Source organism: Gavia stellata, chromosome 20, assembly GCF_030936135.1.
Source record: "Gavia stellata isolate bGavSte3 chromosome 20, bGavSte3.hap2, whole genome shotgun sequence".
NCBI classification, from domain to species: domain Eukaryota; kingdom Metazoa; phylum Chordata; class Aves; order Gaviiformes; family Gaviidae; genus Gavia; species Gavia stellata.
In genome coordinates, this window is record NC_082613.1 from 2,661,336 (window position 1) to 2,788,207 (window position 126,872).

General features: G+C 47.5%; 2 protein-coding genes across 8 annotated transcripts in view; both read left to right on the top strand.

The window, feature by feature from the left end:
- Positions 1-749: 749 nt before the first annotated feature.
- KCNQ2 (potassium voltage-gated channel subfamily Q member 2) lies at positions 750-68,533 on the top strand. 7 transcript variants are annotated; one of them, XM_059827062.1, is made up of 18 exons: positions 750-1,045; positions 25,406-25,496; positions 26,912-27,038; positions 28,193-28,368; positions 29,514-29,639; positions 31,955-32,065; positions 32,746-32,841; positions 33,560-33,654; positions 37,019-37,048; positions 41,607-41,675; positions 43,678-43,707; positions 49,339-49,392; positions 56,693-56,916; positions 57,348-57,456; positions 57,990-58,121; positions 61,049-61,156; positions 66,945-67,068; positions 67,814-68,533. In XM_059827062.1, the coding sequence occupies exons 1-18, from the start codon at positions 750-752 to the stop codon at positions 68,531-68,533; spliced, it is 2,718 nt and encodes a 905-aa protein (XP_059683045.1). The 7 variants fall into 7 exon arrangements, with proteins under 7 accessions (XP_059683045.1, XP_059683047.1, XP_059683046.1 ...); XM_059827064.1 differs by lacking the exon at positions 61,049-61,156; XM_059827063.1 differs by lacking the exon at positions 49,339-49,392.
- A 57,892-nt stretch (positions 68,534-126,425) lies between these two features.
- The window catches only part of CHRNA4 (cholinergic receptor nicotinic alpha 4 subunit), a 23,051-nt gene continuing 22,604 nt past the window's right edge, over positions 126,426-126,872 (top strand). The window contains exon 1 of the mRNA XM_009815383.2: positions 126,426-126,486. Within this exon, the coding sequence (XP_009813685.1) occupies positions 126,426-126,486 (61 nt within the window). The remainder of the gene's footprint in view (positions 126,487-126,872) is intronic.

The following is a 126,872-nucleotide window of genomic DNA, read 5'->3' on the forward strand; positions in this document are numbered from 1 at the left end:
GAGGTTTAGACTGGATATGAGGAAAAATGTCTTTACTGAGAGAGTGGTAACGTACTGGAAGAGTCTGCCCAGGGAGGTGGTGGAGTCACCATCACTGGAGGTGTTCAAGGAGCCTGTGGATGTGGCATTGTGGGATGTGGCTTGATGGGCATGGTGCTGTGTGGTGTGGTGGTTTCTGGTGTGGGTTTTTTTTTGTAAGGGTTGGACTTGATGATCTCACAGGTCTTTTCCAACCTTAGTGATTCTGTGTGACCCTGGCCTGGGGGCAGGGGGGACATGTCAGACTTTGATTTTAGAGGGGGGTGCCGGAGCCTGCTTTGGGGAGATGTTGGAGGCTTCCTTTGGGGGGAGGGAGCCGGAGCGTGCTTTGGGGTCATGTTGGAGCCTTCCTTTGGGGGGAGGGAGCCAGCGCCTGCTCTGGGGAGACGTTGGAGCCTTCCTTTGGGGGGAGGGAGCCGGAGCCTGATTTTTTGGGGGAAAGACCGGAGCCTGCTGCTTTTTTTGGGGGTGGAAGGTGGCAAACGCGCATTTTTCGGGCTGGCGGGAGTGCGAGAGCCTGCTGTTGGAGGGGCCGCCGAGGGAGGCCAAGGGTTAAGGGGGCGGGCGGCGGCGGGCGGGGCCGCGCTGGCGGAGCGGACTGCAGCCGGTTCCTGCGGCTTCGCCTGCGCCGGGCGCGGAGCAGCGGCGGGGAGCGCGGGCGGAGCCCCCCGCCGCCCCCGGCCCCGCTGCCCCCTCCCCCGGCCGCCACCATGGTGCAGAAATCCCGCAACGGAGGCGTCTACCCGGGGCCCGCCGGCGAGAAGAAGCTCAAGGTGGGCTTCGTGGGGCTGGACCCGGGCGCCCCGGACTCCAGCCGGGACGGGGCGCTCCTCATCGCCGGCTCCGAGAGCACCAAGCGGGGCAGCATCCTCAGCAAGCCCCGCTCCGGGGTCTCGGGCAGCGGGAAGCCCCCCAAAAGGAATGCTTTTTACCGCAAGCTGCAGAATTTCCTCTACAATGTGCTGGAGAGACCGCGGGGCTGGGCGTTCATTTACCACGCATACGTGTGAGTAAAACGGGGGGGGGGGGGGGGAACCCGACGGGAGAGACCCCCCGCCCGGTCCCCATCTGCCCTCCTCCCCAGCCCCCCAAATGCATGCGGAAGAGGAGGGATGCTCAGCTGCAGGGAGGGGGGGCCGGGGGCCAGGGCTGGCTGGGGGGCCCCGCGGAGGATGCTGCGGGGTGGCGGGGGCTGAACCGCGCCCGCCCCGGGAGCAGCCGCTCCGCCGGGCCGGGCCGCCGCTGCATCCCTCCCCCCGGCCCAGTCGGTGCCCGGGCGCACCGGGGTGTGTGTGGCGGTGGTGAAGGGAATCCGGGGCGGGGGGGGGGGAGAAGCTGCCCCTGCGGAGCTGGGGGGCGGCTCCCCGGGAGGTGCCATGCACCGGCCCCCCCTGCCCGCGGCTGCTGGCGGGGGAAGGGGCTGCTCATGCGGTCGGTGCAGGGGGCTGGAGCAGCGGGAGTGATGGGTAGGGACTGCTCCTCCGTCGTGCTTGAAATCACCATAGCAATGCTGTGAGCAGAGGAACAAAAAAGCTCTGCTCAGGCACTGCCGCTCCGTCTCCCCCGGCCCCATCCTTGGCTGCTGTGTGGCTGCCCAGCGTTTGGGGTTGGCTTTGGGGCTCCGCGCTGGGTTCGGGAGGTATTCCTTCTCCCCTGTGGGAAGCGGCGGAATTGGAGATGTGTCTAGAAAGAAATGCTAATCAGTGTCTGGGGCTTCCTGGCTGCACAGCGATGGAGCGGTAAACAAAGGAGCAGTCCCAGGGTGCACATTCCCCCTCTGCCACCCCGCTTTTTTAGCCAAAAATGGCCACGTCTGACCCGCCGTTTGGCGGAAAGATGCCCAGATCTGAAGGCATTGCTGCATCGGGAGAGCGGATGACTTCCCGTTGTTCAGAGGATTGCAAAGGGAGGGTCAAAATAAATTGCTGTGTTACTGCAACTCCCTTCCCTCTGGGACTTTCCACAGTCCCACCAGGCTCTTCTGCAGGCCTGGGCGCAGGCTGGGATGCTCGTTTCCTTGGTGCTGATGGTTTTTGTTTGTTTGTTTGCCTGTTTTCCATCACGGCTGGGGCCTCTGTCGACCCCGGCAAGAGGATTTTTTGGGCCTTCTGTGGTTTTTTTCCCCATCCTTTCGCTGTTAGGCTATTCTCAGATAAGGTGTTGGGATACGCTTTCTGGTCCTCAGCCATTTTGTACATTGAGGCCTTCCAGGGAGGTGTTGGTGAGTCCGGCCGGAGAGTCGGTGAAATGCTGGCTGGGTGGAAGGGGGAGCTTTGCTGCGCACTGCAGCGGGTTGGGGTCCTTGCGGGGAGCTCATCCCCCCGGGGGAATGGGAGAGGAGAAGAGGGAGCATCTGTGGAGCTCACTTGCAGCTACGATGAAGAGTGTGAAGTCCAGTGCTGGGGGTCCTGAGCATCCTCCATGCTCGGGGCCATCCTCTGGACTTGTAGGTGGTTTGTGTAGCAAAATCTTCCAGAATCGTGTGGAGCGGCTGAGCGTTCACGTTGCGAGCTGGGTGCTTGCCTGTGTGTGCGCCGAGGATGGGGGGATGTTGGGTGCAACATGCACTCCATGCTATTAAATGCAGGTGAGCCCCCAGCTTGGGGACACTAGGGTGACAATGAGAGAGATGGAAGGGGCTGAAAGCCAAATGGCAAGTGGCAGGAGTAGCCCTGACTGTGGGGGCTTTATAAGCATCTTTGGCTTCTTCAGCTACTCTGTCTTAACTTCTGACCCGTTTGGCTCTCTGCGGTGGCATTTGCTTGGGCAGCCAGTAATCCTCACGGGGCAGGAGCGGGGCATCCCAAACTGACCTCCTGCCAGGGTCTGCTTTCCTGTGAACGCCGTGTCCCCCGTGCCAGGCTGGGGTGCCCCTTGGCTCTCACCACGTAGCCGCACCCCCCCAGCCCAAGCAGCTGCATTTCTCCTGGGCTCGTGACTCCACTTGTACCTGCCGTGACGCCACGTGGAGCCATGCCCTCCGATTAGAAACCGCTGGCCTGGGATGAGCTGGGTGGCCTCCCTAGATCACCTTGGGGCGGATGCCCGAGCAGCTGGGAGATTTAACCACTGCAAAACCATCCTCTAACCCCCACCCGTGTACCCGTCAGGAAATGGAGGCTGAATTCAGAGCTGAGGCAGTAATTGCACTAATGTCTGTGAAGCATCAGTGATATAATTAATTTTTTACAGTATATTGGGAAGTTATATGGACTCCAGTTCTTCTGAACTACACATATGATGGGCTTAGCCTTGGCAGTTTGCTAATACGTTATTTGAAGAGCTGAAGGCTACGGTAAACATCATACAAAGTCACCAGGATAAGCCCACGCAGCAGTTCTCGCCCTTTGCTGCCCGGGTGAGCCTGGCATGGCCTGTGCCAGATCTGTATGTGTTTGAATGGGGCACGGAGGGGGTTTCCTGGGTTTCTGTAACTAGAAGTCTGTAATCCAGTCAGACCGGACAGATAAAAAGCTTAGTGGCTGCTTATTCAAAGATATGGGAGGATGAAGAGACTGGCTCAAGGTCATAAAGTTTGTACGGGAGAGCTGGAGCCACCCCGATGGCCAGTGCAGTGCCCTAACTGCGCTACTGGGGTCACACTGTCTCCTCCTGCCCCAAACCCCATTTTGTGCCAAAGCCTTGAGCACAAAAGCACCTTTAGCCTTCATACCGCAGGAGGGGGAGTCCTGGAGAAGACTGTGGCTGGGGGAGCCCCGTCCTGCCACTGTCTCGGGCTGTGCGCTGCTCAGTCCCCCTCCACTGACCCCATCTGCCAGAACCCCTATTCTGCTCCTGCTACTCACAGGGACTTCCTCGCATGAAGATTTAGGACCTATGTCCAGTGTGAATGAGTTTGTGACCCTGCAAGGTTGGGTTTTAGCTTGTAGAGATGCTTTTAGACCCAGCTGCATTTCTAGGTGTGGAGCTGCTCCGGGGCTGCTGTGCTGCTCAGGCAGCCTCCCTGCACCCAAAAGCCAAGACACAAACTGTAGAGACTCTTCCAGCATGGATGTGTTTTAATAAATATGAGAGATGCCTCTGCGTAAGCACCGTTGATAAATGCCGATCTGCAGAGGCCCATCTCCCAGGCTGGTATTGCACCGGGCGATGGATGCGCTGCCTTGAGGTGCTTGTGCAGGTTGCATTTATTTCCAATTCTGCATCCTAGATCCAATCCATCTGATTTTTTTCCCCACCTCTTCTTCCAGTCATCACTCATTCCCCTTTGCACCATTTCATGCATAAGAAACCAGTGAAATTCAGAGCAACTCCCACCCCCCAGCTCCAAACTCATTAACGTGGTCTCATCTCAGCGCTTTTACAGAGGCAACATCTATTACCTCTGTGAGCAAAAGCACTATTTTATATTTCTGTGTTGTGATTCATTTTTATGCTTAATAGCTCTTCCTACACTGACACAACTGGGTGACCTGCTTGTGGTAGCTGTGAGTGTATATGGGTTATATATAATATCTATTTTGCACAGCCCCATGGACAGCTGAGCCTGATGGGTCCCATTTTTGAGCATGGCTGGGGGTGGACTCCGGCTCCCGGAGGTCTGAGCCTCCCCTATCTCTCATCTTCTCCCAGTATTTCTCTCAGCATCTTTCTTTTCTATCTCCTTCCCCACCCCACCCCTTTTTTTTTTAAAAGAGCCATAGCAATGCAGCACGTGGCCTCATTCTGTTCAAGGTTGAGCTGAAACTTAAAAAGTTGAGCTGTGCCTAAATAGCAGGCCAGGCTTTTTGAGGGATGCAGCAGCACTTAGATCTTGAGCTACTTCTCTGCACAGGGAGGCATTTTGCTTCCAAAATGCTTCCATTTTATTTCTTTCAATAATTTAGATTTTTTTTTCTTCTAGTCCTTTCACCTTGGTTATTGTAACGTGTCCTGTGCTCTGTGGTGCTGAGTTTGAAGGGCTGCGATACTTGAAAGTGATTTTTGTCCCTACATGCCATCTTATTTCAGGAGGGATCGCTGTGTTCTGTGCCAGCCTAAGCAAGGGACTTGCGCTGGGCACCCCCATAGCCCCATGCATCTGGAGACACGTTTGCTGATCCCCTGGGTGAGCTGCTCATGTTTAGTCCCTGAGCTGAAAGCCAGGGCTGGATTTGGGGCAGTAGCAAGAAAACAGCCTGTATTCAGACACTTCTAAAGCTGTGTGCCCAGGGCCAACGTAATTCTTGCGTTTCCTGCTTTGAATTTAAAACCTTAATGCGTCTTTTTAATTGCGTTAAAAATAGTTTGGGTGCATTTTTTATCCGCATACTGTGCACCATACGTTCAGTTAATTAAGCAAGTGCACGGACTTAAATTATAATAAGGAAGAACATTTCCTCCCTGTCTAATTCTATTGAAATTTCCTTGTGTCATCCCCATCCCGTTTGTTCTTCCCTTTTAACCCAGCCAGAAGCCACCTCTCTCTCCAGAAAGTCTCCTCTCTGTACTGCCCGCATCCTGGCATGGCCACGGCTGGCGCGGTGGGAGGATGGGGAGTTGATGTAATTACCTCCCTGAAGGTCCAGGGCTTCTCAGTGCAGAGGTGGCCTCTTCTGTGACTCCTTCCACTCCTCGGGGACTGACAAAAACCTGGTTATTTCATATAGATCCATCCCCAGCTAATCTTTTGCATCAGGTTGAACGACTGTGGGAACACCCAGCCATTTTCCTGCTGCCTGGGTTGGATTTTTAGGCAGCTCTCGTGTTTTGTTTTCCACTTACATTCTTTTATACTCATATCATGGCATTTACTAATTAGGGGTAAATTTAGTTTGACAGTCTCATTTATTCATCCCCAAGCACCGAGGGGTGGGGTTCACTGCAAGCCATCACCCACAGTCAGGGATATTGGTGGCAGGTACGATGTCACCAAACGCAGCCCATCCACCCGTGACATGTAGGGAACTCCTGGGTTCTCCTCCCCATGTCCTGGTGAGTATGTGGGATGCAGGGACCGATACAGATCTCCCGTAAGTGCTAGGTTTAATGGACCTGCTGGGCTTTGACCTCCGGCAGTGATGCCCTCAGCCGCGCGGTTGCGTCTGTCCTGGGGACCAGGGAGACCTCCACGGTGTGATGCCTCATGAGCTCCTCTCCAGCTGCTTAGTCAGAGCTTGGTGGGAGCAACCTGATTTCAGTCGCTTTAATGTGTCACGTTCCAGTCGTCACATTCACCCCACACTGACATTAAGGAAATGAAAAACAAGCCGATCCTCCGGATGACCTCCTTTTTGCGCTGCAACACACCTCAACCAGATGAGTGTTCCTATGGCTCAATTTATTATAAGAGGGAATAAGCCAAAAAGCAAGCCCCAAATCCTATACTAAAGGGAAGATGGGCATTGCTTAAGGAGATGCAGTTAGCAAAAATCGGATTTCTTGATTTTTTTTTTTTTTGCCTTGCAGCAGAGGGAGGGGACGTTAGCAGGGTAAGACACTGGGCGATGCATGTTGGCGGGGCCGGGTGAGCAAGGCAGAGGGTTTGCCTGTCAGTTGGGCATCAGTGAGGCTTGTCAGGATAAAAAGCGTAAGTTTGGCGTTTGGCTTCTGGGATTTAAGCAGCAAACACTTAGCCCTGCATAATCCCTTTTAAGGTAGCCCAAACGCTTAGCTGGTTTCTTAGTCAGTTCTTGAGGGAGAGATTCCTCTTCAAATTGTGGTGGCAGGGAGATGTGCCAGTCCCTTTTTTCTGCTATGTAATCTCCTGTAGAGTAGCTACAGGAGAGCTGAAGAAGATGGAGAGTGGTTCTTACAAAGGATTAAACTTTGTCTATGGTGTCCTTCTCAGGCAAACACGAGCCTGTCCCTGTTGGTGTGACCCCAGTTCCCAATGCATCAAAGAGAGAGGAGGTCTCCAGCACTGAGACGGATGTTGCTACAGGATAATGGGATGACTTTTAGCCCCCGACGGTCAAAAGGAACAACATTTCAAAACCAGTTTATTGTGGTGGTCTAAACTGAGTTTTCATGAATGTATTTAGACGGGAGCTGTGCTGAAAGGTGATTTGACTCATGAGCACAGGATGGCAAAACCAGGTAGTGCAGAAGGGCACTGGGCATAGTGGTTTGGCTGGTGCAGCTGAGTCCTCCACCACCAGAGGTTTAAATGGCTCCTAATCTGGTTGCAAACCAAAAACACTCAAGTTACTGACACTTGCTTATGGCAAAAGATGGCCCACCAGGACTGCAGGAGTAGGTATTTAAATGTGGTACCTTGGTGGATGGGCCCATCCACCCAGATTAAAAGGAAAGTGTCATTTTTCTTCAGTAAGAACAAGTTGTGTGATACTTGATCACTGAAGCTGCGGGTGACCTCAGCTCCCCATGCGGTTCTCCTGGCCTTATCCTGGAGAAACTGCGAATGCAGCCTCCGATGACATTTACACTGAAGGTGTTTGGGGGGGTCATGTGCATTTATTCTAAAGCACTGAATTAATTACACATAGTGGTGTTTGGTACGGAGTATCTCGCAGAAGTCACTGGCTGGGATGGCGAGAGCTCCTTTATTACAGCCTCGGGGCTTCTTGACTGTCTAACTACCAATAAACGAGGGAAACTGGAGCATTCCTCCAGGTCTCTCTCTGGTCTGTCTTCGATATCACTCCAGCCTCTTAACATGCTTTTTAGATGCGTGGAAAGCTTTGGTGTCGGTAAGCATCCATCCAGTGACTTTTTTTGAGTGGATTGGATGTCAAAGGGCAGCCTTTTCCAAGGCATGGGGAGCAGAAGACCTGTGAGATCTTCTCGCCTCTCACTCTTGCTGCTGTAGGGAGGTGATTTAAAGCTACGTCGGGGTCACTGGGACTGCTGGGTGCAGGAGCAGCCTTGTCTGTGCAAGCCCTGTGACTGAGCAGTCACTTGATTTCTTTCAGGACGTGCAATGTCCAGATGTTGCAGGTGGAGTGGGCTTTCAGCTTGAATTTGGTGATGCTCAGATACATGCTGGGTTCCTTGCAGAAATCCCATAGGAACCTCAGTGGACATCTTAGGTGGACAGGGCTGCCTTCTGGAGATGCCCATTTCTCTCTTTGATGACAAATGGAGCCTAAGTTCCCTTTCATACCTTAGGTGAAAGCTGGGTGGGATTAGTCCAGACAAGGAGGAGAGAAGACAGAGCCTGGCACAATTTGCAAACTGAAAACAGGAGCGAGTTGAGGCATCTCCCACCTCCTGCCACAGCCTGTAGGAACTGTGATGTTCAGAGCCAGAACTATCCTGTGGACATCCTGCCAGGTAAGGTCAAGATGAGAGATGGGGCTGATCCGCATTGAAATGGGATGACCAGGATCCGAGATCCACATTTACCCAGCCATGTTTGAGAAACAGCTTTGAGAAAGGAACCTTTATAGCAAACCCTGATCAACTTGTGGACCTGCAACCCAAGACCCAGGGGAAATCAGAAGATAATCAAGCCTTATTAATACTGATTATAGTTCTTAAGCAGCTACAGTCGTGTTTAGGCTCTCGGAGGAGAGTGCCCAGTGGTCGGTATTCATTCAGCGATCCTCCTTTTTTAATGCCTCCCCCGGGAGGGTGGGACAGGGCAAAAGATGTGGGGACAGGCAAGGTCAGAGGGATCAACTGCCCCTGCTTGGTTAGGAGGCAACCACTCTCCGTCTGAGGATGCCGGCAGTCCATCGTGGCTGGCACTCGGTCTCTTCAGGACAAGATTGAAAGAGGCAGAGATTTTTGCCTTCTGGAGGGTCTTTCCCAAGGACTCACAAATGCCTCATTTGTAAACAAACCCTGACCTGCCTGGAAGTCCTACTTTCTCCTTTAGAGCTCTGCCAGCCCGGGGAGGTGACAGTGTCGAAGCAGAATACAGCTGTGGCACTCTGCGATGGATGAGCGCAGCAGGACAGGCAATCCTAATGCAGCTTCCACAGATACGCTGTCACTCTCTAAAGTTATTATGGTGCCCAGGAAAATAAAAAACCTAGCAGAAATCCTGACTCAAAGGTGACTCACATACACCTCTGTCTCTTGTGTGAATGCAGTAGCTTGTGTCTGGGTACATGCTGTGCGTGTTTGTTGTAAGTTTGGTTTGTTATGGTGGGAAAAACTAATATGCAGTGCAAAAGAAAGAGAAAAAACTCAGTCAAATAATAGTTAAAATGAATACCAAGGGGAAAACAATACTCTGCCAATATTACAGCAGTGTGCAAGCACCCCTAATGGAAATAGAATCTACAAGCTTTTGTTCTGTACATTGAGCCAAAAAGAGCCAGTCTCCGCTGTACGGACTTACTGTATTGAACAGGCAAGACAGATGAAAGGCATAAAGTAGTTGTTGGGGGACTGCTGGTAAGTGTTATCTTTGCTCCACTTTTCTCTTTAGCAGTATTTGCCTGGCTTCTCATTTGCTTTTGAATTGGTGGGTTGATTTCTATTTGTGCTCCTTGGGTTTGCAGAAGAAAGTGGGGGTTGGCTTTGGCTAGAGCAGACTGTCAGGGACATGGGCCAGCCTGTCTCCGTGGGAAATCCCGTCATCTGAGGACCTTAGCAGGGTTAACTGTGGGCTGGGAGGATGAAGGCACGTCTTCCCTGGGACGCGGATCACCCATACTGGGGCAGTTTGCTGTGATCTTGCTGTTCATTACAAATGCAGTGCGTAGAGGGCTGTGAATTGGGCTTATCGGCTTTCTCACTGTTCGAGTGTTATATGTGGCAGCGAAATGACAGCACTGGGAGACCTTTTCTACTGCATGTTTATGGGCTTTCGCGCAACTCTGAGTCTCAAAGTGGCCATTAATTGAGTTTATGCTTGCTCAGAGGTTCGTTACCTGATCTGAAGAACGTAATAAGGGATGTAAGAGCACTCCATCTTTCGCTCAAGAGGAGAGCAAAGGAGTTAAATATAAATATCTGTATATTATAGCTGGGCAAACAGGGAGTGAGGCTGTGTTGCCTCCTGCCACTTCCAGCCATATGGTGGTTAAGCCTGAATGCTTCCAGGAGCGGCAGTGGAAAACAAAACCTCTCCCTGGTAATAAGGACTACTCATTGCTCTGGAAGCAGCTTGGCTGCCCGGAGGGCTCAGGCTGGTGTGGCCATTGGTTCAATGTTGGACATTGGTTTAATAATGTGGTTATTCATCCTTCCTCTGTGTCTGGCAAGGCTGGAAATGCCATGTCCTGTCCAGTTAACCTCTCACTGGGCCATCCTCCAAGTTTTCTGGGGTTTATTAGCAATGATTCGTGCTTTAAGGACTAGTGAGATTCCTGAGTCATCTCCTTAGGCAGGGAGCTATTTATTTCAGTGTGTGTGTTACACTCCCTGGGAGTGGGTGTCTCTCTTCCGCTTTTGGATCCTGCCCTGACTCTATATAAAGACTCCAGGCTTGAATGAGCAGCAAAACCAACCCTCAACTTGGCTCCATCGTTTGGAAGCTTCGTGCTGTTCATCCCATCTCTCCTGGCTGAAGAAACGTGACCGTTTGGAGCATGGGTAGGAGTTTGCATGGGACGTTTGTCCATCTTGGGGTTGCATAGCTGCTAGGACAGCTCGAAGGGTCACAGCGTACTGTGTTTCCATGTCCAGGAGCAAGTCTTGCTCTACAGTGGCTCGTGACCAAGGGGGAAGAGTGATTTGTACCTCCTTTTCTCCCCTGAGGTTGATTTGCTGATGCTGTTGGGTTTTCGGTCTGTGGGATTTTTCTTATTTAGGAGAGATGAGATATTTCCGAGTGGCTGTCATTCTCCGTTGGTATCAGAGCAGGGACTGGAGGTGCCACGGGCAAATGCAGACAGGCTCCTCTGAGACATTGCCAATGCAGGAGCTGCCAGGTTTGGAGGAATTTCACTGTGTCATTTCTCCTGGGATGGCCCTTTTCAGAGACATCCCATGCTTGGTTGGTGGCCTTGCAGAAAGCTGCCTTGCTGCGTATGAGTTTGGGGGTGCAAGGAGAGCCCCTCACGTAACAGCTCTCTAGGGAGCTGCAAAGAAGCCAGCGTGCTGATGGCAGTGTTCATCCAAAAGCTGAGTTCACACCCAATTAAGCATCACCCTAAGCCAGAGGGACAAGTCCTGATGTCATTATGTCTTGAACTAAATTGCTGGCACTTCATGAGGGCTCTGTCTCCATAGCCTGAGGGACCGATGCATTTAATCCGTATCAGCAATAAGGAAACTTTGTTAATGTGACCTCGTGGTTTGGTCCTTGTGGGTACTGGATGTGCATCACTGTGGTTATCTTCTTCTTAGTTATGACTATTCCTCTGAGGAAGAAAAGAGACATAGAGAAGAGGAGAATTTCCTGAGCTCTCTGTCTGTAGTTTGTCAGGCATGACATGCAGTCACACAGAATTTTGCGCTGAATTTTTCTTCTTTGCCACATTTTTCCACATGTTTTCAATGCTATTCTTATTTAGCAGCTTCTCTCTTACTGTACCAGCTAATGAAGGGTAGGAAGAATTTCTGCATTGACCTTTTGTTGCTGCTGCTGTTTTTCTTTTCCGCAACAGAAATCAGATATAATTTGAAACCTCCTCTGAGCTGCCCCTCCAGGCCCTCAGCCTGCACTTCCCCGATGGATGTTTGCGGGTGGTGGGAGCATCTCGAGTCGTGCTAAATGGCACAGAGCGAGCTGCTGGGGCTTAGTCTGTGAATCAGCAGATGTCCCATCTGAGCCCAGGACAAATAACACCATGTAGGTCTGAAACTTGGTTTTAAGTTGGCGATGGATTAACCTGCCTTAGCGTGGGGGGAATGATTTGAGGTTGTGGGTATAAGGAAAGGTAATGAAAGTGCCTGAATAAGACAAGTGACCGGGACTGTAAAGGTGTGTTTGTCCTGCTGTTTCTGCCAGGAGATGGGGACGTAGACATCTACAAGTAGGCGAGACGTATCGCAACCTCAGGCCTCTACCCTGTGCTTTAGAACAGCCAAATCTGGGAGACCTGCTAGTAGACAGGGCTTGACGTTGCCTGGGCTTGACCCATCCGTAGGCAAGAACTTGTGCGCCTGGGGAGCACCTCCATCCAACTTGCCATTTTGGCCGCCCCTCTTTGCAAATGCTCTGCAGAGCAAATAAGCCTGCCGTGGGTGTGCTGTTGGCGCAGAGCACTTGCCCAAGCCCCAGAGAAATGGGGTGAACCTCCAAAGCGAGTTCCAGTCCTACCTAGCCTTGCACTTCTGGCCCTTCTCCACATGGGAGCAGATGGCTGTTAAAAACCCCAGAGAAATTCATTAAGCTAATGGATTGCCAGCCCCCATCTGTGGCTGGGGAGACCCGTCTACCCTGCAGCCGCATCCCCGTGGGATGTGGGTTGGGAAGAGTGGCCGGAGCCAAGCCCGACCCTGTGACGGCATTCCCTGCCGGCTGCAGCGGGCTGGTGGGGTGTGCACCCCACGTGTGAAACGCAGGGCTGGTGGAGCAGCCCGGGGAGGTAGTGCAGACCTGATGGGGTGGCTTACTTATTTTTCATTTGCTAAAAGCACAGCAGAAATTAAATGATGATGAATTAAACGATGATTAATTAAACCTTTTTTTTTCCCCCTTCCCTCCTGCGTCCTCTTGCTTTTTGCTGTTTCTAGGGAAGACTGAAAAAATGTGCTAGAGAGGAAGCTAAACTCTGAGCATCCTTTCATGAATGCAGAATATGGCCCTCATGGGACTGCAGGGAAAGGCCCTGTAATTACGGCGAGCGTCCTGTGAGGCTGGGTTACACAACCAGGATGGAGAGCTGCTCCTGCTTCGGTTTAGCAGCAGGCTCGTGATGCTGTAACTCAAAATACTACCTGGCTATTATCCATTCATTGCTTTTTATCACTGTCGGTGTCCTCAACGCACAGCACAGACCACTCGCGAGGCTCTGAGCCAAGAAGGAGGTAGGAAGGAGCGTGCAGGATCATAATAGGGCCATTTGATATTTACAGTGCCTGGTGACATAATTCCCAGACAGCCCGAGCATATCTCGGAGCCGGCTGACGAGTCGCCGGGGAGATCTTGCTACAATGCCACCGAGTGAAGGTGACTCCTTCCCCGCTCTGGCAGGAGCAGGATGCCCTGACGGAGAATTCGTGCTGCGGCGTCTGCTCGCGGGCTCCGCACCGGCTGCTGCCACCTGGGTTAAGAGCCAAGTTAGCAGCCGGGAAAGGGATTTAGGACTGTAGCAACTGCCTTGAGATGTCACGTAGGGGAGGACTAACACCTTGGCTGTGGTGTTGGGCATGCCCTGGTCTCATGTGCTGGAGGACGTTGCTCCTGCGTGCTCCCGGGTGGCTTTGTGCTGTCACTTAAGATGCTGCTGTTGGCTCTGGTCCATGCGAGCCTTGGTTATTGGTGTGCTTTGCAGTGGTTTTGTGCCAGGCTTTATTCTACTCTAGAAGGTTGTATTGGTTGCTGAGGGCCACAGCCATGTCTTGAGCTATGCGTGAGCTTAACCTCAGCTGTGCCACTGTGTGCTGGGGGGAATCCTTACCCCCGTTTTCCAGTTTAGGAGCTGAGGCACGGAGGAATTCAGCGATCCGGGATGCCTGCGGCATAATCCAGCATCCCTGCTCCCCGTGCTGTAACCCTAGCCTCTCCCTCCTCCAGCAGTAATAGCCATTTCCCATACAGACAAGGAGACTTCAGCATGTATACTTGTCCCGTCAGACCTTCCTAGGCTTTGAATTATTAAATATTGTCTCTGATCTCCATTATAAAGGTTGTTAGAGCATAGCTACTTATCAGAATAGAAAATGCTCCGTTTCCGTACTTTAACAGTTCGCTTCATCTGCTTGTGGGATTTACAATAAATGAGAAGAGTTAAAAAAAAGGCAGAAAAAAAAAAACCCCATGAGGCTGAGGTTGGAAGTAAACACAGAGAAGTAACAGCTTTGCAAGAGGATGTCCAGTTTTCTGTCCCAGTACCCACGTGGTCGCTGGTCTGTATCTTCTGTCTAGAACAAAATCACGTGCAAATTCATTAGCGTTAATAGGCTGGAGAGTGTTTGCTGCCGTGGCTTCCGCGATGCCGGATTACAGATTGCGCTCTGGGGGTGCCCCTTCCCACACCCCCATCTCCCTCTCCCCCATCAGCTGGCAGAGACCCCAGCAAACCGACCTGCCCACGTTTCTGAGCCTTCCGTACATTCGCCTTAGAGGGAGCAACAAGAAGGTGCAGATGCAGAGAAGGGGCCAGCTGCAGACTCCAGCCAGCTGCTGAGCTCAGGGATGGGTTGATCGTTATTTCTGAGAGCCTGAAGCCCTGGCTGCAGTTTGCTGTAATTTCCAAGGTCAGATTTTTGCTTGCTACTTGTAAGAAATTGGGTGGTACCTCCTGCTTTGCAGACGGCTGGATTTCAGCAGCGGTAACCCAGGCCACGGTCCTGCTGTTGGTTATTCTCTTGCTCTGGAAGTGTCTTGCCCCACAGCTGGGCACGTCCGTGCCCAGGCAGGCACTGCCCGTACCATCCACCTGCAGCATCCCTGAGCGGAGCTGCTTGATGTGACCCGGGCAAGTGATCCCCTGTATTTCCTGGGGAATAAACCTCGGAAACTGGCTTGAGAGTGAGCTGGAAATTGGGAGCAGGGTCACGGTGCTGTCAGGCTGGGTCTGGTTTCCTCTGGACCCCCTGGGAGAGGCACCGTCCCCTTCTCCTGCTGCTGAGTTAAGCTGCGGCAGCTCTCCCAGGGAGCAGCCAGGCAGCAGTACGGCACGATGCCGCAGGGCTGGGGGAGCTGCCGGGGGGACTTGGATCGTGCCTGAGAAAAGGGGGTTAAAAGCAGGTTTTTGCAAGCCTTTGCCTGCCATTTTAAACGGGAAGGATGTTTCCCTGGCAACGAGATGGATGCTTCCCAGCAGAGCATATGGCTTCCATCGACTTTGATTTACCGGCATGTTGAAATGGCAGCTAGATAATCTCTCTTCAGCTTTAATGTGTCCATGCCCTGTGTCCCTGTTACTTGTGAGCTTTAAAAGACGGTGGGTCCGGCCCCTGCGGTGCTGGCCTTGCTCCCAGCCCATCCCGGGGCTGGAGCTGGCAGGGTCCCGTGTCAGGGCTGGCTCTGGGGACCTTCGCAAAGAGGGACCCACACAGAGGACCCGAGCATCGCCCGGAGCAAGGAGCTGCAGGGTGGGGAGGAAAACCTTCCCTGCCTCTGCTGCCTTTCACCAGCCGAACAGCTCCTCCTCCTCCGAGAATATAATCCGCAGCCCTCTCTTCCTATTCTCCTCCCTGCTTTAAATCATTTTTAGATGTTTTCCACCTTTCACCACACAATCATCTGCCTCCTGCAGCTTGCTATTTATTGTTGTGTTTACTGGCGCGGGGAAATGAGGAGAGGGAACAAACCTGTCATTTGCTGAGCGGGGGAACTCGGGGGAGCTGGTTTCTGCGAGCTCGTGGCTCTCCCAGGCTCGCTGGCGCGTGCTGGCCCCACCGAGCTCGCACGGCAGCCTTCTCTGAGGGGCAAAACCAGGCTGCCCTCCTCCTCCTTGCTGCCCGTCACTGGCTCTCCATTCTTTGGCAAATATGATGAAAACTGGCCAACGGGTCCAAATATTAGATGGGAATAGCAATGCAGCCAGACAGGGCGATTGCATGAACCTCATTGCCTTAGGAACCAGGATGGCTGGAGGGGTTTGTTCACAGGACAAGAGGAAATGGCCTCAAGTTGCGCCAGGGGAGGTTTAGGCTGGGTATTAGGAAAAACTTCTTTATGGAGAGAGTGGTGAAGCATTGGAAGAGGCTGCCCAGGGAGGTGGTGGAGTCACCATCACTGGAGGTGTTCAAGGAACGTGTGGACGTGGCACTGCGGGACATGGTTTAGTGGGCATGGTGGGGTTGGGGTGGTGGTTGGACTTGATGATCTGACAGGTCTTTTCCAACCTTAGTGATTCTGTGATTCACATACCTGAGTGGGGCTGGGGCTGGTTCCCGGCTTGGGAACCGGCTGGGTAGGGTGGCCTTAAATGAGATTGAAGCGTGGTGCTGGCTTGTGAATGGCTGCACTGCAGGGACTGGGGGGACACGCGCCGTTCCTCCCCTCTTCCACTGATGGAGGTTTTTGGGGAGCTATGGGTGAGGCAGTGCCTCTTTCTTTGCAAACCCTGGTCTGCACATGCTGGCTCTGTCCCCTCAGCCCTGACCCCAACAAGCGCCCCAAAGCTGCCCAGCCTGAAGGGCTTTAAAAAGGAGGCTCCTTCGTAACTGCGGTTGCCTTTATTTCTTCCGGCAGGACCACGGCTTTCCCCTCCTCTCCGGGGTGTTTAGCTCTCCGGGCAGCCTCTCCCCCTGCAAAGGGCTCTCCACGATGGGGGGCTGCCCCCCGCTCCCCCGGCGCGCGGGGCTGAGCCGCACCTGGCCACCCACTCGCTGCCTTCGAGTTATGCCAGAGAAGAAGCAAGAGATAATAGAAGTGATTAATCACCCGTTGGCACTGGGGATTAATTAACCAGGTGCAAGGAGAGGCTGCGCCCTGGCAGACCTGTGCAGGGGAGGCTGCCCCGCTCCCGTCGGGGCCGGTGTCATGAGCGGGTCGTTCTCTGCCACGAGCAAAGGAGACACCAACGTGGGTCGGGGCAGGAGCATCTCTCCGTTGCTCTTGGGGAGCAGCGTGGCAGGGACAAATCTGGCTACAGCTCAAGGAAACTTTGCTGCTGTAGAGGGGAGAGTGATGGAAAAGGACTTTGAAGAGGTGCAGCTCCTGGAAGACCCAAAATAGTTGTTAGTGGTGAAGTTAAACGGAGCTTGACTGGCAGCTGTTGTGATGCTCTCCCCTCCCTGCGGCATAACTGGCTGTTTCAGCAATTTTTTTAGGGCTGAAGAGCACTGTCTTTTTAAGCCTGAGCTCTCTGGAGATGTGGGTTTGTTTTGCATCCCTTCACCCTGAGCAGCTCCTCCAGGCCTGCCTGTCCGCACGGCCAAGGCGATATTCCCAGCAGAAACATTCCCATCCCAACAGGAGCAGCTTCACGGACATGAAAAGCACCAGGGCCGTATTCTGCCACCTTTGCTGTGGAGGAGCGTGCCGTCCTACTGATACGGGGAAGGGATGCAGAGCTCCAAAACTGGCTACGGGCCTTTTATTTCTTGTTGTTGGACCTAATACTGCATTTTTCTGCATGCCAAAATCTGGTGTCTCTTGAGCATCGCAGGGTTTGGACCCAGCTGATCCGGACCCGCTCTCGTGGCAGTGCAGCCCCCTTGGATTTCGGGGGGTTATTCCTGATTTGCACCGGTGTGACTGGGGGAGAGTTGCAGAAAGGGAACATGGTCCCGCTGATTGTAGCACTCCCGTTATTTCTCTGGGTATATATTTTTTTTTTACCCAGCTTGGGGGTCATTGTCTTCTGGGGACTAAAATCAAAAGGCTGTGAACCAGCGCTCCTGCTTCTTGGCTCTGAGCTCCTTCCTAGTCACTAGCTGGGACAAGAGAAGTAAAATTAAACAGATGGCAAAATTACCAACTCTAAGACATATTATACGGGCAGTTTGCAAATACTTCTTTTTTTCTTCCCCAAGACTCAGTTAATTAAATAAACTGATGAGCAAATTAAATTAGCAGTGCTTTGGTAATGCTTGCGGTTTACGCTTCGGCATTACCCGTTAGCCTCTGGCTCCGAGAAGCCACTCTTGTCTTCTCGTTATCGAGGCACAAAGCCAGGGATGGACCCAAAATCTCAGTCCTCCTTCGCTGTTAGCTGGGAGAGAGCCTGAGAGCACAGCTCTGGGGTCCTGCCTTTACAGAAGCATAAACCATGGGCTGAGGCATGGGGAAAGTGAGATTTTTTTGAAGTCAGCATAAGGATTTTGAGCCATTAGTTCCCTGCCGTGGCTCTGAGTTGCTTCACGCGGCTGCTGGAGCCGCCGAGCATCTCTCGGCAGCTCCCTGCGGATGCTCTTGGCGAGGACGCTCATTTTAGAGGTGCTGTAATTCTTGATGCTGTAAAACTAGTGCAAAGTCAGAGACGGGGAAGCGAAGCTAAAGGAGCTCGGAGAGACAGAGCTTGTCCTTCGCGGGCAGGAAACCTCGGGCTCCGGCTGAATCGCTGATTCTGGGACAGACCTTTGAAAAACCGGCTACTATTCCTGTCTGCAGCAGGAACCAGCCCTGCACATTTTGAGACAATCTTCCTATCTGCAATTAGACCAGAGCCTATTTTTGTATATCCCATTCCCTCGAGGAATGTTTAGATGAGACGCAGCATTACGTTTTACAGGGACATCTTGCTTTTAACCCACTTTCAGAGCTCAGTTAAGTCAGGTCAAGTGACTTGCCCAGGTCGGTTAAAGAAGCTTGACCTCTGTGAGAGGATTTTTTTTATTCCTGTGTGCTCCAACCATGCAGCATAGCCCTTGGCTGCTTAAATTTATTTAATTTATTTTTCTCGAGATGTTGTGGAAAGCAGGGCTTTGCCCTTAAGAAACAGAAATAACTTGATCTTCGTGGACAGGTAAAGGTTATATTAGGAAGGCTTGTGTTCCTGTACTCATGAATACTGGTTTCTCAGGGGTAGGGAGGAAGCAGAGGCTCTTTTGGGGGAATACCCTGTGGGATGAAACAGAGGCAGCGCTCAGATTTCAATCTGAATAATAGGGGTATTGCATGAGACAGCAACTTTCCCTCACATGAAAATCAATGAACGTGCTCTGAGTAAATGCCTGCACAGACATTTTAAGAATTACTTAAATGTTCAGTATTTTATACTCTTAATTTACCTCCCGATGCACCATAATTGCACCGTGGTCTTGAGGATTCTCTCCCGTGAACCGTTTCTGCAGCTGCATGAATATATTTCTCCCCACCAAGTTTTTAAAAGAAAACCTCAGGCCGGCAGCGCTGGATCGCAGCAGAGAGGCTCTTCTGGCAGGTGCACGGGCTTGATTAATACTTCGGGTTTTCCTCCAGACATCTGGCTCCTCTGAGGCTGCGTGCGCAGGGCAAGGAGAATACGCAGACAAGCGTTTCCCAGTGATTCATGTTAGATGAGGACAAAGCGGAACGTTTGCGCTAGAACTTTGCATGCGGTGATTATTATTAAGGCTTTTACGCCGAGTTGAGCGAGTTAAATGATTAGAGCCAGCCTGTAAAACAAACAACCGATTCCTTAAGTTTAACCCCTTTTCCTGCTGTAAATGTTCAGATCTTGATCTCCATTCCCCATCGTTTCCAGACGGCTTTTGGTCTTTGAGGCTTCAGTCCAGGAAAGCTCTTAAGCTCACTCTTGCTTGTAAGTGTGGAGATACATAATCCTTTGCTGGACTAGGGACAAGATATGTCATGCAAAACTCATTTCTACTTAAATTCCTGCAGTTCATGGGTTCAGGTTGGGACTTTGGCACTGGGCACTCGGGGCAGACGATGCTGTTTCTGCTCCCTGACTCTGTTATAAACAGGAGGGAAAGGCTGGAGCAGCTCTGGGAGTGGGAACTGATTTTGAAAGTGGTGGATGTTGAAGGAGAAAATAGATCTGAACCCCTATCCTGCTCTTTTTTCTAACTGAGAAATGTGCTGCCTAAACAGAGGTAAGGCAGAGGAAGAGAAGTTTTGGGACTTGTGCCCATACAGTGAAGCTATGGACACCTATTCCTTTTTCCTTAGTTTGCTGTGATAGGTTTGTGAATGCTCCTTTTCTGCCCATAAAGCAGAAAACAACCTTCCCCAAAAACCTGATGCAAAGGAGATCTCATCCCCCCCCCACTTCCCCGGGATGTAAACGTGCAGGCATGTTCCAATAGCTGCAAGCGGAGCCGAAGCACAGAAGCGGGGCACAGTGCTCAAGCAGCGCTCCCGCTCCTGGCCACGCGTCCCGGGAAGATCCCAGAAACCCTAATCTGCTGGAAAACCACCTCCTGTTTTTTGCCATGTGGCTGTCGTGCAGCAAGGAGAGCAGGTTTGCTGCATCCGTGCCCAGGGGCCGGGGGGCACGTCCTGGGGGCTTGCGGGTGGTGGTGGTGCGATAGGGCTGATCGGGAAAGACAAATTTTCCTTCCCATCCCAGTGCCAGCCCTATAACATGGTTTGGGATCTCTAAGACCTGCTTCTCTGTAGCCTGGGTAATTCCCACCTCCCAGAGCACCGTTTAATGCAGCCTTGCTGTCCGCACCGCAGCTCCTCCGGGACACTGCTTTGGTCCCCTGGAGATGCTCCGTTGCTCCATTTACACCACCGTCCTTAGTACGCTTTATGGCTTTGTACGAACAGGGTGCTTCTTACCGGGGCTGTTCAGCCATCATCTCAGTGCAGCGAGAAGGCACAGGAGCTATTAACGTTGTCCCAGAGAGGCCTTTGCTAAAGATTTATTAAAAAGTTTAGAAACCATGAGAATCTCTGCCTTGGAGCCAGCCTGCGTGTTGCCCATAAACAACGTTTTCTACCCGCATGGGTGCCCGGGGAGCCTCCGGGCTCCTCCGAGGAGCGGGATCGGGGCTGGGCATGACCGAACCGGTGGGGAATGAGACATCGCCAGGAGCTATTTTTGGAAAAGAGAGCATTTATTAAGGCGCAGGACCAAAAGGCAGGACTCCCTGCTTCTATTTTCAGCTCTGCTAGTGACAGAAGCTGCCTTGGGAGATGATCTTGGCTGAGACTGAGGGATGTGGAAAACCGGAGTGAGGCATTTAGGCTCCTTCTTAGCCTTGTAAATGAATAGCTGGGTTGCAAATCACAGCAGGATCGCTTACGTGAATAAAGATGATGGATGCTCCTGGCTAAGGGCAGGTGCAATACGACGACGTCTTTACCCCTGGAGAAGTCATGGTATTATCAGAGTTTTCTTCTGATCCACTGGAGATTTAAATTGAGCTATAAATAGTCCCATTCTGATGATGAGGCTCTCTGAGCATTAAAAGGCATTTGACAATCTCCGATTCTCTTTGGTATGGATGGTCTTTCACCTTGGTTTATTGTCATTGCTGCTTTTTCATGGCCTTTGATTTACGTTGAAGCTTTCAATACTTGAAAGCCAGCGTTTTACAGAGACCACAGCACATGGATTGCTGGGATTACAGGTGGATTGCCCGTAAGCATTTTGGTTTTATTTTAGCACAATTGTCAATGTCTTGTTTGCATCCCCAAAGTAATTTTCGTTTAAAATGTTTTAAGTTATTTTCTGTTGTGCAGCTCTCAAACACCTGTAGTAAAATACTCCTTCCTTTCCAGCTTTGCTCTTTCTAATTAAACAAATCATTAATTCCCTTTCCCAATTCCAGGGAAAGCCAGCGAAGCGCCTGACAGGCACAGCGGCTTGTTACAAGCTTGTGCCACCTCTGTGTATTGTATCCGTCTCCGTCGCACCCAGGAATCCAGTTGTCAATTATTCCACTGGTGCTCCATCAGAGGAAGCCCAATGTTTTTGCGTGTCAGCGAATGTTATTTTAATACAAGTATTTCAGGAATACATTTAAAGGTCTTTTAATATTCTTACATAAATGGGTGTGTAGATTCCTTTTGGAAGGCAAATTAAATGATTAACCTGAAAAGCTTTATGGTGATTCCGTCGTATGCTTTTACTGAGGAACAAAAAAGAAAAGGACAATCTTTCCTGTTTCAAGTCACTTTAAGTTGGTTTTTTTTTTTCAAGGGATGTTCAGTCATTTCTTTTTCCAATGCTAACGTGAAGCACGGTGGATATGAAATCTGGATATGCAGATTTTGTGCTGGGATTTATAAATTGTAATAAGAAGCTTGCATGGGTGTTTTAAGTCATCATAACCTTTGGATGTAAAGCCAGACTTTGGAGGACTTTGGATTTATTAGTATTAGCAGCAGTCAGATTTGCACGGCTGAGTCTCGGCTGAGCTTAAATGTCTAAGCAACAGGCATGGGGGATCCCGGAGCAGCAGAAGGTGCTGGGTGCCCGTAGGAATGGGTGGTGGGTGAGAAGGTGCAGTGACGTGAGGTGTCCTTCTCCAGCATCTAGGGAGGAGACAGTGGTCCAAACCCGCACGCTGCCCTTTGCATCCTGGCCTGGGTTTGGGAGAGGCTGGTGCTGGCTCCAGCCGTGCATCGTGTCTGCTCAGGAGGAGGATGTTGTCTTCTCCAAAGCTCTAAGCAGAATTGGCATCTTTAATGTAAAAATCATTAGACAGGACATAATTAACGTTCCTTATTGCACATTAACATTACCCAGAGTCAGGCTGCAGACATAATTTGCTTTGATTAGATATGTAGCTTTTAAAAATTAGATTCATCCCAACCTCTACACTATTTATTGGCCTGTTTCCCTTTCCCTAGCTATCCATTATTATCTGGAGCCCTTTCCTATGCTGTCTGGGTAGATTAGGTGAAATTAAAGCAGAGTCAGCCTTCCTGTTCCCCACTGCCCTCCCTCCATGGGAGCTCAGAGGATACACACCATCTCCAGTGTGGACATACCTCTCAGCTTTCTTCTTCCAACCCCTTTCCATAGGGGGTCTGCAGATCCTTCAAAGCCTCCCAGGAGCCATACAGACCCCGACCCCCTGAATTCAGTTTCCTGGCAGAAAGGTTTAATTCTCTTAGTCTCCTTTTACAGCCTCCCAGAGGTTCGTGGACCACAGGGTCAAGCAGAGCAGCTGTGCATCACCGTGGAGCTATTTTGGGTTGCTTGTGCAGCTCACCCTGTGATGAGCCAGCGCCTGCATCCCTTGCTGGCAGGACCGTTCCTTACCCCGTGGCTGAATGTCCCCATCGGGACTAAGACAGCGGGAGATTTTGGTCCATGTGGGATTTGGCCATGGAGCTCCCATGCTTCATTGAAGAAGCTGGCACTTTCTCCGTTGCCTCCGATGCTCGGCAGTGCTGTAATTAATGCTGGCCCAGGTCTCCCCGGCAATGAGAGCCCTGGGGAGTGCAGAGCTGAAATTACAGCAGCACCGAGCTTGCCCCAGGGAGATGAGGGGAACGGAGAGGCCGGGGATGGGGCTGCAGTGATGTGCTGGGGAAGGGAAGAAGCAGCACCCGGATGTCCCGCTGCCCCAGCAGCACCTGGAGCTGCCCTGGAGCTCTCTCCACATAACCACTGCTTGCACAATCCACCCTTGGGATTCAAAGTGATAAAATTATTTTTCCTTTCTTTTTTCTGTCCCAGCAATGCATGTCTAGTGACAAATTTAATATACAGCAATCCTCTTTCTCATGGCGTTTGTCCCTGCCCCAGGACTCACCTTTGAGTGTGGCTTCATTCTGGGTCTGTCCAAGGTGGTCACCTTCCCCAACATGTGTGCAAGTCTGCGTTGATATTGGCACTTTGCTGTCAGCACCTCCCCAGGCATTTTACTGTGATGGTTGGTCATAAAAATACAACCCACATTCTACTTCTTTAATCAGAAAATGTAAGATTTGCTTTTCGCCCCGATCCCTTTCCATTATCTGTTTTTTTTTGTTTTCCTCTTCTCTTTCTTCTTTCATTGATTATTCATTTGTTTCTCACTCCAACATAGCAGTTTGCAGCAAAATGTGGGCCACCCCGGGAGCGGGGCTGCCTGACCCAGTTGCAGCTCCTTCCCTCCAGCGGTGCAGGGCTCTGCTCCCCCCTGCCACGGTGCGGGCGGCAGCGGGGTCCCGTCGCGGGGTCCCGTCTCCAGCTCCCGGGGCCTGGCCCAGGCGGCTCGGAGGATGGAGGGATGGATGGAGTCCATTTGGCTGCAGGGCAGGTTGTGATAGGCTTGTTTATGGCAAGGGTTTTAAAAGACCAGCTTGGGGAGAAAAAACATTTTAAGTGAGACCCAGAGAAGACGGTAAGGGACATCAGGAGTGGGATTGCAAGGGATGTTTTCTTACTCTCTTGAGGTTGTTTCAGTTCTCTGGGTACGAGATCTGGTGTGAAAAGAAGAAATCTGCAGTGAGAAATCAGGCGATTGTCCTTATCTGGTCTGCGCTGAATTCATCTTGTTGCTGACAAAGCTTAGCCTTTGCCGAGATGGCTCTGAAGGTCCCTTACCTCCAACAGGCAGGGCTGTTTCAGCCTGTGGTTCGAATAAATACTGCAAATCCCCCTATTTTTACTTGTTACCGTGACATTAATGGTTGTTGCAAAGCCACAAGCACGACCTGGTGGTGTGAAACTCCTTTTCTTTACACAACGAAAAGGAGCAGCACCCATCAGCTGAACCGTACCTTATAAATATTCAAAATGCAGTTTGTAGGAATGTGAGACAAAGCCAGACAGATGAATTATTTAATGCTTTTAAAGAACGCAGCTTTTAGTTTCTCCTTGCGCTGGCCTACTTTATTGTAACAGTAAATCGATCGTTAGTAAATTAATTTCCCTCCTTTTGCTGGAGTAAGCGGTGGGCATCGCGGGCGGGTGGAAGCCTTCTCCCTCCGTGAGCAGATGCCAGGACATCTCTATAGCTGCGGACTCGGGCGTTGAGTGTCAGAAAAGAGTCGAGCTCCTGTCATTCATCTCGTGCCTTTTGATTTGCATTAATAGATTCAGCATTCATGAAAAGCGCAGAGCGGGCAGTTTTGATGGGGACAGCCTGTGAATGACAGGGTGATGTGGCACTTCTGGGGCTGCTTTTGGGACAGCCCGTGGAAGTAGGTGTCAGTGAGACCTGGATGCATGCTGCAAGGGGGTTTTGAGAATTTCCCCCATCGTTTTCGTGGCAAATAAGAGGTTGAGTGAGCTGATACCAAAGCTGGGTCCCCCCCCAGCCTCCGTGGGGCTCCTCCGTGTCCCTGCAGGGCTGGGACAGAGCGGCCAGCCCAGCTCCCTCCCCGATGGTGGGGTGTCTCTGGCTTCACACTGAGGTACTAACAGCACCAAGATCACATCTGGATCAAACCCTTGCTGCATGCCATGTCTGGCCACAGAAGAGCAGAGTAACAACCATCCACCTCCCAGTGATACTACAACAAATCTAAAACATTGCCAGCCTTTCCAGGCGGTAAGGAGTTAATCTGGAGTTCCTGCCTAAGAAAGGAACATTAAATCCACCCAAAAATGTCCTACCCTGGCAAGGATGGGAAACGCAGTCCCACTCCTGTGTAAGCTTTTGTGGAGGAAAATGCATAAGCAGAGCACCACTGGGGTTTTCTCTGGGTTTGTGTTCAGCCTGCGCTCCGTCTCATCAGCCAGTCTGGTCACCGGTTGTCACGTTCATAAATGAGTATTTCCCTCCTTGTTTGCACACTTGTTGAAAGCACGTCGCAGTAAGAGCTGACGCTTCCTCGGGGAAATAATGTCAGGGGTTATCAGAGCCCCTGGGAGGGGAATTGGATTGGCACTGGCCAAACTGGGAACAGTCCAGTGGGTCCTTCCATGCGCAACCTTTCAGTTATTAAAATCAGGGAATTTACTTTCTCTTTTCACACAGTGTTGTAGCAGCAGCATGGTAAATATGTCCAAAAATGCTCTCTGGACTAGTTTGAGCAACTGTGGAAAACCCCTGCTCTGAAGACTGACGTTCCCTCTCTCTCTTTTTTATTTTTTATTTTTGGGTTATATAGTTTTCTACTGGTTTTCTCCTGCCTGGTGCTGTCTGTCTTTTCGACCATTGATGAGTACCAGAACAGCTCAGAAGGGGCCCTTTACATCCTGGTAAGTGGGATACAAATGAAGCCATCAGTGAGGCATTAAAACAAAGTCGAAACCACACAAAAACCTGAGGCTGGGGGTGTTTAACTGGGGCAAGAATTTAAACTGTCGCCTGTGAGAAGGGGACCACTGGGACCTGCAGGTTAGAAATAGGGAAAGTGTGTATAAAAGGAGAAATCAGTATCAAGAATAACCTGAACACAATATTTTTAAGGATCCTTTAAAATCTTCTTCCTAAACTTTTTCTTTTTCTGCATTTATCTTCAGTTGCAAAACACAGTAGCAAGACTGAGCCCAACTGAAAAGCAGTTTGATGTCCAACAGCTCCCGATATCTAAAGCTGCGGATGCGCTGCGTAGGGAGCAGCCCGCGTAGCTGCCTCCTCTCCCACACTACAGCATCCCTGCAACTATTTGATCCAACATCAAGCTGCAGAGTTTTGTTCCTTAAATAGCCCGGCATCCCTCGCACCGACATTGTGGCTTCTGCCATTAAGAGCCAGTAGCAATCCTGCACGCACAACCACGTCGTGGGGCTGCTGGCTTCACGTGTCTCCTTTCCTTTTGTCTTTCTCCCTCTTCCCCAGTCCCTGCTCTACATCAACATCAAAAGGCGCTGCAGACTAATTAGGGCTTCGTCAGATTTGACATGTGAGAAAGCTGAGGCAAGCGCAGCTAGTGAAGAAGTCAGAGGGAAGGGAGCGTGCGCAGGGTATTTAGGCGGCGATGGAAAGAGCTGCCGTGCACATCATTGGCGTGCTCACTTGGCATCAAGGGATGGAGGGTCTCCACCGCCCCTGCACCGGATCGCCCGGCACCCGGAGACAGCTCAGTCCAGTTTTCTATGGAAAAAGCTCAAATCCTCTGTGAATCACACAGAATCATTAAGGTTGGAAAAGACCTGTAAGATCATCAGGTCCAACCATCAACCCAACCCCACCATACCCACTAAACCATGTCCCACAGTGCCACGTCTACATGTTTTTTGAACACCTCCAGTGATGGTGACTCCACCACGTCCGACTCCTAAGATGAAGTAGTCAGTGGTTCCCATCTCTGGTCTTCCCTGAGCTGCTCAGCATTATCCTAGTCAAGTCCTGGAGACTAATGGTGGGGAGATAAGCAGGTGCTCATCAGTCTTGGGGGACACAAACGTGATATGAGAAGATGTAAAACTCTAGTTCACAGGCTATGATGTGCAGTACATCTCACCACCCCAGGGGAGGGCGAGGGAAGATACAACAGCAAAGATCTGACAGTCTTTCAAGCCTGGACTCTCCATTTAATGGTCCTGGTGCAGACAGCTCTGCGGTATAGTTCCTGAAGTGTGCGGCATCCGGCTTATGGCTTTGTATTTGATTCTGGAGCGTGCTCTCCATCACACTTCTTTCTCAACTAACGGCATTGTCTCCCCCGCAGGAAATCGTCACCATCGTGGTGTTTGGGGTCGAATACTTTGTGAGGATCTGGGCGGCCGGCTGCTGCTGCCGATACCGGGGCTGGAGAGGAAGGTTAAAATTTGCCCGCAAGCCTTTCTGCGTCATCGGTAAGCCCTGCCTCCCCTGCATGGGATTTCCCAAAGCAAAATGGCTATTGCAAGCGCTTGCTTGCACGGTGCTCTGGTTTCTCGCACGCGTTTTGGGGGTTGATCCTCAGCTGCTTCACGGTCACCTTGAGAAGAGAAAGAGAAAAGTCCTGATCCATGGACATGGTTTTTGTTATTCTGCACGAGGCCCGCCCTGTTTTCTGCGGACCTGGGAGCCGTCCCGTTGCCCTGCGTACCCCAGGCACCGCTGACAGCCACCCGCAGCCACAGAAAGGGGGTTTAGCCGGGAGAAGCTGAGCGTAGGGATCCTGCAATCCTGTGTCCAGCCTCGACGCCGAATTGCTCACAAGTCATTGAAACTCTCTGTGTCTCGCTTTGCCTTCCCTGGTGCTGATGAGCTGCCTCACAAGGGAGTTCTGAGACTTAATTAATTCTTGTTTGTAAAGTACTCGGCGATCCTCTTGCGAAAGGGGCCATCTGTGCACAGCAGTTATTTTTAACGGGGTAAGGAGTGGGCAGAGAGGCCGTGCCATTCGCTATGGAACATGCTTTCAAATGTCTGGGAGCTAGCAATGGTCATATGCAGGATTTTAGCTTATTCCACAGAAAAGTGCTCCTATAACATTTGCATAGAAAACCAGGGAAGAGGGAGTTTTTCAGGATCCTTGAATTTGGGCTATATAGAGCAAGGCTTTTTTTTCTTGGCCTTGCTTTGTCCGTGAGCACCCTGGGATTGCTGTGGTGGACCTCTAGGTTTTCATTCCCAGTTTAGGTGGGGGAATTCACACCTCTGGACAGCACTGTGTAACAGGCAGCTGCAGCTGATTAAAAAAGGGCATGCATTTTGCAAGGATTTAATGCAGTTTAGCTGTGTTAACACTGAATCATATCAGAATTCATGCTTTGCGGTATTTGACACATTTTCGGTGGGAATGATGAGAGCGGAGAAGGAAACTAGGATGTTTCCATAAGGTGTGTAGTGGCTGCTTTCATCCAGGTTAAGATATCTGCTGTGTCCTTCCAGCACTAGATTCCACTGATAGAAGATCTCTTTCACGCGCAGCCTTCTGCTGCCAGTGGCAGTAGGAGTGCCGTCCCTTTTGGTAGGGGTTCAGCAGCATTTTTTCAGCTTTCAATGCCCTCTGTTCATGCAGACATCATGGTGCTGATCGCGTCCATCGCCGTGCTGGCGGCGGGGTCCCAAGGGAACGTCTTTGCCACCTCGGCGCTCAGGAGTTTGAGGTTCCTGCAGATCCTGCGCATGATCCGCATGGACCGGCGGGGCGGCACCTGGAAGCTCCTGGGCTCTGTGGTCTACGCGCACAGTAAGGTGAGCAAGCCCCAGGCAAGGACATCGAGTCGCTCTTCGTGTTTCCCCCCAGCAGAGACACCACTTTGGTTCAGTTTTCCACCCCGAACATCTCCCAGGCCTGGGGAGATTGGAAAGACAGTAACATGGGAAGCAACGCAAAGTCAGGGACACAAGGTCCGAGGGAGCCCTCCAACCAGTGGAGGAGAGAAAGGAGGGATGTTTAGATGTTTGCAGGGAATATCTTGAACATAGTGACCACCTGCACACTGATACAGCTCATTTCAGAGAGTTAGCAATTAGCCAGCAGCCTCGTTAAGCGCAGGTGTTGTTGCGAGCTCTTTGGCTGGGGTGCACGCTTCCAAGTGGATGCATTTCTGAAAGCGCATCCTGCGAGCAGCAGCCTCTCGCACGCACGCTTTCTGTGCTGGCTTCCTCTTCCCGATGTGAGATCGCGTACCAGTCGCAGAACCGATCCCTGGTGTAAGGCACTTTGGCCTTTCTCCAGTTTGGGAAGAGTTTGTTGATTTTTTTTTTTTTTCCCCTGCTGCTGGATTTATGAATTTAACATTTCTCCTCTCTCCTGCACTTTTTCCCCTGAAAAGCTTTGCCAGTTTATCCAGAACTGGGTAAAAATCATAGGGACTTCATGGGTCTGTTTTGTCCACGTTTGTATTAACTTCATCCAAAAATAGTCACTCCTCTGAGTTCTGAATTAAAACTTCCCTGAGATCGGGGGATATTGTATCCAGCCTTGTAGCTCCTCCGCAGTTTAGTGGAAGGGACCTGCCCTAAGCAGAGTCCCCAGGGATTTGGGGTTCCCATTTCAGTTTTAATCCCGCTTCCCTGTGTGAACAGGGGAAATGATTTTATTTTATTTAGTGTCAGTTCCACATTTTGAAAGAATGGAGCTATTTCTTTCTCTGTTTGCTGTACGTGTTTAGATGATGGGGTCTTCAGGAGGGGGATTGCCCCACGGGCGTCGCGGGGCCACTACTGGTACATGGTCCCATCTCAGAAAGTTGCACTACTGGTCTCCAACAGAAGCCCCAAAGCCTAAACAAACGCAGGGGAAGTTCAGATCCAACCGCAAGCAAGCAACTCAGCTTTTGGAGATGCGCACCAGGATTGCAATTATTCTCTTCTATCCCTTAATGATCTTGCAGGAGCTGATTACTGCCTGGTATATTGGCTTCCTGTGCCTCATCCTGGCCTCTTTCCTGGTATACTTGGCTGAGAAAGGAGAAAATGAGCACTTTGATACATACGCAGATGCACTCTGGTGGGGTCTGGTAAGTAATTTTCCTAGAACAGCTGCTGGTTATTAAAAGAAAATGTCCATTAACCCTCCATCTTCTATCACTTATGCGAGGAATCGACTTACGGAGTGCTTAGTTAACATTTTTATTAAATGGCTTCAGGCTACTCCATTTAGCTCTTTTTCTTAAGTAAACCTCATAGAAAATGTTAGAGGATCGCATTTCTTGAACTAGCTGGAGCTGCAAGAAAACCGGAGACTCGTGTGCTCTCAGCCATGGGATTCAGCTCTGTCACGACAGTAGAGGCACGTCAGATAAAGACCCCACGCTACGGTGTGCTTTGATTATCGTTTTGACGAGTATTGCCGTCCTTTAATTATTTATGATCATACTTGGGCAATGCGCTGTTAAACACGCCGGAATAAATTTTATAAAATTAATAGGGTCTAAGTAGCAGAAAGGCTTCAGCGCTGAAAGCGCTCCCCTTTCACATCGTTGCTGACAGAGGAGAAGAGGGCAGTGCTTCTAGTTTGCTCTGTGTGTGCGTGTGCATGCGAATTATTGGATTACCCGATTAACAAAGAGAGAATTAATGATGTTCTAATCTTCTTGCGTTATTGTTCTTCTGCGCCGACACTATGGTGCTAGTTTGACCTTGATTACAAAGCATGTAATGAAAATCCCAGATCTGATCAAATGCCAATAACAGGCTTGGGGAGGAATCGGCTGATCAAGCAGCTCCTCTGTTCCAACAAAAGGAAAGAAGCAGTAAATTGCTTTTCAAGCCCCTAGGTTATGACAGAAAATAAAAACAAAGCCCAATTTGACATAACTAGAAAATAAACAATGAGGAAAAAGTGACAGCCCAGATTAGAGCTCAGTCTAGGGAGAACCACGTGCAGATCTATGCCTCCTGCTTCCCAGGCTGTGCGAGCCTTTGGCAGAGGATCAGCTCCCCTCGTTTCAGGACGTCGAGGTGCACCAGGCTGTTTTGCCACTGAGGAGCTCAGAGTAAAATTTGAGCTTCATTAAAATAAACAGGTTTTGTCATTGTCTCACTCAGAGGTCCGGTTCAGACAGATGTTAAGAGATGGGCAAAATAAATCAAATTTCAGGTTCCAAAAGTCATCCCTTGGTCTGATCTTAGTGGATCCAATCCTTGTAGTTTTCTGTGTAAATCCTAAAAAATTTGTAAAGCAACTTTGCAGCGATTATGGAGGGAGCATTGCTTTGACTTTGTGTTTCAGTAAGGAATAGCCATGTAGATGCATTTTCTAACCGCTTTGTCAAAACGGCATCTAATTGATAGGGCTTTTAGTGGGTCCAATTAAACAGTGCTTTGGGATCGTGCTTCCATTTGTGTAAAAGTGATTTTATTCTAAGTTGAATGCGAGAGGCTTCCAAAGCCACATCAGCACGGCGTCAGCTCCGGTCCCTGGGGCCAGCTCTGTCCGTGGAGGCTGTGGGACGGGGACAATTTTCCACTTGGCACAGGGACCTTTGGGGTCCATTGGGCAGAAGTCTCAAAGACAACGTTCCTAATCAGACCATCTCTCCCTGCCTTGCCCTGCCAGTCCCAGGCTCTTCAAATCCTCTTGGAAGCCTCAGGGGATACTCAGCATTTCCCACTAGTGAGGTCCATGGATTGAAGTGGGAAAATGCGTCTTTTCCTGCAGTTTGGAGTTCAGGGGATTCTTCGTCTCCAACAAATGTCTCGTCTCCCTCCCCAAAACACTCGAGCAGCTTGCCAGCACTCTCTTGGTGCATTGCAATAATACTGAGGAGGGGAAAAAATATCCCTAAATTAGGTTCTATGAAGCAGACGTAATTTCTCCAGTCGGGCTAATATGCTGTTTTTAAACAGGAAGGGAGACCAGGTAATAGGCACTGCTGGGAAGATTAGGAATAAACAGCATCAGATCTTTATCCGTGCAAATAGCCCTGCCTTTTTTTGTGAGATGCCGAAAGGGAGTTTGGGGGAACAGTGCCGGTTCGCTTCCCCTGCCGAAGGCGCAACCCCAGCTCCCGGGGGAGGCTCCGAGCTGCCGCAAGCCTCTGCACCAGATGGCAGCTCTCTCTGTGTCAGCTAAAGGCAAGAAAATGCTCCCGGCTGGCGAGAAAACCCAGCCTGCCGAGTAGGGAGGGTGGCAGTGCCGTCCTGGGTGTCAGGGCATCGCTGCTTCCCACGGAGGTGCCCATCCCAAGAAGCCGGGGGTCCTCCCGGGTCCCCAAGCTGCACCTTGACTTGGTCCGCCACGTGCCACTCCGGTGTTGCGGGAGTTTTGACCGTGTTTTTTTAGTTTTAAGGCTGTCTGACCGAGGGCTGTGCGGTGATCTCCTCCCTGCAGATTACCCTCACCACCATCGGCTACGGGGACAAGTACCCGCAGACCTGGAACGGGCGGCTGCTGGCGGCTACGTTCACGCTCATCGGCGTCTCCTTCTTCGCCCTTCCTGCCGTAAGCAGAGGCTGCAGCGTCTCGCTGGGAGGGGGGGCTGAGCTCTGTCACGCTCTGTCCCCAGCCCCTGGAGCTGGTGGCAACGCAACGGTGTGATGCGCCCAGAGACCTCCCGACTGCGACTGCGCCGTGGCTTTTGAGTCAAAAACAAGGGGAGAAGAGGGGAAACCATGTCTGAATATCCACAGCTCGGGCACTATGGGTGTGAGCGAACGGGGTGGAAACTCTAGATTTGGCACTGCACAAATATTTTTTGACATGAAACCATTTTTTTCCCCGCAAAGGGCTGTTCCGAGGGGTGTTTACGCCATTTCAGCAAATTACCTGTCTCTTTCGTGGTGCGGTTCCGTGTGTTGCATGGATCCAATTTTTCCCCATGGGGATAATTTGCTGAATGCCAGCACGGTGTGGTTATTTTGTATTTTATCAGCCGGCTGGAGGTTGTTTGGTAAATGCGGCAATTCCAGCGAGTGCCGGCAAAGTCCGCTCCCCGCTGTTGCCCCTTCATGGGGAGCGCGTCTGCCAGGGCTGCCTCGGATGGAGGCTTCTCTTTCCTTCCCCCCTACATCTGAGGCAAAAAATGAGCCAGAACAAACCTTTGGAGGCAAAATTGGCTTCAGCTTTTGAGCGAAAATTTAGCTAACGCCTTGCTAACTGCAAATTTTCGTTCTCTTCCCCAGGGCATCTTGGGTTCAGGGTTTGCTCTGAAGGTTCAAGAGCAGCATCGACAAAAACACTTTGAGAAGAGGCGAAACCCAGCAGCAGGCCTGATTCAGGTGAGCATCACCTCCAAGGAGCCTTGGGGTTACATTCTCCTGATTTTGGGGGGCTTAACAGACTTTTGGAAGTCGGGGAGGAGATGGGCAGGTGAAAAATGGGGCCGTGTGTGTGAGCTGTGAGACGGCAGCTGGTGACTGGTCTTGTCTGGGAATAAATGCCAGGAAATCAGCCATGGGAAAATAGCATATGTGGTAAGCAATCTGGGGGAGAAAAGGAACGAAATCCAGCCCAGCGCAGCAAGACAAATGCATTAGGACAGTCTGTTTTCACCAAACTCTTTTTTTCCCCCCAAAGAGAATATTTATACTGATATAAAGTTACAATTGGGAGCATTTTCTTCACGATAACAGATGTCTGCACAGAAGGTTGGCCTTGGTGTATGTCTTGGAGATTTGAAAGAAGAGTCATTTTACATTCCCCTACTCCGGTCTCTCCAAATTTTTTAACTCCCTAATGGGCGACAACACCCGTTTGATACCTGACCTCACCCTGACAGCAAGTGCCTGGTACCCACAGCATTTTTAGCAGGTCCCACATGGTCAGGAATATCATGGTACCACCCCAAATCTGTCATGAATCAAATCAAGGAAAAGGCAGAATGTCAGAAGCGTCCCACAGAAAACAGAGGGAGGACTCGGTGTGGCTGAGGTCTATGAAGCCGAGGGTAGTGCTGGCCATGCCTGGGTCCACCATCCCACCGTGTCTCCTCCGCAGGCGGCTTGGAGATTTTATGCCACCAACCTGTCCCGGACGGACCTGCATTCCACCTGGCAGTACTACGAGCGCACCGTCACAGTCCCCATGTACAGGTACCTCCTCCTCCACCTCCCTCTTCCACTGCCTTCCTCGTGATGCCACTGTCTCCATATTTATTTCTGTTATCTGGATATATAGTTTTGTTTATTTATTTACTTTTTTTTAGGTTGAAAAAGTTGATTTCCCCAGCTCTTAAGGGCTGGTGTATGCTTTTTTCTTTAGGATTTTTTTTGCTTTGTTTTTTTTTTTTTTGTGTGCATTTCTTTTTGACTTGATTTTAATTTCCCTGTTGTGTTTTTTTTTTCTTTTCTTTTCGTGTCTCTATGTGTACGTGCTCTTCTTTTCACCTTTATTTCTCCACGTCCGCTGGTAGTTGCGTTGTGTTGTGACAGTTGCCGTGCCCAGGTGTGAAGACCTTCCTCCCGAGCTGCCCTGGATCGTAGGTAAACGCTGCCCTCGCCCTGCCTGCAGCTCCTCGCGCCCGCTCGGGCTCTCCTTGCTGCTCCGGCTGGTCTCTAACGGTCCTTCTGCCTTTCAGCACACTTCTGTCCCTCCCTTGACTGGCCCAGCTCTCTCCCCAGGCACATTTGCCCTGGGTCCCCCTTTCCCTTTTTTTTTTCCTCTAAGAGGAGAAAGAACCAAATCAGGATTCAGTGAGCACTTTCCCATTTCTTGCATTCCATTTATCCATCACGATCCGTTGACACGAGTAGGGAAGGACGGCGGAGCCGTGACGGATGACGCTGATAAAGCGCCGCTGTGTTTTAGCAGCATCCATCTGGCTTGCTTTAGGGAGAGGTAACTCATCATCACACCCAGGCAGCTCTTCCAGCTGAAACAACACAGGTTATAGCAGAGCTGTGGGAATTTGCAGCCTCTTGGGACTTGGAGCCTCATGGAGCTGGGGACAGAGTCCCCTGCCATGCCTCGCTGCCCTCCGGGACATGGGGAAGCACTGTCACCCCATGTCACTCTCGGGGTTGGTGGCATCGAGGAGGAGGCTTCCCCAGAAGATAAAATGCAAAACATTGCCGTTCGTTTTCCACCTCATGCTGCACTGCGTCCCGGGCAGGGCCGTGCATCCCTTTCTGGCGTGTTTTTAGGGGCTAGTCAGATCGCTTTGGGTCTGTACAGGAGTCAGACGTGTTGGTTAGATATTCCCGTAGCTTCGCGGGGTTTTGTTGGCTGTGATGGGGCTCCTTGTGCCCCATCTCCCTGCTCCCAAGCAGGGCTGTGGTCCAGCACCGGGTTGTGCCGCTGCAGGTGTGAATCCCTTTGTGTTTTCCCGTGTTACTGGTACCTTTTAGCCCTCAGGCAGACAATCTGCATATACTTCCTAGGGTAGGCATTAGCCTGTGTTTGAAACGCAGCAGCCAGCCTCTTAAACCATCTTAAAAACCTGTTGGAAGTCACGTTGTCGTGGTCAGTAAGTTTTCATTGGATTCATTCCCGGTGTGTGTCTGATCGATTGCATTTTCCCTAGAGATCTATGAACCGACGTCAAGATTTTGCTTAAAAAACCTAAACCGACTACCCAACAAAACAGAACAAAACTGTTTTCCGATAGCATTAAACCCACCCCCATCGAAACTCTCCCTCCCAGTATTTGACCTTCTGGCTGTACATTTGCAGCACTGGCTGAGATCAGCTACTGGAGGGGATGAGGAGCGGAGCCTGGTCCAAAGTCCGCTGCAAAACACAGAAAGCCAGGGGCTGATTTCAGTGGACTTTGTCAGGTTTTACTGCTGTTTGAAAGACTGAACTTACCACGCAGCCAGACATACAGTGACACCCTTTTGCATGAGGACGTACTGGGGTAATTACTTGCCACTTAATCCAGGAAACCTGTATTGCCCATGGAGCTAATACACACAAGAAAACTAAGCTAAAGAGCTCCGGATCAGGCTTAATAAAAACTTCGGTGTGGAGAAAGAGCAAAAAATGTAGTTTGGTGAAGAACCCAGCTATCCTGAATAAAAAAGCAGAACAAAGTTGTAGCAGGGTCGTGGCAATTCTGCTGGCTGACGCCGTGGGTGCTGCTCCCGACGCTGGCCCCAAGCAGCAGCGTCACCCTGGGCTTCCCTGGGCACAGGTTTCTGCTCTCCCAGCTTCACCCTTAAATCCCAACTCCCGTCTGTGCGCAGACGCAGTGAATGTCACCTGGGAGAGCGAGCCGTGGGTGCACCGATGGGTTCAGCTGTTAGTCAAATTGGATTTTTTACCAAGAAAGCAGTGAACCTCTTTTGAATATATTTCAGATGCAGTCAGATAAAAAAAAGTGGAAAAAAAGGGGGTAACTGTATGTTCTGGCTGCAGCTTCCATCACTTACACTGTCCATCTATCCTCGTCTACCCACTTCGCTAAGCCAGCTGGCAGGCGCGGGCAGCCCTGCGCTGGTGCAGCCTTCGCGGCACGTCAAGCCCAGCGCCGCATTAAGGCGATGGCTGCTGACATGCGGCTGAAATGCACAACATGGTTAGGAAGTGGGTTGGAGGAACACAATATCCCCGTCTCCCTCCCAGGTGCCTGAGGGTGATCTGCAGTCGCCGCTACCTTGGCACCCTTTCTGCTCAAGGTTGGGCTGCTTATTCCTCATAGCAGGAGCCCTGTGACTTGAGCTTGCGTGTCTTCCCAAGGCATCTCCAAAAAGACTGGCTGCTTGATATGAGAAAATAGTTGCACATGCCTTGGAGGAGTTGACGTGTCTCCAGAACATCACTCAAATCACTGCAGTAGAGCTAGTCTCACTCGTTTGGGGAAAATATGGTGGCCTCTGAGAGAATCTCAGATTTCATCTTCAGATTCAAAAGGTGGTAGAACCAAATCTGAAATTTGCATGAGGCTCCTGTACATGCGGGAACGGTTTGGGCTTGTAATGCATGCATAGCTTGGTGCGCCCAGACGTCGTAACCCGTTGTGCATCAGCCACTGGATTTGCTGAAAAAAAATCTGCTCTTTATTGTCACTCGTGAGAACAAGACCTTGATCTCATCTATGTTCATATATTGGTGTTTAAAAAAAAGCCACCATGATCAAGTTAGCATCCCAGGCCAAGGAGTCCCAGGCTGATGGGACCGAGGGCTGTGCATGTCTCACGAAAGGTCTCTCGGAGGCCCCCACATTTCCCCCGCTCTGTGGTGCCCGTTTGCTTTCAGAGCAAGGTGCCAGCTGCCTGTCCCCGAGGGTGACACGGGTGCGCAGTGGTTTCTGAGCCGGCTGCGGTGGGAGCAAGCTCAGCCCACGCTCCGTGCTCACCTGGAAGCCTGGTCACAGCGCATCTGCTCCCCGGGATGCATTTCGTTCATATGCTAATTTTCTTTACTCTGTTTCTTTTCCCCTTTCCTCCACCCCACCTTCCCCCCCTGTTTTTCTTTCTCTTATCCCTTTGGTTTTCTTTGGTGAAAACACTTGAAAAGCACGCAAACGCAAACGTACGGTGCCTCCAGGTATGAAGTGCATGTGACTCTGAAACTGTGTGTCATGTCACTCCTTGTTCTTCGTTTGGGACTGTAACATGCAAAGCCTTTAATTAAACAAAAAAAAAAAAAAAAGAAAAAAATGAAACCTCTGAAGATCAGTTTTTTTCAAAGGAATGAGTGAAAGCCCAAACCAGACTCCCCATCCTGCTGCCTACAGACTAACTCCATGCACCTCCATGTACATTTTAGCTATTGGTACACACAAGTGTTGGGAAACTGTCTGCCAAAATGATGATTGAGGGAAGGAGAATGGGAGAGTGCTTGATAAGCTTGCTTTTTTAAGGATGATTTCTTGATGGTCTTACCAACCTCCTCCAATTCATACAACGCTTAACAAGAAAACTTCCCCGTTCATACCTCTGTTTTCCCTCTGCCGTCACTCCTGCGTGTTCCCCTCTCTCCAGCCCTCTTTTCCCATCCTTCTTCGTGCCATTTATCTCACTTCATGCTGTAGGAGCTGTGCCCTGCAGGTAACGCTGGGTTTGCTGAATTTGCTGGTGTGGTGGCACCGTGGGACGCGTCAGTGGTGGCACCGCGTAAAATCACAGTAGCAGCTGTGCCTGCTTTTGCGGATGACGTCTGGAGGAGAGAGAGAGATCCGGAATGCTAAACTGAAATGATCATTCATTTCTTCTAGTAATCCAGTCTGATTTTTGGGAAAGGGATGTCCCATCTCGGCAGGACTTTTCCGTTTCAGTTTTTTCTTCCAAGACTGAGCTAGAGCCAGGCAGTTATTAGCCCCAGTTATTCGATCTGGGACTTAACCTTTTGGGATCAATCCAAATGCAAAGACCTGTATATGGCTGTGTAAGATTTATGATAAATAGTATTATCTCAGGTTCTGCAGAAAAGAGTAGATTTTCAAATCACAGGCATATTTTATATGAGGTGGGTATCTGAAGGTGTAGTCAAGTCAATATTTTAAGATGGGGAATAAATGGCTTGCGTTTCAAGACTGTGGGCCAAGCTCTGTTCTTAGAGCTGTTTAAATCCTCACTAGATGCATTAACGCTGTTAGAGCTGATGTGATTTAGTGCCTGATTTCCAAACGTGGTTCCAGTTTTCACAGATGCAAGTTTTACAGCCTTAGTAAATCACACTTAACCACTTTGTGTGGTTAATTTACAGCAAATTGCATCAACGAAGTGCAAGTATAATATTATGAATGCATTTTCCTGTTGTCTGAACAACAGCCGGTTTTGAGAATCAGACATTTTTCTACTGCTGGGAGTGAAATAAGAATGTGCCGCTTCCATCCCGTTTCTTAGAATAAAATATTGTATAAGTTTCATAAATATTCTCAGTTATGAAAAACAGCTTAGGCTGGAGGCATAAAGTCATGGTTAGGATAAAAATTGGCTCCTCATCGGAACTCCGACACAGCATGGAGACTCATTTAAGTCCCCATCCCATTCCAGCATCCATCTCCTTGTCACCCTCTTCCTAATTGTTCATACTGGGGCTGTTCAAAAAAATCATCGTCGTCTCTGTGTGCGTGTCGTGGTGTGTGCGCGTTTTTGTGTCTGCTCCCACCCACTGTTGTGTGCTGCTGCCCTCCTCGTGTTGTGGGGTTTTGACGACATCCTGGCCGGAGGCATGATATCCCTACCGTCCCCAGATGCTTGAACGTTATCTGTGCTGCCAGGAATAGCAAATTTGCCTTCCCTTTGGATGGGGGGAGCCGGCACCTGGATTAGTGCGGCGTTTCTCTGTGCTGTGCTGGGAGGGGTGATGGGAAGCAGCTGTAGGTACCGCTGGGTCCCCTGCAGCAGCCGGCGACTCGGAAGTGTTGCTGTGGTGGGTAGCATGAGCTGTGTGTGTTCCCGTGGCCTGCAGATCTTCTCACCTAGCTCCCCCGTAACCGAAACATGCTTCCCTTGCTAACAAGTGGCACGCCGACCAGGAGGAGAGAGAGAAAACGTGAGACGCCCCAGCCGGAGGTCCTTTCTCCACGTCTCTGGAGGACACAGTGGCACCTGCGTCACCTGTCCCCTGGGCACACACACCAGTGCAGGTGCCCTCCGTCCAGCGTTTTACAGCAAAGCTCAGTTAAAGCGCTGTGCAGAGCCCTGCCTTTCCTTTGAGGATCTGGTGGAATAGTGCAATGCCGTAGCTGTTCCCCAAGCTGCTCTTGTAATGACAGCTTAGGCTCAGCGTTCAATTCAGATTAAATCTCAGGTCAAGCACGTGCATGAGTTTACCCATTTTTAGTAATTACTGTTTCAGTAAAACATTGGTTTTTTCCACCACACGTGTACCAGGCCCATCACCCTACCCCAGGAACGGTGAATTTCTGTGTTTGCTTGTGTGCCTTTACCTTTGCATGGCAGCATCTGTGGTGGCCCAAGAGATTGCCACCTTCAGCACAGTGTAGACCTTGTGTTAGGGGCGAATGCAAAGGAGGGAGCTCCTTTTGGGATCCTGAATCCTTCAATCTAGTGAGCTAATGAGCTCTTCAGCTCTGAGACGTGCATCGATGGGAGCCCTGGATTTGTGATCCCAGCTGGAGAAAGGAGAGCTGTTGTCCTACGTTCTGCTGGGTATGGACCTCCCTGGGAAACTAACTCACCCAGGAACAGTTGTGCACCCTTCATTAACCGCCAAGTACACTTTGTGCCTGATTTTATGCACCACCTTCTCCCATCTTGGAACGAATCTGCAAACCCCACAGTGGGTTTGAAGGGAGGTGGCGGCCCAGCACTCATGCACTGCTCCACTGCACCAAGGTCAGCTTCTTCCTGACATCTTGAGTGAAGAGGATCATTAATTCATCAGATCAGGATGTGCTCTTCTCTGGATGGAAGCAAACGGAGCTGGACTGGGGAGCCGAGCCAAAATTTTCAAGCCTATTTTTATTCTTTTCTCCATACTTAGGATTGGAAATTTTTCTGGTTGCCTCAATCTTGTGAACACCAAATCTGCTCTGCTGAACAATTGTGTTTTTGAGGATGTTTTGTGCCTGCAGAGGAGAGGCTTTTCCAGTTGTTTTTTTTTCAGTTAGAGGAAAACTGAAACTATTGGTCTCATAATGGCTGAAAAAATGTGGGCATGAATATCTCTGCCTTTATTTTACAGTAAGCAACAGCCCCATTTCTTATAGCATCTCAGCCAAGACCAGTCTGTTAGTCTGCAAGCACTTGCACCCCTTTCCTTCCAGTCCCAAGCTGCAGTTTTGGGACGGTTTGAGTAGGTCCTTCTCGCTTTCTTTACAACCTACGTGGCTCATTTTCCAGCAAAGCCATAAGTATACACTGCCTTGGGGTTGTGGCTCTTTGGGCAGCTGTGGCCCCAACCGCACAGAGGCGGGCAGCTGCAGGCAGCCTGTTCCCAGCCCGCCGGCAGCCCCTTGTCCTCCCCTTCGTCCCTGCAACGACGCATCCTCCTGCTCGCTTGTCACAAGTGCGACCGGAGGCGGCTGCTGTGCTGACTTCGCACCCTCTGGGCACAGTGATGGCATGTGGCACTTCGACAATTTGACAAGGGCACGCTGGTGGCCCAGAAAGGAGTTTGCAGCAAGCCATGGGATGAGCCCCGCTGGCCTTGACCCCGAATGCAGGGTCCCCAAGCGTGCTCTTAAGTAGATGCTGCTCTTCTCAACCGCGTGCAGCGTTGTCCATCCTCCTCCCAACACCTCCGGCTCACATATCTCTTGGTTGAAAACCTGACTGTGGATATCAACGATAAATATTTATGGAGCAAGCCACGGTCTCCCAGGGTCTGAGGGAAGAAAGTAAAAGTGGATGTGGGAGCTTTTAGCACAAAATTCAATGGCTTTTAGCACAAAAGCAGGATAGGCAACAGGGTGTTTGTTTGTTAGGGTTTTTTTAATTATCAACCAGGATTCCCGTTGTCAGGTTCTTTATCTTCCTGAGAAAGGAAGGAAACCCATGGTTCCTAGAAGGCAATGATACATGGTTTTGCCTCATTTTGGGGCAAAACCTGACATGGACAGTAGGGAATTGGTTAAACTTGACCCCGGAGCACACTGCTGTTTCTCCTGGGATGCTCCCAACCTCCGGTCCCTGTTTTCTCTGCCCCATAAGCTGCTCCTTCCCATGCCTCCCCACATTCCCAAGAGCAGCAGGGTTGAGTTTTCCCATTTGCCTCCCAAACTGGAGCTTCTCTCCACTTGATACGCAGCCAAAGCGCTGACCTCCAAACACAGCAGTGCCGACCGCTAGACTAGAGGTGGTGAAACAGCTCTCCTGCCCAAACACCGCCGTGCTGCTCAGAAACCCTGGCAGCCGCTTGTTTTTTGGGAGGTTCAAAATCCGGTGGTGCAGACAAGTTTCTCTCTCTCTCTTGTTGTCACTCTCTCTCTCTTCCCCCACCGCTCTGCCTTAGGACACTGTTGGAAGTAGCAGTCAAACCCCTCTCCATCCTTCCCGAGCTGTCCCCCAGTTGCAGTTGGTGGCACAAAGCTGGTTCTAGTTGAAAGGATGGGGCAATGGGGGAAGTTTCCGAGACAGGAGGCTCTGAAATCAGCTCTGCCTGAATATTAATGGTCTTTATTTTCTCCCTCTAGACTCATCCCTCCTCTGAACCAGCTGGAGCTCCTGAGGAACCTGAAGAGCAAATCGGGACTGACATTCAGGTTAGCAGCAGAGTTAAGAGAGCTTGGAAAGCACACACTTTGCAACCTTTTTTTTTTTTTTTGGTGGTTTTTTTGGGGTTTTTTTTTGTTTTTCTTTTTTTCTTTTGTTTTTTTCCTTCCTGCCTTTTGCACATGGACAGCCTTGAAGATGTGAGAGGTTTTGGCAGCTGGTCCCCCATGGGTTGTTCAGTGACCTCCTCCCTATCCCTCACCAATGCTGTACATTAATTTCTTCAGCCTAACTTGGCTCTGGAGTAATATTACAGTGCTTGGCTGAAAATGCAGTCACATTTTCGAAGGGTCTGGTCAAGGCAGTGTTCCCAGTTTTCCTCCCGACTTTTACGTTCTGCACCACCCTCAGAGGAGACTCAGGCCCACGAATTAATTCCCCATTCCCTCCAGCCTTCCCTCGCCTCCCCCAGGAGCAGGCAAGGTTGTAGCGGTGAGAAATTTTTGCTAAATTTGCTGTGGCAAGGTATACATGATTGCCCCGGCAGGCCAGGAGTCCTGCAGCTTAAGCCTATGCTCGGGAGGGGTAATTCTTGGTTTTTTAAGCAGGCGAGGTTGCCCCGTTTGGTGAATGGGGAGCGTGCAGACCCCAGGAGGGATGGAGAGATGCTGGCCATGCCGGTGGGCATCGGGGCCAGCTGGGGAGGGGTGGGACGGGACCTGCCCTGGGCTGTGTGTCTCTGCAGAGGGTAGAGATCCGTAGACCCGTGGGTCAGACTGCAAACTTTAAAATGTATTTGAGCTAATGACCGAGGATGGGCTTCCAAGCTTGTTGTATGCGCAAGGAGCAGAGGGTGGAGGGGCACTTTTTTAGTCTCTCCAGGCTGCTGCCTTCAGCCTAAGGGAGAGGGGTCGGGGTCTGTGCAGATCTCGGCATCTCATCGGTCACTGCTGGGTGGAGGCAGGGCCAGGGCTGGTACAGCGTCATGCTCAGAGGGAATGGAGCTCCTCCTGCCCAGGTCTTCTCGCAGTCTGGTTTGTCCCTTAGACTGGCTGGTGTTAGGGGAGGCAGAGCCTTATCTGCTGAGAAACACAGTCTGCTCCCTCTCTTGTGGGGCTGCAGGGGCAAGGCTGCTTCGGGGCCCCAGATTAAATGCAATTTCCCAGTGTGAAGAACCTGTGAATCAGAGTAGTTGAAGGCAGAGCAGGTTTTCCTCATTGCTGGAGGGAAATGCCACCAAGATGCCTGGCCAGTGAAGGTGAGAATTGTTTTTTGGTGTGGCCTTAGCTTGGCTTGCAGTGTTATGCCTACCCTTTTGCAGGTCTTCAGCTCACTTTATCCTCAATGTCATCGATTTTTCAGAGCAATCAAGTGGTTTGGAATCTCAGTAGGAAACCGCGTACAAAAATGGGGGCATCCCACTCCCTCCATGTAGCCTTTGCCAACTACTTTGGCAAAGTAGCTGCCAAAGGCTTTTTGGAGGCAGAAACCCCACCTGGGGTGTCAGGATGTCAGGGCAGGGGCCCGTACTCCTTCCCACCAACGTACCCCTCCCAGCACCACGCGTTAGCACTGCAGCATGAAGCCGTGCATCAAGGAACCTGACATTAGCTCTGTCCCCATGGCCAGGAAGGAAAAGCAAATGCACCAGGGTCAGGGGAGCCACGCAAATCCTTCCCTGTGTGCAGAAACAACTCAGGGCGGTGCATTTCCAAAGGGGGCTGCTCTCTGAGCCCACAGAAGTCCTCCTGTGCTCACACAAATCACACGACCATCGGGTGTCTCAGTCATGCGTAGGCACAAGGATGGGTTGGGATAAACTCTTCAACCCTGTGCGTTGTATGTGTCTTCTCTGAGGTTGTGTGAGTCTCCAGTGATCTTCTGTCCAGGCCAGAAACTCCAGGAATTAAGTGCTCCTTTCCCTCTCTTCTGTCCACAACTTCCACTTAGTTGTATTGTTTGGTATTGTCCTTTCGTTATGTTTTAACAGTGAAGCAGCAACGTCTTTTGCCACCTGACACCATGCTAATGTACTATTGCTTCTGTTTAAAGGAAAGAGCAGCAGCCCGAACCATCGCCAAGGTCTGTATCACTGCCAACACGCCATTCCCATGCATTACCTGTAGATTTCTGTGTACGTGTGTGCGTGTGTGTACCATGTCGCGGCGCCATCGAGGGAAGCATTCTAGGTATTACCGTGCTTTTTCTGTGCTGTGGCAGTCCAATGTATCTACGTGTATGCTGGACCTTAAATCATATCTCCCTTCCAGTCTGCCTTGGGCTGTAGCTGCCAGGATAGTGAGGCTGTGGGGGCTAGAGAGAGTTGTGGGCAGCACGGGCAGAGCTGGCAGACACTTATCCGGGGTGATGGCAGGGCTTTGGTTTATGCTGCTTTTTTTTTCTTTTGTTGCTGGAGTCGTAGCTGAAACAGTATAACGCAGGCTCGATGAGTGCCGATGGGTAGGTGATGCTTTGGCTGTGTCTCCATCACCCAGCGCCACGCCAGGCGGAGGTGACGTGGGAACACGAAGCCATCACCATGTCACTGAGTTAGCAACTTCTCCTGAGCTCCTCTCGCTGCAGGGCACTGCACGGGGCTGCGTGGACCTGCTGCTCCGTGGGACACAGGAGGGCTCTCTGACACGGCACGACGTTGCATGGCAGAGACACCCTTTCTGCACCCCATCCCCTCTGGCCTCACAACCTCTGGATGAAGCACAGTCCCTGCTCCGTCTTCCCTCCATGCCTGGAGTCCACCGTGCAGAGTGTGCTCCGCCGGGCGCCCTCTGAGACGTGGCGAGCACCTTCCAAGGCCAGCCATAAATCTCACCTATGGGAGAGCTTTTCTCTATTCACATATCCCAGGGAAAGCAACAGGGCTGATATTTGGGATACTTTCAGGATACTTTTCATCCCCTTATAAAAGTATTTAATTCTGGAAATTTTTTTTCCTCTATTTTCCCAGTTCTTTTAAGAAGTAATTCTGGGACTGAATCTCATTTTTTTTCTTGGGAGGCAAGATGCAAAACTGATGATCTGTGGAGATCATCTGCTTGGCTTTCAGATCTTCCGTCTCATATCTCAAAACATAGCTTACAGCCTAAATACTGTAAACACCGAGTATGTTTTTCAGAAGTATAACTGGAGTCTGGCATTTTGCAGATGTAACTTTCTGCTGTGCCTTTTAGCTTATAAGAAGCCAGAAACTAATTTTTCCCTGGCATAAAATCCAACCAAAGGTATCTGGGTAGATATGGTGCTGATTAAAGAGAGGAAAAATTCATCCTTCCTTCCTTTTTTCCCCCTACTCTTTTTTCTGTCTTTCATTTGAGCTTTTCTTTGCAAGCAGAACCTCCGTAGCACTCCATCTGCTTTCTTGCCAAATGAACCAAATCACCAAGATCATGTTTCAACTATCCAGAATTATTTTCTTTCCTACGTGGGGTCTCAGCTAAAGCGAAGGCAGGTTCCATCCAGCTTCATTAAAGCAGGGAGCATTACGTGGGAAGTGCTCCCTGGGAGCAGACCACGGCTGAAATCTTGGCCACCCGCCCGTGGCATCAGGAGGGTCGGCATTTCATCCCAGGGGTCTGGCTGCTCCGCTGCCCTCTCTCAGCCAGTGACATACTTGGGATGCATCAAAGGGTAAATCCACATTTCTCACAGGCGTACGTATGACTGTGCCATGAGATGAAATCTCTGTTCAACCCGGTCGGCTCCATAGCCGAGGAAGTCTGAGGACTGCCGGTCCCTCGTAGGGTCACACCAGCCGGCATCCCTGCAGTCGCAGGCACTAGTCTTATTTCTGAGGCACTAGTCTTATTTCTTGTTTTTGAATCTCAGTCCTGTCTTGCAGGGTTCATTTTCACCAGTTAAAGCACTAGGTTGGATATAATATTTCTTCGCAGAGGTTGCAGGTTTTTCCCTGTTCATTTTCTACATCGCTTTCTTAATCTTATGTCGCAGAAAGAAGTAAAAATAGCCTTTCACTGCCCTTTTTCAGAGTATTTATTACTATATATAGCTCCTTCAGCGGGGTCATTTCCAAATGCTGCTTTCCTGCTCCTGTAGTGTGCCTGTCTCTTGTGACACTGATGGGTTTTCTTGCCCTCTGTTGTAAGATGCTACACCTGAACCCAGGAGTGCTTAAGCTGAGGGTCTGCAGCTGCCCTGTTTATGGCATTAGAGTCCTTTCCATATTGTTCAGTTCAGCTGCCGTAGCGGAACCAAAGCTCTTTCCTTCTGTGCTTTGTTAGGGCAACATCAATTCTACCTGCTCCCACTGCCCTTCTCCATCTGATGATGTCTCAGACCTCAGGAAGGAATTTTGCACAGTAGAATGGAATATGGAATATGTTCAGGGGGCCCCAAATCACCTATTTTCCCAAATAAAAGTTTCTGGATCTTTTACATTCTCATCCCAAATCTCCCACCCACTTTAATTTCCAACAGCCTCCCAGTGATGCTCAGTGTGTCATCCTGCCCTTAGAAAAGAAAACTCGTCCTGTTTCTCAGCCCACCCGACAGTTAATCATCCAGCCGTGGTCTGTCGCTGATGACTCTCACTTAGGAAACTCCTCGGGATGAATCGTGTCTCATAGCAGACCCCAGCACCACACTTCTACGGCATCAGCTGGTAAAGGGTTTGCCACTTTCCATTTTCCATCCATGTAAAGAACCATGCAGTCTCTCACCTGGAGATAGCTGCATCTTCCTCCTGTTGCAGTTATGTGTAGGGAGTGGCTGATTTCCTGTACCCCTCTTTTCCGTAACAGATACACCACAAAGTCCTTGCAGCAAACAGAACAGAAACAGCTTTTTCACTATTTTGCATCTGAATATACTTTAAGTTAGAGAGGGGATGCTGGCACGGCTCGTGGGAACGCGCTGCCTTGCAAGGTCAGGGAGCATCCCAGACGCCCCGCCGGCGCGCGGGGCAGCTGTCGGGGTCTTGCCCATGCACCCACGGCGATGCTGCCCTCTGACTCCGGTGTTGCTGTAGCTGTGCTGATTTCTGCCGAGACGGCACTCGGAGAGCTGCTGCCCGGGGTGGGAGGACGTGGGGAGGCCATGGGGATAGCGTGGTGGAGGCTCGGGGTCACCTGGAACTACTTGGCTGGCTTTTGATTTGGTCTTGTCTTGACGTAAAACGGGACGGCCGATGTGAGAGACAGGTTACGTCCTTTCTCTATCGCTTCTGTTTTGTTTTTCACCGCCAACTTGTCTGCATCCATCTATGACCGAGTGCCGGGAAGCTGTGTGCTGGCCTGTGCGGGGGGACAGGAGCTCACCTCCCCGTGACATGGAGCCCGGGCTGTGATGAACAGAAAAGACGCTGGCCTTGTTCTACATGCTACGTACCTCTTCCCTCGTTTTATTTTCCTCCCTATTTAAAAACTGCTTCCAGAGCCTCCTCTGTTGCCCGTCGCTTTGGGTGCCGTGTCCACCCTACCATCTGCCTTGGCCAGGAGAAGTGGCCGTCTGCCCTTCCCCGGGCTGGCTGCTGCTGCAGGAGCGGTTAGCACCGCTCATGCCTCCGAGACCACGCTGCTCTCGTGCAGGGTCCAAATATGAGTCCTCTCTGCCTCATAACACCAGGGAAGGAGGGCTGCTCTGTGGTGGGGCTTTTCTCACCCCTCCTGCTGCAGAAAGCCAGCAAATCAGAGTGGTAACGGGGTTTGATTATTCCGATGTTAATCAGGCTGGAAATTCGCTGTGGCATCTCGTCTCTGTTTATTTTGTCGTTTGATTGTAATGTCAAAAAGACAAATCCATGGTTAGCCAGGACTATGGAGGCTCCTATGTGAAATGTGTGCTTCGGATGCTCTTTTAATAGATGGTTTGGTAAACATCTGAAGGCATCCATGACCACGTTTCTTCCTCTTGTATTTTCCAAAACATGATTGGGTGAAAAGCTAAAAATTAGTGAACCAAGTGATCATAATAATACATTAATATCAGAGAAAAAGAAACAGAAGAATTCTAGGGAACTGGGAAGCTAAATCTCAGATTACTTTGTCCAGCATGAGTTCAGTCCTATAGGTAACCTCTTTGGAAGGTTGTTCTCAGCTGTGGTTTGTCCTTGACCCTAATGAACTCAGCAAGACCTTGGCCGATATACTGAGTGAATGCTGGACTGGGCCACCTTGTAATGTGTATGTATATCTGTGCGTATATCTATCTATATATCAATGTATGTATATGTCTGTCTGAGGTACACACTACATTAATATCTCTGTTCAGGGGTGTGATTAAGGCTTCTGTACGCACTGGAGGATGCCTTTGGTTGACTCAGTGGGCCCCTGCTCATCCAGCCTAGGGTGTCCGAGGTCTCACTAACGGCTACTGCCCGTGGAAACTGGTGTCAATCACAGGAGCCCGATGGGCCACATTAGCCTGGGTTGGTGTTTGACCTTCTAACCGATTAAACGGGTGTCAGAGACTCATGCTGGGACTGACAGTAATCTGGAAATAATCAGTTGCCTTTAGGGGAGCGGATTATTTGCAGGGAAGGGACTGCATCTTTCCATAGGGACTGCAGAGGAGACTAAGAGGAGAGTAACCCCCGTGTCTCCCTGAAGTTCTGCATGCTGAATATCCCACTCCCACGTCGCGATGCTCAGACCCCAGCTCCAGAACAGCCCCGGTAGCACCACCGGTCCCCGGGGCTCCCTGGGGATGCGGGGTCCCATTGCGGGTGCCTACGGAGTCCCCAGGATGGTGTCGGCTGAGCTTGCACGGGATGCCGCGAAGCAGAAAGAATTCCTGCAAATTCCTTCTGTGTGTGCCCGCAAGCTCTTCCGATTGCCGAGTTCAAGTGTAAGACGAGATTGGGCTTTTGTGCCCTTCGGCTTTTTCAGTCTGCCCATGAACTCGGCAAGTGATGCCCGCCGGTGGCTGGTGGCCAGGTGGGGTGATGGGGGCCAGGTCATTACCCTTCCGCAGGTAGAGGGCTGCTCCATGGCGTGGAGGACCCTGGGCGTGGTGGCCATCTCCTGGCAGGGCAGTGCCTGAGCGGCGATTTGGGGTGGGCTCACGGGAGCTGTGGTGGTGCCTCAGCAAAGCCGGTGACTCCCCAGAAGTGGTAGGGCCCGTCTGAAAAGTGTTATGAAAAACAGACGCGTGAACACAGATGTTCAAATCCCTTCCCATAAGGGACTGCACCACACCCCAGTTTTATCTGTTTTTTTTAAATGCCAGGCTTACTATAATGCTATTTCCTATACCAGAAGTGCAAATAATTCACAGATTAACTAACTCTCTTTGTGAGGTTTTTTTGGAAAAAAAAAAAAGAAGAAATTTGAACCTTTTCGATGTTGTTGGACAAAACAAGTTAAAGTTTTGGCTTTCCATGGCTTAGACAACTAAAAAAATTGTCTTTTTTATCTGTTTGGAGGAAGAAGAGAGTACTTTTTGTTTCCAATGCGGATGAAAATACCTTCCTGCAGGACTTAGTCAATTGTAGATGAACTGACGCCACCAATTCAATGCAGACTGCCTCATTTCTAATAATGACGTTTATTGACCGCAGTGAGACAAATTTCAGAACCCCCCTTGGTTACTTTTTTTCCCCCATTTAAAGCTCAAAAAGAAAAATCCTGTCATGAACCCGGCCCTCAAAACACCTGTCTTTTAAACCTAGAGTCAGTAATCAAAAGTTTCCTGTCTGGCATTTGCTTCCAGGTCTAATTTTTACTCTCCCCTCATTTCCAGTAAAAGCAAACCGTGCAGAGAGTCACTATGCGGATGCTGCTCAGGAAACTCTAGGTACCACGGGAAATGCGTCGCACGGAACTAATCAAAAGATGCACGGCTCATTCTCCCTCTACCCTGCTACCACCCGTTCTGATCACTTCTCTGCTTAATAGAGGTACTAGATGAGTAAAAAAAGGTGAAAGAGCCTCCCCATTGCCCGCTCAGAAATTAGAGGCTTCCTTCTCTGCTAATCATGCAGAATATGTGATTCAAAGAGACGAGGATGGGGAATTTGGTCTGGGCTAGCAAGCCAGTGTTTGCTCAGCAATGAAGGAGGCCGGGAACTGAAGTTTAACAAATGATGGAAAATTTAAAAAAAAAAAATAAATTAAAAATTTTTAATTCTTTTTTTTTTAAAAAGACCCCTTCCTCCCTATCGCTCCATTCCTTCTCACGGTCCAGGGAATCCTTGCAAATTGAATTGCACTGTACAGCAATATCAAGTTAGTAGCATGAGAAACACCAGCTTCCGACCTCTGCTCAATCACCGTTCCTTTGGCTCTCCGAACACTACCAATTGACCTTTCCTAGTCCTGTGGCCTTTGGAAGCCATGGCTTGCCTATCTAGCACCTCTACTACGCAGCTAGAGAAGGACTAATCTCAGCCTGTCCCACCAGACGTAGGGGATACGGGTTCCCCTTAGCGTTGACATTGGCATTGTGAATGGTTCTGTTTCTAGATCCCATGGGGAAGAGATAGCTAGAGCAGAGGGTTTTGTACGAGCAGTGTTTTCATCTTTTTCATCAAGCTGACAATTGTTAGGCGGCTTCAGAGAATTCCCAGCGAGCATCCCTTAGTGCACCCATCTGATGGCCACTATTGTACACAGATACATATATCTTATTTTACTTGTGCATAAATACGTCTACTTCCACGCCTGCACTGGAAGGGTCTTTTACCCCACCCCAGACACTGCTTCTCAGCAGCAAACATGCACCTTCTTGAACTACCGATGCCCAGAGTTTGCATGCTGTGAATGCTGGCAGGTGAACCCCCTCAGCTCGTCCCCCGCAGCCAGGCAGGTGGCAAGCCCAGGAGTGGCAGGGCACTGAGTGATGCCGCATGTTTGTGAAATCGGATTTTTGCATGCTCTTTTTTGGAGTCCGTTTTAATTCTCAAAATCACCAGTCTCTGTCTCCCTCAGAAAGCCAACAAACTACACTTTTAAAAGTATATGTAACTCTGATTTTCTCCATTACTTGTTCCAACTTGTATCTTTTCTTTTCTTGCTATTTTTTTTCCCTGCTGGCTATTTTTATTATCTGTCAGTCTAGAGGCTAGGACTCATGCCTGAGACTTGCGTGTACCAGAAGCTCAGAAGTAGTGTGGTAAATCCCATCTCTGAATGGGTAACAAAGAGGAAGGGGGTATGATCTAGGTTTCATAATAAGCAGGTAGGAAATCCCCTGTGTCTGGGTAAAGAGCCTGAATCTTTCCGTTTTGATGGTACTGTGGCCTTCCTTGAAGTTTATCCTTGAAAGGACTGATTTAAATATTGGGTGATCATCAGTTGCACAGACAGCATTTGGATACATTTCCAAATGGCAAAGTTTTGGTCAATAGTCTAGCGGAAGAAAATATCATGACTTCTGTAGTGTTTCCATTTGCCAGGCGAGGTTGTTTTATCCTTGGAGGCGGAGGCGTAGTGCAGGCAGGGACTCCCCGCCAGAGCAAGGCACCTTTCAATTGCTCAACGTTGAGGTGGTTTTTGGCAGAGATTAAAACGGGCAGTGATATTCATAGTGCTGTCCTCTCACCTGTCTACGTCCAGTTCTGTTTTCTGGAAAATCAGCCACTCTGATCTTAATGTCTTCCTTGCATGTCTTCCTAGGCATGAATTTTTAATTGGTACAGCCAGTATAATTTTTTCTATTTTCTACTGAATTCCTACTGTGGTCCTCATTTCATCTCCCCCATCTTGAGTTCTGCAAGGGAAAGGGAGGATGAAACTAATTACTATCTCAAGATCTTCTTGATCCATTGGAGACCCTGAGAAGGAGGATTACAGACCGTGGTTCTTCCAGTCAAAAAGGAGTCTTGAACTTTGGAGTAGCTACAAGAGCATCTTGTTACCTGCATCCATCCTGAGTGTAGTGTTTTAAACACTGTGCTTTAGTAAAACTATAGGTTAACCTTGAAGGGACATAAAAATAAACAACATGTCTTGTTTTCCTGGACCCTTGGGCTACCAGCCTGCAATCCCCCACTGCACAAACCCTTAAGGGCAGATGCCAGCACTTTGATGCATCTAAGGCTGAGTGCTAAAAGCCTTCATCTAGGATGCATGTAACGAAATAACAGTAAACGATGAGGCAATTACGAAAAACTCAGTGTAGGTAAATTAATAGAAAACTCCTTAGGAATCCGTGGTTTCTTAATGTACTAAACCAATGATCTCTAGTCAATAAGTGCAATAATGCCTGCATTTTTAGACAGCAATGTAACTATACCAAGCCAGATTATCAGGTCTATCATATTCTGCTTTGTAAGAGGCTTTCCTGGCATCTACTCAGAGAGATGAAGGCACCACAGGGACCTGACAGTGGGAAGAAATGGCAGACAGACCAGTGAAGGAAAGATGTTTGCAGAGCCCTTGACTGGCCTGCGGGTCTGGGTGTAGCGTGTTTCTTAAAGTCTTGTTTAGGAATAATCAGCCAGCTCAAAGATGCAATCTAGCTGTTTTGCTTTACTCCTGAAATGCAAACCAGCTGAGCTGGCAAATAGCAAGAGCTTGCTAGAAGATGCAGGATATGTGTGACGTGGTGTTTGACAGCGCTCAACATCAGTTTGGGGAAAAAACGCTGTGTGTTAGGAAGAGAGGGGTGATGGTGTAACAGCAATGCTGCAAAATACCAAAGGCCAAGGTTAAAGACATGTATCTGGCTTCAGTGTCCCTTCACTCACCCGAGGCCCCGTGCTCAGCCAGGTTTATGTGGTGGCTGCGGGGATGGTGCAACTCCAGTCTTTCCCGTTATGATTTCAGTGATCTCTTCAACCCAAGTCTAACACCGTGGTTGTGGACAAGGAAGAGAAGAGGGATTACTCACCATGACACTGATCGTTGGCTGACCTTTTGTTTTCCTCATGCCCAGGTTGCTCTGCTTCTAGAAACAACATTCTCTGGGCTGAATTCACCGTTGTAATGGCTTTTCTGAAATCACTGGAGGCAAATCAGGCTTGAGCCTGGTCCTCCTTTGGTTTCCGCTCTAGTCATGGCAAGTCTTGCACACACAGATGTATTTTCCTTTCCTTCATGTCTCCAGTAATTGGTTTCTGCCTCTTATTCACGCCTGTGTCCCACCTGGAGCCTGGTGATAGCCACAAAGGCTATCATCCACTCCTGGCACTCCTGCCTGGTTTTAACAAGCTGTTCTCATATGCCGTGAGCTCAGCACAAACTCTGGATTAGAAAACAGCCTCGTTTCCCAACAGGAGATAGCCTCTTTCTCCTGGCCATGGCTTTTCCGAAGAATGAACACTGTTACCGGTTGTGTTCGTATGCAGAGATGGTTCTGAGTCCATGTTAGTCAAACTCAGTTTGGCTAACGTTTGCTGCCTACAAAATGAAAGGAGAAAATGAAACAATTGCTCAAGCGTAGTTTAAAATCGATGACAAGAAGTTACAGGTGATACTTTTTATTGATCCAGAACTACTGCTAACGTAATGAGTCCGCATTTTTTTGAAGTGCTGATTTAATACTCTAGAGGGCTGTGGAATGAGCCCCAAACCAGAGGGTTTCAAACAGGAGCTCAACCCCCAGCGTCCTAAGGAGGCTGATGGCAGCGCTTTTGAAGGTTAGTTCTCATGCGTTTTGCTGCTGAGAGCTGGGCTGTTGGACCTAACTGAAACTAAATGCAAAGCCCACTAAAGCAGTGACCATCTTCCTATCAGCTGTGGTACCATGGATTGGTCCGTACGTGTTCGTCCAGCATGGGCTCTCCTTTTCTGACTGGCAGCAGAGAAAAAGTCAACTCAGTTTCTATCCTTTGTTAAAATCAAGTCAGAAGCTGAAAGTTTTGTAAACTTTCCCCAAAGTCAGCTTGGAAACATTACAATTTTTTTGTTATCAAGTATGTTTTTAATAGGTGCCAACTGAAGATCTAGGAACTAAAGCACACCCTATTATGTTGTTAGGGCTTCCCATAATCTTTGTTTTTGGTTGCAAAGCCACGGTTTTCTTTCCCTTCCCTTCCCTTGCCTTGCCCCTGGAACGAGCAGGGCGCCTGCCCCGTGCTCGCGCCGCTCTTAGCTGTCACGATTGCGAGCGTCAGTTCACGTTGCCGCGTGTGGCTGGGTTACTGCTTTCCCTGTGTTCGTGTCACCAGCACATACACTTTCCACCGAACTGAGGCTCATCTGCCATCTGCTTGAGTGACACCTGAATACCACTTCTCCGAGACACTCTGCGTCACTCTGCGTGACTTTCTGGTTGAATGAGAACATGATCTTGGGTTAGCTGACAACATATATCTCTGTATATGTCTATATTTCTTTTGGACTCTTCCCTGCCAACTCCTGCAGACCCCAACAGCATCCTCCTCTGCAGGGATTGTACTTGCATGTGATTCCAGGTGTCATTTCCAATGAGAGAATTGCATGGCAGAAGGAAAAATCCAATTAACTGTTCATGTTGTCTCACGTCATTTGTGTTAAAACAAAGAACTTACGCCAGGTGGTGGGGTTTTTCCTGAGTAGTGAGTACTCGGGTGCAAAACCCACCCAGATCTTTATTGTTCATCAAATTTCTTGAGATTTTTTAATGTGTAAAAGTGTGGCACCTCATGCTATCGGGCTTGAAACTCTTATTTGAAGCTCATATTTCTCACCGAGTTCAATGCTTTCTTTTTTGCCTTGTGTGATTCTTGGAAAGGTTTGCAGCACATTTATTGTGGGAATGGAAAAGGAGCCCCAAAGGCAAGGGCCTGCTTTACTCAGTGATAGGCAACTGGTTTCACACCGAGACTGGTGATGGGAGCAACTCTGCAGAGGATGAGGCACAAAGAGATTCCTTTGAGTTCTGAACGTTGGTGTGTTGCTGATTCATTTTTATGAAACTTATTTTTAAAAAAGACCAGGTAGTTCAAAGTATTAGTACTACTGAAATGCAGTAGATTCCAGGAATATTATTCTGTAAAATCAGCTAAAATAAAGAAAAAACAATCCAATTGGCCTATTTAGGATCAAATGACAAATAAAATTTCAATCTGGTTTCTAATCCAAGAAACACAGGGTGAGAATTGCTTTTAAACATTTGGCTCATTATGTACGACGATTTTGGTAGCATTAGTGACTAAGGCTTGCATCCAGCAAGGTATTTAGGCACATGCTTGTTCCTAGATTCCTGTGTGGATTTGTACCTCTGATCTGCTTTTCAGCTATGCTAAACATCTGTTGGTCCCATGGCTTTCAGACAGGCTCCGCAGGTGGGCAGCACGCTGGAAATGAAATCTCCAGTACTTACCTGAATTAAAAAATGCATCATTAATTGGATTAATTCTGCCTTTGCTAACTTGGTCATGAACAAATTTTATTTTCTCTCAAATGTATCTTTCAACTCAAAATTGTTGGCCAGCCAACGGCCAGAGATAACCCTGCCCTGCAGCCCAGGAGCTGCTCCCCCCGTTCCCTGGGCGTTGCGTCAGGGCAGCGGTGCCTTCCCGGGATCACGCCGTGCAGCTCCGGAAAATGCTGCCTAAGCACCTTTCGCTCCCTATAAATGTTCGACGTCTCGCAATGTAAAGTGACTTCGTAAAAATAGCACCTTCTTACTCAACAAATCTGCTCCCTGTGTGTCTTCGAGTCACATCTTCTTCCGTTACTGACAAAAACGAATGTCTGTTCCCGTCAGCACAGTACAGCTGATACAGCCGGGGAAAAGGGAGCTGTGTTTTGCTTTGCTTCAAATATCAGCAGCTAAGTTCTGATTGAAGAGCCTTGTCCCAGTTTTGAAGGCAAAGGAGGACTGGTTGGCTCCAAGTTTTAAGGTGGCGTTGCTGAGAGACGGAAAAAAACCCAGGTCTTTGGTTGGTGACCTGGAAATCTGATGTGGAAATCCAAATTCCTGCAATGTTCTTCCCGCAAATTGAGTCAGAGCATTTGCAGCAAAATGATAAGTGGCTGCTGCAGTGGCACAGAGTTTTGGGAATTACATCTGTGGTTTTACTCAGTTTTGATTTGCCTATATATAAACTATTAGCTACCTGTGCCAGTGCCTTGCTCTGGTTGTCTAACCTCTATTCGCATGTTTTAACAATCAATTGCTATTCAGAAAATATCAAATTATCCAAAACTATTTGCAGTTTGATTTCCCCAGTGCTGTTTCTATAAAGTTAGCCCTTTCCTAAAGATTCACAAAATCTTTTTGTTTTGCAATTTTCCTGTGAAAATTCATCATCCTCATTTGGGCGACAATTTTTAATTACAAATTTCAGAATTTGGAAAATAATTAGAGCTGGGTCAGCAGACTATTTCTCAGTGAGATCATCTCTGTTTCTGGAGAGATCTTCTTTTCAAACCATAATTACAAGGTTTTCAAGAAATGGGATTCTAATAGAAGAACAGCAATAAAAGGCCATATTCTGAGGTTGTAAAATTTTGCTTTGCATGTTTATGACACCCGTAGCAGACCTGCAGGTAGATGTTAGCTAGCTTTTAGATTGAATCTTTATAGGATACAAAGGAGTTGCATGTTTAAGTGTCTGTATTTAAGTATTTAAATATATGACTGGAAAAAGAGGAAGTCTTCGGAATATATTAAAGGGGCAGATTGTGTTTTAAGAGGGAGGAAATACAGGAGCTGAAGAGAAGGAGAGGACAGGTCTGAGCACCAGAAGTGAAGTGTTTCCAAGAAAGCTAAAAGTTTAAGATAAAGGCTTTTTTTTTATTGGTATTTTCTTATCAGATACAGGGTTTTGGAAGGCAGTTGTGAAAGAAAAGCTTCCTTGCTCGTGATCGGAGCCGATCAGTGATTTAAGGGATCATAACCTCATTGTTTAACGTCATTCTGTCCCACCGGCCCTGGCATCCCACGAGGGGCTTCGGTTTAAGTCCTCATTATTTTCTCTCTCTTAATAATCATTCCCATTTCACTCATTATGGCAGAAACATTTCTACAATGCTTTCTTTAAAAAAAAAAAAAAGAAAATAATTATCTCTATTTTTAAAAAAAGCCAACAGCAAAACTACATCTCACTGCTGCTTGGAAGTGCTCTTGGTTTCTAATGGCTGGTGGGGAAGGACTGCGTGGTTTCCAGAATGACTCCTCCTGCTGTCTCCTTTTTGTCTTTGTTTCAACGTGTTTCTCTGAACAGTCAGAAGGTCAGTTTGAAAGATCGTGTCTTCTCCAGTCCCCGCGGTGCTGGCACCAAAGGGAAAGGCTCTCCACAGGCTCAGGGCATCCGGAGGTCCCCCAGCGCTGACCAGAGCATCGAGGACAGCCCAAGCAAAGTGCCCAAGAGCTGGAGCTTCGGAGACCGCAGCCGAGCCCGGCAAGCGTTCCGCATCAAGGGAGCGGCGTCGCGGCAAAACTCAGAAGGTGAGGGCTTGGGGTGCCACGTGGGACCCCAAAGCCCCGGCTGGCCCCAGCATCTTCTCCATCTCCACTTAGGAAGGGCAGAGCTGCAAGCCAGGGTGCTTAAATAGGTCTCCTTCCCCTTCCAGTCCTTTAGCTCAGATACAGGAGTATAATAAGAGATGAGAAAACCCCTACTGACACCCACAACAATGTTTTATTTATATAGGGATGGGGAAAGGAGGAAGCGTCGGGCATCTGGAGATGGATGAGAGCTGCAGCTGGCATTGCTGGGTGTCACCTTAACACGTCTTGGGAAATGCTCCCATCAGCAAAGACATCTCTGGTGCTTCCCCCTGGGATTGCTGTTTGTGATCCGACTCGCCTTTTCTCGCGCAGCACCAGCATGGGAAATAGTAATGTGTTGTCTTTATTCCTCCCTCTCCCAAATCCAGAAGCAAGTCTCCCTGGAGAAGACATTCCCGATGAGAACAAAAGCTGCAACTGCGAGTTTGTGACGGAAGATTTGACGCCGGGACTGAAAGTCAGCATCAGGGCAGTGTGGTAAGAGAGGGAGAGGGGGAAAGCGGTCCGGAAAAATAATAACAGGGAAAAAAATGAAATTTAACGTCCAAGCAAAGGTGGCAAATGCTGAAATGTCTGTGCTGCAGGCTGGTTTTCCCCTGGGTGGCCTGCCCTCCTTTACAGAAAATTCTGCCAGAAAGGGCAATTTTTGCTGAGGGAAGGAATAAATGGAGAAACAGGAAAATCCCCTGCAGGGATGCATCCAAATGATCATTCTCACCAGCTTTGAGATTTAATGCTGACATTTATGAAAGCGGTGCAGAGAGGACACTCGCACAGCTGACAGTCCAAGGGGCATCAGGGACCCCCCGTCGCAGAGCAGGGCTTCAGCCACGAGCCCCCGCAACCCCCTTCCCCTCTCCTATCGCCACATCCTCTCCCAAACCCACAGCGTTGGCATTTGTTCCATTTTCCCTCCAAAGCAGCTCTCTGCAGTGTTTTTTAGCTGCCACTAAGCAGGTCAGGCTGCAGCCCAGGGACTATATTTTGCCTTTCCTCTCCGTCTCCTGCAGCATTATGAGATTTCTCGTCTCCAAGCGCAAGTTTAAGGAGAGCCTTCGGCCCTACGACGTGATGGATGTCATCGAGCAGTATTCAGCTGGTCACCTGGACATGCTCTCCCGGATTAAAAACCTTCAGGCCAGGCAAGAGACCCCTCTCTTTGCTTCATTTTTTCACTGCTTTTTTCTTCATCGTGGGGGTATTGCCCGGAGAGAGGCACTTTCCTTTGCAGCTACAATTTATTCTTTTTCTTCCTAAGAGAAAACCTCAAGGAAAACATCGGTGCTTGTGGCCAGAACCCACAGGGATGAGCGGGACAGGGACCACAAGCAGAGCAAGGGGTGGTGTTACGCCATTAACACTGCCTTAGTGCCCACCCCAGGACATACATACACACAAAAATCACAGCTCATCCTCTTACTTTACTTTGGGAGTTCCTGTCATTATAGTATATCCCATAGGTAATGCAGGTGCCTATCTCTGTGGTCCTCCTGGCAGGATAGCAAAGGTTTGGTGCCCAGTCTTGAGGCTAACGTGGCTAATTTGGTACTTTTCTGGGAGTGATACAAAATCAAATCTCGTGTGCTGGCTGTGACCCTGCTGCTACGGGCAGAGGCGGCAGTGGCTTCTCCAGCTGTTGGGATGCCAAGCTGTTTTAGGAGGAATCCCTCCTCGGATGGCACAGTTTGCCAAAAATAAGTGCAGGTGGGGATTTCTCATGCAAGCCCACCGATGTAGGTGTGGTTTAGCTGAGCTGCATTTCAGCCTCTGTGCTCAAATTTTAGGGGGAGATGAGTTAGTTTTAACAGGGGAAGAAATATGAAAAAGGGACAAATGGATCCAAGAAGGGCATTTAAAATTTCATTTTCCACTACAATCACCCAATTATTTCTCCTGCAAAGAAACCCAGATGAATTTGGTCCCCTGAACAGAGGATTTGAACTAAACCTCGTTTGTCTGAGCACTCCTCCCTCAGCCCTGAGGTCCCACATTGAAAACCGGACCCCAAACCTCCAACATGCCCCGGCTGTGTCGGCTCAGCAGGAGTAGCCCCACTTCTGCTGAGCTCGAAGGACACCCAGAACGGAGGCAGGGCTTGGCCATAGGCTATCTCCAGTCAAAATAATATACCGTTTACTTTTACACTTGGAGAATGAAAGTCTTTCCCTCCATGGCTATGGCAGCCCAGCTTCCTCTGGAAGTCATTGGGGAAGTTTTCCTCTAGTTTCAAACCCATCTAAGTCCCTGGCAGAGTCAGCAAATATACAAAAAGATGTGTTTGGGTCTGCAAACAGCTAATATGAATCCCCAGAATGGAATAGGAAAGTTATCTTAGGAAAAAGAGGAACCTCTCTTCCGCCGTTAGTCTCTTGGAGACCATGTTAACTCTGCTATTTTTGACGTTCAAGCAGCGGAGGTAACTTTCTCAGCGTTGCTGCATGCTGTGCCTTTCCCATTACCAGATATGCAGCTGGAAGGTAAATTCTCCCTTGCAATGGAGACTAAAATATCCTGGAGAATTTCCTCTCTTTGAGCCTCTCAGCCCCGTTCAGTACGTATTCAATGATTATAGATCCAAGACATGTACCTGAATTTGGAGAGGGAAGAGGAGGAGAAGGGGATTTATATTTCCTAACTTTAATAACCTGAAACGCCAGGCCTCCGGGCTGCCTCCACAGTGGGTAGTGAACCATTGGGGTTGTCATCTCCGCTGGCTCCAGGTAGGAACACCTGAGTTTTCAACCCCCCGAGTTGGCGTGGCAGATTGTCTCACTGCCTACCCAAGTCTCCCATTGCCAGTCCTTCAAGGTGATGTGCTGCAAAGACAAAGTGGTTTGGTTAGCTGCTTTTTGGGGGGGGGGTTGGGGTAATGGCAGCTTTCAAAGACCAAACTGACTTCTCTTAACTGTACCCGTGGGACTGTGAGGCTGAGGTTGCTGAGGCTGGACTAGGCTATCCACCCCAGTGCAGGGAAGTCAGGAGGACCAGGAGCTGCTTTAAAAGTGTGAAGTATCTGGTACCTGAAGTACCAGGCAGCTTCACTGGTTTCACTGTCCCTCCTGAGCAGGAGACCAGTGATGGTGACAGGAGCAGAGCCCCTTGGGGTCATCCTTTGAAGCACTCATCATCATAGCCACATGGGCAGCAAGAGGTCCCATGGCTGGTCACCTGCCCAGTAGAACTGGAAGGGCCACCCTGTAGCCGAGGTGTGTGCCTGGGGTGGCCATGGCCAAGGTTGGGGCATGACCAACTGGCACTAGAAGTACAGTGCACCCATATGGTGGGACCCAGGGAGGTTGTCATGGGGTGGCTCAGAGGAGAACAGATATTTTTATTTCCCTTTCCTTCAGCAATCAAAGCACTGTGTTCTCCCTGCCAGCTCAGCTCGGCAGGGCTGGCTGTGACCTCCTGTAGCCAGGGCTTTGGTGGATTAAAGCTGCATTCAGGCGAATTTCTGGGATGTTTACATGCACTTTCCTCTTTAATCATTAATGCCTCTGTCACTGTGGTGTGTCTGTAATGTGCTCTTTTCAGTGTTGTGTTCACACTGTCTCGTGCCTCATCCTGACACCTTGCCAACCACGGATGTCCCCCATTCATTGAGTTATACAATCCCGCAGCGTATCTCGCTGACTCCAACGGCTCATGCTTTTCTGACTAGTTGAGGATGTGTTATCTAGCACTGGAACTGAAATGAGAATGAATATATGTTGTTTTATATACAACCACCCCAATGGGATATTGCTACACATATGCAAATATAATTCAGAGGGTAAAGCATGTTGCCTGTTATATCTGGGGCGGGGGGGGTCTCCTAATGATGTTTCAGTGGTGCCTAAATCTCCAAATCTTACCCCGGGGTGGGTAAGACTCTGGCTTTCACCAACAACCAGCTGGTAGGACAGAGCCTTCTGTTTCCAGCAGAATATATTTTCAACTTCTCTCTCTTTCTCTCTCTGTCGTTCTGTTTTTCAGTTGTTTCTTTCTGCAACTTTTCTGACCAACTTTTCTCTACATGTTGCTTCATTATGCATTTTGCTGGTGTCTTTTTTCTTATTTACTTTGCCAGGATAGATATGATTGTGGGTCCCCCGCCCCCTTCAACTCCCCGGCATAAGAAGTATCCAACCAAAGGACCCATGTATTCTTCCAAAGAATCTCCCCAATACTCGCCTAGGTTAGGATTCACCAAAATACCGCTTTCTCTGGATTTTTCATTTGCTTAATGTCAAACCCCTTTCATGCCAGTTATATGACGGCATTTATCACATAGCAGTGCAGCTTGCTAAATCATGACTCAGAAGGGCTTGCTACTCTGGGTATGCTCTGATTTACTTTCAGTAATGAGCTTTCACACTAGGCAAGCCAAAGGGAAAAAAAAAGGGACATTCATACAGTCATCAATAACCATCAGTTTCTTCAGCTAGCGTATTTTCTATTTTCAGTCTTCTTCTAGGTGTTAGAAAGCAAAATTATATCTTTTTAAAATCTCGTATTTTATCAGGCTATCTTCAGATGTAAAAGGTGGAATATTTACCCACAAAGCCAATATAAATGATCTACTTTCTAAAAGATGAAACACTCCACACACAATCGAAGGAGCCTCTGCAGCTCTTTGTACTGTGAAATGAGTTTACTTCAGTGGGCAAAGTAAGAATGAAGTGTTTCACATCCGATGAACACAGTGGTCTCTTTTTCTTGCTGATGCAACTGTAGCGACCACGGAGAAAAAGAATGCATTAAAATTTTACAACCACGGGACTCATATTCAAAAAAAAGATCCTGATTTTGCAAGCAAAAAGAAGAGCAGGAGTCAAACCCAGCCCTCAGTCACGCAGCGAGATTTTTCTCATTGCCCTTGTTAAGTTGTCTCCTTAGGTAAAACTGGACCTGAAGCTGATGCCACGAGGAACGTTTTCTCACTGAAGTTCCCATTTGAGAGCATTCTGAGGTCTGGGCAGCAGGGCCATGAGCTGAGCTCTATTTTCACCTTGTATTGAGACCACTGGAGCCCAAGGCAGGTCTAAATATTTGCCAGAAAGTAATTTTCCATGCACAAGTTATAGGTGATTTTTAAATGCAGCAAGCTTAGCTTCAAATATTTTTTTCTATATATACTTGCCCTCCCTAAGAGCTAATACGTGACAAATCTCTTGATTTTTATTTAAGCTGCTCTGAGTAATCGTCAGTAGAGGAATGTGAGTAAAAGGAATATTGAAAGCTTACCTTTTCCCACTCAGCTAGCTCAAAGATTAAAAAAAAAAGAGAGTTTTCCAGAAGCCCCAAGCTTTATGCTTGGAAAAAAGATGCTCTCCGAAAAGCATTTTTCCCATTTCTCCTCCCTGCCAAATGATGAGGCCCAAAACTAGCCTTTAAAAAGGAAATAACTTCCTTATCTGCAGCAACATTTTGATTTTAAAATACAAATACATATTCAAATGGATTTTGTTGTCTTTAACCTGGATGATTAGGTGTGCAACAAGCCTTTGCTAGAGGCAAGATTTTCATGTGAAAGCTTGTGCCTTGTGCACAGAAAAGGTGATCGATGGGTACTAGGGGAGGAGGCCTCAAACTGGGGTATTTAATTTATTCACTCCAAGTCTGTTGCTACATCAGCTTAATGTTAATGACTTCCCCCCTCCCGTTTTTACATTTTCTAATACCGATTGCCAGATTAAAAACCTGTTCGCACTTGCCCACTAGTCTCCTGGGACATTAAGACTGTTCTTTTATAATTGCTTCCTTTTTTAAGGAATTTTCTCATTTCTTCTTCTTGAGCTGTGGCTGAGAGGCTCCAGGAAGCAGAATTGTACAGAAGGCTGCTGAAATCTCTGCTCCCACCCATTAAAAGGCTTATGCTGTGTTTAATTTTTGGCAGCTGCATCCTCCCACAGACACCAGTGGGACTTGTGAGGTGCCCGATGGATGGGAGCCAGAGCTCTGAGCAGCCCCAACCCCAAATCCAAAAACTCTGGGTCAGGCTCTGCTGTTGCTATGGCCTTCATCATCTCAGCGCCACGTGGGGCCGTGCCATGGGGCCGCATGCCGTGGGGTCCCCATGGGCTGCACCAGCCTCTCCTTTTTAGCCTACACACCCCTGTTTTAGCCAAACGCTGCCCGGAGAAACAAAAGCGAGTGATGTCCCATGAGCTATCTCGACCCCGTGGATTGCATTGTCGTGCTCTAGTGAGAAGGGCTCAGTTCAGCCAAAAGGTTTCTGCAAGAAGCTCCCAGCAAAGGCAGCTGGACACTAGTGGATGTCCGCGGCTGTGGTTCGGCTGAAGGTGTTTGCTCCGTGCTGTACACACAGACAATTTGGATTAAATTCCCTTGACCAGCTGATTTAACATAGAATAGGTGCAACCTCAGCTGTAATTTTTAGACAACAGCTATTGGTCAAAGTATGTCTAGAGCAAACTTTATTGCCAAATGAGGAGGTAAGTAGCCAGTCCTGTGACATGGATGAAGGGGGTTTGGCTTCAGTGCCTGGATTGTGTACAAAAATTTATAAGAGATAAAGAAAAAAAGAAAAGAATTGAATACATATTCCCAAACACTTCATTTTTATCTCATTTGAGCCGTTTGATCTTTTGATGTCTGCTTCTGGCCTGAGGGTGACATATTACACCTCTTTGCATGTATTGTTAGCATGAAGCATAATGAAGCATGAGAAAACCTGCACTGTGGCTGATGCAAGACTTTACATTTTTTTTGTATCATTAGAAAGAAGGAAAGATATCAAAATTCACTTTAAAGAGCAACCCCCTTTCTCTCTCCCTCCCAAACTAAGACCCAGCAGAGCCTGTCAAGGACAGCAGATGGCACAGTCTCATGCTTCGTTAGACATCTCTGAATCCTCTTCTGCCATGAAGGGAAAAATACGGAGCTGATTCTTCCAAAGCCTCACCTGAATTCTTTCCTCCACACATGTGTATTCAACGCAGCCAAGATAAGCGTTGGGAAGGCACAAGGCTGCCCACGGGATGTAGTGCAGGAGTGGGGTTTGGCACCTCAGAAGGTTCGCGGTCCCTTGTCACGCAGTAGGAACTTACGCTATCCCCCTCTGCTTGCAAAGGTGGAATATGTTCTCTCTTCTTCATCTTTTGAGCTTTGCTGCCCAGCTTGGACAAAACCTCAAACTCTTTTATAACGGTTAAAAGGACCTTCTGTTCTTTGCGGTGCTCAGCTAGGCACAGGTGGGTTGGGAGCTCAGGAGGAAATGTCTCTCTTCTCTTGTACCAGATAGGGCACAAATGAAATCTCTGCAGTTTGCTGAGGGTAGGAGCACTCTCCCCTGGTCTAACTTCTGCCATGGGAAGCAAAGGGGTGGGAGACCTCAAGCCTGGTTTCTCCCATCAAGAGAGAAAGACTTGGTTCACCTTCATCTCCCCTCTCTGCACTGAAGTCAGTGGCCCACAGCTGCCCACCGCACCATCCTCGGTGAGACGTGAGATGCGGACCTCCAACGTGAGGTCTGGCTCTCTGGTTTCTCAGAGTTGTGGAAGATGACCACCTCAGGAGTCAGGACTATGTTAAAATATGGACACAATGGGAATGAATCAAGCAGGAATTCTCCTGGGCTCTGGTATAAATGGTATATGGGCAAGGGCTTCTGAGCGCTTTATGGGTGAGCTCTATGAAGTGCTTCAGTCCTGCTTTTAAATCACAGCAGGTCTACACACATATCCAGCCTGAAGGTGATGGAAGAAGTCAGTGCTTTTCTATATGATACTAGTGATTACTCCATCTGTGAAGTGCCAGCTGGCCTCCTGTGCTTCACATGGGTCATGTGAGGTTCATTTAATGGATAGCTCTTCTCTTAAGGACATGGAAGAGAGAAGTCCTTCCTCCAGTTCTGCAAGATTAGAAATAGGGTTGCACAAGACTATCTCTGCTGTTATGATACTCTGTAGCATGGCAATGTTCAGTTTTCCTCTCTGTGTTCCAGTCTGTCCTGCCTCCCTGCTCTACTCAGCGACTGTTGAAGGACATCTCATTTCCATTAGTGGACACATTATAGTGTTAGTGCTGTGGTAGGTGGGACATGAGGACAGAGCACCGTGATTGTTCTTGGCCTTCTGCAATATTCAGTAGCATTTAGACTTTGGGCCTCTTTAAATGCATGTTCATTGTTTTACTAGTCTACTTGCTTGTGCATACAGGAGAGGAGTTCGTACAGTGGCTGTACTACGCCTTGACTTGTGATTCCAAACCAAGGTAGCCCGAGGTATCCAATTTAATACCTCTTTGCTTACATGGTAACAACATTGTCGTAGGATTTCTTGTGCTGTATGTCATGTCAGTAATTGCATCCCTTGTGGGGAGTTCCTGTACATGTCAACAATTTGCTTCTCCCATTACAAGAGAGAAATAAGGCATGCATATTCCTCACACTTGTAATTATAGCACTTGGTGCTCCTTGTACTCCTGTGCTTATATCGCTAAGCAAAGGACCGAACATGACTTTTTAAACAGAACGGTATTCTGTCGCATCCCTGCCCAAATGAAGTATCTTCTGGGATCAAAGATAAACTCTAAAATAATTGTTGGCTTATATTTTCTGTCTTTGGTGTGATGTGCTCATCCACTTCATTTCTTTGAGCCGCATCTTCTGGTGCTGTAAACTGCTGTTGCTCTAATATAAGCCAAGGGAGCCACGCCGGTCCATACCGACTGATATCTGTCCCTTAATGTCAACAGCCAACATACGTATTAAGTCCCTGTCAGATGTAAAGAAAACGGATGGCTCTTGTGTTGGAAATAGCCTCACGTCTCATTCCTTTCCTTGGTTTTTGTTTGTTTGTTCATTTTCCCCTGTCTGTCTGTGTTCAGCTCCTTCCTTTTCCTCCTCCTGGTGCATGGACCCATGGCCCACACGGCAGAACTGCGTAAGAAGCATTTTGAGTTTTCCGCTCAAGATACCTCAACTTGGTTTCAGTCAGATTAATTAACCCTTCTTTTCCCCCGCCACCCTTACGTTTGGTGCATTATGCAAGAGTAAAGTTTGCCTGGTGTAGAGTTAGGTTATGAACTGCGCTGCCATTAAGAAGCTGTTCCAAAACTGAGTTGCTCCCCTGACTTTTGAGGGATCAAGAAGCTCCAGTGTTTAGTCTCTAGAAAATTCATAATTTGAATCCTCAAATAAAATGGACTTCCAGGTTCCAAAGTGGCTCTGCCCTCCTTCTTCCTCGGCATATGGAGCCGTGTATCAACCCAGGTATTTCTAGACTGGGAACGAGGAGTTGCAAATGTAACGTGTAAAGAAGTTAGCGCCAAACAACATGCCCAGTAGCTTTAGCTGCCGATTTGGCAGGAGTGTCCTCTGCTGTTACCGGCTTGGAGCCCTGCTAATAGAACGCATCTAATGATATAGGTGTGAATTGCAGTAGCGTTGAGACAATTTGGTAATGTTTGGTGAGTTATGACCAAATTCAGCCTTGATGTAATTCCACTAAAACAGTTAGCACTGCGCCTGTTTGTCTGGCTCTTAGGGCAAGCGGCTCATTTTCATGGATATGAGAATTACACACTTACATTTGCATCAAGGAGAGGAAACTGCTGCAAAGACTGAAAAAAAAATCCCAATGACATATGCTAGACAGAAAACTTGATCTTCCCCCAAAATAATAATTTCTCAGTACAAATAAGAAGTTAATTGATTTGGAAGAAAGCCAGTTGAAGAAATTCTTTGCAGTGGGTAAATTTACTTGTGCATAATGTGCCAGGTTTTATCTGTATAAACAGAAATGGGTAATTTCAAACTCTGCTAATACTGCTCTGAATTTTGCATCTGAATTAACACTTCAGTGCCACTGCGTGTCTGTGAGTAATTTGGAGTGTTAGTTGGGAGAGAGGCTGTTGCTTTGTCCCATGGAGGCGCGACAAGCAGAGCCCTCCTCGCCTGCTGCCTCCAACTGACTCCAGGTCCTTTTCCGGGGGTGGGGGGGATTTTCTGATCCCGGTAGAGTTGACCAGATCGTTGGGAGAGGATCCTCCATGACCGACAAGGATCGGACCAAAGGGCCAGCGGAGGGGGAGCTGCCTGAAGACCCCAGCATGATGGGCAGGCTTGGAAAAGTTGAAAAACAGGTATATTGGGTCAGGAGGGGGTTCTTATGAGAGGGTGTTGCATGCTTTGTGTTATTTTTTTCTTGCCTTATTTTTCCCCAGTGGGTCATTACCATTTAGAAAAAAAAGTAAGAGCTAAGAATATTTTGAAAAAGAAACAAGGTGGATGTTATGAAAGGGCACTAAATGTCCTGGAAGCCTAAGTAATCCTTTCGAAACAGGCACTTTGGAGTCTGTGACATACAGACTTTCTTTTTTGGTGAGTCTATCAAAAGTCTACATTATCTTTGAAAATGGCATATTGGTTTCTTTGCCACCATACTAGGCATGTTTCAGATGAATCCATGAGCCTGGCTGCTGTAGCTGCTGGCCTCACTGAAGACGAAAATCTTCCTAGAGGATAAGGCTCAGAAATCCCCGTGACCGTCTGAGCCCAGGCAAGTGCCAAATGCAGTAAGGAGCTGAAAGCCACTGGAAGGAAGCGAGTGTGCTCCAGCTTTCCTGGAATTTGGTGCACGTCAAAAAGATTATAGGAGCTTAAGGAAAACCCCATAAAAAGGTAGAAAATTAAGTGTTTTTTTCAGAATAGGACAATTAAATACTTACTAAAAGTTTCAGTTTGGTGTAGGTCAGTGTAGGCAGAGGTCATCTATGAAGCCCAGGCCCACACTCATGCCTAGGTGGGTTGGAAGTTGCTTGTACTCAGGATGTTAACTTGCTTCAACCTGTGTGCAGTGTGTAACGCTGCAACTCTGGTGTTTTGCAGGTTCAGTCAATGGAGAAGAAGCTGGACTTCCTGGTGAACATTTACATGCAGCGGATGGGCATCCCACCAACGGAGACAGAGGCTTATTTTGGGTCCAAAGAACCAGACCCAGCACCTCCCTACCACAGCCCCGAAGACAGCAGGGAGCACATTGACAAGAACGGCTGCATCATCAAGATCATCAGGTCCACCAGCTCCATGGGTCAGAAGAACTTCTCTGCCCCACCAGCCCCGACCAACACGTGCCCACCCTCGACGTCATGCCAGCAGCAGGTCTACCAGCGGCAAAGCCACGGCTCCTCGCCCGTCGGAGACCCCGGCTCGCTGGTCCGCATCCCACCTCCGCCCTCCCACGAGCGCTCCTTGTCAGCGTACAGCGGTGGGCACAGGGCGAGCGCAGAGTACCTGAGGAACGAAGACATTACAACCAAACACCATGAGAGTGCCATGAGAGACAGCGACACGTCCATCTCCATCCCCTCGGTAGACCACGAGGAACTGGAGCGCTCTTTCAGCGGCTTTAGCATCTCCCAGTCCAAAGAGAATTTGGACATCCTTAACAACGGTTGCTATGCAGCCGTGGCCAAAATCAGACCCTACATTGCAGAAGGGGAATCAGACACCGATTCTGACCTCTGCACACCCTGCGGTCCTCCTCCCAGGTCGGCCACGGGTGAGGGACCCTTCAGTGACATGGGCTGGTCAGCCCCCAGGCAGTGAAGCCTTCTCGCAGCCACCGAGCCACGTCCGAGCGCTGGCAGCTGCCCGCTCCAGCTGTCCACGCATCGAACTTCTCAAGGAGATTGACAGCTAAGGTTTTCCACCTTCTAGGACATCCTTAGCTGGCGGATACTTTCTTGCAGCTTACTCTGGGGGGGGAACGAGCAGGTCCGAGCCTGCATTTGTGGAAGAGGTCACGGTGGTGAGCGAACTGGAGCTGTGAAGTCCAGATTTCTTTCATACTCTTTCTAAGATCATTAGGTGAAATTATTTCATGGTGCAGGGTAGGCAATTTGCATTTCTTGGGAATCTTCAGAAGTGCAGGGCAGGAATAAATCACTTGGCCAGGGCTTTTGGAGGTCACAGTAAGTGGTGGCTGACAAGTGTTAGGTGGGAATTGCCGTGCCATGGCACTGGTGATTACACCTTTAGGTATTTTGGAGTCGGGGAATGAACATGTGTCTGTTTCTGGCTTAGATTTCAAGTCACATATAATTACAGGGGGGTTGTTACTCTGTGGTTCCTCGTTAACTGTCAGGAAGGTGGCATAATTCCAATATAATACATGGAAGTGTTGCATAAGCCCCTGGAGGAGAGGGATGGTGGCTGGAATATTTGCATGGACAGAAGACATGGCCTCAAAGTGGGACAGGTTAGGATACTGCTCTGAACCAGAATGGTTTGGAAGTTATCCCATCTTAGGAAACTGAAAAACTCAGAAATATGAGCTTGAGTGCAGTAAGAGAGACAACCCAGAGGGCAGAGAAACAAGACAGAGAAGGAGAACAAGAGACTGCAGGGCTGGAATTTTATGTTTTAAACCATGTATTATATTTAATTATCTCTCCTCCCGTTGACAACGGACCTGGAGGTGCTTTGGAAGCAAAGGCAAGCCAAAGCCAACCCCTCTGGAGGACTGTCATGGTGTGAAGCCATTCTGGTGGCCAACGGTGCCGTTGTGGAGGCACAGCCACCAGGCCAAAGGGAGAGGGTGGGTATACAAGATGCTGTGGTCCCCGCGTTGCTGCGCGTTAAGTGCTGAGCTCCATCCTTTTGAAGCCCTGTTGGTCAGAGCAGGCAGTTTTCTTACAGTTTGCATTGTGCCTGAACACTTTTGCACACACTATGCCCCGTGAAAATCTTCCCTTTCTTCTTCTGCCCTGCCAGGGATCTCACACCCATGTTCTCGGGACACCCTTCAGTTTTGTTTGGATCCCTCAAGCTGAGTTAAGAGGTGCTTCTTTGTTTCTTCATGGTCTCTCGAAGCCTCTTACCTGTGCTTGCCCGCAAGTTGTGCCAATCCAAGTCTGTCCCATTTCGTTGTTGTTAAAGTGCTTTCTCTTGGAAAGATCATTGTGTCATTACTGAGAACCTCAGCAGCTCACTCAGCTGGGGGAAGGCAAGGGGAAAAGTGATGCTCAAAGTTTCTTTTGGGACCAAAACGAAGTCACAAAGTGATCCTTTAGATGGACAGGGTTGGGGGTTTTTTTTGCAAGGAGGTGAATGAGGAAAAGTGTGTTTGGGGTCCATCTCCAGGGTTGGGATACCATGGCTGGCGTTGTGCCTCTGAACCCTCCCATGCATCTGCAGCCCAAATCCCGTGCGTGTTTCCTGCTGGGGCTGTGTCTGTGATTTCAAACCCCGACTCTCCACATCTTCCCTGCGTCGTATCAAGAGCCTGTTAAGGATATTTAGGTGACAACTTCATTTCTGTGTGGCCTTTGAGAGGTTGAACATTGACTTCCTTGGGGCGAAGGGAGAATCACAGCCTTTTTCTCTCCTCCTGTTTGCTTGACCAGAAGCAGCAACCAGGGGAGACCCAGGACTATTTTGGCCTTAGGGAAGATGTGGGTGCAGTCTGACAGCTTGCGGGCAGGAAATAAAACCATCCTTTTGCTAGTGCTCAGGACCAATACGCGGGTCTTCAGATGGGATTGAGGAGTGGGGAAAGGCTCTGCACAATTTTTTTCTGCCATTTTTCACCATTCAGGAGGGGAAAACATTTTTCTTAGAGGGAACCTGGGCTTCCAGCCATGCTAGTTCCTTTCTTTCCCATTTGATCCATTTTTTTGTTACCTCCTGCAATTTTTCCCTCTCTGCTTGTGCTCCCAAACTCCTTTTCGCTCCAGGTTTCTTTGTGCAAAGTGAACCCAGTGATGCCCTTGAATTCCATATGGAGAAATCTTTGAATGCAAAATGGCTGCAAATTGTGCAGATTTGCCCCTGGCTTGTTGCAAAATGAGATGCCTTCTGGTAGAGCAAGAAATGTCAGCAGGTCCCAAATCAGACTTGGTGGCATGTGTTTTCTGGTGAACACAAGAATGGGAATTGCATTGGGTGAGGCAAAATCAACATTGCTCCAGCCAGCTGCTTGCTCTAAATTTTCTCCAAGTCAGAGATGACAAAGATTTATTATCTTATTTGTTTGCAAATACTTTTTGAGGCCTGTTGGAAATTTGGTGCAGAAGGGCGTGATACAAAGGGAGGAACGGCAGATGAGCATGAGGATGATGTCATGCGGTCCTGTTGCAGCACAGGTGCATGACTGGTCTTTCATATAGGAGGCAAAGTCAACAGGACTTCAAGGCACAATTTTTGCGGGAGGCAATTTTCATCATGTCCTAATTTTGAAGCCCTCTTGGGTTTATTTTGAATGTCCATTTCCTAGTTCTTATTGCAAAATCCCTTCCTCCTGCCCAGGTGATGTTACACCCTTGAAAGCAGATAACTGCCAGCGTGTCCCGAGGAGACGCAGTTCCACTGTGTCCTCTGAGTTCTCCACAGGCTGAAATCTGGCAGTCTTTTACCTCCTTTAGGGACTGCGTAGGAAGAATTGTGTTTTCCCCACTTCAAGTTACCGTACCAGAGTTTATAAAGATCATCTGACTTGTAGCTTTAAAAGGTGTTGGATTTGTCCCACAATCACTGATTACAGAAAACTGGTTTTATATATATGCAGCACAGATAGTATCTTGCTGCTAAAAAATTCACATAGCATTTTTTTTAGAAGGTGTAAGAAATATTCCACCTTTGTCTGTGGCATCATTTCAGAGAAATTCTAAGACATGCCTCCACCCGCAACCATGCCGTAAATCGTCACTTCTCATTCATCCAGGCAAAAAGACCTGGTTTTTTTGGGTTAGCTTACACCAGAATTAACTCCAAATAATGCTCCTTATTTCTGTGAAATGATTTATGCCTGCGTAAACAATAACAGAGCCTGCTCATTGCTTAGTGACATAAATAATTTCATTCCCATCCTAAACCATAGACCAATACTCCCTGCAAAGTATTCATTTTCAATCCCTCAATTCCCACATGCCTGTGTCACACACTCCTGATAGTAATCTCCCACAAGAAGTCTTAACCACTTGATTAAAACAAAATAAATTGGTTTTGTTTTGCTAGTAAGGCAGTCCCAGTGATAAAGCCCTCTAAAAGGATGGACGGGCAAACTTTGTCCCTCTGCTGAGCCTCTCTCGGGCTGGTCTTTGCTCCCCTGTTCCTCCCAAGCCTGGTTCTGTATTTTTTGGAGGACAGAAGCAAAAGTTTTAGACAATGCCAAGTGTGGACAGAGGAGAGCTGAAGAAGGTGTGAAAGCCAAATTTCCAGCAGGCCATCTCGAACCGCTCCGGGGGCGCCGGTGCCCGCGCGCGGTTGCGTGCACAGAGCCTGGTTTCCAGGTGCATCTCTGCTGAATGTGAAGCCATGGCCTTGGACCAGAGCCTGGGATCTGGTCTCCAAGAAACTTTTGGACTTTTTTTTTCTGAATCTGGGTCTAGGTTTGGAGAGAAATACCGCAAATGGCCCCACCTGCGGGATGGAGCAGTCCCTGGGACTGGGACCTGAAGCCACAGTCAGTTTTTGGGTGCTTCAGGTCCAAGCGTGAGTTGAAGTTGTCGGAGGAGTTCATGCCTCCGAACAGGAGACGTGGCTGGAGGTGTCACAATCTCTGTGCAGGAGGCCTTTCATAATGTGACCCCGAGACATAGGAACAGAGCACTAGCCATAAGTCGAATTTCCCAATATTTGGGAAGGGACTTTAATGTTACTCAAGTGCAGATTTTTGTATGTGAATTTCCTTGTTGACTCATTTTCTTACTAATAATTTTTAAAACAAAAATGTCAAGGAACTCACTGAAAACAAACCTCTTGTCCAGCTCAGAAAGCCATTGTATTTCTTTAGACAGACTATGTGATAGATCAGCTTTTCTAAAAATGTATTTTGTTTCAAATGCTGCTTAACAGATCCAAATAAATTCTGCAGGGTCACTGCTATTTACAGATAAATAGGTATATTTTTACATTTTTAATTGATTTTTAAGATTTTAAATTATGTGAATTTTTAGGACAAGTTTGTATAATCTACCTGAGAAGCCAGAGCATCACCTCAGATACAAATGCTCCCCTTCCTAACAGTTACCCAAGAGAAAAGAAAAACACAACACGTTTACTCGTATTTTTCTCAAGAGGGAGCTACTGCAAACCTCATTTCCCTTATATCCTCAGACCACTGTGGTCACAGCAACATTACTGCTAAAAACAAAATGTAAGTATTAAAAGAGAAACTGAAATTCCTAAGGAATTTTCCCCAGAGTTATCCCATCTAAAGACCCTCAGCAGTGAGTATTTTATTAGGAATGTTAAAAAGCCCAGGAGCAGGCTAAGGGTGTTTCTCCATCCACGCTGGTGTGAACCCTCAGGTTGAGCCCTGAGCCTCCATCCCTTTCTTCCCAGCACCCCTGTGGTCCTCCGACCCACACCCGCACGCCTGCATCCTCTCTCACGCACTCTCCATCCCGGGCCAGCATCTTCTGTTTTCATCAGCTTCCTTTTGGTCAACCAGAAACAAGGAAATCAGATACAAAAGCTCCTTCACCTGCAAGTAACATTGAGGCTGCGACATGGAGGGCCGTGGCACGGGGGTGAGGGCGGCAGCCCCCTCCGAGCCCCGCGCGGGTCCCTGCTGCTCAGCGGTGTAAAAGCAAAGTCTTGCTTTTAGCACACAAACACCCTGACTTTTCTGCATCACAGGGCAAAATCTGCTCAGAGCAAGGGTGTGGGTTGGTTGGTTTTTTTAACAATAACACTAGGGGGGGTTTTTAATAATAAGCATAATAATAATGCATAGGAATCTTCTTTAGTATATCTTAGTGTTTGATGCCCCAGTGACACAATACTGCTTGCCTTATATTAGTGTCTAGAGGGAGAGGGATTACACACATTTTGATACAGTATTAATCACGCTTATAATTTAGGTAGCGGCAAGGAGCGGCTGCTGCAGGAGGAGCAGCTGGGTCCTTTTTAACGTATGAATGTGCTTTCCAGACTATCTCACTGACTGTACTCTCAATTTTGCCTGCTACTGCATGCAGCCTGAGATGAGTAGACAGCAATACGCTCCAGCTGTATCTGCACTCCCAGATTGCTGTAGTACCTGACGAGGTGACATTGCCAAAAGCATCGTTTTTGGGAGAGGCCGTCCTCCCAGTGACCCGTCACGTAGGGTGCTGCGGTGCTTCTGTAGGTAACACTGATATACCAAGTGTCTTTTCATGCTGCGACTGATCATTGCCCCATCCCTCTGATACAGCATGCACGAACTCCACTTCTACTGCTTGTAACTAAGGGGTAAAAGAACCACGTTTGTACCTGTGGTTCCTTGAAACATGTACATGGGGAGGAAAAAAATACTAATAGTGTTGGCTGTGCATAGCAACCTCCTTTCCATCCAGATGCCTTTGAAGAAGAGCATCCCAGACACCCCTTTCTGAGGGTTTGGAGGAGCAGGCAGACCAAGGCAGGCAGTGCCAAGGATGGAGGCCTGATCTCCGTTTAGGAGGTGCCATTTGAACCCATGCAGGTGGGACTCGCCATATTTCTCTATTAATTCCCGTAGGGTTCTCTCGCCTGCATCCAGCTCTGGTGCGCATGTGCGTTTGTGCCTGCAGCCCAGCCCGAGGGGTGAGGGGGATGTGACTCCCAAACTTTGGAAACCCCTCTTTGGAAATTTCATCCACCCTTATCTACAGCCCTTTGGGGTCTCGGGGACCCCGCAGCTGTGCCATATCCATTCCTTGTGGAAGCATCTCTTGCTCTCCTTGCAGAGAGGCACTGAGCTACCTTCATGTCTCCGTAAATGTTTTGTCACAGTTCCCCCCGCTGCAATACCAGGCTGTCATAAGGCCTTCAGGGTTTCCCCACAGGGCTGGTGTTTGCAGTCTCTTGCATCTCCCAGCGCTGCCGCCATAATCGAGTTTGACACAGGTCCCGTATCCTCACCTTCCTTGTCCAGACCATATACAAGTGAAGATGTAATGCCAGAACTCTGCTCTGAGACTTGCATTTGTCCTGGCATCACTAGGTGCACCAGGGAGTCTTCATGTTTTGTTAGCTTGAGAGTTTTGCTTTTTATTGGCAATTTATTTGTTTCCTCATTGAGCCACCGTGGCCTCAACACATCCCTGGTTTGTTCTGCTGGAGCCTTTCAGCGCAGGGATGGAGTCTGTTTTGCCCCTCCGTACAGCGCCCTGTGAGGGTTTGTCCCCTTGGCTTTAGCTGATTGCGGTGAAACAGGGATGAGGGTTTGGTTCTGGTTTTCTTGTCAAGCTGAACGTCTCGGAGAAGGGCTTACAGACTCTAACAGTGTTGATGCTTTTGCTCCCTGAAGCAAGAGCTGCTTTCGAGATGCCAGTCCCCTTCGGCTGTCCACGCATGTGGCTTTGCATGCCCGGCTCCAGCTCGATAACGGGGAGAAACGGAAAGCAGCTGGTCCAAGCTGTGCAATTTCTAAATCTGCCAGTGAACCTGGAAGCGTCTTGCCCTCTCCTAATTCCTGTAACTAGAGCCACAGATGAATTGTTCAAGCAGCATCTGTTTGCCTAGTCCTGAGAAACTTGAGCTAACTGCAACCACAAACCTTTCCAAAACTCAGTGCCAAGCTCAGGCTAGATTTCACCTGCAGCTACGCCTATATTTTTAGGGCAGGGTTAATGGTTTCAGGTAGAAACCATGCCAAAATCTCCAGTTTGGATGGTTCTGGCCCAAAACCAAGGCTGGATGTCACGCTGCCGGTGAAGCCTCCCCTGGAACTTTGGCTACATTTGACACTGATGGCTGTGGACCTGGAGAGATGCTCTCTCCTTCCCACTCCACACAAGAAAAGGTTGGCACAAGCCTTGCAAGCCAAGACGAGAAAATGCCTCCTTACGTTAGCATGCCATGGGCACCTCCCGTTAAAGGTAGAAGCAGCATTTCACAGTAATCCTTTAAACCTGACCAACACAGTGGCCGTGACCCAGTATTTCAGGTATGCAGTAATGCTCATGGGAAGGATTTATTACAGATGTGGATGCAACAGGCTCAGTCCTTTAGCATCTCTCGGCACCATGTTCAGCCTTGCTGATGACCTGAGGAGAAGCCATCTAAGCTGGTGACAGGTCTTTTCTGTCCTGCTTTTTTATTCACATTGGTCCATGATCTTCCCTGGAGCTGAAGATACCCCATGCTCCTGCCAACAGGCAGGATGGGGACCCTTCTGTGTTGGTTACTCTTCTCCACCATCCAAACCCAAACCCTAAAATTTGAACTTACTTTATTTTTCTCAAAAAAATTCACGCACAGGGTAGATAACCTGAGAATTTCAGGAACACTAAGGCAAAACAAGATATAGGTGATAAATGACAGAGTTTTTGTTATTTTAAGTCAAGGGCAGATTTTAAACATAGTTGCAGTTGCTGTGTGGTGTATCAAATGCTTTAGGAGATTCAATAAATCATTCTTATCAATGTTTTATTCTTTTATCAGTAATTCTTATAGGTGGGTGGGGTGCCACTGTTGTTCTACAGCAATGCTCCACATACTAAAACTATATTCCTGTTTCTCCAGTATAGACATTGTATTTATGAAATTTATCTTGCTTGGTGTCACTTTGGCACACTATCCACATATACTGCACACAGATTGCACATTACATGCCAAGTGCTGATAGGTATCACTCCATGTAATAAGTGTATGTGCATTGAACAGACACCAAACAAAGTGTCACCTGCCTAGTTTGTGATGTGACTCAACATAACTGGGAAAAGAGAAAAATGAAGATGCTGTTTTGTTAAGAAATACACTGCATTCGAATGCTTCTTTAAGCAGATTTTATCAGGAATCTAAAATAGGTGAGATTGCTTCTGCAATGTTACTTCAAAAATACCTGAACAAAACAAACACACAGCCCAAAAATACATAACAACTGCTGTATTTCTATATATTTTTCATTGCTATTCATCTGAACTGTAAATTCTGTACAGATTGAATGAAGTTCACAGTTTATCTTTGTCATAACCTGCAAGATAAAAGGACAACACAACTTTGGCTGCAAAAGTGTGTGCATGTTGTTTGCGTACATGCATATATGTATTGCTGTATGTGCATGTGTATACAACCACATGCACACACACGCTTTAAAACAGATAAAGCTGCATCTGAGATGCACAGGGGAAAAAAAAAGTTCTTTTTTGGAGCTGGGAGAGTGGGTCAAACCAAATCAAAAGACTATTTCAATAATGTATTTCTATCAAAAAGGAAGATTCACAAAGGGGATTGATGTGTAACTGCCATCCCAAGGAGAAATCCCACTTCTGAAGGCAGCACAGGGCACGCAGCAGAGTGGTGCAGTTGCTTTAAATGATAATTCCTTTGGCTTCCTTTCAAACAAACAAACAAAAGAATGTAGCGGCCAGTGCCAGTTCCAAGTCCAAACTGTGTGCACGTGTGTACGAGGCACTGCGGGACATGGTTTAATGGGCATGGTGGTGTTAGTTGATGGCTGGACTTGATGATCTTACAGGTCTTTTCCAACCTTAGTGATTCTGTGTTTCTGTGAACTGAAAAGCCCATTCCTAGACGTGTGGCCAAGCAGTTGTCCTAGGCCATCGGAGAGCCAAGGGTGAAGGATTTATGTGCTGTGACAGGGTGACCCCGATGGCAGCGGTGCTGGCTGATGGGCAGTGCCACCATCTCCTGCAAACCTGCCATTGCCCCAGTACGGGCTGCTGCCCGGGCAGAGCATCCTGCTGCCCTGTGGGTCCTGCTCTTACCTTTGCCTATGTATTTAAGAAAGCCCCTAGTTAAGAGACTTTTCTTTAAGAAAAGAGTCATCAAAAGCCCATTTTTGATCTTAGAATTATGAAAGAAGACAACGTTACAATCAATAAATTTGATTTTTCAAGCAGGTCAGCCCCCAGACTCCAACTGCCCCTATACAGAGATTTCACCAACCTCATTGAATGAATCGGCCTCTAGGATTTCATTTTGCCCATATTTTCACAGACATAAGATCTATATTGGGTAGAACTTACCCTTCAATGTTCAATCTAAATCAAACGAAGGCACGAAGAGCTAACTTTTCCAGTTAAATCCTGCTGGATGCCATTGAAAAAATAGTGATCAGATTTTTGCATTGGCCTGAAATTCATCTCTAGGTTCAAAGTTATCAGCTGTAAGAGCCACTTCAGTCCCAAATGTGTTTCTAAGCAAAGGGTACATCCATTGCTGGAGTATGTCGCCATTTCCCTGAGATACCTTGAAGCTATCACGGTTTGTAGCAGGATCTGGCTCATTTGGCCCTAACTAGGCTAAAAATGGTTCACGCTTTTGTCCCGACGGTGAGTTAAGAGGTGAATCTCGCCCCGGGACAGGCCGTTTTCGCTTGGCGCGAGTGCAGGTGCTGCACGCCCTCGCCTCCCGCTCGTGAAAATCTGGGGCTCAGCTGAGCGTGGAAGTTTGGTTGTCCTTTAGAAAGCAAAGGCAGCTGCTGCTTTGCTTCCTTTAATTTGCTCTGTTGCCTTGGCTTTTTTGCACTTTCGTTTCATCTCCAAAGAATCTCTCATAATGCCTTTGGTACTTATGTACAATTTTAAAACATTTTGTATGTATTGAATGGTACACACTTTCTCTTGTAAAATAGCAATCGGACTTTTTTTTTTTTTTGGTGAATGTGTAATTTCCTCTGTACATTTCAATCACGACTTTGTGCAATGTACATTTTATAGGGACAGATGCCAAGGAAATGACCTGTAGTTTTCTAAGGGAATAGCTAGAAGCCGAACGACACAGTCGCAGGTGGTTTTACATTAGCACCGTGGAAAAGCAACATAGCCCAGACTTTTACACCGAAGCGTTGAGCGTGATACAGCGTGTACCTTCACATGAATGACTGTGGCAGCTGCAAAACTGTATATGTGTGATATTTAGAACAGCAGCGATGGTTGCAATCCGAAGGGAAATGGAGGAAAATTAAATAATCACAATCATTAATTTAAGCCTCAAAGCATCAGAATGGAAAATTTGCATTCAGTAAAAATACCAGAGATTTAACCTTCATGAGATGAAATACACATTTATTTTTCTTTGCACTTCTGTTCACTTTGTTTGTTTATTTCTGGTGATTTCTTGGTGCTTTGGGGACATATTTAATAGCTAATGAAGAGGAGCAAGAGGGTGACTGAGGGCCTGACCCTTCCTGGCATTAAACCTTCACACCTCCCTTTCTTATTTCTAAGATTAGACAATGTTTTTCTTTCTGATGTATAAAATCAAGCTCAGAAATCTCAAGTGCCCTCAGTTGCAAGGACACTGTCCCTTCAGAGTCCTTTAATAATATTGATTTTCCTAAGGTTAGACATCAGACGCATCCTGAGGGATAAAGGATGGTTACCAAAGCTCTTCGCCCCCGTGCCAGCTCCTTATCAGCATGCTAAAAATTGAGGCTGGTGTCATCGACGTGGGTTCAGAGCCAGGGAATGGCACTGGAAAGGGACGTTAGTCTGTCCCACGGGTTATCTTGCTTACCAGGCATCAGTCCTAAATTAAGAAAGCTCACGCTGGATTTTGGAGAGCTCTCTAGGAGCGAAGTGGATGGACTGACGGTATTTTCCATAGTGAGGTTGGATGATGAAACACTCATTCCATTTTGCAAGAGAAAAGGAAAAAGTAAAATCCTTCCCTCCACACTGATGTTTTTTCCCAGAAAGATGAAGTACGAGAACCTAGATGAACCAGTGCCTGGATTTTAAAAAGCCTGCCAGTCATTTGGACAAGGCAGTGAAAGAGGCTTGGCAGAATGAACAGTTTGCCCAGGCACAGCAGTCCCCTGGTTGTACCCGATGACGGCTCGAAGCCTTCAGCCGTTCCCATCCTCCCCAAAGCTATTAAAAAAGGCCAGGTGCGAGCGTTTCCCAATGGATACAGCACATTAAGGTGTACTTAAACAACATCATTATATTTCATCTTGTTATGTTTCACACCAGTGAGACAAGCAGGAAAATTCTCAGCTTGCTAAATCACATTCCCCTGTCCGAACAGGCTCGTGCGTTGGCATGTGCTGCATCCAAACGCTGTCCTGCGGCTGCCCCACCGCCCAAACAGGGATGCCGGTGGAGCCAGACGTGGTACCTGCTGTGCCGGAGCGGAGCCGAGCTGCCCAGCAGACCTGGAGTCCTGGCTCACACGCTGACCAAGCGGAGAGGGGAGACCACGCCGGAGCACCACGCGTTGCTTTTTCTTGGCAGTTGGCCTCAACTGCCCTGATAGTCTGGTCCAGAGGAAAAATGAGGAGGAGCCTTTTCCGTGCAGTGGTAAATGTCCCTTTTTGTGGAGCAGAAGTAAATGCTGGAGCCTTAGAAGAAATTCGTATGAATACAAACCATCCAAATTCCTTAGGATTGCAATTGCCCTGGCTATCATAGGAACACATCTACCTGGTCTTCTCACAGCTAAAGTTCCTCAAGGGAAAATGATCTTTTATTCAAATCCTCTGGGCAGGAATATTTTATCTTCTGTGCTTTTTACCGCATGGTCTATCAGGATTCCAGGAACTGGATCCTGAGGAGCTGCGATAACAAAACAACATTGCGGTAACCCAGGGACACTCCCAAGTGAGTTTACAGCCCGCTGACTCCGGCCGGGCAAAAATAGCTGTTTTAAGAAATTAAGTAAAAGTTGTTTTCCCAAACGAGCATGGTTATTTGGGATTGAAGAGGTATATGCAGTGACAGGGCGTGAACTTCTGCAGGATGAACTCATTGCCAAAAACTCTGCCAAGCTCCGTTCCTAAGCAGAATCCCAGTCTGGGTATTTCTGTGCCTTGTTAGCTGACTAATTAAACCGTATACTATCCCTGAAAATTAAAGAAACATTTCTTCCTTATTCACTGGAGGGATAAGCAGGAGTTGTTACAAGAGGAAGACTCAGGTTGTAAAATTTCAGTCCTATTTTGGGCACCCATTTTAAGACACCTGGAATTTCTCGGTCCAAGGTGAAAAAAAAGCCAACTCCAGCTTTTCATCCCTGTAACTCCTAACTCCAGCATTTGGGTTTCCAGCCCAAGGTGGGCAGAAACCTTTCTCCTTTCTGAAACTGTGCAATAACTCAGTGGCAGAATTGTGAATGAAATCTCTCCGACCCATTTAATGCTACTCCAGCAGTGCTCTGGGCTGTCATTTACCCGTGTCTCTTGTTCCCGTCAATAGTCACCTGATGGTGGCTTTGGGCATAAAGGATCTTTCTGGAAGGAGAAAACTTTTTCAACAAGGTGGTCACTCTCTTTTTATGTAAGGAAGTTAATAATATGTAGCTAAACAGAAAGACAGACATAAAATAAAGTGGAAGGAAGGGGAAGAGGGCATGGGACACACTTTAAAAGATTCTATAGTTTGGTGTGGATAAGGAATTCGGTGAATAATGGAACATGAGATTTTTCACACAAAACTCACGAGCAGATTTTTTTATCTCCTTGCCCTTGAAGGACTGTTAACAGGAGGCAAGTCAGAGATGGAGAGAGGAGATTTTTGGATACAACTGAAAAGCCAGTAAGATCACTCTTTAAGCCATTCAACTTCGATGCTAAATAAAACAAATGCCCCCAAGCTCCTCTTTCCCCTTTGGCTTCCAGAGATTTCTCAGCTTCATTTGAGTCAGTCCCAGGTACTCCCCCGTGACCAGACCTATCAATTACATGTTTCCTGATGATTTATTGAACAAATGTTTTAGATGCACTGACACATTTTATCACTCCAACTTTCTAGTACCAAAAATGAGTAGAAATCCTCGCTGCTTCTTTTTCTCCCTCTGCCACTGGTCAGCACTGGTGTGAGGTTTTTGTTGATCCAGCATTTCTTTAATTTTTGTAGCTTTCTGCTCGATTCCTTTTTAATCACAAAAGCAGTGTGGGGCTGGTTCTCTGCACTAAGATACGATCACGGTCTCCATGTCTTTTCAGGTCCCTATTCCTTCTTTAGAAGACAAATGCTAAAATGTGATTTTATTCTTTGCCTTCTCCTGAATCAGCTGAAGCTTCTACTGAAATCAGAGCATGAAGGAGCCGGTGAATATAAATCAATTAAGACAGTTTTAATTAAGTGGTTAAACCAAACGGCAGCACACAGCGAGGCATGATAGATTAACTGGGAGAGCTGGTGCACCACGTAATCCCAGCTCCCTGCTATGCACAAACGGAGCTTCGCTGGAGCAAATACATGGAAGCACATTTTCCTTGGTGGAAAGGGTTTGAAATAGTAAATACAAAAGTGATCTCAGACAAAACAGCTCCTGCTCAGTAGTGAGATGACCAAAGAAGGTGGTGATACCTCTGGATCTCCCTCTCCTGAAGATCCAGGCAGCGGCACCGCCTCAAAGCCACCTGCACTGACTCATCCCCGAGCAGCACATCAGTGCGCGTATGTATTGCGTGCATTGCATGAAATCCCTCCCGAGGGGCTCAGAGCTGGAATTTCCTCTCCAGTCCAACCTGCAGAAAAGTCAGAGCTCCTCTCTGCGAGGAGGACAGCCTTGCTGGAGGCGTGCAGCCCGCCGTGAGCCTGGACCCTAGATGGCAGAGCGAACACGCTGCCGCGCACTGCGCTGGAAACCGGTCTGCTGCTGCAGAGCATCACCTAAGTGGGAGCAGAGTACCCTGCTCCCCTTTCCAGCTGAACTTCTGGGTCCTTCAGAGTCCAGAAAGCCACCTACCTGCTCAGCAATTATAGTTAAGTACCAACTGGACAAACACAGTGGAGTTTCTGGGGACTCCCAGGGAAACATCCCTTACGACCACCCACCTCAGGGCTGTTTTTTCGGCGGAGAAGCAGGAGATCACTCCCAGAACTGAGCACACACCCAGGCTGTGCCCACAACCCCAGCTCAGCAGTGCAAAGCATCTGGCTTTCAGTTCCTCTAAATAAGGGAAGAACACAGGCAAAGTTTGGGGTCTTCCCCAGTTTTAGGAGGTCTCCCTTAGGAGGTCTCACCCTTGCTGTTTGTACAGTGGAAACAGCATTGTTGGCAAAAATAAAGGGACTCAGTGAGACTGGTTTCCTAAACGAGGCAAAACATGTATTCTTGTAGGAATGAGGTATTCTGTGAAGCGTGCAAAGCTGCCGGGTGGGCAACTACCGAAGACTCAAGTATTAATGTCTCCTGGCCTCTTGCCCTTCAAGCTGAGGGTGGGAGGAGAAGAAAAACATTTTGGTTTTATTCCATGGTTTATTGATAGCATTGAATATATTATTCAAAGCTTCCTTCTCATCTGGGGTCTGCACGCTTTCTAGTTCAGCGTGGCAGGAATGGCTGGGGTGGGGGCAGATCCTGCCCCGTCTCCCCCACCTGAGTTTCACACCTGGTTTTGCCGTGGGTGCCTCGATGCCCCCGATCATGCTGCAGCTCCTGTAGGTACAGCCGCACGCCCATCAGTGAACTGGGGGTTGCACCAGTCCAGGGAGGGGGTACCAGAGCAGGGACTCAGGTCTGGGGTATGCTCAGGTCTGTCCTGATTTTCATTCTTATATAAAATAAAATATTTTTCTAGTGTCAGGGGTGAAAAGATGAGGTCTTTAATAAAGTTGGCTATTTCTAAATCGAGGGAGGAAGGGTTTCTGCCATGAGGCGGGGTGGTGTGAGGACCACCAGCACATCAGGTCTTCCCCTGCTCCAGCCCATTTGTTTGCTGGTGGCACATGGCAAAGCTGAGCGTCTGCAGAGGTCTGAGTCGGTGTGCGAGTCCCTCAGGAGCAGCAGACCTGGGCACACACGTGTCTGTCACTGCCACCGCATCCACACTCCCCATCGCTACACTGAAATGTCAGATGTCCCATTTGCCCTCATCCTCACTTGGGCTTGAGTGGGGAGGTTTGAGGACAGGAAGTAAGGGAAAAAATCTGGGTTCTTTGTCCTCAAAATAAGGGAGAAACAAAGGAGAGGTGAAGTAGGATGGTCCCAGTGCTGACCGACTGGCCGATGGTGCCTCTCTGAGCACACGGACCCCTCTGACCCCGCAAGGGCAGCTCAGCCACAGCCCTGCTGGTATTTCCCTGGTAAAATAAGCACTTTTAGACTAATCTCTTGTGAAAGGGCAGTGTCCGACCAGGACGGCGTTGCCGTGCCAGGCTGTGCATCCATGACCCTCTCCCCAGCAGAGGGTGCAGGAGCTTTATTTCCAGAGTCGATAGCGCATCATTTGGTTAATTTGGGATATTTGTTAGTGCAGTGGTGGTAATCTGGTCCTGCCTTCTCTCGCTTGTATTGTGTCCTGCAGATTATGGGGGGTTGTGCTCATCTCATCTGTATCCAAAGACTTGTGACACCGTCCTATGAAAAAGGAATTAAGCTCCCACATAGATTCAGTTGTATTTCACAGGGAGGAAAATGTGTACTATTTTTCCCCATCTTGCATTATTGCTTGCTTTCCTGTGTTGAGCAGTGCTATTTAGCTAATGGACATACAGCTCTTTGAAGATGTATGGCACTTTGTAAAGTCTTAGTATGATTACTCTGCATTAGTCCTGAAAGGCAATGGTGCAATTCATCTTCCACTACAGCGCGGAAGCCTTCGGGACCAGCCGGAGAGCTGATTTACTTCTTCTCTTCCTAATGGAGAGAGGGTTAGGAGGCTGAAGCTGGTCTTTGAAGGAGTTGCTATGTGATGGATATTGATAGCGTGTTTGAGATAGAAATGGGAAGGCTGGGTGAGGAATAAAGGTAGTTTTTTTGCAAATCAAATTTCTGCAGGTTTCTAGGGTGCAAAGTGGGCAAGGTGGTTTTACCCATAATGCAAAAGAAGCTGTTTTAATGGGTTGGAGTTTTGCAAAGGTGGGAGTAAATACCACTGGTTCTGCAGAAATATGAGTTCTTCAGCAATCCCGTTTCCCCACAGCGTCTCAGACTGTCTCCTCTGACGGCAGAGCACCCTGTGCGCTCACACCAAGGCACAGGGACACACGGGGACGTGGGGAAGGCTCCTACTGCTGCCCAGCAGCTGGGGGTTCGCTTGGAGAAAGCAGGGAAAAAAGCCAAGCACTGGATTGCTAACACAAAGTTCAGCAGCATTTGGGAATTTTATCTGCTGCATTATGGGTGGTTTTTTAAGAGTAAATCTTAACTAGGCTCTTCACCACATTGCCTGCAAAATGGGAATTTTGATCAAACTGGCTGAATCTCAAAACTGCACCTCAATCATGCCGGGTAAATGAGGCGGGGGGAAAGTAAAAAAGAAAGCGAGAACCTTTCCCATTCCTTTCATTTGCAAGATTTCCAGTAACCATAAACCGCCTGTTACAGCTGGTGAAATGAAAGCTCGCTCCTGTGCCATGCAAGGAGAAAATTCCTTTGAGATGTCAGGGAATGGATGTGCCAGGTGCTGAGCTTTATTTGCCACTCACCCTCTTGCTGTACTGGGAAGAAATGAGAGACACTGAAAGGAAGGAGCTGGCTGAAGAATGAAAGAGAAGCCAACCTTGGCCTGCGATGATAAATCCTGACCCTTAATAAAACACTGCTGGGGAGCATCATGTTCTTGCCCTGCTTCCAAGCAGATAAGGTTTGCTTCCCAAAGTCTGTTTTCTCCTTCAATCTTCACAGATATCGATCTGTATAAAAATGGATTTTAGAAAAAGGAAGGGAGAAAACAGGCTCATGACCTTCACATTTATTTAGCAGTCGGAGTCACTTGAAAAATATCTTGATCATAGCCTAGCAATTTTCTCTGGCTGCTCTGGAGCAGAAAGGCAGGGCAGCCGATGTAGGCAGGAGGGCAACATGAGCAGCAGAACTTGCTTCTGTAATCTGAAGAAAGACTTATTCCAGAGGGCAGGCACTGATTTCTTTGTCCTGTTCAGCCCTTTGGACAAGGAGTTCAGATCACCATTTTTTGTCTTAATGTGGTTCTCAGTTGTCTGCTGGCCAATGGGTGCACGTCCATTGGAGCTGATTGCATTTATAAGAGCTGATGAGGTCCCCCATTACCCCTGCCCATATGCGTTCCGCTAATCCACATCATGTGGGATGCCCAGCATCCTCCTCAGGACCCTCACGCTGGGCTTTGCCCAGGGACACTGTCTCCAATGCCGCATGTGGCTTGTGGGACAGCAATGAAGATGCTCCCAAGCACTGCTCACATCCCACTAAGTAAACCAGGTACATCCTTAGTAGATAGCGGTACATGGAGGGCATCACAAGACACGTGCATGGACTGATGATTTAGTGACCATGACTGGGCATAAACACAGTTTGTGGGCTCCTACAGTGAAGGCATCTGATAAAGCCAGACTCCACTGAAGGCAACACAAAAACTTTTGCTCACGTGGTTTTGGAAAAAGTCTTAAAACCTTTCTCGTTATGGATGTTGTATTAACACCTAGTCAGAGAAATTTCCAGGCATGTCATAGATGTGGTGGCTGAGATTGGTATCTGATTTCTTGTGAGTCCTTACACGCTAGTTGTCAGTTTTGTGCAAGGCATTATTTGTGCTAAGCAAAGAAAAAAAAAAAAAAAAAAAAAAGAGCAATTTCTACAGAGGAAAAAAGAGGTTCTGTTCTCTTGCCTTTGGCAAAAGTATCCATAGTAATGTTGGCAAAATAATAGAAGAAAAAAACCAAGCTTTGTTTTTCACGGACAGGTGGGCAGACAGCCAGAGGGCTTGTGAAGAAAGCTCCAAACTGACTCATGACTTCTCTTTCCTAGGCACAGAGCTTTTCCCCTTGGCTGGGGATTGTTTCAAGAAACTGCTTTCTTCGCAAGGATTTTTAAAAGCATTAAATGAGTTCCCTGTTCAGAAATCAAAAGCCAACAGAACAGCATCGCAGCCTGCTCTTCACCTCTGAAGGGTACCATCTCCAGTGTAACTCCCTCTCTGGAGAAGTAAAGGGGGGATAGAAAAGAAATAAATACCCTAAATATCTGTTAGTCCTAGTACCCCTGGCCACCAGCTGTATGCATAGTCAAGCAAGCTTTCCTTGGGGACACTCGCTGAAAGAAATCCTTTGCTGCAGACACTCTCATTAATTCCCCATGTAGACAAGACATAGAGAATCTCTGATAGCTTCTTCAGATGTTGAGAGCTCCAGTTTTGTGCCCTCTGTAGAGCTGCAGACACACAGCCCTGGCTGATCTCTGTCATGCTGCTATTTGCTGAGTGAATTAAAAGTCTGTGCTTATCGTGGGCACACAAAACAAGTGTTATCTCTGTAATTAGACTGTTAAACCACAATACAAGCTACAATTTCTCATGATAATAAAATAGTGCATTAGCATAAGTCCATCGAGAGCAGATTTTAAAAATAATTGGTTTAGATTTTGAGCTAACATCTGCTTTGGTTATTAGCTCTTGGTCACTTTGTTTTTAATTGGTCAATTTAAAGAAAATGTTATCCAGTGCCTCAGGTCTTTCTTCAATAGAAAATTTCTTCTTAAAGAAGAGTGCTGTGGAAGTTTGCCTTTCTGTAAAGAAATGTGTGTGGGTAAAAATGTATGCAATAACAACAGTTACAGCTATTATTAACTGTAATGGTGGCCAAGCTACAAAACTAAAAGAAACAGAAACCGGGTAGCGTTCTTGAAAGGTTGAAATCCCATCCTCCAGATCCGAGCATGGTGTCTTGGAGCAACCAAGCATCTTGCATCTCATAGTTTCTTTGTGTGCTGGAGATGCTGTTCCACTTGGGGTTGTGTTTTTTAATGTGGCACCCAGGGAGCTCCGGTGGGGTCCCAGCCCGTGTGCTCAGTGTAGCCCCTATGCAGCAGCCTACACTGATGGCCCGTGCTGGCAGAAGAAAATTCGTTATCATCTCCTGCACAGCCAAGAAACAGAGGGACAGAGAGACAGAGGGAGCTGCTAGAAATGGCCCATGAAGTTTTCTGTTACAGAGAATGGATCACATGGGCAGAACTTCAATTTAGAGAGCTGGAAATACACACCAGATGGAAGAGACCCATTTGTGCCAGAGCAGAACTTGGCAAGTGGCGGCTGAAACTGTTGAGATAACATCAGCTTCTGTTTCGTTTGAAAGCTGTGTTTATTTTTCTTTTTTAACCTGAAATCCTGTTGCAAAAAAATTGAGAGAAGAGATTTTACAGCACGTGAGGGAGAAGTATCAGGTCACAAGCTGAGCCAAGACCCTTGAACCTCCCTCTTCCAAAGCAATGTGAATCCTGGCCCATCCCTGGTGCTTGTCCTCCTGTTTTTCAAACCGCAGCCTTCCAGCATTGCCAGACATCTCCTCTTCTGCACTGTTTTTCAGCAAGCCTGCAGCCAGTTCTCAAGTCATACTGTCTCAGTCATTATTGTCTCCATAAACTTGGACCACTGTCCACTTCTGCCATTGCAGTCCTTCTTCGGGACCCCCTGTCCTGCCAGGCTCCCCGCAAAGGTCTCTCATAGGAGGTCAGATCTACCCAGGTCACTGCTCCCACGGAAAGGATTCGAGACCCTTTCCAGACAACTTTTCCCTTTCCAGCCCAGATTTCTGGAAATAGCAGCCTGCCCACATTTGGACACCTTGCCTGAAATGAGGCAGATGAAGCCTGTAAAACTTTCCCTGACATTCAGAGCTGCTAATTCTTAATGCAAACTGTTGCCTTGGTACTTGCATGTGAAATGAGTTTGCATTTCCTTAACTCTGTTGCCACCCCCTCTGCAGCTATATAGACTCTGTAATTTTACAGGAGCATTCGAGACACCAGGTTGTCCCTGGGAGCTTTGCCTGTGTCCCCAAGATGTGCAGTTCTTGAGACACCTCAGTACAAGGATGCTGCTGCCCTCCTCAGCACTGCCAAGTTTCATCCCTACAAGAAAACCACAGTCTTCACAAAACAGGGGCTGGGGAAAAGGACCATTTCTGGCACGCTCCGTATTCCTAATCTCTTTTTTTTCTTCCTGGATTTGTGGCTCGGGAGCCGTAATCAAACCATTTTGTTTGCTCAAAGATGTGTAAGAACAGCTGGTCATTCAGCATGAATTAGCTTCTACCAAACATTATATCCAGCAGTAAGAATAAGATATAGTGTAGATGATCAAAGAGATGTAGTCTCCTTTGCTTGAAAACAGAACAACATGAGAATAAAGCAGAAATGAAAGATGATCTATTGGGTCTTCTTCATATCAGGATTTTCCAACATTTTTTTAAAAATTGGAATTCTAGTCAAATTAGTGATGTGTTAAGGAGAGTGGGTGCTACTACCAGCTACTATAAATGTATTTATGCAGAAAACTCCCATCAGTTTTGGAAGTTTAGATTAAAGTCAGAACAATATGGAGTCACACAGTTCAGTGTGGGAATATCCTGGAGTGTGACGTTTTCAAAGGGACAGCCTATCTCCACGTTTGTATACACCTGCATTTGCTTGAAAGCAGAGTTCAGTTTATAAGGGAAAATAAGGATTTGATTGCACATAGCCTACCATATTTGCTCACAGTATGACAGATTTGCAAGGTGGAAAGTTAAAGGGTGTTTCACCACTCTCTTTTGTAAGGGTGTTTACTGCAATAAGTCATTGTAGCTACCAGGTCCCTCTGTTACTACAAACCCCCACAGAAACTCACATCAAAAAAAACATTGGTAAAAACCCCACACTTTGCATGTGGGTTTTCAGTGCGGATTGAAAGAGAAGTGAAAGGGTTTAGTGCCAAGCGTGAGCACATTTCTGATGAAAATGAATCAATTCCAATATACTCAGGGTGAAGAAGGAATTTCATGCTTTGGTAACTCTTCCTGACATTGTAATTTATATGGGCCCTGCCTGCGTAACCACTGAAGTGCTGAAATGAGTGTTTTTCCCGAGAGAAACACAGCTCATTTCCCCCGTGCGACACCCCGCAGAGTGGCTGAAGCTGGAGGAAACCTCTGGGTGCCTCCTGCTCCAACCCCCCTCCCCGAGCAGGGAGGACTACCACGTTAGACCTGGCTTTGAAGACAGACCAGGTTGCTCAGGCCCTTTTGCAATCAATTTTTGAATGTCTCCAAGGATGGAGACTTCACAGCCTCCCTGGGCAGCCTGAGGGCTCTGCAGGAGAAACCTGCAGCTGAACAGCAGAAGGGGAGACACAAAGTTGGCTCTCTGCTGATGACCCGGCTGTGTATCAAAATAGAGACAGCATTCAGTTTTCTAAACTGCATAGACCCATACGCAAGTGCTATACTCTCCCTTTTCAGTTTTTCTGCCAAATGACGCAAGCACATAATCAAATGAAATCAAGTTACGGCATGGCAAGTTTAAGCTCACCAGAGGAGCAGAGTAGAAAACCTTATATGTGCTTTTATCCCTCCAGATGGTGACATGTATTTGCTTAAGCTTCTCTCATTAAGTCAATCTAACGTGATCATATTAGCCGGCACCCTGCACCAGTCCATGCTGATGTGGAGGCTAGGATTATGGAAACAAATCAGGGCTCTCTCCTTAGCCCTTCCCTTTTCCTCTCTACACAGCATAAGACAAGGCAAATAATGCAAAAACAAATGCAGTTTTGTCAGGTGTCAGGATCATGGGAAAAGTCAGTGCTATTCCCTTTTACAGGGCAATAAGCACTGAGTATGGCAGTAGGAGATAGTCTGTGGGCAGTAAGCAGTGGTTTGGGAGGTTTAATTTAGTGCTTCTTTGCAACAGCACAATACAATCCAGTTCGATAGCATCTGGACATAATTCAGCCAGACAGCTAGGGGAAGGAGATACTTTTACTCTCCTGAAAAACCACAATATGGTGCGATTTCAGACTATGATAATGAGCATATCATTATTTTGTCACACCAAGAGTGATCGCGTTCAAGACCTTTTGCAGCATTACAGCTGACAGATCTGGCCTCAGTGGGAATCCCAAGGAACTGAGTCAAAACCCAAAATCCATTCCCTGTGGGTAGAAAAGAAAAACTTTTAGCAGACAAAAAAGATTACCTTGATAATATCTAGCCCTAAAATGTCCAAAAGTCACCAGTGCACTGACATTTCAGCTTTGCAGACACTGGCTGCTGGGATTGACACTGCATCCACAGCGTTACAGCTGACCAAAAGAGTCCAAAAAGGTCTCAGGTGTCGTAAATCCTGGTTTCTCAGCCTAAAGTGCAATGTTGCAACCCCTTCTGTTAACTCAGAATACTTTTAATTTTCAAATTAAAAGAGGAGGCTGTCTAGCCTCCATCTATGATTTTGTACCTTGTGAGCTTTCTGGTGCATCCATCCATCCATCCACCCATCCATCCATCCACCCATCCATCCATCCATCCATCCATCTTTTCAGACCATTGTGTCAGACTGCAGAGCTGCCTTATAACAGATTAAACACCAAGGATATTTCTTCCAAAGCAATTCAGACATAAATCTCAGGAGACATAGGTTTATTCACCTAACCGCTCTGTTTTAAAACCAGTGAAATTCAGAGTGTGCTTACTTTATTAGTAATCACAAATTTATAGCAGTGTTGGCTGGAAAGGGCTTCTGGAATTCTCTAACCCAATCTCCAGCTTGAAGCAGGACTATTGCCAACACTTGATCAGGCCAGCAATGGCCTGAAATCCCTTACCTCATGGGTTTTATCCCTGCCCTTCCTGTTGTCCTATTTTCCCATATTTTTCTCACTCAGTTGGTATTTGTATTATTCCATAGCCAAGAACCCCTAACTGACATCACGCATGTGCAAAAAGATGTACAGATACAAAATAGACGTGATTTGCCTGAAAACTGTCTAAACAAGCAAGAACTAGGACTGTCCTTATTTTGCAGTTGGAGACACATGGAGGTACAGATCCATACATTACATGCCTTAGGGCAGATGAAGAAAAGAAGGGACACGAGAAGAAGCAAGACTGTGACAAACAAGGGACTGAGCTTGTGTCTCAGGATACAGACAGAGACACGCTGGTGGGTGTGATGGATGGGGACTGTGCACAGCAAAGTGTCAAGACCTCAGTATCCTGATGCCTGGAACAAACTGGCTCATCAGAGTTCAGAATGATTGGTGCTGCCCGAGACTCATCACTTGCTATCTTTTGTCTTCTAGACTCCAGTCCAACTTTAATCCAAAGCAAGAAAACCTCACTGGTCTCCTACTCATTTCCTACCCCAAGAGCATCCTCAGCAGGGGCAGTTCTTGCTGTTCTTCAGATTTCTGAAGCAGTTCATGATTTTCTGCAATGATTTACTCACTAAGAACACCTCAGAATCAGTGCTTGAAGGACCTGGGCTTGCAATCTATTCTGAGTAAAGAATCCATCTTCATTAACTCTGTAAGCAGGCATGTGCATCCAAAGTCCTACGTTAATAATAACCAGTCCCACACTTGATTAAAATGGAGGCACAAGTCCAACACTCATTAAATGCAAAGGCCCAAATCCCATAAACATTCCTAGTGCCTTAATTACAATAGAACAGAGAATAGATAGCAGATAGTCATGCACTTTTTGACAGGCAGTTGCTCTGTATTACAAGGGCATAGGGAATACAGGCCTTATTTGAATGTGTCAAGAAACAGCAGCCCTCAGAAAAGCCTGAAGAAAATGTCTACCATATTTTAATGGTTTTTTCCAGCTAATTTTCCACTTAAACAAGGGAGCAGTATCAGTTTACAATCAGCTGAGACTCTGACACTAGCTCCCAGTGCTTCCTTATCACATTTACAATAGCTCTTTCATACGGCTTGGTTGGAATTAGCATTCAGGACCAGCAGCAATGCAGGCTCCCGAGCCAAGCACCTGTATATGATAGGAAATTAAAATCAGCAGCCAGAACTGAAAGCCAGATCTTGCATACAAGCAACCCAAATCTCCAGAGATGTAGTATAGACTGGAGGATTTCATGCTGCATTGAGCATGAATGTAGCCTGATTTCTAGGTCCAAATCTGTTCCTTTTAAAGGCATACAGAGCAAGAATAACCCACAAGGTAGGATTGGGGGCTGGGGACTCTGCTTTGCCACAGATTAATCGTGATCAATCACTTTGCTTCTCTGTCTCTCAGTTGCCTGTAAAATGAAAATGGCAGTTTTTCTCCATCCACCCTTCAGGCTGTGAGATGCTGAGATCTTCTGGGTGGGAGAGGGCAGAGGAAGCATGCAGCAGAGTTGCTTGGGTAAGTTGTCCAAATACCAAATACTTATTAGAGTGAAAAATAGAAAAAATCCCACAAAAAAAAAAAAAAAGGCACAGATTTCCTCTTTCACCCATTAAAACACAAGTTTATGGAAGAGAAAACCTGCCTGCATTGAGAGCTTGGAGAAAGTCACTGGCTGAGATCACTGCTTTCCCTGTTTCTAAATGTGCATTAAGTTACCTGAATACAATGCCTCTCTGCTTATCCTTTAAGCCTTGTCTGGTCACGCAGAGCAATCTAGCAGAGCAGTTATCTGTTGCAGGCAGGCAGCTCACGACGGCTCCCGGGTCTTTGTGCCTGTTCCTCCCTCTATTTGGAGGAACGATGCTGATCTCCCTGATCAAGCCTCTGGTCGCTGATGACTCCCATCAACAGCAGCTCCCCAAATGGGGCTCCAGCTGCAGTTGGTGCCTCTCCATCCCTCCCACCTACAGTGGCCCACCTCAGACACCTGGCTGCTGCCACCACCTTGTAGATCTTTCCTTAAACACATACTGAAAAAACAAAAAGGCAGATTTTTTGAATTCACAGCCATTTTTACAGTGTCATAGACCATGAAAAAGTAAAGATCATCTCCACCTTGTAAACAGGTCCAAGGGCAAAGTACCTGCCTTGTAGCACTCTGTCCTGACCCCAGAGCAGCTTTCTCTTTTAGAGGTAGGGACCACCTGGTCCCACTGTTCTTGCTGGGCACATCCCTCTGGGAGAGGCGGAGGCTGCAGCTTTTCGCCCAAGGGGGCCAAATTGCTGAGCTGGGGTTTGCTTTGCGCTCTGGGAAAGAAGCTCACAGGACTTTGTCCAGACAATGTCCTTTTTTTTTGGCATGCTGTCTTTCTAAGCTGGGGTTACACACTCTAACAGTAGAGTTTTTCTGTTGAACCCTGGGTCATAGGCAGCAGAGCCTTGCTGGGGAGAAGTTACTTTGCGGATTTGGGCTGTGCATCTGAGACGCCGGCTTCCACCGCAGTCACCACAAGCAACAGGAAAGAGGATGGGGTGTGCTTGTTGCATTCAAGGCATGGCACTTGGACCTTGACCATTCCAGTGGGCCCAAAGGAAGCCTGTGATAAGCTGGTGGAGGTCAGACTTTCAGATGCTCGTGGGTTACAGTCGCTCACTGAGTTGGGAAGTGTTTTGTAGCACAAAGACCCAAACCCTGGCTTGGACAAGTGAGGCAGAAGCCATCTTAGTGCTGAAAGACAGATTTATTAATCTTCTTCTCACACCTTCCCAAGCAGGGTTGAAATGTTTGCCAAGCCTTAGTTTATAAGAGGTAGATAAGAGCCTGGAAAAACAAGATTATATTCACTGAACACTTCAAAGAGAAGTGGCAACAGTTTCATGCAGCAAAATCAGCTCTGCCTTCCCTGCGCGTGCAGCTGGAGCCCGTCGGGAGGGGAAGTGAGATCTGCCTCGACAGAGAGCATCAAAGGGACTGTCCCTGTCTTTGTCCCCATCCCTGTCCCCCGGACAGCCCCGCCTGGCAGTCCCTGCCATCGCCCGCTCAGCCACCTCCACGAGGCACACCACAAGCACAGCAGCAGCTTTCTCCTTCAGAAATATTAAATCTGCATTTCACTTCTCCCTGGCATTTTCTTTTCCTTCCAGATGGCACATGATTAGAGTCCTAATAGGCTATTAGCTTATCAACACCATCCCTAAGTACTGACCAACCCATAATAAGAAAAAGCAAAAGGGAAGGAAAAAGCCATTCTGTGGATTGGCTCATTTAGCTTATAAGGGTTTGCATTAAACAATTAACTGGAATCCTCTTGGTTGACATTTTGTAGTGAAGGATGCCCCTATTGACACCTTGGAGGAAGAATCATTATGGGAAAGGGAGTTATAATGTGAGGGGAAAAACACTGAAAAGGATTTGGGTTCGTTCTTTCATCTTAAGCAAAGAAAACAAAGAAAAAATAAATTTTTGTTTGCGCCCGACTGCTATTCCCACCTCCACAGGTTCTGAGTCACTCTAGCATGCACAATCTAAGGTGTATCAAAACCTCATTTGGCTCTGGCAAGATCTTTCAGTCACATCCACAGGTTGTCAAAAAGCAGCTGAATGTCATCGTTTTCGCTGGAATGATGCTGATTTTATTCTTTTGATGATCTGGCCCTACCTATGCCAGGTGTGACACAGAGAGGGGTTCGAGCAGTTGGGGTGATCAAAACGATATTTCAGGAACTCTGGAAGCCAGCTAAGACAGCAAAATACAATGAGAAGCTAATGAGGCATTTAGGAAGGTAGAGGAGAGGGAGAGCATCCTATCCTGAAGGGATGCAAAAGAAGGAGCTGAATTACAGAGCTGAAATACAGATATAAACCTGGTTTGGGTGTGCCTCATTCAGTAAGGGAAAAAACCATCCCATTAAAACAAAACATAGACACTTGCTCAATGCTTGGAACAAGGAGCAACACTGAGTGCACGGTATCTGTCGCCGTTACGGCTCCTTCCCCCAAACGTTGCATTGAAATTAAGTTCAGGAATGCGCTCTAGAGTCCTTCCAGAAGTGGCACCAATCTGCCTTGAGCTATATTTAGGCTGGGAAGTGAAATGGAGGAAATATTCCTTTTTTTTCATCATGGGTTTTATCTCTTCTCCTCCAACCCACCACAAATTTGGGGCAGTTTGTGTTCCTGAATGTGCTGTGGACTTTTCCCAGGCACTGCTGCTCCGTCGTTGCGCTCCAGTGTGACAGCACTGTGTGTGCCAACACACAGGTTTTCCTTTCTGGAGGCAACTCTGCAAGGATAAACACTTCCCCTTACCAATTATTTCCTCCTCATTACAGCTTGGAAATCTATTTTTTGCCAAATTGTCCATCTTCAGCCGGGCTACATTTAGAATCACTCCCTGCTGCCCTTTCCTAAATATAAAATCACTCCAGCTATAGTTAGAAATGTATTTAATTTTCCTGTATTACAGGAACTAATCTAAAATTCGGCACAATCTGAGGACTCTCCATATCGCTCCTCTTGTTGGGTCTTGTTATAATAAAAAAAGAAAGTAAGTCAAATCTCAGACTACTTTTGAAAGAGATAATGGATTCATGTAACCCAGGTCCTTTGAAGCACCAATAGAAGCTCTTTATTATACATATCTGACTGCTTTGTCAGTGTGTCAGACAAATCAGATCAAGCTCTACAGGTAGAATGCATGTATTCATGTGATATTTTATTCATACATGGCTGCATGAATGCAGCACTGATAACACGGCATCGCTCAGCAGGCGCTGAAGGCGTGGGAGATGACACCGCTCACCTTAGGTCTCGCTGACAACGTCCTGGGGGGTCAGACTTTTGCACAGTCCCTTCTGGGCAGGCTCTGCCCTCAGCCCCAACCAGGCAGGGTTCACCTTTCATTTGCTACCAGAACAGTCCTATAAATAGGATCCTTGGCTAACCCTTCAGATGGCTGATCCTGGCCTCTTTCCCAGCCTCTGTAACTGCCTGAGCATCCCTAGATCAGAAACTGGTACTAGCCTGTCCCTGAAGGATGTTGTTGGGCTGTTTTTGCCAGGGCAGAAAGTTTAGGGTTGGAGCTATGAGACCTTCTGCATTTTGGACAGCCTGGGAAGCTGGTTTCCTCGCTCTAATCTGCTTATTACATGTGGTTATTTTTATAATGCTGAATTACTGGTAATTAAGAAGGGCAGTGAGGAGGCAAAGTGACTGCCCTTCCCCTGCCCCATTTCCCATGGTCCTTTCCAAGGACGATCTGGCAAGTCTGCAGACAGAGATCATTGCCGCTATGGCTTGGGTTGTTTACCAAACCCCATCTCTTTGGCATTTTGAAGGGAGGAGACGCTTGTGAATCTGTGAAAGGAGGAAGACAACTGAGGCACTGAGGAAGTTTAGCCAACTGTAAAACTTTTTTCTTTCCTAGGGAGAGGGTGAAGACTTTCAAACATGCTTAGAGTCGCCTTAAGTCTTCCTCTATTGACATCAAGAGGAACTGTTAGCACTGAACGGGAGCTTTTGCTGGGGAGGATTGCCTGCTTTTGAAAATCCCATACACTTTTAAAAAATTTATTACTATTTTAAATAAAGGTAGTGGGAGATCCCAGTGAGAAACTAATTGGGCTGCTCAACAAGAAGAGCATGACAAAGGACAGCATATTCTGTGTGGGGTGTGGTTGTTTGTTTTAATTATTAAACCTCAGACGAAGGTCCATGTTTCTCATATTAGCAAAGCCTGGATTTTCCATCTTACAGTAAACAAGTATTTAATTTTGACTAAGTGAACTGAAACTTCACCAAACCTCCCCCTTCTCTGACAGTAACTTCATGGTGAAATTCCACGCTGAGCCCAATTCCCAGCTTAGCTCACACTTCATATTGACAACTCCCGTTAGCAAAAAACGAGGAAGAAAGGAGTAATCTGAACTGGAAGACTTTGTGTGAGTCTATTAATGTTGATGAGAAAGAGGACGATAATAATGATGTACTATTGCTGAAAGCTCTACGCAGCCTGGAGAGGAGGACGTGGGTATGACAGCTAAAGCAGAGAGGCACGACTGTGAGCACCAAAACCAGAGACATCCGCCAGTACATTCCCATCGTACCATTTACTCTCAAAACCAAAATAATGACAGAGGCTGTGAAGATATCTAGTACAACTTAACCTGATGCAAATGTCATGACCTGTTCTATTATGTGCATTTCCTTTACAGAAGGTGACATCTCCAGGGGTACCAAGCAATGCACTGCTATCCCTCATGACTACATTTATGTGTCTAATGCAAACATCACCTTCCAGAAAAGGTGGCAAAAAACCCCCTCTCCTATTAAACTGTTTGTGTTTGTGATACTTGTTAAGTGAATATTAATGAGCAGGATGGGATCATCTAGCTCAGTCCACCTTGTAAATAAATCCACTCAACATGTCAATGCTACGCCAGGAAGGAGGAAGGTTGGATGTAGAGTCCCTGCTCCTTTCTGAGGGTAAACTGCCTGAGGTTTCTTAAAAATATCTAGCGTATTTAAGTGCGTTTAATAACTACCTGTGAAACCTAAAGTAAGAGACCATGAATCTTTCTCTTTCACTGGCTAAAAAGCTGACCAAAATATAAGATGGGATGCATTATGGAATGTTAAATGAGAACCACCCAAGGAAAAGCATATGACCTTAAATTGAAAAATATGTCTAATCAGAGCTAGCTGCTAAGAAGGGCATTATTACATTCTATGAGAAACTGCCAATATCAGTGCATTTCTCTCTTCTCCAGCAAGACTGACAGTGCCTCTGGTCAATGCCATTAGACTAAGGCTCCTGGAAGTCTTTCAAATGTTTTTCTTCCAGAATGAAAGGGAATGAGTCAGATCAAAGTTGAATAATGCAGGCTAAAAAGCCCCTCTTTTCCTCTTCCACTTCCTAATTAAGATTAGTGTGTAATCTCCATGAAGACAGAGGTTCAGCAAAACCAAGAAATGGAAGTGCTGCAAATACAGGGCCAGAACCTTTCTTCACTAATTGAAGCTTTTCAAGTAGCCTCCACAAGCCATGAAGAGACAAATTACCCTCCGGGACCGCGTGAGTAGGAAGAGGAGGATTGCTAAAGACAAAAGCAGGAGGAGGAGAAAGGGAAAAGAAAATATTCTGAATCATATTTTTGATGGGATTTCCAATTCCCTTTATCAGCCTGTACACACTTTCTGGCTCTGTGTGTCAGATTGGTGACATTCACCCTAATCATCAGCTTGGCCACCAAACCCAGCCATTTCCAGTGCGTGGCTTTAGAGCAGCCTTTGAAGGAAATTACACTGACTGTCATTTTGGGACAGTTTAGGGGTTTTGCATATCAATATGATCATTTCTTCCAGAACAAACTCAGTGCTGTTAAAATCGAGCAGCCGAAGAGGCAGAAGGTCTTTGCTGCTGCCTTTTTTTGCAGGCAGAATTCAGGGAGTGGAGGCGACGTTGGGTGCTGAGGACCTGCCTGGCTCTGCCGGAAGGGTTTGCCTGTTTGCTTGCTCTCTGCTTGCTTGGCAGAACAACTTGTCACAGCAAACCAGAGCACCCCAGGGACTGCTCAAAACCGTGCCAGGGTCAGCCTGGCCTCTGCCTGGCCCAGGGTACGGACAAACAAGAAAACTGTGTTTCGCAATAGTTTACTTAAACAGGTATTTAGTTCTTTTGTCCTGCTGCCTCAAGTCATTGCTGCTGTGCCATATTGCATCCCTTGCACAAAACCTGACCCCGACTCCTCTGCTCATAGCATCTGGCCAGTATTAAACGGTGGCCTTGCGGAAGCGAGGTGAGCCAAGAGGATAAATAATTATCCTTTGGTGTGGTGAGACGGGCTAGGGGAAGGGAGGAAGAGATTAAAATAATCTTTTTGGAAAATGGATCAAAAAGCTCTAAGCAGAGATTATCCACAACCCAAGCCAGGCCCAACGCTATACATTAAATAAATGAAAAAAACACCGCTATTAAAGTGAAAAGTCAGAAGATTGACATAAAGCCCACGGAAATTCGTGGCTAGCTCACTCCCTGGCTGTTTAGACCTAACAGCAGCAGCAGAATGACAACAGACAGATTAGACTCAGCAGGGCGCCTTTTGAATCTGTTCCACTAATCGCCTCCTCCCACAGGCTTATTATTATCTTGTGTGGGTAAAATCAGCTTGTTCCCAGTATATCCCCATACAGGACTACCAAGAAACTCTGGTAGGGCTTTTCCCCTTTTCCCACTGGTGACAGATTAGGGCAATCTGTCTTTAAAGGATGCCAAGAGCACAGAAGTTGCACAAAAGATAGTGAGTAGATGGTTTTGTGATTTTCAAATTCATGACAACAGGGGGTTCTGCTACTTCTTTTAGCATAAGAGGAGAAATCCATGGAGAAAATGTGCAATTACCAGCACATTTCTGTCTCCAGAACCGATGCTGGGGAACCCCAGCAGAGCCAGCAAGGCACGTGGGGACACGGAGATGGGCAGGGTGAGTTCGTGGGGACAGGCAGAAGGTGAGAGGGCTTTTGTGTCACCAGGAACATCATCAGGGGAGACTCCCATGCCCTTGTCCCACAAAGATATCCCAATATCTGTAAAGTGAGGCTGCACCTACCACTGCTGGTCACTCCTGAGCAGCTCTCTCATCCCAAAGAGAGAGAAGGGGGCAGTTCAGAGACTTGGGGGTGGAAGAGAAACACAAAAATGTTACGTTTTGCTTTCAGTTTCTTGTTTCCCCCAAAAAGGATAAATATTTCATGACTCTCTTTGCTGAAAATAAAATGCTGTGAGTCAGAGAGAAACTGGCAGCCAGTTCAAGTGGGCAATGCTGAAAGATGTAGCTGGTTGTCTTCAAGGTAAAATGCCATGGCATAAAGTGACTGATAAAGGATGCTGGAGTCAAGGGGGCAAGTGACCATTCCAGACCACTTGACTGAAAGCTCAAAATGCCCCAATTTCTCTTTATAACGGGATTATGCTTCAAATTACACAAAGGGAATGGGCCAACCCTTAGGATCTTCTTTGTGTGCATGTTGTAGGCAAGAGCAATAGAGGGGCGGTTTGTCATCTGGCCTCTGGTCCATCCACGCAGACGGAAACAAAGCTAAAAGTTCATTTTATCTTGTTGCATCATTTCTCCTCCTTCTTATCTCCCTGCCTCGCTGCTGTTTTCATTTGCTAGCATCAGATCATCTTCTAGGCACGGACTCAGTCCAAAGCCTGGGCGGCTCATCTACATCCCTCTTTCACTTGAGGAGTAAATACGGCCCTTCTCCCCCGGCAGTGCTGAGTCATTATTTTGCCATAAAGGACAGTCTGTTCTGCAAAAGGAAAACGGGTCTCAGAGGAGCATTTTTCTACGCTTTGTCAGACACAGAATTTGTAGAGGCGTGCACGTAAACAGAAAAGGCAGCGTAGGTCCCAGCAGGGGTGAGGAGAGAGGAGAACAAAAGCTCAGGCTTCAGAAAGGATTTAGAGTGACCGGGAAATGAAAGGCAGGACAATTTGAGATGGGGAGAGGGAAGGGGAGATGAGAGAGGGGGGCAAATGTCGGGAAAGATGGAAATAAAGGGAAGAGAAGACGGGGGAGGGCAGCCAGGCGAGAGAAAATCAGATTGCAAGGTGATTAAGACCCAACAGGCAAAAGGCTGTGTTGTGGGGGGTGAGACGACCCAGCGTTTCAGCAGAGAGAGCCCAGCAAGTACATCTGGATGGGGCCCTCCTCCCTTGGATGCTCAGCCCAGCCTGGTCCCTAGGTAGAGCCAGGGTAACAGCTATTTTTTATGACCTGCTGTTTCAGGGCTCTGCATTGGGATGCAGAGGCCAGAGTTTAATTCCCACCTTCTTCCCTTTTCCCTAGGGAAATCCACAGCCCTTTCACCTTCCAAAACACCATCTCTGCCCAAAGCAGGGGTACAGCAAGATGCCCTCCCTCCCCAGGGCTCACAGCAGGGCTGGAAGCAAACCCTTTGGGGCGGCTGAGCCCCCTCTGCCCTCAGAAGTGACAGGAGGTTTATTTTACACAGGAGACTTTCTCCCTACATGTTTTCACATTGCCTAGGAGAGCAAAGCCCTGTCTTTCAGCTCTTGAGACATAAATAAATGAACAGAGGTGTTTCTCCCTCACCTGCATGTTCCCCAGTACCCTGCAGTAGACTTACCACCCGCCTCAGCCCTGCTTACATTATGCAGTAGCATAAACTTGTTATTTTGTACTGAATAAAAATGAGATTCCTGGATTATGTATTAAAAGATATCTTAAAAGTAAGAGCCTGGGTGAAGAGTGGGGGAACAGGGAAGGCTGTGCGTCGCTCCCAAGGCGAGGTGTGAGACTCAAGGTCAGTAAATCAATCACCATCCAGGAGACAGAAAAGAAATTGGACAATGCGGAGTCTCTCTGACATGCAGATCCAGTCCTTTGGCATGGTTCCAGCGACACAAATAAAGGGTTTCATTCCCTGCAGCACCCGGGATGTTTCTCCTTTCAGCACCTGGGCAATTCTTCTTCCCACAGTCGAGACAGCTTTCATAATCCATCATTACACTTACTTGAACTTCTTGCCCATCCATCACACATGTCAGCACTCACAGTAACGTGGACCTCACACTTCACATCCCTCAGATGCGTCCTTCCCCTCACAGGGCTTACTTGCCCTCAGGTTTATGTCCACGGCATGTCAGCACCATAAATTATTTTTGCCGAATGAAAACTTGGGTCTGCTGAGATAGCCCAGCAGCTCTCTTTTCCACCCTTTACCTTCAGCACTGTACAACTCTAACTTTCATCTGACAACTAAAAAAAATAATAATCCGCTGCTGCCTTTTGTTTTTTGCCAAGACTAGAGTTGAAATATTTGACTGACATTAATTCTGTCTACCATATGTATATTTATTTAAAATCCCAGCCTGCCTGCCCTCTGCTAAGAATAGCTCCCGTTGACATCAGCCACACTAATTGTATGTGCAAATGAATCCAAATATCCCCCAAAAATGTACAAAAATCAGCAGGTACAGTGTTTGCAGGAATCTGTAGAGCCAGCCAGGTAAATTACATGGGGGATTTATTGTCCAAATGCATGTTGTTATATAAAACCGGTGCAACTCCTTCATATCCCGTGGGAACATGATTCATAAGACCATATCACTGCACCAAGGCTCAAATGTGTCATACAATTAAATGTGATTAACCATCTTCCCCAAATCAGTTCAGTCATTTCAACTCATTTTAGCCATTTTTCAGCACGACTGTTGAAAAAAAAAAAGATTCCAAGGAACGGCTAACCATGGGGAAGAGGAGGAAACATCTTCATTTGTTGCCAGAACAAATTAGCTGCCCAATAGATGGCAAAGACTCAGCTGGGCATTGATGCCGTCTGACACCTGCGGCCAGGACACAGCCAACTCCCCGACTGCTGTGACCAAGTGGATTTTTGCTGGTCATGCGGCAGCGTTAGAGAAGACAATGCCGACCGGCGGTGAATGTTGCTTGAGACAAAGCCAAGGGGGTTCTGCTCAGGCTGCTTCAGGGTTTGGTTGGGTTTTACCCTCTCCACTTCTCCTATCATATTGGTTCCTTTCTGTCCAAAGGAAGAGCAAATCTTGTTATCCCACTGAAAAGATGACAAGTGCAAAGCTTGTGCCAGTCCAGGTGACATGGAAAGACTGTTGTTCCAGCAAACCCCATGCTGGTTTGCTGCTTCAGGGTGAGAGCCAGAGATTGGACCCAAAAAAATGAAAACTGTAACTGCATTTCCAGCTAGAACAGCAGCTTGCTCTGCTTCCCTATTTTGTTTGCCCTTGATCAAAGTCACACTCTTGTTAAGAAAAAACCTTGCCAACCACTAAGATGTGAGTATCTGTGAGCTACCACAGTCTTTATTTTCCAAGGTGAATAACGGTAAGTGATGAATATTTGACCAGGGAACAACTTACTTCAGAATATCAATTTTTTTAAGCTATCAGTCAAAAAAGTATATTTGCAATGGGCTTAACAGTGCCCTCCTCTGCAATTCCAGGAGGGAAACCCTGTATAAATTTGTACCGTTAGGTCTAAAAAAGTAACACAAGAGTGATATGAAAATAGGGATCCAGCAGTCCTCTGGGTGTGCGAGAAACCGTAAGTGTTGCTGTGCAGAAAAAGAGCTCATTTCCCACCGAGAGCAGTTGCCTGTTCGTTCACATGTGCAGATGCTCAGAGGAACATAGGGGGAATCAGGGACCTGCACATTGTAATGAAAAGCAGATTTGGGGTTGCTTCCTCACTCCTCATGCACATGCTTCTCTTCTCCATGCCTTCCCAAGTGAATCCTTAAGCCAGCAGTAACTTGCCACTGCACAAACACTGTTAGAAAGGTTTGGAAATAGATAACCCACCACACTCCCTCCTCCCCTCATCCACTCCCGCACATCTAGAAAGACAACATGGTACAAATTGCAAGCAAAAGTAGCTTGGAGAGTGTGCAAGCCACATCTAATGACACCACTCAGCCCCTAAATGGTTGTCACTCCTGTTACAGAATTAGCCCTGACAAGGAGTCATTATCCCTGCAGTAAACACACGCAGAGTGTGCAGCAGGCTGTCGGGGCCGAGGGATGCTCCCAACTTTATTCCTTTGATGGTGCTGCTGAAAAGCAGGCTGATGCTTGTCACCTTGATGAGATGCAGTGAAAGTGATGGTAATTTTCCATTTGTGTTAGCAACCCCCCAATTGTAACTTCACGCTGAGCCACAAGCACAGGGGTTCAGAGCCTGTTCTTTTCTGCCACAAATTCACCCATTTCTTTGAAGTATGACCTGTTTTCTTTTGTGCAGCCCATCCCTAGAAACTTAAGTGCTTTCTCCTTGGTGCCTGTCCCTCCTCCGCAGCTTCGGGTTGTACTAACCCCACCAGAGTAGAGGCACCTGCAGCTCTGTGAATCAGCTTCCTCCTTGTTTCATTCATAACAAACAGAAAATATTTGGGAAGACAGATTTTAGGAAGAAAAGCTTGCAGAAAAGAAAAGGCAGAATCCTCCAACTAGGTACTATCGACTAGGGACTTACAAAACAGAATCACAGAATCACAGAATCACTAAGGTTGGAAGAGACCTGTAAGGTCATCAAGTCCAACCACCAACCCAACCCCACCATGCCCACTAAACCATGTCCCACAGTGCCACGTCCACACGTCCCTTGAACACCTCCAGTGACGGTGACTCCACCACCTCCCTGGGCAGCCTCTTCCAATGCTTCACCACTCTCTCCATAAAGAAGTTTTTCCTAATACCCAGCCTAAACCTGCCCTGGTGCAACTTGAGGCCATTTCCTCTTGTCCTATCACTTGTCACTTGGGAGAAGAGACCAACACCCACCTCACCACAACCCCCTTTCAGGCAGTCGTAGAGAGCGATGAGGTCTCCCCTCAGCCTCCTCTTCTCCAGACTGAACACCCCCAGCTCCCTCAGCCGCTCCCCATCAGACTTGTGCTCCAGACCCCTCACCAGCTCTGTCGCCCTTCTCTGGACACGCACAGCACCTCAATGTCCTTCTCTGCGGCCTCACCATCGCCGAGTACAGGGGCACGATCCCTTCCCCACTCCTGCTGGCCACACCATTTCTGATACAGGCCAGGATGCTGTTGGCCTTCTTGGCCACGTGGGCACACTGCCGGCTCGTATTCAGCCGGATGTCGACCAACACCCCCAGGTCCTTTTCTGCCACAACTTTCCAGCCACTCATCCCCAAGCCTGTAGCATTGCATGGGGTTGTTGTGACCCAAGTCCAGGACCCGGCACTTGGCCTTGTTGAACCTCATACAATTGGCCTCAGCCCATCGATCCAGCCTGTCCAGATCCCTCTGCAGAGCCTTCCCACCCTCCAGCAGATCAACACTCCCACCCAGCTTGGTGTCATCTGCAAACTTGCTGAGGGAGCACTCGATCCCCAAAGAAGATCCACAGTGTTAGACTTCATCTTTTCAGCTTTTTCCTGTCTTCACTTCATGCCCTCAAAGCTGCTGTTCCCCATGAAATTCCCATTCTCCACTCTTATCCTTTCTCTTTTTTTCTTTCCTTAACTGAAAAGTTAAGAGAAAGAGAATAGAGCTAGGTCTAATAGGATGCTCAGCTTGATCTTCTGCTTGACTCCTAATATATTGAGTAAAAGAAAACGAATCTATGCCAAGGGAAGATGTTTGAGTTTTCAGCCAGCATTTACCCTTGCTTGTAAAGGCAGCTTTTCCCTAGCAGCAACCATTCCCTTGCACAGTTACCTGGTTTACATAGCACATGCTCACTAGGCACCTTCCTGCAGGGGCTCAGTGCCCAGCATGGCTCTGCCCTTTTGCACTATGCAGAAGTTCACGGGCTCCTGGAGAGGTAGCTGTTGTTTTCCTGGCTCTTCCTACTTGGTGAGTGAACAACACTTCAATTGCAATTTTTCTTCCTGATTAACAAAAAGAACAAAGTCATGGGTTTGTTTCTTTCTTACCTCTGCCACTGAGGAATTAGCAGCCTGGATACTTCATGGATGCTCTCTGAAACCGTACGGGTGCTGGGAAACATCTCCCTGCTGTAGGCAAAGCTGTCATCTAGCTTGTAGGCTATGTGTTACTGCAATTTGTCTGTCTCTGCTCTTCTTTTGTGCCCTGTGCTCAGCATTGCTGAACGGAGCGATAGTAAAACCCGACTGCAATGCCCTGGCAGCTCCTAGGGCAGGGCTGGAGGAGCACCCTCAGGATCTCAGCATAGCTATTTCTGACTTCCCTGTGTCTGTAATTGGGTGTAATCAGATCAATGTACTGTGTATGTGCAAAAGGCTTTCAGCAAGGGAACCAAAATGCCAGTTAAATTTCAAGCGTCCTGTCAAACACACACATGAGAAGACCTGTCCAGACTTACCTAGAAAGCCGTGCCTTCGTATTGAGAGTCATCCCGAAAGATTTCAGCTAACAGCATTGTCATGTGGACAGTAAGTGGTGGGTGCTCCAGGCTAACTGTCAATTTAAAGGATATATGGTACCTTCCTGGCATGATTGATCCCAATACTTTCTGGGAAGATGCTTCATCTCACAGCCTGAGCTGAAACCTCTTTTATGAGGTTAGAAGTGAGGCAGTCCCTGGAATTAAAATGCCGGAATTTAAAGGAGAGGAAAGGGTGGAAGCAACTCATTGCTGTCTTGTTGTTGCATGTGAGGGAGTGGCTGATGAACTGTGTAAAACAGCCCGTTCCTGCAGGGCAAGGTTATCTCCCTGCTGCGCTGACCCTCCGGCCTCAGCAATTCCTCTGCCAAAGACTGAGCCCGCGCACCACTTAACTGGGACACAACAGGGGAAGAATTAGGAATCCTCTTTGGCTCAGCCTGAATAAGCAGCTCAAATCTGAGTGTGGTCCTCTCTCTGAAATGCTCCAGGATTTCCGAACAAATATTCACAAGGTACAGAAATCACAGTTTCCTGCTGAATGATAATCCCAACCAACCAGGTATTAGGGTTAATAACCCTAAAAAACTCATTCTCTCCATGCACATCTCTATAAGCACACAAAGCTTTGTTAACCCTGTTAAGACAGACCTCACAGTTTGCATAGATTCAATGAATTCCTTCTTGCTAAAGACTTTCCAGTCTCCTGTTTCCTCTGTAAAGGGGTGGAGCATTAACCTCAAACTCTGCTCTGCAGCAGATCGTGCGCAGAGATGATCCTCTTGTGAAGAAGGTCCCACATTTCTCAAGACTTTAAATCCACTCCAGACTAAGTGTGGATAGGGGTTTATTCAGACAGTGGCTGTCAAGTATTTCTGCTAATTCTTGTCATTATTATTTGTTTAAGTGTTAGATTTGAAATTTGCATCATGCTGCAAAAGTCGATTGATCGTACAGCTGTCCAGCGAGAACCAACCTGTTCCTGGTCTCCACGTGCACATCCCACCGTCCCTGTCCTGAGTATTTCTAGCTCACAGCACCTCATATTTAAAAGTATATCGATAAAAGATTTTTCTCTTCTATGTGGAGAGAGCAGATGACCTCTGTTGAAAGCTGAAAAATGTTCTTTTTGGAGTCTGTTCTTGGTCACTTGCGCTTTTAAATTTCACGAGGAAGGGAGCAGATGAACCAGTTTCCATCCATCACCTGCTGTTTTTAGTGCTGAGCTTGTGGAACAGATGAACCAATCCATCAAAGCCAGCCCTAATCTATTGCTGGTAACTGATTGAAATTTAAGGCCTGGGCTCTGACAAACCGTGGGTTAAACTGTAAGATGTTTTGCAAATACTGTTTGTGCTGGGATGTCAAAGGAGATTAGCCACAAGTGTGGTTAGCTTGTTTTAGGACCTAGTTTTAGCTATTGCTGCCTAAGTCCTCTTGAATATTAGGGCTGGGCTTTGAAGTTTTTTCCTTGCTAAATCACAGCAAACAGATAATGGAAGCATGAGTTAAAGCCAAGACTCCGCAAAAATAAAACCTAATGTCTCATAGCAAGCGTGAGGCTGATGAATGACACCTTATACTTCTATCAGTTCGTTCAATAACCTTTCCTAAGTGAGGGCTGGTGTGGGTTACCTCATCCAACTTTATCTAAATAAATTGTTGAGACTTCTGTTAGGGAAGAAAAGAACAAAGCAATGAGTTTACCTCTATTTTGCACCCATACCAAATAAGCTGGGTGGGTAAAATGGGCTTCCAGTGCCAAAAAAGTAACCCTGACAGATCTTAGTCAGATTTAACAATTTTCAAGAAATGAAGTCCCCTTAAAGCGATCAGAGCACCCCAGGCTTCTGGGAAGAACAGAAACATTAGCATAACACAGCATAGGTAATTTTTTCCTTGTCTTTCTTATGATTCATTCCCCCAAAATATGTGTTACACGGGGTTGCTTTCCGAAGTGTGTCTGAATACAGCCAGAAGTCAAGAATTCCTGAGCTTTTATCCTGACTTTGCCGCCTTTTTGTCTGCACGGTTTTGGGGCAAAGGTTTCACTTGGAGCAGTGGCTCGTAGCTGACTTTGTTGTCACGGGGTGTAAGCAATTGCTGCACCACGATGCCATGATTTGCTAGCAAAGGTTTATGCTTTCTTGTTGAGTCTTAAGCCTGTTTTTTATCTCTGAGGTCCGGTTAGTGTGCAATGATGTGTATTCACCATAGGGAAAGGCTAGGGATGATAGCAGGGGTTATTCTCCATAGCTGACAGGTTTTGTTAGAAGCCCTTTTCCCTGTGATCAGGCTGAAATGTTGCCGCCTTGTATCCAACAGGATGTAAGGTGGTTGAAAGGGTTGGAAGAGCCTCCCTGCTGGGGAGAGGAGGTTGTGAAGGCAGTCTGAGTGGTTGGGTGGGAAGATGCTCAGGGAGGAGGGGGCTTATGTTGTCTACATTTGAAAGAAAACCCCTGGGAAGTGCCTGCTGTGTGGGCTGTATCCCTGGAACAGAGAGGAAGACACGAACTTCCAGACCTTGGAAGATTGCTTAGTCCGTTCACCTACCCTAAGGCAAGATCAGCTCTGCTGAAACCATCTGCTTATAGCCCTGCTCATGCAGAGCTGGTAGGGGTCAAAGCTCCTGAACAGGCACAGAAAAATACCCCAGAGTCCTGCTCAAAACCAAATTGCTTCATTTTTCTTTTCATGCAGTAATGGAGCCTGCAAGGGTCTTTATGGGTAGAACCAAAAAAGCCCATATTTTCAGAACAGGCAAAATATGTAAAATGCATCTTCAACCTCCTGGAGAATGGAGCAGAGGGGAAAAGACAAACCCCAGTGTTCCCAACGGCATCCGGTAAATAATGCAACAAACTCCTGAAAGGAGAAAGGGGAAAAAAAAAAAAAGAGCTAGACTTTATGGAGCAAGGAGCATCTATTGCCGGCACAATTAAAGCGAGGGAACTTTGTCCTGGATGCTAATGGCTGTGGAAAAGACAAGGCAGCTAGGAGATGAACCTAAGTGGGGTGGTGGATGTGATAAGACTCTTTTGATACAACTTGAGGCAGGTAGTATCGGTGGTTTGGTTAGTTTTACACATACAGGACTTTCCACTTTTTAAAACGGAGAGAAGCAGGCGCTGCTCTCAGCCGCACCAGGAGGAATTGGTCATGGAATCCCCTGTTCCTGCCTGGCTAGATGGACGGTGCAAAACTGCAAGCAGCATTTGGTTCTGGAGGCTCCATTTCTACACATTGCAAGAAGAGAAATGCTCTTGTTGTGGGAAGAGTCACCAGATGGTGCTCTTACACATGGTCATAGCAGGTCGGTGCCTGCAAAGGCTGTGGAAGAGGGCTGGCTTGCTACTTTGAGCAGTCCTTGGAGCAAACTGTTGTGTGCAGCAGAGGACTCAACCCTAAGATATGTCGTTCATCCATAAGATGGCTGCAAATGGTGGCACTGGATTAAACTGAGAAGTTGTCTTATCTGACCAGATGCGTGTTCTGAGTCCACAGACAAGCTAGGTAGGTGGGATAACATATTTCACCATGGGCTGGAGGCACACGTAGCTATTTGTCGGGTTTCACTTGACTGGTGGTGTCTCAAACTGTTACAAACCATCACTTGTAATTAATTACCTGAGCATATTTGTTAACTCCTAAGACAGTTTCTGGACATCAGATGTTCTCTTGGTACTGGTGAGCTCAGCTTTACCATGGCTGTCATAGGAATGTGTAACCAGCACTAAATAGGAATAATTCATCTAGTGTACAAGAAACAGATTTCACACAGCTCTTGAAGAACTCTTGTCATTGACTTCTCTTCTAACAGGAAACCTGTCTGGGATGCTCCAAACCTGTTCCTGTCAGATTGGGCTTTGCAAGTATCTGCAAAGCTGATTCGCACAAACAAATGCTGGAGTCGTATTGTCTTCTTGGACTCCTGAGGAACCTCTGTAGAAGAGGTGGAGTGGACTTTGAAGCTTGGTTGCACTTCATCTGTCCCCTATCCCACTTGGTACCTTTTGAAGTTTCCTCTCACTATTCCTCATTGCTCAGGCGCTAGTGTCCCTCTCAGTGAGTGAAAATAAAAAATACACATTTAAATATAAACAAATATATATGGGGTTTATATTTATATACAGAAATATACACACACACCCCCCCCATATATAAATACATGGTGTTTTTTAAGTCAGGCTTTAAAAAGTTTCTACTGCCTGCTTAAAAATAAAAAATCTTTAGGGAAAATGCAAACCTATAATTTCTTATGACAGTAACTTTATGTTTATTTAACCTATTTCCTGTGCTGGCTTTCAAGTCTTATCCTGGAGAAAATGTTATGCCAATGCATTATCATTTTTTCACAACTTGGACTTTAAAAAAAATCATCATCCAGGAGCTATTTTTTTCAGATCTTCATAAACTTTAAATAGCATTTTTCTGCCTTCATCACAGAACCAGTTAAGCACTAGCTGACTAAATGCATGAGCAGAAATATCTCATTTTGTTCAAGCGTTTAGACTCTCCTTGTCAACAAATGATTTGAGCATCTCTGCAAAGTGTACTGTCACTTTTCTGCCATCTGTCATATGTCATTCTTTCTTCTTTATTCCCCAAGGAGAAATGTCAATCGCTGATTTATATTTCATGTTTTCCTTTACAAAGGAAAATCCTGTTAGGATACAGATGAGTTTTGTGGCTCTTACTCAACTTCACAGAGGATATTAATTGTTCTCTTCCAGGCACTATGTAATTCCTCCCTACTAGCATATTCTGTTTGTCTTTTTTTTTTCTTTTTTTTTTAAAGAAGCCATACCTTCTGTTCCTTTTAAAGTAAAGCAAGTGTAAACAAATTTCAGCAGAAATACTAATTGTTTGTTGATACTGGTAGGATGATGCTACTGTGGAATCAAAGGACTGTGGATAAGATTAAACCAGAGAGGAGAAACATTATTATAATTACTCGAGTCTAGGACAGCCTCAGACTCACAAGGTTTGCTTTTGGAAAAAATATTTTTAAATCACCCATGGCAAACCATTTCCAATTAGCTTTCACTTACTGTGGGGTAAGAGCTTGCATATGGGTAGACCAGAATAGCTGACGTGTTCAGACAGAGATAGACAGAATTAAGATACCCTTTTGATTTTTAAATCTAAGGAAGAAGGGAGGGAAGAGATCTTTTTACTGCTGTGTATTTAAATTGATCCGTTTATATAGCGACGGTCCAGCTAAGACATCTGTTCTTTCATAGAAGAATAACTAGCAAAATGCTGGTTTTCTACCCATGGAAAATGATTGTTAATGTTGAACCACAGGACCTCCTGTTCAGCAGTTTTTGGCTCAAGAAACGTGGTGATGGTCTCTGACCTTCCCTTCTCCTTGGATGCTCCTGCTGAGCTTCCAATCATCTGGCTCAGAGCCTTGTGGGACGAGTAGTGACAGAGGCACCATGGTGCTAGAAGGGAAGCACCTCAGTGGGTTGTATCGGAGAGGCAGAAAGAAGCCAAATTTAGAGAAATGCTTAGAAACTTGTTTGAAACTCTCCACGCTCTTATTTCCTTGTAAATCTGTGGGCGGTGGAAGACCCTCAGATGGAGGGAATGCTTTTGCAGCAAGGGTACCTGACTGCGATAACCATGGAGGAGGAACGCAGGGCTGGTGGTGGCCAGCAGTGGACTTCCACTCTTTAAGGTGTGGGGGGAAAGTTTGGGAGCCTCCAGAAATTTTGGACACAGTCTATACTTCACTTTCAAAGGAAGTTTTATGCTTTTGACAGAAGAAAGCTTTGACACAGCGAGTAAAGAACCCAATTTGCAAATTTTAATAGTTGCCATGTGTTTATTTCTTTTCCATGTGCATTTGATCACTTCTGCTCTCAAGCTCTGGAGAGTCTTCAGCTGATGTCTAGAATTTTCACTTTAGCTTAGAAAAGATGATGGTTTCAAGATCTAATTAAAAGTAACACTCGTATTGATTTATGAAGTTTCCCAATTGCACATGGCAGTACCTGCACCAACTGCTGATGTAGAGCAAAAGGTGCTGCTCCGGCTTTGGGAAGACCCTTGGCTTGGATCAGGAGCTCTGACTGTGGTTGCGAGGTGAAACATGCAGTCAGGAGCTATTACTTACAGCCCTTACCATCTGCCTCAGATTTCTACCTTTCTTGTAAAACTCCAGTTATTATCTGTTTAAAATGCCATTAAGAGAAGCTCAGGCTCTGGGGAAGCAAACCAGTAGCTCAGGTAACCTTCAGTTGAATCTCCCATGATAGGATTCACTAGGAAAGGCTCACCCAACGCCCCGTGCCCCTCCGCTGCCCCTCTGTAAGCACTTTTCTAATAAACCAGGACTGAAACTCGAAGTGAATTTAGCAACAGGACTTTTGAGCTGAGCCTCTTCAGTAAAAAGAGGTGCAATGTTAAGCTAAATAACAGATGAATAATTTTAACAGAAAAATGTAACACATTGCCTAGAGGAGCCCTGATGATGTCATTACCTTATTTTCCCTATGCTTGTGACAATGTGCTGCTTCCAACAAAAGCTGAAGAACTACTCAGCCCTCTGGATTCCTGTACATTACAAATTAGATCCAGATGAAGCTGACTTTGATTTAAACACCCTTGCAGTAGGAACATTGGTGAGCTGTGCTTCAGCTAATTAAACTTTCAGCAGTTCACCTTTGTGAGAGCTTAATTAGCTGAGGTACTGCCTTCTCTATATTTATCTTGTGTGTCTTCCAGAGATGCATGTCAAAAGGAGGTTTGATTTGCGGGTTGTGTAACCACGAGTGTGCATAAGCTTTTCTCCTCGTCTCCCTGGAAGGATAGGTGCTGTGCAGGGGTCAATGGCTAGGTTTTTTTACATGGTGCCTGAATATTCAAGGTACCTGTATGTTTTCAGAGACACGAGTCCCATAATTTTAACCAGAGTTGCACGGTGAGATGTGTCAAATACTTTCAGGGCTGAGATTGCAGAAGCAAAGCTGTTGTATGTGCAGAGCCCCATATATCACCTCTGCTGGTATTTGGATCAGGAGCACGAAAACCAACTTGGGTAAATGATCTTTACTTCCAAATCACATCCACTCTGTTTAAAATAAATTACAAAAGCCACTGAAATCCCACCCCCTCCTTCTGTATAGCACATGCCCTGCAGCAACTTTCATTCTTGCCTGGATTTCCTGAGATGTTAAACTTCTTCCCTCCCTCTCCTCCCTGCCTGTGTTGGTTGTTCAGTCTTTCTCACATGGGAACGCGGGTGCTGGTTTCCAGTGCAGATGGGGCAGGTACTGCCTTTACTGGGGGCAACGTGTGATGCTGGGTGTGTGGGAGAGGGACGAATGACTTGTGTGTAGCGCCTTTTCTCCAAACCCATGTGTCAGTTCCTCCAAAATCTTAAGAGAAGCTTAAAATAGTGAGGCTTTAAAGATGATGCTGAGAAATGTTTTCATGTTTGATTTGCTTGCCATTTCTTAACCTCATTTTGACCTTACCTGCAAATATCAGATTTACAAATTTACATTAAAATTAATATAAAAAATAGGATGTTTTTCTGGCTCCACGGTGTGTAGTTTCAAAGGAAAGGTATTTCACAAGCAAGACTCATGAGTGTTGGGCTCAGAAAGTTTTATTCATGTGTAGCATTTTCTCAGGCAGGTATCACTAAAGACCTTCAAACCCCCACCTTTGTAGCCCAGACTAAACCCCAGCAACTCAGTTTTACCCTCTCCTTTCTAATGGTTTCAGGGCCCATATCCCAAACATGTGAGCATCATTAAGTCTGCAGCAGCTGTGACTGTGCAATGCGTATCACTGTTTGACTTGCACACTCTGGCTCCAGAAACTTTTCCCTCCTCCTGAGAGATTGATATGACCAGTGGCTTCCCTGAGCCTGCACAGAATGCCACACGCAGCCCAGGGTGCAAATAACACCTTGATTCCTCAATGTATCTCCAAACTGTTGTAGAAATAGCAGCTAAACCACTGTTTCTATTAAGGTCAGGTTACCTCTCATATATATCCCAAGAGAAGTCATTGTCCTTCCCTGTAAATTTTAAAAAATTTGTAAAAATCATATAACTGCCATAGCACACTGCAATTCTGGAAAAGAATTGCTTTAAAAGCACATATATCACTGCCTTCCCCCCAAAACTACCAGTCCTCTTGGAGAATACCTGTGAACAGTGCCTAATAGGGCAATAAATATTCAGCAGGGCTTTGGTGGATGGCTTTGGAGGACTTCTAATTACCTCTAATTAGGCTTACAAAGCCTCCCTTGTGCACATGTAACTAATTCAGACTTTTCTGGTTGTCATTTTTTTCCTCCCCTAAAGGCCAGCTCCCAGCTCTGTTCACACGTGGCATCATTCATACGCAGCATCCTCTGCCAGGGGAACAGATCTGGGGAAGGAAGGTGGTAAATTAAAATGGGGGCCTGAGGGAAAGAGACTGTCCTGCCGGAGGTGGGGGACGGGTGCCAAATGTGGGAAATGCAGGGAAATCAAGATGCTTCCCAGCAGTGTAGGCTGGGAGGAGAGTGTGGCTGGCACCATCTGGGTGCAGACCACAGCCTAAAACTGTGGATCCTCGTGGAAATCATTGCCTTGCTTGGCATGGGGTCTTATCTTGCCAGGAATTAAGTGCCCCAGGATTGATGCTGGCCACTTTCTGATTTTTGGATTGTGATATGGTAGCAGCAGCATCCCAGCTCCCCCAGGAGATGCTGTCAGCCCTGGCTCTCCCAAGCACAGGCTCTCAGTAAGCCCCCGTGCCTTGGAGGACATGTCTCTGGGACTGTCTGTGCTCAGCACATGATTCTCTTTTTCTGATTTATACAGCACTTGGAAGTCTTTGCGCTGGAAAATGTTGCTCTGTATGGCAACTTGGCTTTTTTAGAGGTGAACAGTTCCCCTGCATGTGGCACCTCCCTATCCAAGGAAGGGCTAAAGTCAGAGTCAAGCATTGAGATGAGCCTTATTACGAAAGTCCATGGGTGGCTGTGTCACCCTGAGCACAGACCCCATGGGTAAGGGTCATTCCCTTGCTCCCAACTCCAAGCCATCTCCAGGCAGCACCTGACCCAGAAATACCCCTTTCCTTCGCAGGGTGACATTGGAAACACTCCCTACGGAGCACTGTTCCCCAAACGCTATGGCCCAACCAGCATCCCAGCTTTTCTGGGCACCAGCCCTTGGCAGCATTTCCTCACCACATCCACCACCAAACATGGGGCATTTCCCTGTTCCTTCGTTTGGCTTTCACGCAGGGCAGTTAGTCTCTCCATGGCTTCAATGTGCTGCAATTAGTCAAGCCCCAGCACAGTAGTGGGAATGTTACCTGTCACTACATGATTAACGAATGTCTGACAGCCTTGGGGGAAAAAACAACTAAAAAACCATCGAATGGTCTGATAATGGAACCAGTGCCTGGAGCCTGGAGGCACCCAGCAAAGCTCCCGCTGTCCCAGGGTCAGGTCATGCATCTTGCTCTGATGGGCCAGCGTGGCTGCTGGGCACAGCAGGGGTGGGATTCTGTGTGTCTTTGAGCCTTCGCTGCCTTTCTGAGTTAAAGCTGATTTCTACAGTAGTCATTTTTCTCCCTGAATTCCCCTATCTTTTACATCACTGAATTTTACTTTAAAAGCTGTTTTTAAAAGGACTCAGGCTGGGAGCTTACAAAGGAGTTAGAGAGAGTCCTGTGGATAACACACCAGCTGCATGGAGCCTTCCTTGGCAAGTAAACCCTTTAAAAATGAAAGAAACCTAGGCAAGCAGCTCTGGGCAAGAGTTTGCAACCCCGTTCCTACTCCCACAGTCTCTGTTCCCAGCTCTGTGCACTGCTGTGGCTCCAGCCCTGAAGCCTTTGGGTGAAGGTCGTCAGAAGTGTGCAGTTCCCTCGCCTTGGCTCGAAACAACATGTGTCTGGTTTCCTCCCAGGCTGACCTTCGGCCAGGGCTGACTGTTCAGATGCAGAGGCAGGTAAATGTTCTGGCACATATTGTCCTGTTCTGGCCTGGTATGTGCGCGGCTCTGAGCTCCCGCATTGGGACCAACGTTGCTGACCCCCTCGGATCTCACCTAAACAGAGATCTTTGCAGGGATCATTCTTGCAGACGTCTGCTTTCCCATTTAATCGATTTTCATGGCTGCCAGGTAGATTATTTGGGTAAAGATGTTTGTATCTTGGATAAACACCAAGAAGTTGAGGTGCTGATCTAGGGTGAACCATCCCCTCGAATGTCTGGGGAATTGCTTGTAATAAGTTGTTGCTATGGCTCTGGACAGATTTTTCTTGTATCCTAGCAATGATTATCTTTGACTGAAGCTTTGGTTGCTACAGTTGGGATCCTGATGGAAATATTCAGACTGTCAGCCCCTTGCCTGCTCTTGTGCCGTCTCTTCCGCAGATGATCTCCTGCCCCCCTCCACAAAACTGATAGCTTGCCTCAGGCAACGTCATTCCTTGCAACCGAGCAATTTACACCTTGCCGAAATGATTGCAGTATTAGAATAACATCACTTCTGCATGGGACCTGACTTGATTTTTAATAAACTGCAGGGCTAGTGTGATCAGTACTTATGAGTCACTGGCTGTAGCAGAGCTGAGCTGCTTTCTGCCTTCAAAACCAGTTTCAGTGAATCCCCCCTCAGAAACCTCATTGATTTTTGCCTGCATAATTTATACATTTGTGTTTGCCTTTGGTGAATAAAGGAGCAAACAATGGCTGGGTCTGCTCACAGAGGCACTCCTTTGAAGCAAATACCCCTCAATGAAACACTTTCATGAATTCCAAAGCTCCTTCACTGGTGGGAGAAAAAAATACAAAATAGCAAACCCCAGCAACAAAAAAATAGTGCTGTTACGTAGGTTTTCAAATCTAGAAAGTTTTCCACAGTTCCGGCAAACGATGTTTTCCAGAGTAGAATAAGCCATGCCAAAATGCGGCCAGAGATTTGGCTTTCCAAGCTTGCTTCTCCCCTGAAACAGTGCAGCAGCGGCACTGGCGCTGGGTAAAGGGCTGGGAGCTGGGACTGCCAGCTCTCAGGGCTGTATTGCAGGGATTGCACTGTCTCACCAACAGCATCAGCTGCTGGAGTTAAATAAGCATCTAAGAACCTCTGGGGTTTTTTTCTTTCTTATAGCTGTAAAAAGTCTTGGTCAAGGAGTGAAGTGTATGCTTTCTGTAAAATGGGACAAAAGAGGATTGAAAAGAACCTCGTATACATGTTTTAATCCTATGATTTTTAAGAAAACCTCCTGCTTTTTGGAGTATGACTCATGTTTGTGGGCTCTTTTGTTTTATGTTAACTGGTCAGCACGTTTTTCTTTGCACAACTTGCTCAGCTCAATGATTTGAGTCTTCATTAAGGACAAAGACGAGAAAAATCTCTTCGGCAGAGAGGTCGCACCACAGGAACCCCTTCTGCTGGAGATGTTTGAATACAGAGAGCAAAATGGCTCTTAGGTGCTGGCAGCATGGCATTTTGTATCAGCTATTATATTTGATTGATTTTTCACTCTGCTGTGTGGAGGTGTCTGTCTGATTTCCAGTTAAAACCTCTGTTGCCCAAGGAGTTTATGTGTGTGTTATATGTTATATATACCTAGGCCATAGGATTAAACTCAACTGCTCCCATATGGGAAGAGCTCTGCATCCACCAAAATGTTCATCCTACAAAATGGACACAATCTGCGGTTTCAATGTTCTCCTCTTCCAAGAGCCTGATTTGGTTCCCCTGCAGTAACAAGATCATGACTGAGAATTTTTGAGGAATCCAAATATCCTCTTGTGAGCACTTTCTGGCCAGGCAGCGGGGATAGTTTGCCCAAGCCCATCTTTTCTCCTTTTACACAAATTTTACTTCTTGCTGCAGCCCACAAATTAGTCAGCTCCTCTCTGACTGCACTAAAAATCAGGATTACAAGAAAAATGTTAGCAGAAGCCTTGCTACTAAAAAGGGTGGGGTTTTTTTTGTTATTTGCTGCTCATTTAGCCATACCTATTTTTGTGTGAAATAGTCTGGAAAGTCCTTTTGCATTTCTCTCCTAGTCCATAATGCCAAAATTTGAAAGAATGAATGAACTTTTACTCCTGATGGTCTGGATAGTCCTGAGGACTTCAAAGAAAGTAAGTAGAAACGTGTCACTCTTTTTGGAGACGGTATACAAAAAGAAATATGCCAGTGCCCGTTCCTCCAAATTTCTACCACCAGCTCGTTCTCAACAGTTCGGTTGACTTTCTATCAGCACAGATGAGAGAAGGTACCTTGGGTGTGGGTATTCCACATAAGGGTTTCAAGCTCATGGAGCAGGAGATTGTTCAGGCCAAGGAAGGAGCCATCTGATTTTTGAACCCGCAGGCCAGAGCTGGGAATGGATTTCTATTCCCCCAAGTTTTATTCACAGCTGAATGTCTGAAAACCTTTTTCTGAAATGATCTGAAACCCTTTTCCAGTTGGAAATATGCTACAGGAGATCAAAAGAGGAATATTTTATGCCCTTAGAGAATAAACTTTTATGTGTTTTGCTCAGTGTAGAAAATGCCTTCTTCCTGTTGAACAGTGAAATAAAAATGACATGACTATTTCCATTTGCCAAGAGCATTTTCAGCCTGAGCCAGCCCAAAGGCACAACTTGGTATTTTCAAGTGTCAATCAAAGATGCTTCCCCTTCAGCTGGTGCAGGGTCCAACAATAGGCCATATGGGACGTTAGTCTGTGCCAAATGAAGAAGAATTGAATCAGGAATAAAATACGTCAAAGTATCTTCACGCTAATTCCAAGCTCTACAGTCATCGTGACAGGCAAGGACTTATTGTAGTCATGCCAGTCCAATCGTCTTCATTGGCAAAATAAGAAACATCACAGGTATAAATATCCCTACACTTTTGGATATTTAGAGTGGCAGGATGAGGCCTAAAGACTTCATGATAAAATATTTTTGCAAAAAATAACTGTGTTATTAAGTAGCAAGAGACTGCTGTGGTTTGCAGACAATACTTTGAAGGGCGTGATCCAGATCTCCAAAGATATTCAGGCCCTTGAAATCAAGTCTTTGTGTTCCACTACTCAGACTGAGCAGCACCTAGTGCTGTAAATAACTATTGTGCAAATCCACATGCTGTACACGAATCTGGACCCGAGTAAAGGCCGGTGTGTTATTAATATGCAGGACTTCTGCTTTGAAAGCAGGCAAAGAAGCTGTATAGTTTTTGGAAATTGGTGGGAAATGGGTGCCTTTTTGAAAAACTTCCTCCTTCATCAACGAAACCCTTGTGATCCAGAAAACTGTGGGAGTAACAGATGGCTGATGTTTCTTTTCATGTAGGCCAGTCAGCAGGAAAATAATAGAAGCATGTGTCTTAATGAGCAGAAAAAAGATGAGAGCATGAAGGTACTGGTAATGTGGGGGATGGACACAGACAAACCACGTGCTACCTTCCCAGTTGTTGAAAGACTTTCTTATCTGTTGCTCAAAAAGAGTCATGGTGGGGTCTGTGAAGGGAGAAAGGATCTTTGACCCTAATTCAGATTATTATGGCAACTTTTTTCTGGAGCTCTTGGACTGCTTGCTCTCCACCTCCCTAGGTGCATGTTGGAGAGATGCAGCACCCAAACCAGATGCCAGTGTAGTGAGTGTGGCCACAGCTTGTCTGGCAGCCATAAAAAGATGATGCTCTGAACCCCCTTTTTTATTTTTTAACTTTGAACGCATACTTTACAGTAGTAAAGTAGGTAGCAAAGGTAATCTCAACTGGCTTGATTATAATCAGTCTACCAGAAAGGATGGTAGCAACTCAACAACTCCCAATACCATAGATTTCCTAAAAAAATCTCTCCTTCCCTGTTTGGACAGTACTTCTGAAAATCCATATCCTAAGACTGTCTGTCAGCTATACATGAATGAATCCAGCCAGTGATGAGGAGACTGGTGGAAAAACAAGCTGGAACAGAACTGTCATTACAACATCTACTGCAGGAAGATTTTGGACAGAGCTTAAGGAAGTGTATATATATATTTTTTCATCCTAGCTCTTCCAAACTGAAGAAGGACAAAATGCTGTGGAATTCTGGGAATGACCAGAAATCAGCATTTCAGGGTTTCTTCAGAAGCTGTGGGAAAGCTGCCCTTATTTCCCACACAAGCAAGGCAGGACCCCAGTGCCAATGAGTGTGAGCCAGTTACTACTCAACTATAATTGAGATTTAAGAGCTATCATTTCCTATTGGTTAACCAAGGAAATATTTATGGCCAAAGCTTTGTGCCAAGCACAATATTTATGACCAAGTTTTTAGCACTGACTGCATTTTTTAATGCTGATTTTTGCATAGAAGACACAGATCACATTCACACTGATGTGGGCATGAAACTGAAGCCTGAAGTCATCAAGCCAGAGCCTGGAGCAGGGTCTGTCTGTGGCAAATCTCATCCTTGCCTCCACAGCAGTCTTGGTGAGAGCACTTGAAGTAGACATCAGGAGGCCTGGATTGCTCCGCTCTGCTCTCCACGCCTGGCTAAAACACCCTCTGCTCAGGGTGCTGATGCCTGGCAAAGGTGTTGTTCTAGATTGTGTCTACGCACTGAGATCAAGGGCTTCAAATAAGGGTGGCATCTCCTGAGCTCCATCGATTCAACCAGAGGTGGATGGAGAAGCTCTCAGCTCCTGCTCTCCAGCTGGACAGATGGTATGTGCACCACTGAGCCCCTGATGTTCATAGCCCGGGGTGTTAGGTAGATTTATTTCACTTCACATTAATACATCAGGCCAGAAACTCGGGGGAGGTCCTAACTTATTCAGCCACCTCATCTGGCTAATTGCACTGTGGCTCTGATCAAGCCCTGCTTTGCTCGTAGCATGCAGTGCCCTCAGACAGGTTTGTACTGGTTGGGAAGATGTGGTCTGTAGCTGGTGCTGCTAATGGAGAGAAAAGGGAAAGGATTTGTCAATCAGTCAACTCCAGATTTCTTTAGTGAATAAAATGGGCAGCATTTGCCCTCTGGTGAGGAAGGGCAAGAGCCTAATTTAGATCTACAAAGCTGAACAGTGAAACCAAAGCTATCCTCGGAGAACAAACTTGTCTGGAGAGACATGCTTCTGTTCTCTAATTTAAAAATCCATCTTCTTGGATCTCAAGAGAAGCTAAAGCTGCCTCCTTGCTCTTTACAGGCTCTTTACAATGAAGTCTGGCATTTACAAATAAGATGCAGAGGTTCATCTGATTTGTAACACAAAGTCTTTAATAGTAGTAGAGCTGGAAGCCTTAATGAGACCATGACTTGCTGCTTTGCTTCTTTCCCATTTTCAATGGTTGGCTCACTTTTTTTTTGTTGCTTTGTTTTAGCAGAGCTAGAATCACAAATCATCTTGTTGCTTTATTAATAATGAACCTTATTCAGAAATTCCTAAGGAATAGGAAGAGGAGAAATGCAGAGAAGAAATGTCCGGATTAGTGCATTTTGTTGACACCATGAGTCAATGGTCGAAGAAAAAGATCATCACCATGTTACACAGCTGTGGAGGAGAGAGATGGGAACATGCCAGGAGAAAAAAGTGGTGAGAGAATTCCCCCTGCTCTCCATCAGCATAGCCTGTCCAGAGGTAAATACGACTGGATGCTCCCCGGAGCTTCATTATGGAGCTAATCCTGCAGGGCGCTGAGCTGCCTTAACTCCCAGCTCAGTAATGCATGAGGATTTCAAGGCAACACAATACGTTAATGCATTAGGGCTCTTGCGCTTCGATTCAAATCTTAGTCAGCTCACAGAGAGGAGGGAGAGATGTTGCATTAGCAAGACTGCCCTGCTGTGAAGCGTGTGTATTATCTGCTCCACGACCCACTGAGCATCTCTGCATGGCTGGAACCGTGGGGGCTGCCCTGGGTCAGGACTGTGGTGCCCTGGCTGGAGGACATGTGCCCACGGTGGCCCTGAGTACCCGGGGCCGGGCTGCCAGGCAAGGAGCTGCCAGTTTTGTCTGCTCACTGTGTGCACTTTGTGATGGAAACTAGTCTAGAAAGGAATCACAAGGGTGATGCAGCTTTGGAGCATCTCGCATCAGATGCATTGCTCATCGCCCATGGAAAACTAGTTTCTCACTGTGGATGCTGTAGTTGTTGTAAAGCCATGACATCGCCTTTGTCCCCAGAGGCTGATCATTGCCATGAAGATGCTCCAGGCAATAATAAGAGGCTACAGTAGTATTGTATGGTTGGAAACGCATCCACTCCACAGCCAGCGTCCAAGAAGGAAAGAAGTCTGGGAGAAGCCTGGACTTCATAACCATATCTACTGCTTTGGAAACAATCATTGCTACACTTGCTCTTTCTCTGTTATTTTTACTCCCATGCAGGTGTCTCAGCTTCCCTGCATGGCCAAAAGTCTCTTACATAGCAAAAATGTTTGATTTAGTTAAAAATGCCTTTCAAAGTCTTCTGGCACTTCACAGACAATCTGAAATAAATCTGAATAAATCAGAGTCACTCTTGTAGAGCCCAGCAGTACCTTGCAGATTTCCCCAGAGGCAGACTGAGCCTGCTGTTCTGAGAAACAGCCCTGCACATCCCTCCGCTCTGCTCATTTCAGTGCACATTTCACTGAAAGGAGATCTCTCCCCCTTCAGTGCTGGTTATCTTCCTACTGCTTTTGCTCCACCTGAAGTCTCTGTTGATGACAAAGCAGTTAGGAACAAGAGAGAGAGATCTTCTTTATCACAGGAATGGAGACAAGGAAAAAAGTCAGATCACCTTTGAATGCAAAGGTGGTGTTTCTCAAGCATTCCATTAACTGGCTTTGTCCCCTGTTTCAAGCCCAAACAGGGAATGAGTAAAGAGATATTATCATTATTATGTCCCACTTCTGTAGATTCAAACATGCAGATGACATTTTACAAAATAAACAGAGACCAAGGGTTTGCCCTGGAGAGCTGGCAGTGACATCCAAAACAAGATCATGGAGAGAGAGGGCAAATTCAAGGAAAACAGGCAGTCCTAGGATTCCCTGTTAGTGCAGCCTGCCTCTGCCTCCTTCAGCAGCTGCATTTTTTTCCATATTGAACTAGTGGTGGCAGGAGAGAGGGCTCAGGCACAGTTTATATGCAGGAACTCCAGACCCCTTCTTTCAGTACCTTTTATATGTCAAAAATCATTTGAGAAAGGGCTAAAATGGGGAAGAGATTTGCCGGAGTGCAGAGTGCAAGACAGTGGATTCAAGAGTTACCAGATCCTTGCAAAATCATGGAATTCTACTAAATGACCCAAAACACTGGAGCCTGAGCCTGTTACTGGCTTGTTCTTATTCCAAGGACAAGTTTGAGACTTCATTGGAAACCTTGGGGGAAACACTGCCTTAGTTCTGTTCATTTCGGTCTACAATTTCAATAGCTGGGATGTTTGCATTCAGTTTTTGTGAACATTTGGATCACCCAGATTATCCACATCTTTTTCAGACAAAGGAATGAGATTTCAGGCAAAATAATGAGAAGGCTCAAAGCCGGGTGCCTGAGAATCAGGTCGGAGTTGCAGCTTTCTCCCACAATAAAAAATCATTAAAACCTTTAAATGGCATCTTTTGTCCCAGTCAGACTGAGTCCCTTGCACATGTACCGGTGGAAGACATTGCTTTCCAAATACACACAGGAGCTGATGGAAATTTTGTCATGGCCCAATGATGCGGAAAGAAACTGGCAGTGAGATTTAACAAGGTCACTTCAAGGCACAGAAACCTCTGTAAAATACGCTCATTCCCCGCATCATATAAAAACAGGGCCAGGGAGGTGAGGGATAATCCTTTCACTTATAGGAAATGATGATTTATGATTAATTTCCAAAAGAAGGAAATCCTTTTTTAATTAAAATTATTTATAGGGTTAATCCAAAGGCAGTATTTGCTCGCCAGCTCCCTCCCTCGCCAGCACAGAAACCGAGGCAAGGTGAAGATGGATGGGGTTTGTCCATGGGATTTGAATCGGCTCTGCGCAGGAGGGCCTGTAGTCAAGGATACCTGTATTATTTATGGCCAAGGTTTTCAAAAGGGAATAGCTGACCTTGGATCCCCTGGGTTTGGTCACCCGACATGTGACCTGTGCAGAGTACCAGCCTCCTTGAAAAATGGCCTTTAGAAATCCTATTTCCCACCATGAGCCTCTGGGAATTTGTAAGATTTGTTGTATCAGGTGCTTGTTGCTGGAACTGGGCAGGCTGAAACCCAGGATTCCCCATTTAACGCTGCCGGGAACGAACTGAGCAGCGCTGGACCCAGCGAGGAGCAGAGGAGTGTGCAAACTGAGGTGACGTCCCCCTCCCTCCAGATTCTCTAGAGCAAAGGGGTTGAAAGAAATGGGTTTTTCTGGTTGCTGCATGGATGTTGGGGAATGTGTGGTTGCAGTGTGTGACTGAGTGATGCTGGTTTTACCCTGCTGAGGAATGATTGCTCTTCTGCTACCCTACTGCTGGCTGTGGGAAGGAGAGGTGCTCAGTGCTGCACAGGACCTGGCTCTCAGGATGTAACCCACGCGTCAGCTTTAAGTTAATTTGATCTCACATCTGCTGTTTATTAAATTAACGCTGGATGGTTCCCTGGCATGAGCACTACAGATTTTTACAGCATGTCGCAGGTGCTCAGGTGCTGCAGTGGGGGTCAGAACACAGAAAGCAAGGCAGGCAGACCATGCAGGAGTCCCTACACCCAGTGGAAAATATGGTGGGGTTTGTCATTCGAAAGGCTGACAACTGTTGAGGAAGAGATGAGACAAGAAAAGACAAGATGAGTTTTGTACTACACTGATGTTATTTATAATCTCACTACAGACCTAATTTCTCTTGTGGCTGTAACCCTCCCCATTTTCAGCCAGCAATCTATTATATTGGAAGATATTTGATATGCTTTGGGAGTAGGGAAATTATTACACATAAAATATGTAGCTAGTATTATTACAACAGACTTTGATTAATTTTGCAGCTGGCAAAATTACCCCTGCCTGAAAATGAAATCCATTTGCTATCTGTGTGGAAGTAATTGTGTTAATATCAAAGCTTGTTTTAAAATGAAGTGGAGAGGGCTCTACTTCACGTCTCCTGTGCGAGGAATCAGGGATGCGAGATGCAGGGCACTTTTCCTCCACAAAAAGTCTTTATGACTTCAACAGGGTTATTTGTGGTATATTTAAGGTGCATTCAAGTATATAGATATATTCAAGTAACCTCTTGCCTCAGTCTCACCTCTGATTTGCATATTGCCTATGGGTAAAGACTAATATTTGTATTTGTCCTGTGTATTTGTACAGCACCAAGCACAGCAGAGCCCTGTTCTCATGGGCAGGTTCATCAGCCCGATAACTCTTGACAGCAAAGATACATGCCCAGGCCAGAAATATCTCTCAGGCTAATTACCCTGTTAGTCTACAGGAGTGATTTTGAAAAGCACTTGGACAAGATTAAACAGACAGCTTTCATTAATTAAGAACTGTTTGGGCTTCAGGTGCTATAAAGATCCCAGATGGCCCCATATCCACCACCTCTGGCTGCAGCTGGGGTCTGGATCACCCCCTTTATTTCTCATGCTAAAAGTTTTCCTCCCTGCAGCCTGTTTGCTGGAGCGCACAGATTTTTCTCCTCCTCCTAAGCAGGAGGTGGGCAGGTCTAACTACATTAAATATACAAACATACTGTGCTCCCTCTCTGCTCCACCGAGGACTGGCGTGGGCATTGGTGGCCCATCAGCAGCAAAATCTGAGCAAAGGCTGCCCAAAGGGCTGGGGGAAGGGTGAAGGCAGCAGCAGTAGCAGCAACAAACCAACCGAGCAGCCAAACCGCCCCGTAGGAAAGGGGAGAGGAGCAAGCAGGGGAGCCCGGGGAGGCTGTGCGTTCCGTGTCTCTTTGCAGGAGCTTTCTGCAGCCCTTAGGCATCTCTTGCAAGTGTATGTGCATCGGTGTCCCAGGGAAGAGCATCCTTCTAGGCGGAAGAGCTGGAAATCAGTCAGAAGAGAAAAGAAAAAACAAACAAAGCACCAGCTATTATCCCTTCCCAGAGGCAGGCGACAGGGAGAGAGAGAAAGGAGTTTAGGGGAATGAAGCTGGAGGATCCAGAGACTCGGAGAGGAAAAGTTGCCCTGACGGGAGACTCTGCGTACTAGAGCCTGAGCTCTGCTCCACAATGGGATTTCTCGTGTCTAAAGGAAACCTCCTCCTCCTGCTCTGTGCCAGCATCTTCCCCGGTAAGTTTGAGAAAGCTTTTCTACCCCCGCTCTGCTCTTTAGCTCTTTTCTCCCTTATCCCTCTCAAAGGCATGCTGTGAAGACTGGTCCCTGTCAACAAGGAATTTCCCCCACTCCTGCATCCTCCTGCCCCATCATTGCAGGTCCCCTAAATACCAGCCTCTGCTGAGCAGTGCTTTGCTTTTATTTTCTGCTCCTTCCCTGGTTTGATGGGGAAGGGGTTAAAGCCGTGGTGGGGAAGGGGACAGGAGGGAGAATACAGGCAGGGGCTCAGCATCCTGCTTCTTGCCTGGGTTTTTCTTCCCCGAGTAAAGTGTGTTAATGTGTCTCCGGGCTACAGCTCCGGCTGGGGAGAGCGCAGCCAGCGCTCAGCTAATGCTTCCCTT

Coding starts and splice junctions, on each gene's coding strand:
- KCNQ2 (XM_059827062.1), top strand. CDS start 750: ATGGTGCAGAAATCCCGCAACGGAGGCGTCTACCCGGGGCCCGCCGGC. Junction 29,640..31,954: donor ATGCACTCTGGTGGGGTCTG/GTAAGTAATTTT, acceptor TCCTCCCTGCAG/ATTACCCTCACCACCATCGG. Junction 67,069..67,813: donor TTGGAAAAGTTGAAAAACAG/GTATATTGGGTC, acceptor GGTGTTTTGCAG/GTTCAGTCAATGGAGAAGAA.